This window comes from Dendrobates tinctorius, unplaced genomic scaffold (assembly GCF_039654945.1).
Source record: "Dendrobates tinctorius isolate UK_male_01 unplaced genomic scaffold, ASM3965494v1 ptg000091l, whole genome shotgun sequence".
Lineage (NCBI taxonomy): Eukaryota > Metazoa > Chordata > Amphibia > Anura > Dendrobatidae > Dendrobates > Dendrobates tinctorius.
In genome coordinates, this window is record NW_027361759.1 from 8,613,696 (window position 1) to 8,757,874 (window position 144,179).

General features: G+C 43.4%; 1 protein-coding gene and 1 pseudogene across 1 annotated transcript; one reads left to right on the forward strand and one right to left on the reverse strand.

Annotated features, from left to right (window-relative positions):
• Positions 1-37,079: 37,079 nt before the first annotated feature.
• Positions 37,080-96,936, reverse strand: LOC141098447 (uncharacterized). The gene is made up of 5 exons (XM_073586267.1): positions 96,913-96,936; positions 96,002-96,128; positions 79,692-79,752; positions 69,208-70,028; positions 37,080-37,327 (listed from the first exon to the last, which is right to left on the reverse strand). The coding sequence occupies exons 1-5, from the start codon at positions 96,934-96,936 to the stop codon at positions 37,080-37,082; spliced, it is 1,281 nt and encodes a 426-aa protein (XP_073442368.1).
• Positions 96,937-138,260: 41,324 nt separating this feature from the next.
• On the forward strand, positions 138,261-141,216 carry LOC141098448 (uncharacterized; annotated as a pseudogene).
• Positions 141,217-144,179: the final 2,963 nt, after the last annotated feature.

A 144,179-nucleotide genomic window follows, 5' to 3' on the forward strand; every position in this document is an offset into this window, starting at 1 on the left:
TAGTTTGATGGCAACATATGCTATTAGTACATATTGGGATGATGAGGATGAGGAGGAGTAAGTGGACGAGGAGGAACAACCATGTTCACAACAGGGTGGCGCTCAGATCAGCTTACGGGCATCAGTCTTGTGTGGCTGGGGGGTAGAGAGTTCCCAAATGATATACCTCTCATCAAAAACAGCTGGTCAATGTCTCTGGGTAGCCTGGCACACATTATATAATATATGCATCAGTGCCTGCGGAATGACCACCAATTTGCTGTATTGTTACCAGTGCAGTTTACTAGGTGGCCACCCTGATGGATCCCCGTTACCAGAACAAAGTACCATCATTACTTTACTTTAGAATGTGTGAATACAAGCACATGCTGGCAGTAAAACTACTAATGGCTTTCCCATCTGACAGTGGGAGCTCAGTGCAACAACAAGGCAAAGAATAAAGTTGCCAAAGAAGCTGGGTCACTGCCAGCACTTCGGTTAGTAAGACCGAAATGTGGCAAAACTTTATGAGCACACCACAACATCCAGCACCACCATCTGATATGGTCCGTATTAGCAGGAGGCATCGTTACAACAATATGGTGTAAGAATAAGTGTCTACATGTCTCCAAGTACTAATAGATGGGTCTGCACCATTAAACTTCTGGGTCTCAAAATTGGACACATGGCATGAGCTTGGCCTTTATGCCTCAGAGTTGTTAGCCTGCCCTGCTGCAAGTGTACATGTGTTTAGCATGGCAGGGGGTGTTATCACAGACAGGCACATCCGCCTGTCCACATCCATTGCCAGGAAGCTAACATTCCTTAAAATAAACCAGGTGTGGATCCCATGGGACTTCTCCATACCTTTGGATAACTAGACAGATGTAATAGCCGCACCCAGACAGTTTTCAACTCTATTTACCATTTGTTTCATTTGGGGACCTCTTCTCCAAATAAAAACTAAACAAAACTGTGTTCACTGCCTCCTCCTTTGCCTCTACTACCTACACCGCCACATCCATCTCCTCCTCTAGTTGGACCTTCACCCCCTGGTTGTAGCTTGTTATTTTATTTTTGGTTCATTTTATATTCTTAGAAGTCATTTTTTTAGCAAAAAAAGGGTGGATAATTTCTCCCTTGCCTCTTCCACCCATACTATAGTGACCACCTCTTCCTCCACTTGGACCTAAGTCTTGTGGCTCTAGAAAGCTAGTTTGAGTTTTAAAAATTCTAGGGTTTTTTAAGTGAGTTACATAAAAAATAAAAAAAAATGAAAAAACAAAAAAAGGAAAAAAAAGATAAGAAACCAGTGTGGGATTTTTCCTCCTTTTTCTCTTCAACCCATACTGAAACATCAACCTCTTCCTCCACTTGGACGTCGTGGTTCTAGATAGCTAGTTTTAGGCCTGTTTCACACTTGCTTTTTTTTGCAGCGCGTTTTTCCCGCAAAAAAACGCATTGAAAAACGCATACAAAAGCATACAACTGCTGCGTTTTTTTCAAGCATTTTTATGAGCATGCATGAAAAAAACGCAGCGTTTTTATGCGTTTGTATGCGTTTTTAGTGCGTTTTTACCGCGTTTGCGTTTTTTTCCAACATTAGGTGGCCCCTCACACTAACCCAAACCATGACTTTACTAACCCTAACCCTGACCCTAACCCTAACCCTAACCCTAACCCTGACCCTTACCCTAACCCTAACCCTAACCCTTAACCAAACCATACTTAACCCTAACCCTGACCCTAACCCTTAACCAAACCATACTTAACCCTAACCCAAACCCTAACTAACCTTAACCCTAACCCTAACCCTGACCCTAACCCTAACCCTAACCCTAACCCTTAACCAAACCATACTTAACCCTAACCCTGACCCTAACCCTTAACCAAACCATACTTAACCCTAACCCAAACCCTAACTAACCTTAACCCTAACCCTAACCCTGACCCTAACCCTAACCCTAACCCTAACCCTGACCCTAACCCTTAACCAAACCATACTTAACCCTAACCCTGACCCTAACCCTGACCCTAACCCTAACCCTAACCCTGACCCTAACCTTTAACCAAACCATACTTAACCCTGACCCTAACCCTAACCCTGACCCTAACCCTTAACCAAACCATACTTAACCCTAACCCTGACCCTAACCCTAACCCTAACCCTGACCCTAACCCTAACCCTAAACCCCCTTAACTAACCCTAACTCTAACCCAAACCCCTAAATTCCATGGTTAACAAAAAAAACGCATGTGCAAAAAAACGCATACATAAGCATGCCAATGCGCACATATGCGCACCCATAGACTTATATTGGGTGTCTTGCTGTAAAAAAACGCATTGCGCGCGCATGCGTTTTTTTGAGGCAAATCGGACGCACAAAAAATGCAACAAGTTGCATTTTGTGCGCCCGAGCGCATACCGCAAAAAAACGCATGCGCGGTAAAACGCGTACAAACGCATGTGTATGCGCACATAAGCGCATCCCATGCAAAGTATAGGAAAAAAAAACGCATGCGCTATTTAGAGCTAAATTACCGCGAAAAAAAACGCAAATGTGAAACCAGCCTTAGTTTTGTAAATTCTAGGTCATTTTAAGGGACTTACATTTAACCCCTTTCTGACATCTGACCTAATAATCCATCCATATGCTCTGGGCCTATTTCACGGGTGGATTATTGCATAATTTTTTTAATGCGACAATGCGACTGAAGTCACGATCATTGCATTAAAATACAGGCACCATCTTACATCTGGGTAGATGGTGTTGTCATCCTGGGGGGTGTCGCCACCCTCCAGCAACCACGATTGCTGTGATTGGCTGTTCAATACTGAACAGCCAATCGCTGCATTTCTGAGTGTTTCAGTCAATTAGATTGCCTGAAACATTGATGTCCCAGCCTATGATTGGTGCTGGTACTCTGAGAGCACCGATCGCAGGCTGGTGTCTGGCAACCCCAGGCATGGCCTGGACCTGCTCTAATTGGTGCGATTGATGATTACATCATTCACGCCAATCACAGGAAACAGCCGTGGTGTGACCGCACTGTGACCTGCCTAGGATAGGAGCTGTAAGAGAACTGATCCTAGGATGGTGCCTGGCAACACCAGCATCACCAGGGCCAGCTCCGATTGGTGCAATCAATGTGATTGTCAGTTGCATCAATCACAGGACACAGAAGCAGTGTCTGTGACCATCCTGCATGTCCTCACAGAAGCTGAGGATTAGTGCAGGGCAGTGTCACTATTGGATCATCACTGTGTTGGGCCTTGTGGTGCCACAAAAGCCTGTGACACCACAATCCCTCACTGCTGCCAAAGAAGACAGAAGAAAGAGCAGAGAAGAAAGAAGACAGAACACAGAAGAAAGAAGACAGAACACAGAAGAAAGAAAGGAGAAGACAAGACATCTGTAAGAAGATTCCTGACTGACCTCTCCTCCATCCCAATTCCCCTCTCCCCACTTCCCCTTCTTTTTACCCACCTCCATTATCACCCCTCCCAGAAGAAGGAAGAAAGAAGAGAGACTACAACTGTATGTTTATTGATTCCAGATCCCTGCCTGATTTATCTCTTCTCTTCATCAACCCCAATCCCCATCTCCACCACCTTACCTCTCTTTTTACCTCCTCCACACCCTCTTTGCGTCACCTCTGTGCACACATCCTGCAGCCGCCAAGCAACAGAAAGTGAAGCAGTGCACCCCATTACTGACCATGTATGGATAGATAGAGCGCGCTGGGTAGAGCCAGGGGAAGCTCCGTCCGGAAGCGTCCCTGGATACCCGCTTGGAGAAAGCAGCCACAGAGTACCTGGGTGTGTGATGTCACAGCCTGTACGGGGTAGCACAGGGACCAAAAAGCCAACCAACACTTTTCGAAGGCACAGTCAGCCTTCATCGTCAGACCAAGAAGGCTGACTGTGCCTTCGAAACGCTTTCTATCCCCCTGCTCTCTCCCCCTGCCTTGCCCGCCCTCCTGCCACAAGGAAGGTCATCCTCCATGCATGGACTCTCTGTGGCTTCACCGCCTTAGAGCATGATCTGGCCATCCCTCGTGGCATTGATCTGGCACAGCCACTGTGTGCAGTACATCCTGTGTTAAACCCTTGTGGCTCCTACATTATGAAGTGTGACCCGTCCACTGCCTGCGGTATTCATCTTCTGCAGTCAACGCCAGCTGTATCTGCACACCCTCTAGTCTGGTGAGTGTCATGTTTGTTTGTTTTCTATGCTGTACACGTTCATTACAGGCATAGTGACCATTAGAGATGAGCGATTTTGCCTTTTTTAGGGTCGAGTCAGGTTTCATGAAACCCGACTTTCGCAAAAGTCGGGTAGAACAAAATCGGCCGACAATAGGGAAAAGTCGGGGTCCGACTGAAACACGAAACCCAATGCTAGTCAATGGGGAAGCAAAGTCGGCAGGGAGTGGAGGACAGTAAACACACCTACAGTGCCCATTTCAATGCCAAAAGCATCAATTCTTATTACTGAAGCTTGTCAACCTTAATTTACTTCATAATAATAGTTACGCATTGAAAACTGGGGGTTATTTGGCTAAAGTTGTGGGGAGTAGGGCTGGCTCCAGGTTTTCGTGTGCCCTGGGCCAAGAGTGTCAGTGTTCCCCTTTAACATATATATGTAGAAAAGCTACTGACCAAAACAAGCAGGGATCACCAAGAAAAATAATAATAATTTTTATTTAGACAACCATTGACAACACAAATATAAAAACAGTTAAAAGTCATAACACATGACAGATCATATATAGGGCTCCTAATAAAGCCAAACAAACATCCCCCATGGAGCTGAAATGATTGGGCAATAAATGCAAATAACCTGAAGAGAGCTGAATATGACAGAAAATAGTCAGTAACACTGATTCAAAATATGCCTAATTCAAAATAATAGCATAAAGGTTATCCATGTATCAATAGGTATAGACTCAAAAAATGTCCCGCAATGCTGCTGCAGCAATATGAATGAACATACAATTACAAGGACAGATTAAGGTAAAACCAAGATAGATGAAAACAAATCACGCCATGTGAGAAATAAACACACAGAACATGCTCTACAAAAGATGCACAAATGAAGTTGCCCAGAGTATCTAAATAACCCTCTAACACATGGGGGAGCTTGTGGAGTGCCCTGCCCGACGCGTGTCGCTACCGCAAGGTAGCTTCGTCAGGGGCTGAAGAATGTATGCAATGGAGATCATATAAATACATACCATAATAAAGTTAATAAGTAGCAGCTGCGAGATTTAATCCGTTTAAACACAATATGTGAAGGCGCAAGGACGCACATCAGGCCAGGACCGGATATGTAACCCGAGACTCTCAACTCCTTCCGGGTACATGCAAGAGAGACGCAATAACCTAAACTGCGCATGTGCCAAAGGAATGGTAGTTGTAGCAACCAGAGGACGCTGATGTCGGCGATTGTACAGCAAGAAATAGTCATAATAATCATAGAGCGCAGAAATCGGCGATATATAACAGTTTTGGGAGACTTATATCTCAATTAGGTATAATATATAAGGGCGCAGGATAGCATATCGAATCAAGGCCAGAAGTGTAACCCACTCCTTACAAGTAGATATAAGAGATACGGTGGCACATACTGCGCATGCCCAAAAACATGATTATATATAGTAGCCAGAAGAGACCAATACCGGCGAGTATGCACAAGCGATTAGTGATCATGGTACACAGAAAAGACCAAAGAGGATTTAATGCAAATACTTAGATCTTAAATATTTAATATTATAGGCAATTCTCCATTGTTGCAGTATAAGGGGAAGTACCGATAATAAAAAAAAAACAAAAAAAAAACATTAAACCGCAAGGCGTAATCGCTTAATTGAGACAAGAAAGACATGCTCAAAATCATAACCAGACAACGCTGGTAATAAGAATGAATGACCATGCTGCAAATATGCAAGAAAAACGCGCCATGACTCCAATGTAAAAAGGGGAGAACAGCAATGGTGCGTGCCGATGTCAGGCACAAGGACGCATACATAAATTACAATTGCCAGGTTAGATCTAGACATCTTATTTAATAGCGGCTAGATAACAAGCCCTAAAAGTAGGGTCAGAACTGTGACCCACAATGCATAATTGTTGTAACAAAAAGAGCTTGTACATCCTAGCGACTAGAAGATGCTGATAGTGGAAATGCATGACATTGCTAAATTCTTAAAGCATAGATATTTACAGCGAGTCCACCTTATTAAAGTAAAAAAGTGATAATGACAGAAGTGCATGCCGATACCCTATACATGGACATACACACGAATTACAGTCAGATTGAAATATGCACACTAGTGGACATATTAATTCCCCAGTAGATAAAATAGCAGGGGATAAAGCAATATAGCTCCTGAATTGATAACCCATAATTCATGGTATAAGTCACCCAATCCTATTTTAAGGAAAAGCTCCACATAAAAAGCAAAGTCACAAATATCGTTTTATTATGATAATACATTAATACATAAGAAAAAAAAAAAATATATTTTTAATCGCACCAAAAATGTAGAGACCTGAATAGAGTGCCAAGAATGATCTAATCCGAAAAGGGGATATGTAAATACAGAAAAAGGATCCGGAAATACAATAGACCTTATTTCAAACAGACCAAAAACGGCTGTGAAATAAAAATTCTCCACAAGCTCCCCCCATAGGCACCTAGAGGATAAATATATACCAGTAACAGAGCACATTAAGGCGAAAAACATGGTTGAACAGAATACAAGATTCATAAGTGCAATAGAATGACAAAAGGACAACTATATATGCTCATAAACACAAGTCTAGATGATAGACACATCTGGTCAGGAATAAAGTCCTTTAGGAGAAGTCCATAATATAGTAGATGTGCAGATCATGTTGTAAGGCGTCAAAAGACCAACTTTATCCAGGTAACACCAAGAGGAGGGATAGATCTAAATTGACAAAACAGAAATCAAAAACAAATTAACAAATCATAAGATCCAGAACAAAAGAGATGTAAGAATAAACATCAAAAAAAAAAAAAAATAATAATTTTTAAAAACAAACCAAATCAAATCTGTTTATAGTATCCGGTAAATAATAAATCTTCATTTAATCCCAAGGGGGAACGACTCCGAAGATGGAAAATCCACCTGGATTCACGTTTCAGCAGTTCCAACGAAATGTCCCCCCCTCTAATATTGGTCTGAACAGCTTCCAAACCCAGGACTTTAATACCAGTGCTGCACCCATGGTGTTCACGCAAAAAATGCAAGGCCACCGGGGTTAAGGGTTTACCTTTGTCACGATCTGTTTTAGCTGTATTGATATTTGAAAGGTGTTGTTGAATTCTCTTTCTAAGTTCCTGTGTGGTTTGTCCCACATAAATTTTCGGACAACGACAAACCAATGCATATATCAGGTTTTTGGACATGCAATTAAAGAAAGTCTTAGAAAAGACTGGGAAAGTCAATGTGGGTAAGTTGACACCCTCACTACCAACAGTGAGATGACAAATGCTGCAACCACCACAAGCAAAAGTCCCAACCAAGCGTGCCCCTCTGTTCAGACTAGTAACGGGTCTTTTAAAGTGGCTGTGACAGAAGGAATCCTTCAAGGATTTTGCTTTTCTGGCAATGAGGGTGGGTTGTGGTGCAATATGCGGAGCCAACTTGGGCTCTTCAACCAACATACCCCAATACTTCCTCAAAATGCCTCGCAAGTCATGCCAGTGATTGTTATAAGTGGTGACAAGACCCAAAGGTCTATCACACCTGGGCGGTCGTGAACACAACAAATCAGCCCGATTAGCACCCCTAGCTGATTGAAAAGCCCTAGAAATTACCTTATGTGGGTAGCCCCTGTCTTTAAAGCGTCTTGTCAAGTCCCTGGCTTGTGTCAGAAAATCCTGTTGGGTGGAGCAATTTCTTTTTAGACGGTAAAATTGTCCCTTTGGGATTCCATTCTTCAGATGCTTCGGATGAAAGCTGGAATAATGCAAGATACTATTGGTGGAAGTAGGTTTACGAAAAAGCGTCGTCTTAATGGAAGACCCCTCCAAGACCAATCTCAAATACAAAAATTCGACCGCAGATCCTGCAAAGTTAGCTGTAAGATGAATATTTAGGTTATTATTATTGAGTTTGTCAACAAAATATTTACATTCTTCCAAAGGCCCGGACCATAATAAGAGAACGTCATCGATGTAGCGCCACAATTTGAATACATGATCTCTATATTCAGTAAGTGGGTAGACGTGTGTCAACTCCCACCATCCGAGAAACAGGTTCGCATAAGATGGGGCACAGCGTGCCCCCATTGCTGTACCTGAAACCTGTTCCCCTTTAACACATACCACAACTCATGATGCTCCGATACAGCACAGAAATATAGGTATAGTACAATGACAAATACTTCACTGCTTACATGATGTGACTGATCTATTTTAAATTGTACAATAGCTCATAAAAAGACAGTATATTACTACATACAGTATTATGGCCACCACATTGTGCGCCATACAGAATAATGAGCCCCATATATTTCTTCATACAGAATAATTGGTCACATATAATGTTCCATACAGTATATGATGAGCTCCACATAATGCTACAGTATATGATGGTCCCTATGGATGATGGTCCAGTGTGTTATGGGCCCAAATAATGCTCCATATGTAATGGGCCCCATTTCTAATGCTCCAGTGTATAATCTGCCCCATAGATGCTGCTCCAGTGTCTGATCTGCCCCATTTAGAATGCTCCAGTAAATGATGTGCCCCATTTTTATTTAACCAAGGCATGGTATGGAGGCGATAGAGCTGGAGGCTGTTTCAGCAATGCAAGCCAAAAACAGTTCCTGATGCTCCGGCTTTAAAAGCAGTCTACCTACTCCCAGAAAATGGAGCATTACAGGCCTTCCAGAGCTACACCATGATGCAGGCTCAGCACCTCCTGCCTTAGCTGCTATTGTGTTTTTGGCACTACCAGCAGATGCACCACCACCCCCATCAGTACCCCCATGCCCACGTCCGCATCCTCTTCCACCATACTTCCTCATGTTTTGGAAAATGGACCCAAAATACCAGCAGATATATGGTACTGTATAAGAAGCATACAGCTCTATACAGTCTAGGGATAACAGTAAATCTCCGTATATATTTCATGAGTCATACACTAATTATGCAAATTGTCTCTTCAGAGAGGAAGAGGACTAGAACTCTAGTGCCACCTATTGGAGGTAGCAATCCAGACGCTCACAGGGTCAGTATAGATTACCCAATAAAATAAAAAGTTGAAAAAGGGTACAATATCACCAGATACAAGGTATATATAGTATAGTGTAAACATTCTGAATCTCCGTATGCATTTCAGCAGGCAGACACAAACGCTCTCAGGCCCAGTATGGATTGCACAAGAATATGAAAATCTGTAAATGGGTAATGTAACACAAGTGTACAGATGTATACAGTGTTGGGGTAATCTTAAAGCTCCAAATATATTTCCGGAGAAACAGACAGACGTTCACAGGCTCATTATGGTTTACACCAGAATCTAAATAGCAAAAAAGGTTACTGTATCAGAAGCGTACAGCTGTATAAAGTGTTGGCCAAATTTGAAATCTCGGTATATATTTCCGGAGTCACCCTTAGACGCTCACTCTGTCTGGGTTTGACGATAATAAAAAATGTTGTAAAAAAGGTACTGGATAACAAGATAGCAAGTATATATTATAGGGTACAATTGAAATTTCCGTAAACATAGTCCCGTAGTCACTCTCAGATGCTTACTCAGTATGGATTTGACCGTAATACTAAATGTCGAACAAAGGTACTGTATAACAAGATACAAGCTGTATCGAATATAGGGTAAAAATTGGTATCTCCGATTCACCGTATATATAGAAGGCGTAAACCACACACGCTCAATCACTATGGATGATACCGTAATAAAAATTTTTGAACAAAGGTACTGAATCAGCACATACCAGGAGTATCCAGTCTAGGGGTAAATGTAAATTTTTGTCTATACTTCCGGAGTCAGACACAGACAGGCTCACTATGTATTACACCAGAATTTAAAAAGTAGAAAAAGGGAAAGGTATTCGAAGCATACAATAGTATGCAGTGTTGTGGTACTTTTAAATCTTCGTATATATTTCAATCTCAGTAAGCCAGTCCAGACTCTCGGCTACTGGAAACTACATGGATACAAGTACAGACGGAAAGTCGAGTGTTAGCAGAAATTTGTGAAATACTCATCGTGGGAAAACCTCCCGTTACATGTTGCAGAGGCGATGCAGACCCTCAATTACTGTGTCTGTGGAGACAGCGAAATCGGTTCTTTGTGAAGAAAGGATTGCTTTATCGCTGTAGCGTGGATCACATCACCGTTACTCGTCTCCATCAAATTGTGATCACAGGGAGAGATGTAGACATGGTCCTCACTGCCTATCATGATGTGTCTGGTCATTTTGGAGTGCAAAAGACAGAAGCCACAGGCCGTAGGCGATTCTATTGGATTGGCATGAGAGGAGACATTGAAAAATGGTGGCGGGAATGTCACACATCTGTGACTATTATAACTGTGATAGGTGATCATAAAGCACCACTGCATCCGCTTGTAAGTTGACCATCCGCTTGTAAGTTGACGTCTATTACAAATGGTAGCCATTGATCATCTGAAGGTAGAGGCCAGCAGGACAGGCCATAGCTACATCTTAACCATCATCGATCAATACGCCAAATTTCTAGTGGCCGTCCCTGTGAAGGATTTAACTGCCCAGACTACACAGCGGTGGAGCAGGGAGAGGTAAGTATTGCAATTTGCAAGTCCTGTGGCCATGACCAAGCAGGGGGGGCACACTCGTGGTCGACGGTACTGGCACAGGGCCCCTCATAGTACGCTGGTGTGTCTGACGGCGAGTGGGCCCCCCCACCATCAGAGACACTGTATTGTACTATGAGGGGCCCTGTTCCAGTGCCGTCGGCCATCAGTGGGCCCATCCACCTGTTCAGAGCAACGGCACTTGCCCAGGTACGCCAGGTGTTGACCCCAGCCCGGGGGGTGGGCAGCCCAGTTAGGGAGGTTTAAAAAATGGCTTATGTTGATGTGTAGGCTTGACATTCAGCTGCTGCAAATGGCGGATTTGGGCAAATCCGAGGAAGAGGAGGACAAAAGCGCGGCAGCTTTCTGGCAACCTATGTGTCGTTAGGGGAAGGTGGGACAAAATCCTTTGAAACCCATGCATGGTTCATTTTTATGAAGGTTAGATCATCAACATTTTGGTTAAACAGATGGGTCCTTTTTTCTGTCAGGATTGATCCAGCAGCACTGAAGACTCTTTCCGATAGCACACTAGCAGCAGGGCAAGCGAGCTCCTATAAGGCATAGTGTGCCAATTCAGGCCAGGTGTCCAGTTTTTGAGGCCCAATAGTCAAAGGGGAATGACCTGTGAGGGAGAACATCGATATGGGAGGAGTAGTAGTTTGTAACCATAGTTGAGAACTGCTGTCTCCTGTCACTTGTAATCGATGCAGTATTAGCAGTTGTGTGAGCGGTACTTAAGAAATCATTCCACAACATGGTCAATAAACCCCTGTCTCCAATGCCACTTTGGCTGTGTGCACCATGAACACCTCTTCCATTGTGCCCACTATGGCTCGTGGGAGAACCAGCACCGCTGCTATGTGCTGGGAAAGCCTCAAACAAATGGTTTACCAGAGTTGCTTGTTTGTTAGCCAACATTATCTCTAGGTTTCTCTTGTGGCATGATGTTGTGTAATTTGCGTGGATCAAGGATGCTGGCCAGCCAGTAGTCGTCATCCTTCATCATTTTGACAATGCGGGGGTCCCTTTTTAGGATCCGCAAGGCAAAATCACACATGTGGGCCAATGTTCCAGGTGTCAATAATGCACTGCCACTGCTGGGTAGAGGACCACTTTCTGGCAAATCCACAAATCCACATCCCTACAGTCACGCACAAACACTGTACCTGACCTTGGAATGACAACATTTTCTCTTGCCCCCTGAGAAGCATCCTCCTGCCCAAAATTATCATCCCCCTCATCCTCCTCCTCCTCCTCTTCCTCTTCTTCCTCCACTTCGTCCAGGACAGTTCCCTGACCAGACAATGGCTGACTGTCAGCAAGGTTTACCTCCTCCTCCTCCTGTTCCTCCTCCGCTGCAGATGCCAGATCCTTAATGTGCATCAAACTTTGCATGAGCAGACACATAAGTGGGATGCTAATGCTTATGATGGCGTCATCTGCACTTACCAGCCATGTGCATTCCTCAAAACACTGAAGGACTTTACAGAGGTCTTTCAGCTTTGACCACTGCACACCCGACAATTCCATGTCTTCCCTCAAACTGCCTACCCGTGTATCCTCCCACAAATGCATTACAGCCTGCCTCTGTTCGCACAGCCTCTCAACCATGTGCAGGGAGGAGTTCCACCTTGTTGCAATGTCTATGATTAGGCGGTGCTTGGGGACGTGGAGCAATCGCTGCAGCTTCTGCATACGAGTGGAGTGGACGTTTGAGCAACGGATGTGCTGGAAGCACTGCACCACCAGGTTCAAAGTGTGAGCCAGGCTAGGTATGTTTGTGAGTTTTGCACGGGCTGTGGCTGCCACAAAATTATGGCCATTATCACTGACAACCTTGCCTGGCTCAAGATGTAGAGTGCCCAACCGTGACTCAGTTTGTTGCTGCAAGTATTTGGACAGTACCTCCGTGGTGTGTCTGTTGTCGCCCAAAGACATCATCTTTAACACAGCCTGCTGACGCTTACCACTAGCTGTTCGATAGTGGGACACCTCGTGTGCAACACTGCCAGCTGTGGATGGAGTGCTCGTGCAACTGCGCTCTGTGGATGAGCTTTTGCTTATGGAGGAGGGTCGAAAGCCTACAGCCAACTGTTTCCTATACCGTGGGCTAGACAGCACTGTTCCACCGCTGCTGTCCCCTGTGGTGCCTGCATCCACCACATTAACCCAGTTCACAGTGATGGAAACATAACAGCCCTGGCCATGCCTACTGGACCATGCATCTGTTGTGAGGTGCACCTTTCCAATCACTGATTGCTTGAGTGCATGGACAATGCGGTCTTTCACATGCAGGTGGAGGGCTGGGATGGCTTTTTGAGAAAATAAGTGCTGACTGGGTAGGTTATAGCGTGGGACTGCGTAGGCCATGAGCTCGCGGAAAGCTTTGCTTTCAACCAACCGGTAGGGCATCAGCTCTAATGAGATTAGTTTGGCAATGTAGGCGTTCAAACACAGTGTACGCGGATGAGAGGATAAGTACTTTCGTGTCCTACTCAGAGTGTCTGGAAAGGGTGAGCTGGACTGGAGAGCTGCATACGGGGAAAGTAGCGGTGGACCGGACGGATCGAGAGGAGGTTGGTGATGTTATTGGTGGTGATGGCCTAGATTCAGTTTTGTGTTGCAAAACCATTGTGATTCCCTGAGTGCTTTGGCCTTGCGACGACACCTCAACATTTAGTGCTGGTGGTGTGCTTAATGGTGGCGGTGGTCTTACAGTGGGGGAAGCAATGGAGCGTTGATGGCTACCTTCAGTTGGAACAGGTGCACATGTGCTACCTGAGGTTTTGTAGTCCGTCCACGCTTGCAAGTACATGTTGACTAAATGTCTAAGCATGCAACTGGTATTTAAATTTCTAAGTTGTTTACCTCGGCTAAAGGTCCTTCCGCACTTCTTGCAGGTAACCTTTGCCTCATCAGCAGGATTTTGGACAAAGAAGAGCCACACTGCACTCTTCCTACCATGGTATACATTTTCTGGCTTTGCACGCTGTGCTAAGTTGACCATCTGGCCAAGCTGTCCTGCAACTCTTTTAGTTTTTGGCTCACATTTTTGGACAGCTGCGCGCCTGCCAGATAACCGCTGCTGCGATGTCAATTCCTGCTGCGGATCCTTCTCCTTATCTGAACTATTGCCAGTGCCACCCTCCTCCCCCAATGGATGCCAATCCGGGTCAAGAACTGGGTCATCCATCACCTCCTCTTCAAAGTCATCTGCACCTTCCTCTTTACCTTCCTCTGTGTCACAGTGTAAGGTGGGATAGTATGCGGGAAGGGGCACCTGAATTTCATCAGTGTCAGATTCTGGCTCAGTAGACTGGGAGGGCAATGTAGTGCTCTGGTTGAATGTACCAGCAGAATCATCTAGCAGTGGCTATGCATCAGTGCACTCCATGTCAGATTCATCTTGGACTGGGGAATTCAGGATTTGGCTGGATAACCCAGGCATGGTATGTGAAAAAAACTCCATAGAGTAATCTGAAGTGTGGGCTGCCGCATCCTTAACTTTTGGTGGGGGTGAAGGACACAAGGAAAGGTGTTTTTCCTGACCAGAACCCTGCACTGACGACTCCGTGCTTGCAGGTTTCGAACCTTCAGAAGAGGAGGCAATAGAGCTGGTGGCTGTTTCGGTAATGTACGCCAAAACCTATTCCTGATGCTCCGGCTTTAAAAGCGGTTTTCCTACTCCAAGAAAAGGGAACCTTACAGGCCTTCTTGGACCAGATGATGACGCAGGCTCAACACCTCCTGCCTTAGCTGCTATTGTGCTTTTGCCAGAACCAGCAGATACACCACCACCATCATTACCAGCTGCGCCCCCCTGCCCACGTCCGTGGCCTCTAGCTCCATACTTCCTCATGTTTGGGAAAATGTACCAAAAATACCAGCAGAGAGATGGCACTGTATGAGGAGCATCCAGCTGTGTAAGGTGTATTAAAAAAATTAAATCTATGTATATATTTTGTTAGTCAATGACGCTCTCCCAGTATGTATTTGATTGTAATCCAACAAGCAGATATACGGAACTGTATCAGAAGAGTACAGCTGTATACGTTTTTTGTGTAACTAACAATCTCTGTATATGTATTTACGGAGTGTCACACATACACGCTGACTCTGTATAGATGTGACTGCAATGCGAACTGCAGATATACAATACTGTTTGAGAATCGAACAGCTCTATATGGTGTCTGTATGGAAAATTGTCAGTCTCCGTCTATTTTTATACGGAGTGACACACGCTGTCTCTGTATAGTTTTGACCGTAATCAAACAGCAGATATACGAAACAGTTTGAAAAGCGGACAGCTCTATAAGGTGTAGGTCTGGAAAAGTAGAAAATCTCCTTGGTTTGTTTTTCCAGAGTCACGCACAGATAGCTTGTATTTGTCCATGATACCAGCCGGTACACGGTAGTGTGTGAGGAGCGTACACCGCTATACGGCGTCTGTAAGAAAAATTGTCAATCTCCGTCTATTTTTATACGGAGTGACACACGCTGTCTCTGTATAGTTTTGACCGTAATCAAACGGCAGATATACGAAACTGTTTGAAAAGCGGACAGCTCTATAAGGTGTAGGTCTGGAAAAATGGAAAATCTTCTCGGTTTGTTTTTCCAGAGTCACACACAGATAGCATGTATTTGTCCATGATAACAGTCGGTACACGGTAGTGTGTGAGGAGCGTACACCGCTATACGGTGTGTGAAAAAACGATCTCTCGGTAACTCACCAGAACAAAATAATAAAAGTTAGAGTGCTTTGAAAAAAACAGTTTGAACAGCAGTGTGCACACAGCAATGCAGCTATCAGGTATCCTTAAAATGCAGCCTAATCACCACCAGCGCTGCTGCACCCAACAAAAATCTTCCCCTTTCACTGCACACTAACTGTACAGTGAAAAGCGCTATCAGCAGAAGCAATTTTTTTTTCTTCTTCCCTGCCTAACGCTCTCCCTTATTCAGAATCAGCAGCAGCTCCTCTCCCTATTCTAAGATCGGCAGAAGTAAGATGGCGGTTGGCGGTCACGGCCTTTTATAGCCACTGTGACGCCACACAAAGCCAGCCAATCACTTCAATGCCCTTCTCTAAAATGGTGGTGGCCGCTACCCATGTCATCACGTTGCCCAGAGTGTTCGTCCTCCATCATTGGCTGAGAAAAGGTGCTGGAAGCTTTATTTGAAACGCGACTTTGGCGCTCGGCGACCTCATGGCCGACTTCACGCTATGGTCGGGTTTCGATCGGCGAAACCCGACTTTAGCTAAAGTCGGCGATTTTTTAATTTGACCAACCCGTTTCGCTCAACTCTACTCATTATAAAACCCCTACCCTTGGTATGCATGAGTTGTTCAGCCCTGCCAGCTAGTACCTAGGCTGATAGTGCAGGTAGGAGGCAGAGTCAGTGCCTAGCGTCAGCACCAAGTAGTGGCATCACTTGTGTGATGCCGTGCACATTGTAGGTCTAGTCAGACTCGAGTCCCCGTGTACTAGGGGTTGAGCCTAGAGACCTCACTCGAGCCATATCCACTAAGCCCTGTGACATTTAACAGGGTACAACATCCTATTTTCGTAGTTGCTGCGGCTTTGTGAAGTAACAGATTTCGCCGCTGTTCACACCGGGAGACATCTAACCCGCGTGTTTTGGTGTTAAACCGCCATCTTGTTCCGCCATTGCTTAGCAGCAGGTTCCATCTCTGCACGGTGGACCCCAGGTTGCGAACACACCTTTTTATTATTATATTTCTTTTGGTGCTTTCCGCCAACCCTAACAGTACATACTCTTTAAGCTATTGTAGAAGCTCCTATTAGAGGATGACAAACATTAAAGGGTCATTAATGTCTAAACCCTGGGTAGTTTATCAGCACTTTGGGATTTGCTTGAAGATCTCTGACTGGATCAGTTGATTTAAAACTTACTTAAAGCAGGCAATAAAGTATAAAGCCCAGTTTTCAAATGGTTGTTTCCCATGTGCTTCAGTACCATTGTACTGGTGATCTTGTCGGTGTTTTTGTCTCTGTAACTAATCACCTGCCCCAAAGATGATGCCTGCATGTATGGCACAATACCTGAGAGGAGAGCTTGATTAGAATGGTCAATTAAGCATGTTTGGCACATCATCACTGCATGATAAATCAACGAAATTGGTGATATTACTACAGATATCTATTTACCAGTGGAGTTTTACCATATTGTCTCTTCTCTTCTGTGTACATAAAAGGATTGTTATTTAATATAATAGATATTTAGTGACTTTTGAATTACAGCACATCATTAATATAAAATAATGCCAATTTTATTACTATAAGCATGAGTAGCCAACTGAAATATGTCAATATATACTGTACATACAAGTCAATAATTTTCAAAACAGATAAAGTACAATACCTGTTAGGAAAAGGCAACTTGAAACACATGTTGTTCAGATATGAACTTCTAATCATATAATTTTTGTTCTGCAAATTAAAATCTTTTAATCCAGATAAAATAAGAGATTATACTCTACTTCAGTAAATGAAACTAATCTAGTTGTATAGAAACCAAAATATGAAGAAAAATACTCCATTCTATGAACTCATTCTCAGTAATGAATCATCCTCTCTTTTGATTAGCATGATTTTGGGCTTCAAATAAAAAATGAAAAAACTACTTGCTCATAATTTATTTTATGCTGTTTTGTCAATGAAATGAGGTTTCAGTATAAAAACGTCCCACTATTACAATAAATGTGGCCACCTTATAGTCATAAATAATTTATAAGCTGAAGCTATTGATTTTTCTAAAGCACTTAAAGGAAATATTACACTTGTGAATTCTTCTCATAATGCGATCAATAAAATCACATAAAATTACTGCAGTTTTAAATTAATTTTTGATGGAACTTTAATAATTATTAGGCCGAAGAGTAGGGAAAGATATTATCAAAACAAGCTGAGGTCAAGAGGTTCTTAAGTTTTGATGTTACACAAATAGGATAAAAAAGAGATCACAACAAGTAGAACTAAATACAAGCACCATTTAAAAATCTGCGTGTTTTGTGATTACATTACAAAGCATAGTGTTAACATTCTCCGCATAATTTTGTACCATTGTTCACAAAGGATGTGCAGAGTTTAAAATAAATATATTATTATTACTTTTAAAAGTTTTCTTCTATATTCTACTTTCAACACTTAACTGCATAATATCTCGATTCTGAAGAAAGCTTGACCATTAGTTAATGTAAGGATTATAAATACTGTATATAATTTAAATATCGATTTTGAGCCCAAAATAATCTCTACCTACTGCACAATAATAAAACTTTTTAGATACTTTGATAATCTTATAGTATCATTTTTTTATTTATGTTTAATGCTGGATTTGCAAACAACAATTTGTTTTATTCCTTTGTTGAGTTTTAATTTTTATCTTTTTGTATTATGATGCTTAAAAGAATTTTTATACCCATGGAGTGGAGTGGATCTTATGAAATTCGATTTGCTGACTTCCTTGAAATTTCTCCCCAAATTTGATTCCCGATGAATAAACTTGAGCAAATTTTTATTCTGTAAACCTAGAAATTGCTCTTAAAATATACGTGAGGGAAAGAAGAGAGAATCCCATTGACCATAAAAGCTTACATGTTAAAGGCAATAGAGAGATAGGGGACCCGGCTCAGCTTAAGCGCTTATACTCTGCAGGAGTCAGAGAGAGAAAGCACCCTGTTGACCATAATAGATTACACTCTAGGAAAGAGAATGAGAGGACCCTGCTAACCAAAATCACTTATACTCTACAAGAGACAGAGAGAGAGAGAGGGGAACCCATTGACCATAAGATCTAACTCTATACAGGAGAGATTTCCCCAGTAACTCTGAAGATGAAAAACAGCTTTACCTAAAAAATTGTGCTCCACTGGGAACTGTTGATCTTAGATATCCCACATACTGGCCACTACTGTACAAGTTATGATATTCCACTTACCGTATATACTCAAGTATAAGCCGAGATTTTCAGCCCATTTTTATAGGCTGAAAGTGCCCCTCTCGGCTAATACTTGAGTCATCATTCCAGGGGGTCGGTGGGGGAGGGTAAGCGGAAGGAGCCGGCAGCTGTAACATCATACTAACCACCTCCTGGCATGGTCTCTGCACTTCCCTGCTTCCCCAATGGTCTCTGGTGGCATCAGCTTCTTCCTGTGTTCAACGGTCATGTGGTACCACTTATTAAGTAATGAATATGCATGTGACTCCACTCCCATAGGCATGACACACATATTCATTACTTTAATGAGCGATACCATGTGACCGCTGAACACAAGAAAAAGCTGCCATGCCAGAGACCATCGGAGAAGCGAGGAAGTGCAGAGACCGCGCCAGGAGGGGGTCAGTATGATGGGGAGGACGGGGGGAGCCATGGCAAGCCATGCATACAAGAGGGGGAGAATGGAGGAGCCAGACATACAGCAGGGGGAGGACAGAGGAGCCATGCATACATGGAGGAGGACGGGGAGCCATGCATACAGCAGGGGGAGGATGGAGGAGCCATGCATGCAATGGGGGGATGGAGGAGCCATGCATACAGCAGGGGGAGGATGGAGGAGCCATGCATACAGCAGGGGGAGGACAGAGGAGCCATGCATACAGCAGGGGGAGGATGGAGAAGCCATGTATACAGTGGGGGGAGGACAGAGGAGCCATGCATACAGCAGGGGGAGCCACACATACCAGGACAGGGATGAGGGTACTCGGCTTATGCTCGAGTCAATAAACTTACCTAGTTTTCCATGGCAAAATTAGGTGCCTCGGCTTATACTCGGGTCAGCTTATACTCGAGTATATACGGTAATTTTTTTGGCAACTGCAATAATATCTCAAAATGTTTGAATGAAACTGCAATTTTTATGAAAATTGACTCAAACTTTATCCTCAGCAGATCTATACCCTCATCCTGAAGCATTGTAGTCAAACCCTATATAGAAACAAGGCGATATCAGCAAATCAAGTTTGGCTATTTGGTCAGGATTAATGGTGTCCTCAATGTTATGAAATAAAGGTAGATACTAATCTTTTTGCAGTACTATTAGGGAGAAGCTTGACTGGCTTAAAATTTATTCTGCAGCAGGAAGCAGGACAATGACATCAAGCCTACAGCCAATACTGTTAAGGGCCCGATATCGCTAGCAATATTGCTATAACGTCACTGGTTTTTTGACACAGCAGCGATATTGCTAGCGATATCGCTAGCGATATCGCTATGTGTGATACTTACCTCCAACCGGCTCCCCCGCTGATTATCGCTGATTGCGCGAGAACGTCCTGGGCCATTTCTCGTTGGCCACTTCCTGCTGGGCTTCCTGCTGTGGCAACGAGCGACGTGTGGACGTAGGTGGGAGGACGTCTTCATCGCCTCGTCTGACAGGTAAGTAGTGACCCCCAACCGCTGCTATGTCGCTGGTGAGATCTGCCTGTTACCCTTAGGAACTACAGTATCTTCATTGTAAAATAGAACAAAGAGTCTTTTATGTGATGATATGAGCCTCACAGAACACTGATCTCAACATCATCAAGTCTGGATGGGATTACATGATGAGACAATAGTTTTTGCACATCAGTTCAGAGCTTACTGTCAGTCAAAGTACTGGGAATTGCTTACAGTCACTGCACACAGAGTTGTTATTGATGACTGTAGATGTGCTGCCATGCCTGTGTGAATGAAAGCAGTCAGCTCCTGGGATAAATTACATTTATTTTCTCCCAGGAGCCACGCTTTCAGTAAGGTGGCTGGGCACCTTTCTAATGCTATTTGACTACATATTATCCATATAGCTGCATGTAAAAGCAATACCCAATGTGACAGGGTTTCAAAGTGTTAAAAAAAACAGTATAATGATATCTATTTTATTTTTTAAAGCATTTTTTGAAAGGAGAGGGGGAGCTCTAACCAGCAGCAGTGTACACTAATAGAAAAGATGATAAATTCTAGTGATAAAATACCGTATTTATCGCTTTATAAGACGCACCTGATTATAAGACGCACCTAAATTTTAGTGGAGGAATTTAAGAAAACAAATATTTTGATCAACATAGTGTGCAAAAAACTTTACTTAAATAATAAAATATTATTTTAATATAGTAGACTCAACAGCAGCATTGTGGGTAACATGTAAAAGCAGTCCCATGTACCGTAAGTAACAGCAAGAACCATGTTCTGGCTAATAAATGAGGAGAAACGTTAATCATCAGACACCGCAATCTTCTAGTCAGAGAATCCCAGGAATTACTCATCACTGCTGTCAGAGTCTAGAAAGATCAGGTCCTCACAATCATTGGTGTCACTTTCTTCACTGTCCTCATATAGTGCACCATCTTCGGTGCCATCTAAGGCATTGCTAATTCCACATTCTTTGACCGTATAACCGTTTCATCCTTTACTGATTCCCATGATGTTTTCACCCACTCACAAACTTGAGCGATAGTGGGCCTCTTTATCCATCCAGTTGGTGTCAGGTCATGATTGCCAGCAGCCATCCATTTATTCCACTCTTCTCGCATGTAGATTTTAAACGGCTTGTTTATAGAAACATCGAGAGGTTGCAGCTGGCTGGTAAGCCCCCCTGGAATTACCGTGAGATGGGTCTTCACTTCTTTAAACACTTTTTTTGTGTTTTCACTAGTATGAAACCGGAAGTACCATGGCCATCTTTGATGCGCTCCACTCTGAAACGCATGCTGTAACTTTCCCGCTCACTTTGTATCCTGAGCAGTGGAAATGACGTGGGACATGCTTGATGATGCTGAGGGTATGTGGCTGCATTACTTTATCACTATTATGTTGACATATTGGGGTTACTATTGTTACCTTCTCATGTTTGATTTAACCACCTGATAGTAGTTGGGGCCGATTTGTGGCAGTGTATTAGGGGGGTTATTTAAATCCGCCTTTCTATGGCTTCCGGTACCATCAAGTATCATCTGGGTATCTGATTATTGTTTTCCCTCCTGTCTTATTAGGGATTGTTAGGGGAGTGAGGGATAGTCCTCGTTGAGTGGGGGCGCCAAGATTCGAACTTTTAGGGTGCCAACCTCCATGGCTAGGAAGGTATCAGATAGCCTTATTGCAGGGCTGTGTAGCATCCCAGAATAGGTCTTTTTGTATTTGTGGCATTTGCCAATGATTCACTGGGATAGGTGTTCTTTTAATATTTTGTTAAATAAATTTGGCTTTTTAGGGGATTTATATGTTTGCACTTCTGTTATATTCCCATGAGATATATATTTTCTGTGTTTATAATCTGATTTTTTGATATGGCCAGTTTTTTGTCGGCCCCTATCAATACAGGCGCCAATCAGGTTTTTTCCACGAATTCATCTCCAGAAAATCCGGATAATCCCTCCCTAAGAACCCTGTTTAAAGAACTTTATCATGCGTATAAAGATAATATAAAATCTTGGTGGGAAATAAGGGGTTTGGAGAGTTATATAAAAAATAAGATTGTGCCTAAAGGTTTGCGTATCAATATACAGCCCTCACCCCGAACCACTAGTCCTCATTTATTGGCAGCTTGGACGAAAGAATCTGTTTATTCATCGATTCGCTTTATGCAACTTCTCCTTATTGAGGAGAAGAAACTATTTGAAGACTCCACTAAGAAATTGAACAATTTGATTGATAGGGTTCAAAAATTGAGAACTGACCCTGATTTTAAACGAAGGGAAGAGATTCTCAAAACATCATTTGAGAAATTTCAAACTAATCTCAAAGATCGTAAATGTCAGGATCTGAAGTGATCTGACAGTTTTAAAAACACAGAGTGAACTTTTTTTCCTTTTGGCAAGTTGCCAAGGTGACTTGACTGTCCCCAGTGGTGGTTAGTGGTATCGCACCTTAGGTTTTCAGTTTAAAGTTCTCTGTAATTATGATTCAGGTGTGGGGCTCTATAAATGAGTCTCAGGGTGGGCAATCACGGCTGGTGATATTCATTCATTGTTTCTGAGTTGGTGAGAGCCTGGTGGAAGGATGGAGCTGAGGAGGAGTCCTGTGCAGCTTAGCCAGGGGGGAAGTGTGTCAGCTATGGTGTCTGGATGAAGGGCTGGCATGGCGTGGTGGGGTCGCAGTGATGGTGTCAGCGGGAAGTGTCTGCATGGACTGGTGGAGTGGCGACTATGGAGAGTGGCACTCACCATGTGGGACTTGGCTGCTGAGCTGGACTCAAGCATGCTTGACTTCGTGGCAGAAGCTGAACTCCTCTTTGGGACTCTGTTACTAAGCAGCAGCAACTGGTGGTGGACTCTGCTCCAAGACTGCACTATGGTGAAGGATCCTGTTATGGTGATGGATCCGGGTGGAGGAGAAGACGCACGCAGGTGGAGGGCTCTGTTGCAGGAGCATAAGCACAGAGCATAAAGCTAAGTGGTGTCCCCCTGTATTGTCTCTTTCCCTCATGTGTGTTGTTAGTGCAGTGGTGGGATTAGTTTCCGCACCGACCAATTCCCTAGTGAGGGTATAGGGTCAGGGCGAGCAAGGGCTTTGAGGTACGCGTGCGGCGCCCGGTGCGGAACCGGCATAGGGAACGTTAGGAGTGCAGGGACACTGGCTCAGGGGAGCTCAGGAGGTCTCCAATTCCCTTTTCCCTATCGCAGGGCCCACCATTGTTAATGTTTCCCAGGTCCCCCTTATTATTTAAATTCGCCGTACTGGAGGTGGGGTTTCCAGAATTTATATTAACGTGTAATACCTAAATTCGTCGGGTGGAGGCGGTGTATCCATCTGCACGTTTTATTATTTAAATTCGCCCCACTGGAGGCGCTGTATCCAGGGTCACGTGTGTTATGGGTTCGCCTTGCGGTAACATCTGCGTCCAGACACACAGTGACCGTGACAGTAAACATACACAGTTCACACGTGACCTTGCTGAATTCAAGGATAATAGGGCGTATGAGTACAAAATTGGTAGTTTAACAGAGGTCTCTTCGTCAGATATTGATACATCTGATACTGAACTTACTGAGAACTCTAGTGGTTATAAGGGAAGAGGGGGGAAAAATAGAGCAAGATGGCACCCACAAAGAAATCAATACAGGCAAAGGGGTATGGGACGGGGGGGAATACAGCATCTGTCCTCAGGTCCTTCCTCATCTGGATCACAATCTTTTTTGGACAGGGGCCCAACGGTGGGCTACGATTTGAGGAAAAGACCTTGATTGATCAAGGACAGATCATAAATTTGTCATCTTATAATCTATCTGGGGATGAATGTCTTGTTTTGCAGAAGGGTCTCAATTTTGTGCCAACAAATAACTATAACTGCTTCAACTGGGTTAAGGATCTTAATTTGTTTGGTCGAAATCTGAAGTGGAAATTTTTTTTCAAGCAGCATGATCGTGAACAATGTGCAAAATTTGGGCTATCAGACAAAGGATATGGAGACTCTTGATGCCCTGACGAGTCTCCTTAGGGAGAATGAACAGCAGCGGGGGGTTGGCCCGTTTACTACCTTGAAAAATAAGAGCACCAGAATGCCACCTAATAAAGAGGCAGCAAGCGCTGACATTTTTATAAAGATGGTGGAGGATGACCTCCGAAAAATTCCATGTGTTAATCGTAATGGTATTTCTAATCTCTCATATGCTGAGGAGATGGCCCTTGAAAGATTGGAGAAAAATGTTAATATAGTAATTAAGGCCTCAGATAAGGGTGGGAATCTGGTGGTAATGGATCACGAGAAATATCGTGCGATGTGTTATACATTATTAAATCATGAGGATACATATGAAATTTTGCGTAATGATCCTACAGAGGAATATAAGAAGGAGTTATTGTCGATCTTGGATGAGGCAAGGCTGAATAAATTAATCTCGAATAATGAGTTTCCGTTTCTATTTCCAAAGACACCTGTAACTGCAACTTTTTATGCACTACCAAAAGTGCACAAGGGGCTGGACCCACTAAAGGTTTGACCCATTGTTTCGGGTATAGACTCCTTAACTCAGAACAGTGGTGTCTACCTAGACAGGGTCCTGAGGCCCTTTGTAGTTGCACTTCCTTCTAATGTGCGTGATACATTGCACTTATTAAATCTGCTTGAAGGAGTTACCCTTGAAGAAAACATCATGTTAGCATCTATTGATGTGGAGGCATTGTATAGCTGCATCCCACATGAATGGGGTTTTGGAGGTGGTTGCCCATTTTCTGCAAACGAGAGCAGTGGAATGTCGGGCACATAATTCCATAATTCCTTTGTCAAGGATTTGCTTAAATTTGTCCTTACCAGAAATTATTTTCTCTTTGATTCCAGGTACTTCCACCAGCTCAGGGGGACTGCAATGGGGAGCCCCTGTGCCCCCACTTATGCAAATGTCTTCCTGGGCTGGTGGGAGGAGACCTGTATATTTGGAGATGAGGATAAGTGGTGGATTCCTTTTATCAGCCTCTGGGCCAGATATATTGATGATATTTTGATATTTTGGTCTGGCCCAGGGGCTGAGTTTAGCCGCTTCATTGAATGTATTAATGTCAACATGGTGGGACTTAAGTTTACATCTGAATGCAATATGCATAGTATCAATTTTCTTGATTTGACGATTACTAAAAAGGCCGATGGAGGCATTGACACCTGCACATATAGGAAGCCTACTGCGACTAATAGTTTGCTAAGATGGACAAGTCATCATCCAGAGCCACTGAGAAAGGGTATTCCCAAGGGGCAGTTCCTAAGAATCCGAAGGAACTGCTCTGACCTGAGTACCTTTAGAAGACAATCTAAAGATCTGTATAATAGGCTCAGGATGAGGGGATATCCTCCAAGGATATTGAATAGACCACAACATGAAGCACTAATAGTGGACAGACACTCCCTTCTCCAGAAAAAAGTAGCCATGAATGATGTTAATGAGAATACAGTTAGACTCATTGGCAATGGCGGATCTTAATAGGGGCGGATGGGGTGGTCGCCCCGGGCCCAAGGTTTTTTGGGGGCCCAGGGGCAGGGGGGGCCCAGGGGCAGGGGCGGGCTGGGCCGGGTGGCAGAGAGGCAAATTCCCCCCGGACCACTCCCCCAGCACCTGTACAGGGCCGGCCGTGCCCGGTGCTGTGACGCCGCCGGCAGCAGACAGCCACCCACGTCACATTCTATGAGGGGCCGGGAGCTGTGCACGGCTGTCACCTTGACGGCTGCTCAGCTCCGGCTCCCTCCGGCTGTACTTCCGGGTCAGATGTCGGGCGTGCGCGATGACGTCATCGTGCATGCGCCGACATGTCCCGGAGGATGCTGAAAGCAGAGGCACTGCTGGGGAGCGAGCCGGCTGTGAGGTAAGTATGGGGAACTGTTTTTATTTTTTTTTATTTATAAAATGAATTAAATGGGGGATGGGGTGAGTGGGGGCTGTACACAATGAAGGGGGGTGACTGGTGCTGTACATGATGAAGGGGGGGTGACTGGGGCCTGTATATGATGAAGGGGGGTGACTGGGGGCTGTACACAATGAAGGGGGTGACTGGGGCCTGTATATGATGAAGGGGGGTGACTGGGGCCTGTATATGATGAAGGGGGGTGACTGGGGCTGTACATGATGAAGGGGGGTGACTGGGGCCTGTATATGATGAAGGGTGGTGACTGGGGCCTGTATATGATGAAGGGGGGTGACTGGGGCTGTACATGATGACGGGGGGTGACTGGGGGCTGTATATGATGAAGGGGGTGACTGGGGGCTGTATATGATGAAGGGGGGTGACTGGGGTCTTCACATGATGACGGGGGGTGAGTGGGGCTACACAGGATGAAGGGGGTGAGTCGGGGCTACACATGATGAAGGGGGTTGAGTGGGGCTAGACATGATGAAGGGGGTGAGTGGGGTTGTACAGGATGAAGGGGGTGAGTGGGGGCTTCACATGATGAAGGGGTGAGTGGGGCTGTACAGGATGAAGGGGGGTGACTGGGGTTGTACAGGATGAAGGGGGTGAGTGGAGGCTTCACAGGATGAAGGGGGGATGAGTGGGGGCTTCACATGATGAAGGGGGTGAGTGGGGCTGCACATGATGAAGGGGGGTGAGTGGGGCTGCATATGATGAAGGGGGGGTGAGTGGGGCTGAACATGATGAAGTGGGGGATAAGTGGGGCTGCACATGATGAAGTGGGGGATAAGGGGGACTGCACATGATGAATTAAGGGGTAAGTGGGACTGCACATGATGAATTAAGGGGTAAGTGGGACTGCACATGATGAATTGGGGGTAAGGGGAACTGCACATGATGAATTAAGGGGTAAGTGGGACTGCACATGATGAATTGGGGGTAAGGGGAACTGCACATGATGAATTAAGGGGTAAGTGGGACTGAACATGATGAATTGGGGGTAAGAGGGACTGCACATGATGAATTGGGGGTAAGGGGGACTGCACATGATGAAGTGGGGGTAAGGGGCACTGCACATGAAGTGGGGGTAAGGGGGACTGCACATGATGTGGGGGTAAAATTAACTGCACATGATGATGGGGGAGTGGGGCTGCACATGAAGTTGGGGGGGAAGGGGACTGCACATGATGAAATGGAAGGGGGGATAAGGGGCTGCAAATGATGAAGCGGCACTGCAGATGAAGTGAGTGGGTGATAGGGGACTGCAATGGATGAAGTAAGGGGACTTCAAATTAAAGTGGGGACATTAAAGTGGATCCCTTATGGCCAGGATCACATTGGGCGATTTTGTGCGTATTGGCCGTAGGCCTACAGCTTATGTGCAACGTCTTTTTAGGCCATGTCCACACGTGGTGGAATGGTGGTGGGTTTTCCGTATGGACCCGCAGCAAACCAAGTGCTGCGGTCCGTACGGCTGTCAATTCCCGCACGGGGACCGCAGCGCTCAGGTGGGAAGGGGGGTACAGGGGCCCAGGTTTTATGAACAGCCCCGGGCCCATAGTCCACTTAATCCGCCACTGCTCATTGGTACATATGATGCTCAGGCGGATAGGGTCTACCATGTTCTCAAAAAGCATTGGGGCATCTTGTTGGCTGACCCCAATTTGAGGGGTCTTGTCACGGAAAAACCGAGTGTGACTTATAGGAAGGGGAGGTCTGTTGGTGATAGGCTTGTCCATAGTTTATATCAAAGGCCAAAAGGGGCAGGTACTTGGCTTGATAGACAGCCTCTGGGCTTTTTCAAATGTGGGAATTGTTCTAGGTGCAAAAATATGCTGCAGTGTAAAATCTTTACTAGTTCACATAATGGTAGATCCTTCTGCATTAGAGACTTTGGAAAGTGTAGATCTACAGGTCTGGTTTATAAGGCCACGTGCACATGTCCCATGGATTACGTGGGTATAACCACAAGAGAACTCAGGGTGAGGGTGGGGGAACATTTGGGGGATATCAAGAATAAGAGGGATACCCCTGTCGCAAGACACATGAATGCTGTACATCAGGGTTGTGTCAGTGACATTTCCTTCACTATGATTGAACTAATTAAGCCCAGAATGAGGGGAGGTAACCTGGATAATTTAATTTTGAGACGTGAGTGTGAGTGGATCTTCAGGTTGCAGTCCCTCTCCCCTGATGGGATGAATGAGTGCACGTCATATACCTGTTTTATATAGTTAAAGGATTCCTGATTTGGCTAATGTTCTCTCAATATTTGATTGATAGGGTTTTTTATATATATATGGCATGTCATGATGTGCTTATATTACATATACTACATTTGTAGAGGATATTTATCTAAAATATGATTACATTTAAGAATGAAACATTTTTTTGTCCCCAATAGGGTTCCCTTAACAAAAGACATCTGATATACTAATAGGTGCCTTTAGGATTAGTTTAATCTAACGTGGTTTTTCCGCTAGATATGAGCGGCACGTTTAGGCTGTCAATGCTGTTTCTCGTCCCTATGGCAACGGGTGAGAGCGGATATGATGTAATTTGTACATGAACACCATGCACCGTACTCAGGATTTAGCGTCCTGTTTCCCCATGGTAACCCCGGTAGGCGGAGTTATTGGTATGCTGACCGGAAGGTCCGGCGCCATGTTTGATGCGTCTTCTTGTGAAGCGCCCGCTCCCACTTTGTGTATCGGAGGGTGGGAGTTGGTTGGAAGTCCGGCACTGTTATTGTTGAAACCGGAAGTACCGTGGCCATCTTTGATGCGCTCCACTCTGAAACGCACGCTGTGACTTTCCCGCTCACTTTGTATCCTGAGAGGTGGAAATGACGTTGGACATGCTTGATGATGCTGAGGGTATGTGGCTGCATTACTTTATCACTATTATGTGGACATATTGGGGTTACTATTGTTACCTTCTCATGTTTGATTTAACCACCTGATAGTAGGTGGGGCCGATTTGTGGCAGTGTATTAGGGGGGTTATTTAAATCCGCCTTTCTATGGCCTCCGGTACCATCAAGTATCATTGGGTATCGGCTATGGACATCATTTACATTGATTATTCCTCCTGATGAACCGCTACAGGCGGAGAAATGCGTCGGGGCTACCTGCACATAATAAGTGACCCTCTTTTATTTGAATTGACTATATACCCCTGAGGGGGACCGATTTTTATCAGTGTCTTTTTGACATATTGGGTGCTCATAGGTGATCATGGTGTGGAGGTATTAATGTTTTTATTCTATTGGATATTTGTCTGGGGTCCTGCTACAGCCTAGTGCAATTTTAATATTCATTTCTGCACTATCTTATTATTTTTTTCCCTCCTGTCTTATTAGGGATTGTTAGGGGAGTGAGGGATAGTCCTCGTTCAGTGGGGGCGCCAAGATTTGTACTTTTAGGGTGCCAACCTCCACGGCTAGGAAGGTATCAGATAGCCTTATTGCAGGGCTGTGTAGCATCCCAGAATAGGTCTTTTTGTATTTGTGGCATTTGCAAATGATTCACTGGGATAGGTGTTCTTTTAATATTTTGTTAAATAAATTTGGCTTTTTAGGGGATTTATATGTTCGCACTACTGTTATATTCCCATGAGATATATATTTTCTGTGTTTATATTCACTAATATGTGCCCTGAACTGGTCTAGCACTAACAGGGATGTTTTTTTCAGAATCCCTCCAGGACGTTTGGACCACAATTTATCAATCCACAATCTCATTCTGTTATTGTCCATCCATGCTTTCTCATGAACATGCACAACTCCTCATGGGATAGCTTCTTTCGGCATGTTCTTTCTTTTAAAAATTAACATTGGTGGCAGTTTCGTGCCATAGTCACAGCAGGACAACACAACTGTGTAGTGGTTTTTTTCATGTGCTGTAGTTTTTACCGTTACGGTTTTGGCACCCTTTGCATCAACAGTCCTGTTGGATGGCACGTCAAAGGTTAGAGGTACTTCATCCATATTCCCAATCTGGCCTAATTCATATCCATTTTTCTTTCTACAGTCAATTACAAATTTGTGGAAAGACAGAATTTTTGCTTCATATTCTTGTGGCATTTTTTGCTCAATTCTAGTTTTGGTGCACATAGCAAGGCCGCATCTCCTCATAAATCTGAAGCACCATGATGATGATCCAGTGAAGTCATTGATGCCTTTCTCAGCAGCAATGCCCTTGGCTTCGAATATGAACATTTTTGTTGAGACCGAAAGGCCATTATTTCTGTGGCGTACGATCCATTCTTTTATGTCCACGTCTAACTCTGGCCACTTAGCACCACGCCTACGAAGACCAGATCTGCTTTTTCCTGCTTTTTGCAGCTCATCCTCCTGTTTCCTCCACTCTCCTATCATTTTTTCAGTTGGAGGCAGCCCGAAATGTCTCTCCGCTGCTCTGTTCACATGCTCTTTAGCGTATTTGATAACTTCCAGTTTAAAGGGGATTTTATATGCAAGCCTTTTCTGCTTTGACATGCTTTAAAATTGCACAATATGGAGCAGCCAACTGTACGGTATTTTCTGCAGCAAAATGCAGTATTGAAACAATTTTCCGCTCTGTTCTTCATAGTTATGGGGGCACTGTAACTGAGAGCATGAATGAATATGGTACTATTGCTGTAGGAAAGACATGGGCCGCACATCCAAAAATCGCAAGTTGATCTAGTGGTGTTAGGCAAAAGTGTACCATATTCAACTGAACAAGAAGTTTTTAGTTTACCGTAACATTATAGTCAGACTTATGAAGCTTACTGCCAAGTCATGGCGAATCTCAGTGTGTCCATAACTTTAAATACTGTAGCCTTAAAGGTGTGGAGCAATGTGCCGACCACCACCACAGCTACAATGCACCAGCAGGGTGGGTACCTCTTGCCCCACAGTACCCATGCTGCAAGGCTGGAGACTGCAAGAGGGGTTCCGCCTAGTTTTGCTCACTAAGAGGTTCGCCGTCATGTGCTAGCGGCTTCTTACAGTCTACCGTAATTACGGTAGAATGTTAAACTAAGAATTCTCATGTTCAGTTTCATTTTGCCTAAGTGGCATTAGATGAACTTATGATTTTAGATGTGTGGCTCATGTTTTTCTCTACACCTATGATGAAGAAAAACATTGTCATGGGGGATCTGCGAATGGTGCACTGTTATGGGGGATCTGTGGTGACACACTGTTATGAGGATCTGTGGTGATGCACTGTTATGGGGAATCTGTGGTGACGCACTGTTATAAAGATCTGTGGTGATGCACTGTTATGAGGATCTGTGGTGACGCACTGTTATGAGGATCTGTGGTGACGCACTGTTATGGGGAATCTGTGGTGACGCACTGTTATGAGGATCTGTGGTGACGCACTGTTATGACGATCTGTGGTGACGCACTGTTATGAGGATCTGTGGTTATGCACTGTTATGGGGATCTGTGGTGACGCACTATTATGGGGATCTGTGGTGACACACTGTTGTGAGGATCTGTGGATGATGCACTGTCATGGGGAATCTGTGATGACGCACTGTTATGAGGATCTGTGGCAGCGAGAGCCGGCTTATGATGATGAGAGTATTCATCAGCCAGTGACTGTGCAATAAATAATTAAATAAAATAACCAAAAAGTGTGGTATAGCCTCTATTTTAATTCTGATATCCAGCAAAAGCAAACCCACAGTTGTGGGCTGCAGCCCTCTGCTGTCAGTATTATCTTGACTGGTTATAAAAAATTGGTTCCCACGCCGTTTTTAAATTTACATTTTCACAACTAGGAAAGCTAAAGCAGACATATGGATTATCTTATCGTCAGACAAGTGAGGAATATGTTTTTTATCTTAAATTTTTTTAAATAAATGGGTAAAGGAGGGAGGGGAGTTTTATCTCAAATAAAGGTCTTTATTCTGGCTGTGTCTTCTTTATTATTATATGCCTATGAGGTTAGTGATGGGGGTATCTTATAGATGCCTCTCCATTACTAACCTGTGGGTGTCATGTCAGCTGACATTACAAAGCTGACATCAGCTTCCCACTTGCACTTGTTACAGCACCAGGGCAAGTGGGAAGAAAGAGGCTAAGAACCAGAATTGGGACATTTTATGGGTGCGCCATTTCTGGGACACCTGAGAGGTGCTGTTATTAGTCTGGGCGGGTGCCAATATCCATGGTCCCTTCCTAGGCTATTAATATCAGCCCACAACTGTTTGTTTAGTCTTTGCTCTTTATTGAATAATGTTAATCTTTTGGGGGTCTCCCCTATAAAAAAAAACAGTAAAGGCTAAGTAAACAGCTGTGAGCTTATACTAGTCTTGTGAACCTTTAGAGCTTGGCAACACATGTTTACTCTTAGCCAAAAAAATGCTTTCACAATTTCCCTAGTATTAAACAGGTGATAATTCCATCACCTGTGCAATATTAAGGATATCCTTAAACATTGATCTGTTTTGGTCCTTGAGGACCAGAGTTAGTGAAAATTGCTATATGGTTTCCATCTGATGATGGCTGGTAAAAGCAACAAGACTCATAATCTCATTACCATTTTTAAGGTCATACTGGTAGGTTGCAGAAACGTGATACATTTGCATATGTGAGGACTGACCTGACATTGCAATTGATTCCTGTGCTAAGTCTGGTGCTGCACTCATGCTCTATGATGCTTCTGATGCTGCATTCATTCATTGATTTTGGAGCTGATGTATTTCTGTACTGCTTGTGGCTATTGTGCCACATTCATGTATTCATGATGGCTCTAATGCTGCACTACGGTACTTATGGTGGGTCTGATGCTATAGTGATCATTATTTTTGTCATACTTGATCATTATAGAGTCATTATTCAGTATGTTGTACATGGACAGCACAATGACTAAAAATACAGCTGTCTAAATGAGGCCATACAGTTGTGGCCAAAAGTATTGACACCCCTGCAATTCTGTCAGATAATGCTCAGTTTCTTCCTCAGAATGATTGCAAACACAAATGCTTTCATATTATTATCTTCATTTAATTTGTCTTAAATGAAAAAACACAAAAAGAATTGTCCTAAAGCCAAATTGGATATAATTCCACACCAAACATAAAAAAGAGGGTGGACAAAAGTATTGGCACTGTTCGAAAAATCATGTGATGCTTCTCTAATTTGTGTAATTAACAGCACCTGTAACTTACCTGTGGCACCTAACAGGTGTTGGCAATAACTAAATCACACTTGCAGCCAGTTGACATGGATTAAAGTTGACTCCACCTCTGTCCTGTGTCCTTGTGTGTACCACATTGAGCATGGAGAAAAGAAAGAAGACCAAAGAACTGTCTGAGGACTTGAGAATCCAATTTGTGAGGAAGCATGAGCAATCTCAAGGCTACAAGTCCATCTCCAAAGACCTGAATGTTCCTGTGTCTACCGTGCGCAGTGTCATCAAGAAGTTTAAAGCCCATGTCACTGTGGCTAACCTCCCTAGATGTGGACGGAAAAGAAAAATTGACAAGAGATTTCAATGCAAGATTGTGCGGATGTTGGATAAAGAACCTCGACTAACATCCAAACAAGTTCAAGCTGCCCTGCAGTCCAAGGGTACAACAGTGTCAACCCGTATTATCCGTCAGCATCTGAATGAAAAGGGACTGTATGGTAGGAGACCCAGGAAGACCCCACTTCTTTTCCCGAGACATAAAAAAGCCAGGCTGGAGTTTGCCAAAACTTACCTGAAAAAGCCTAAAACGTTTTGGAAGAATGTTCTCTGGTCAGATGAGACAAAAGTAGAGCTTTTTGGGCAAAGGCATCAACATAGGAGAAAAAAAGAGGCATTCAAAGAAAAGAACACGGTCCCTACAGTCAAACATGGCGGAGGTTCCCTGATGTTTTGGGGTTGCTTTGCTGCCTCTGGCACTGGACTGCTTGACCATGTGCATGGCATTATGAAGTCTGAAGACTACCAACAAATTTTGCAGCATAATGTAGGGCCCAGTGTGAGAAAGCTGGGTCTCCCTCAGAGGCCATGGGACTTCCAGCAGGACAATGACCCAAAACACACTTCAAAAAGCACTAGAAAATGGTTTGAGAGAAAGCACTGGAGACTTCTAAGGTGGCCAGCAATGAGTCCGGACCTGAATCCCATAGATCACCTGTGGAGAGATCTAAAAATGGCAGTTTGGAGAAGGCACCATTCAAATATAAGGGACCTGGAGCAGTTTGCCAAAGAAGAATGGTCTAAAATTCCAGCAGAGCATTTTAAGAAACTCATTGATGGTTATCGGAAGCGGTTGGTCGCAGTTATTTTGGCTAAAGGTTGTGCAACCAAGTATTAGGCTGAGGATGCCAATACTTTTGTCTGGCACATTTTTGGAGTTTTGTGTGAAATGATCAATGTTTTGCTTTTTGCTTCATTCTCTTGTGTTTTTTCATTTAAGACAAATTAAATGAAGATAATAATACCAAAGAATTTGTGTTTGCAATCATTTTCAGGAATAAACTGAGTATTATCTCACAGAATTGCAGGGGTGTCAATACTTTTGGCCACAACTGTATGTCATCCAAACAACTGTTTGACTAAAGGTGTAAGGACTGTGTACCTGTTTTGTCTGCTCTTGCCCTTTGTTCGGTTGGATTCTGCCCTTAACCAAAATAGAGTTGCTGGCTTCATGGGGGCCATCTTGCTTCCTGTCTGATACCTCTGGTTTCCTGTCTGCTGTGTATATAAAGGAACTCTGCACATTGTACCTTGCTTGTGTATCTTGAACCTTACTTGCTGACAAGCTGGAAGGACCTGTAACCTGTTTGCTTCTTCTAATCTTCGGGATACCCAGCCTGCTTTGGATCTACGTACCACGGAAGGACTCTGTTGTTCTACACCCGCTCTGCACCCACCTCCGCTACGGTCTGCTTTCCTTTAGGAGCCGGCCTGGGTTCTGGGCCCTGGACCCTGCATTGCTGAACAGGTCTATACTACTTTGAGACTGTCTTATTTGCCTGCTTATCTGTAGAGTCACAGTTTGCATCTCATCTGAAGTTCATATCTCTGCAATATATACATCTTGAACTGTGATATACCGTGTCTGTCTTAATTCCTGACCCACATCATCGGGCTCCATAGAACTTTAGCATAAACTTATAACAGAATACACAAGCCCCCAAAATGGAGCTCACTGGGTCAGATACGATGGAGACATGGGTGAAAAAGCTGTGCTCATTTGTCGCAGGACTGCACGTGGAGCTGCAAGCAATTAAGACTAAACTGGGGCATTAGAGGCTCAAACTAATTATAATGCAAATGTGGCTGATAATTCTATCCAGGCTATAACCTCTCGCCTCTCAAATGTGGAGACTACAGCCGCAGCCATGGTTCCATCCCCAGCTCCAACTTCAGGTCCGGTTTTTCCCAAACTCCCACCACTCAGGTTTGGTGGAGAAAGAGATAAATTTTGTGTGTTTCTGAATCAATGTCAGCTGTATTTTTCTGCACGTACGGCTCAGTTCACAACTGAATGGGACAAGGTGTTAACCTCTTACCAAACTCTCCCCTCTCCAATCTGTCTTGAATGCTGCAGCCAGGATCATATTCCTCACCAATCGTTACACCGATGCCTCTACCTTGTGCCAGTCATTACACTGGCTACCCATCCACTCCAGAATTCAGTATAAACTTATTACCCTCACCCACAAAGCACTCCATGGCTCAGCACCACCCTACATCTCCTCCCTTGTTTCAGTATACCACCCTACCCGCGCCCTCCGTTCTGCTGATGACCTGAGGTTAGTATCCTCAATAGTCAGAACCTCCCACTCCCGTCTCCAAGACTTTACACGTGCCGCGCCAATTCTTTGGAATGCACTTCCCAGGTCAATACGATTAGTCCCCAATCCCCACAATTTTAAGCGTGTCATGAAAACGCATTTATTCAGACTGGCCTATCGCTTCAACACATTAACCTAACCTATCCCTGTGTGGCAGAGCCAAAAGTTTTACCATAACCAGGTTCCCAGCATCATGTTCCCACATGCTTTATGCATCCATTAGCCCTCTGTGTCTGTACTGTTACACACTTAACATTATGGCTGGTCCATACAATCAGAGCAACTGTTACCACCCACCTTTCGTGTCTACCTCTTTCCTCATAGACTGTAAGCTTGCGAGCAGGGCCCTCACTCCTCTTGTTATTTGTTATAATCTACTGTATGTGATTATTGTTATGCTGTAATGTCTATTGTCTGTACAAATCCCCTCTGAAATGTAAAGTGCTGCGGAATATGTCGGCGCTATAAAAATAAAATGTATTATTATTATTATTATTAACCATGATAATGTTGCTGACAAACAAGGCCTTAGCCTGGACAAATCCTCTAATTGAAACCAATGATGCATGTTTGAATTCTCTGAATGACTTTATTGCTGTTATGTGTCACATGTTCGATGATCCTAACCGAAATGTCATGGCAGAAACTGCATTATTAACACTTCGCCAAGGAAAGCATCCTGTGGTGGAATATACTATGGAATTTCGGAGGTGGGTGCTGGACGACACTATATGGTGCAATGTTCAGGAGGGGTTTGTCTGCTACTATTAAAGATTAACTGGCTCGGGGTGAATCACCTACTAACCTGATTGACTTTATAAATCATTGTATCTGGAGATAGATATTCATCTCACGGAATGCTGGCAAGAGAAGTGGGCGGAGGCCAATCGTAATAACCCCATATTCCTCCCATCTTCCTCCGGGGAAATCCAAAACAAGTCATCTTCTCCGGCAGAGTCTGAACCTATGCAGATTGATGCGGTTCGCAGGAGTGCCGTCGACGCACGCAAGGAACATCGCTTCAGACAAAATTTATGCTTCTACTGCGGAAAATCGGGTCACTACATCTCGGTCTGTCCTGAAAAAAATTGCAAGTCCGCAGCTGCGGTAATCGAATGTGACTTTTCAGATGTATCTTCTGTTAGTTCTCAGTTAAATACTTGTAGGAAAGTGATGGCAGACGAAACGCCAGACTTCCCTGATTCTAGCTCAGAAGCATCGTCACCTGTGGGTGGGGAAGTTTTTTCTATAAGTTCTGCTATGGCGATCTCAGGCGAGGTCAGAAAGGGAACACTTTGTACTATTCCCATTGAGATCTGGGTACAATGCTGTTGGATTACTAGCACAGCCATGATTGATTCTGGGGCTAGCGGCAATTGCATGGACATCACATTTGCTAAAAAACAGTATACATTCACAGAAGGGACATGCACCAGTGTTAATGGAGGCTATAGATGGGTCCCCGTTGGTATCCGGGCCGGTAGACTCTCAAACTACACCTCTGAAGATTCGTATGGGGGCAGGTCATTTTGAAAAACTGTCATTCTTGCTAATTTCCTCCCCTCACTTTCCTATAATTCTAGGGTTACCATGGTTGCAATGGCAAAACCCCACTATTAGAGTTGAGCGAAATGGGTCGAAAAATTTCAAAGTCGGGTTTCATGAAACGAAACCCGACCCTAGGATAAGTTCGGCCACGAGGTCGGCGACTTACGCGCCAAAGTCGCATTTCAAAAGTTTGTTTTGCGCTCTTTTTCAGCCAATCAGGATCCACGGACACTGTGGGCAACGTGATGACATAGGCAGGGGTCACCACCATCTTTCAGAAGGGCATGCAAGTGATTGGCCTGCTTTGGCGGGCGTCACAGGGGTTATAAAAGGGCGTGCACGCCGACCGCAATCTTACTTCTGCCGATCTTAGCAAAGAGAGAGGTTGCTGCTGCTGATTCTGTAGGGAGAGCGTTAGACAGGGAAGAAGAAAAAAAAACTGCTTCTACTGCTAGCGATTTTGCCTGTACAACACACCAGTCACTGTGTGTGCAGTGCAAGGGGAGGCTATATTGTGGTGGATGAGCGGTGTTGGTTGTTAGGCTTCCTGACAGCTGCATTGCTGTTTACCCACTGTTCTGCAAACTGCTTTTTTAAAAGCAATCACAATTTTTTTTTTGTCCTGCTGAGGTACTGAGCGTGCATTTTTTCACACCATACAGCGGTGTACACTCCTCACACAGTACCGTGTAACGGCTGTTATCACAGCCACAGTGAAGCTATCTGTGTGTCACTCTGTGAGAATAAGTCGAGGACATGTTCCGTTCTTACAGACCTGCACCTACTAGTTTTGTCTAGCTTTCAAACAGTTAAATATATTTGCTGTTTGATCACATTCAAAACTATAGAGAGACAGCGTGTGTAAGTCCGTATACTTAAAAAACACGGAGCTTGACAATTTTACGTACATCGAACAGCCGTGTACGTGCACGCTCCTCTCAGTACCGTGTAACGGCTGTTATCACGGCCACAGTGAAGCTATCTGTGTGTCACTGTGGAAGGATAAGAGGAGGACTTGTTCCGTTCTTACAGACCTACACTCTAGGGAGATTCCTATTCTGCCCAATTCTACATACACCTTGTAGTTTGTGATACACTAGCCAATTTCTGCCTGTGACATAGCGCTCTAATATTCAGTGGGCCTCACACAATCCAAAAGTGTCCAGTATCCACTAGTGTGTTTAGAAATTCAAAATCTCCCTTATCCTGTAGTCACTTTTTTCACACCTGTGCCATCGAGCCTGTGACATAGCGCTGTGATATTCAGTGGGCCTCACACAATCCAAAAGTGTCCATTGTCCACAAGTGTGTGCAGAAATTCAAAATCTCTGTGATCCTGTAGTCACTTTTTTCACACCTGTGCCATCGAGCCTGTGACATAGCGCTCTGATATTCAGTGGGCCTCACACAATCCAAAAGTGTCCAGTGTCCACTAGTGTGTGCAGAAATTCAAAATCTCCCTTATCCTGTAGTCACTTTTTTCACACCTGTGCCATCGAGCCTGTGACATAGCGCTCTGATATTCAGTGGGCCTCACACAATCCAAAAGTGTCCAGTGTCCACTAGTGTGTGCAGAAATTCAAAATCTCCCTTATCCTGTAGTCACTTTTTTCACACCTGTGCCATCGAGCCTGTGACATAGCGCTCTGATATTCAGTGGGCCTCACACAATCCAAAAGTGTCCAGTGTCCACTAGTGTGTGCAGAAATTCAAAATCTCCCTTATCCTGTAGTCACTTTTTTCACATCTGTGCCATCGAGCCTGTGACATAGCGCTCTGATATTCAGTGGGCCTCACACAATCCAAAAGTGTCCAGTGTCCAATAGTGTGTGCAGAAATTCAAAATCTCCCTTATCCTGTAGTCACTTTTTTCACACCTGTGTCATCGAGCCTGTGACATAGCGCTCTGACATTCAGTGGGCCTCACACAATCCAAAAGTGTCCAGTGTCCACTAGTGTGTGCAGAAATTCAAAATCTCCCTTATCCTGTAGTCAATTTTCACACCTGTGCCATCGAGCCTGTGACATAGCGCTCTGATATTCAGTGGGCCTCACACAATCCAAAAGTGTCCAGTGTCCACTAGTGTGTGCAGAAATTCAAAATCTCCCTTATCCTGTAGTCACTTTTTTCACACCTGTGCCATCGAGCCTGTGACATAGCGCTCTGATATTCAGTGGGCCTCACACAATCCAAAAGTGTCCAGTGTCCACTAGTGTGTGCAGAAATTCAAAATCTCTGTGATCCTGTAGTCACTTTTTTCACACCTGTGCCATCGTGCCTGTGACATAGCGCTCTGATATTCAGTGGGCCTCACACAATCCAAAAGTGTCCAGTGTCCACTAGTGTGTGCAGAAATTCAAAATCTCCCTTATCCTGTAGTCACTTTTTTCACACCTGTGCCATCAAGCCTGTGACATAGCGCTCTGATATTCAGTGGGCCTCACACAATCCAAAAATGTCCAGTGTCCACTAGTGTGTGCAGAAATTCAAAATCTCCCTTATCCTGTAGTCAATTTTCACACCTGTGCCATCGAGCCTGTGACATAGCGCTCTGATATTCAGTGGGCCTCACACAATCCAAAAGTGTCCAGTGTCCACTAGTGTGTGCAGAAATTCAAAATCTCCCTTATCCTGTAGTCACTTTTTTCACACCTGTGCCATCGAGCCTGTGACATAGCGCTCTGATATTCAGTGGGCCTCACACAATCCAAAAGTGTCCAGTGTCCACTAGTGTGTGCAGAAATTCAAAATCTCTGTGATCCTGTAGTCACTTTTTTCACACCTGTGCCATCGAGCCTGTGACATAGCGCTCTGATATTCAGTGGGCCTCACACAATCCAAAAGTGTCCAGTGTCCACTAGTGTGTGCAGAAATTCAAAATCTCTGTGATTCTATAGTCACTTTTTTCACACCTGTGCCATCGAGCCTGTGACATAGCGCTCTGATATTCAGTGGGCCTCACACAATCCAAAAGTGTCCAGTGTCCACAAGTGTGTGCAGAAATTCAAAATCTCTGTGATCCTGTAGTCACTTTTTTCACACCTGTGCCATCGAGCCTGTGACATAGCGCTCTGATATTCAGTGGGCCTCACACAATCCAAAAGTGTCCAGTGTCCACTAGTGTGTGCAGAAATTCAAAATCTCCCTTATCCTGTAGTCACTTTTTTCACACCTGTGCCATCGAGCCTGTGACATAGCGCTCTGATATTCAGTGGGCCTCACACAATCCAAAAGTGTCCAGTGTCCACTAATGTGTGCAGAAATTCAAAATCTCCCTTATCCTGTAGTCACTTTTTTCACATCTGTGCCATCGAGCCTGTGACATAGCGCTCTGATATTCAGTGGGCCTCACACAATCCAAAAGTGTCCAGTGTCCAATAGTGTGTGCAGAAATTCAAAATCTCCCTTATCCTGTAGTCACTTTTTTCACACCTGTGCCATCGAGCCTGTGACATAGCGCTCTGATATTCAGTGGGCCTCACACAATCCAAAAGTGTCCAGTGTCCAATAGTGTGTGCAGAAATTCAAAATCTCCCTTATCCTGTAGTCACTTTTTTCACAACTGTGCCATCGAGCCTGTGACATAGCGCTCTGATATTCAGTGGGCCTCACACAATCCAAAAGTGTCCAGTGTCCACTAGTGTGTGCAGAAATTCAAAATCTCCCTTATCCTGTAGTCACTTTTTTCACACCTGTGCCATCGAGCCTGTGACATAGCGCTCTGATATTCAGTGGGCCTCACACAATCCAAAAGTGTCCAGTGTCCACTAGTGTGTGCAAAAATTCAAATCTCCCTTTTCCTGTAGTCACTTTTTTCACACCTGTGCCATCGAGCCTGTGACATAGCGCTCTGATATTCAGTGGGCCTCACACAATCCAAAAGTGTCCAGTGTCCACTAGTGTGTGCAGAAATTCAAAATCTCCCTTATCCTGTAGTCAATTTTCACACCTGTGCCATCGAGCCTGTGACATAGCGCTCTGATATTCAGTGGGCCTCACACAATCCAAAAGTGTCCAGTGTCCAATAGTGTGTGTAGAAATTCAAAATCTCCCTTATCCTGTAGTCACTTTTTTCACACCTGTGCCATCGAGCCTGTGACATAGCGCTCTGATATTCAGTGGGCCTCACACAATCCAAAAGTGTCCAGTGTCCACTAATGTGTGCAGAAATTCAAAATCTCCCTTATCCTGTAGTCACTTTTTTCACATCTGTGCCATCGAGCCTGTGACATAGCGCTCTGATATTCAGTGGGCCTCACACAATCCAAAAGTGTCCAGTGTCCAATAATGTGTGCAGAAATTCAAAATCTCCCTTATCCTGTAGTCACTTTTTTAACACCTGTGCCATCGAGCCTGTGACATAGCGCTCTGATATTCAGTGGGCCTCACACAATCCAAAAGTGTCCAGTGTCCACTAGTGTGTGCAGAAATTCAAAATCTCCCTTATCCTGTAGTCACTTTTTTCACAACTGTGCCATCGAGCCTGTGACATAGCGCTCTGATATTCAGTGGGCCTCACACAATCCAAAAGTGTCCAGTGTCCACTAGTGTGTGCAGAAATTCAAAATCTCCCTTATCCTGTAGTCACTTTTTTCACACCTGTGCCATCGAGCCTGTGACATAGCGCTCTGATATTCAGTGGGCCTCACACAATCCAAAAGTGTCCAGTGTCCACTAGTGTGTGCAAAAATTCAAATCTCCCTTTTCCTGTAGTCACTTTTTTCACACCTGTGCCATCGTGCCTGTGACATAGCGCTCTGATATTCAGTGGGCCTCACACAATCCAAAAGTGTCCAGTGTCCACTAGTGTGTGCAGAAATTCAAAATCTCCCTTATCCTGTAGTCACTTTTTTCACACCTGTGCCATCGAGCCTGTGACATAGCGCTCTGATATTCAGTGGGCCTCACACAATCCAAAAGTGTCCAGTGTCTACTAGTGTGTGCAGAAATTCAAAATCTCCCTTATCCTGTAGTCAATTTTCACACCTGTGCCATCGAGCCTGTGACATAGCGCTCTGATATTCAGTGGGCCTCACACAATCCAAAAGTGTCCAGTGTCCAATAGTGTGTGCAGAAATTCAAAATCTCCCTTATCCTGTAGTCACTTTTTTCACACCTGTGCCATCGAGTCTGTGACATAGCGCTCTGATATTCAGTGGGCCTCACACAATCCAAAAGTGTCCAGTGTCCACTAGTGTGTGCAGAAATTCAAAATCTCTGTGATCCTGTAGTCACTTTTTTCACACCTGTGCCATCGAGCCTGTGACATAGCGCTCTGATATTCAGTGGGCCTCACACAATCCAAAAGTGTCCAGTGTCCAATAGTGTGTGCAGAAATTCAAAATCTCCCTTATCCTGTAGTCACTTTTTTCACACCTGTGCCATCGAGCCTGTGACATAGCGCTCTGATATTCAGTGGGCCTCACACAATCCAAAAGTGTCCAGTGTCCACTAGTGTGTGCAGAAATTCAAAATCTCCCTTATCCTGTAGTCAATTTTCACACCTGTGCCAACGATCCTGTGACATAGCGCTCTGATATTCAGTGGGCCTCACACAATCCAAAAGTGTCCAGTGTCCACTAGTGTGTGCAGAAATTCAAAATCTCCCTTATCCTGTAGTCACTTTTTTCACACCTGTGCCATCGAGCCTGTGACATAGCGCTCTGATATTCAGTGGGCCTCACACAATCCAAAAGTGTCCAGTGTCCACTAGTGTGTGCAGAAGTTCAAAATCTCTGTGATCCTGTAGTCACTTTTTTCACACCTGTGCCATCGAGCCTGTGACATAGCGCTCTGATATTCAGTGGGCCTCACACAATCCAAAAGTGTCCAGTGTCCACTAGTGTGTGCAGAAATTCAAAATCTCTGTGATTCTGTAGTCACTTTTTTCACACCTGTGCCATCGAGCCTGTGACATAGCTCTCTGATATTCAGTGGGCATCACACAATCCAAAAGTGTCCAGTGTCCACTAGTGTGTGCAGAAATTCAAAATCTCTGTGATCCTGTAGTCACTTTTTTCACACCTGTGCCATCGAGCCTGTGACATAGCGCTGTGATATTCAGTGGGCCTCACACAATCCATAAGTGTCCAGTGTCCACAAGTGTGTGCAGAAATTCAAAATCTCCCCTGTCCTATAGACACCTTGTACCTTGTTTTACATTATTATATAGTTTGTTGGATTTTGTCTACATTTCTACAAAAAATGAGGAAGGCTGGTGGAAGAGGCCGTGGAATTGGGCGGGGGTTGGCAGATGCTAATGATGGTGTTGGTGGTGGATCTGATGGTAGTGGCAAGAGCAAAATAGGACCGAATGCAGGAGGTGTTGAGCCTGCATCATCGTGTGGCTCCATAAGGCTTCGAAGGCTTAGTTTTCTAGGAGTTGGCAAACTGCTTTTAAAGCCAGAGCATCACGAAAAAGATTTGTCTTACATTGCTGACTCAGCCTCCAGCTCTATCGCCTCCTCTTCTTCAGTTGTAAAAAGTAAAAGCACTGAGTCGTCATTGGAGGCTCATGTTCATGAACCACACCTTTCCTTGTGTCCTTCACCCCAACCAAGATTGAAGGATGACGCAGGCCATATTACTGATTACTCCATGGAGCTGTTTTCACATACCATGCCTGGATTATCAAGTGAAATGGTGAATTACCCTGGCCAAGATGAATCTGACATGGAGTGCACTGATGCACAGCCGCTGATGGATGATTCTGCTGGTACATTCACTCAGAGCACTACATTGTCCTCGCAGTGTACAGAGCCAGATTCTGACCCTGATGAGACTCAGGTGCCCCTTCCCGCACACTATACCACCATACACGGTGACACAGAGGAAGGTGCACATGACATTGAAGAGGAGGTGATGGATGACCCAGTTGTTGACCCAGATTGGCATCCATTGGGGGAAGAGGGTGCTGCTTCCAATAGCTCAGATGAGGAGCATCCACAGCAGACATCGACATCGCAACAGCTGTAATCTGGCAGGCCCGGAGCACTCCAAAGACAGTTTCCAAAAATCAAAAGAGTTGCTGGACAGCTTGTCCAGAGGGTCAAAAGATCACAGCGTGCTAGGCCGCAAAATGTCTGCCAATGTAGGAAGAGTGCAGTGTGGCACTTTTTTGAACAAAATCCTCATGATCAGGCCAAGGTTATCTGTAAGAAGTGCGCAAAGACCTTTAGCCGAGGGAAAAATCTGAAAAATTTGAATACCAGTTGCATGCTTAGACATTTAGCCACCATGCACTTGCAAGCGTGGACACAACACCAAACCTCAAGTGCCACATATGCAACTGATCACAAAGAAGGTAGTCAGCAACGCTACTGTAAGCCCACCGGTTAGCACAGCTGCAAATGTTGAGGTGTCGTTGCAAGGCCACAGCAGTCAGGGAATCCCACTGTTATATCAATGAAATACTGAATCTAGGCCATCAGAAAGAACACCAACTCCATCACCATCATCAACCCTCTCTCAGTCCGCCCTGTCCACCGCTACTTCCACCATATGCAGCTCTCAAGTCCAGCTCACCCTCCCAGACACTATGAGTAGGTCAAGAAAGTACTCAGTCTCTCATCCGCGTACACTGGGTTTGAACGCCCACATTGCCAAACTAATCTCATTTGAGATGATGCCCTATCGGTTGGTGGAAAGCGCATGGCTCATGGCCTATGCAGTACCACGCTATGACCTACCCAGTCGCCACTTCTTCTCTCGCAAAGCCATCCCAGCCCTCCACCATCATGTAAAAGACCGCATTGTCCATGCACTCAAGCAGTCAGTGAGTGGAAAGGTGCACCTCACAACTGATGCATGGTCCAGTCGGCATGGCCAGGGCTGTTACGTGTCCATCACTGCGCACTGGGTTAATGTGGTGGATGCAGGGTCCACAGGGGACAGCGGTGGTGGGACAGTGCTGCCTAGCCCACGGTATAGGAAACAGTTGGCTGTAGGCGTTCAACCCTCCTCCTCCTCCTCCAGAAGCGAAAGCTCGTCCACAGAGCGCAGTCGTACGAGCACTCCATCTGCAGCTGCCACTGTTGCACACGAGGTGTCCCCCTATCGAGCAGCTAGTGGAAAGCGTCAGCAGGCTGTGTTGCAGATGATGTGTTTGGGCGACAGACACAAAGTCGGGTCGAGCAAGATCGGCCGATTAGGGAAAAGTCGGGGTCGTCCCGAAACACGAAACCCAATGTAAGTCAATGGGGAATAAAAGTCTGCAGTGAGAGGAGGACAGGAAACACACCAACAGTGCCCATTTGAATGCCAAAAGCATCAATTCTTCTTACTTAAGCTTGTCAACCTTAATTAACTTCATAATACAAGTTACTCACTGAAAAATGGGGGTTATTTGGCTACAGACTGTGGGGGGGGAGGGCTGGCTCCAGGTTTTCATGTGCCCTGGGCGAAAGAGCGCCCCTTTAACACATACCACAACTCATCATGCTCCGATACGGCAGAGAAATAGCGGTATAGTACAATGAAAAATACCTCACTTTTTACATCTCTTGACGAGGCCCATCTATTTCTCCATACAGAATCATTGGTCCCATATAATGTTTGAAACAGTATATGATGAGCTCCACATAATGCTACAGTATATGTTGGTCCCCATGGATGAAGCTCTACTGTCTTATGGGCCCAAATAATGCTCCAAACATAATGGGCCCCATTTCTAATGCTCTAGTGTATAATGGGCCCTGTAAATGCTGCTCCAGTGTCTGATGTCCACCTTTGGAATGTTCCAGTGTATGGTGGGCCCCATCTATCATTCTCAGATGGTGTTAGGCCCAGTATGGATTGCACGTGATTGCACAAAGGTTAGAAAGGGTACCGTATCCCCAGATAACATGTATGGATAGCGTACACATTCAAAATATATGTCTCAGGAGGCAGGCTCAGACGGTGTTAGGCCCAGTATGGATTGCACGTGATTGCACAAAGGTTAGAAAGGGTACCGTATCCCCGGATAACATGTATGGATAGCGTACACATTCAAAATATATGTCTCAGGAGTCAGGCTCAGACGGTGTTAGGCCCAGTATGGATTGCACGTGATTGCACAAAGGTTAGAAAGGGTACCGCATCCCCAGATAACATGTATGGATAGCGTACACATTCAAAATATATGTCTATACATCAGGAGGCAGGCTCAGGCGGTGTTAGGCCCAGTATGGATTGCACGTGATTGCACAAAGGTTAGAAAGGGTACCGTATCCCCGGATAACATGTATGGATAGCGTACACATTCAAAATATATGTCTCAGGAGGCAGGCTCAGACGGTGTTAGGCCCAGTATGAATTGCACGTGATTGCACAAAGGTTAGAAAGGGTACCGTATCCCCGGATAACATGTATGGATAGCGTACACATTCAAAATATATGTCTCAGGAGGCAGGCTCAGACGGTGTTAGGCCCAGTATGGATTGCACGTGATTGCACAAAGGTTAGAAAGGGTACCGTATCCCCAGATAACATGTATGGATAGCGTACACATTCAAAATATATGTCTATACATCAGGAGGAAGGCTCAGACGGTGATAGGCCCAGTATGGATTCCACGTGATTGCACAAAGGTTAGAAAGGGTACCGTATCCCCGGATAACATGTATGGATAGCATACACATTCAAAATATATGTCTCAGGAGGCAGGCTCAGACGGTGTTAGGCCCAGTATGGATTGCACGTGATTGCACAAAGGTTAGAAAGGGTACCGTATCCCCAGATAACATGGATGGATAGCGTACACATTCAAAATATATGTCTATACATCAGGAGGCAGGCTCAGACGGTGTTAGGCCCAGTATGGATTGCACGTGATTGCACAAAGGTTAGAAAGGGTACCGTATCCCCGGATAACATGTATGGATAGCGTACACATTCAAAATATATGTCTCAGGAGGCAGGCTCAGACGGTGTTAGGCCCAGTATGGATTGCACGTGATTGCACAAAGGTTAGAAAGGGTACCGTTTCCCCGGATAACATGTATGGATAGCGTACACATTCAAAATATATGTATCAGGAGGCAGGCTCAGACGGTGTTAGGCCCAGTATGGATTGCACGTGATTGCACAAAGGTTAGAAAGGGTACCGTATCCCCGGATAACATGTATGGATAGCGTACACATTCAAAATATATGTCTCAGGAGGCAGGCTCAGACGGTGTTAGGCCCAATATGGATTGCACGTGATTGCACAAAGGTTAGAAAGGGTACCGTATCCCCGGATAACATGTATGGATAGCGTACACATTCAAAATATATGTCTATACATCAGGAGGCAGGCTCAGACGGTGTCAGGCACAGTATGGATTTGACGGCCCAGATTACACAGCGGAGGATCAGGGAGAGGTAAAGATTGCAAATGCTGGGGCCCTGCCCAAGCAAGGGGGGCCCACTCGTGGGCGTCGGTACTGGCACTGGGCCCCTCATAGTACAGCAGTGTGTCTGATGGCGGGTGTCCACCACCACCGTCAGAGACACTTGATTGCACTATGATGGACCCTGTGCCAGTGCCCGCGCCCAAGAGTCGGCCTACCCACCTGTCCAGGGCAACGGCACTCGCACGGTGTCGTGCGCTAGGTGGTGACCCCGGCCATGGGGGGGAGGCAGCACAGTTAGGGAGTTTTAGAAAGTGGCATATGTTGATGTTGGACATTCAGCTGATGCAAAAGGCGAAATAGGTGAAGTACCAGGAAGAGGTGGACCAAAGCAAGCCATTTTTCTGTCACCCTATGTGTCATCAGGGGAAGGTGGGACAAAATCCTTGGAAACCCATGCGTGGTTCATTTTAATGAAGGTTAGATCATCCACATTTTGGGTTGACAGACGGGTCCTTTTTTCTGTCAGGATTGATCCAGCTGCACTGAAGACTCCGATAGCACACTTGCAGCTGGGCAAGCGAGCTCCTGTAAGGCATATTGGGCCAATTCAGGCCAGGTGTCCAGTTTAGCGGCCCAATAGTCAAAGGGGAATGACCTGTGTGGGAGAACATCGATATGGGAGGAAAAGTAGTTTGTAACCATAGTTGACAACTGCTGTCTCCTGTCACTTTCCATCGATGCAGTATTACCAGTTGTGTGAGCGGTATTTGAAAAATCAGTCCACAACATTGTCATGAAACCCCTGTCTCCAACGCCACTTCTGCTGTGTGCACCACGAACACCTCTGCCAAGCTGCCCCCGGCCCGTACGGCTCGTGTGAGAACCATCACCGCTGCTGTGTGCTGGGAATGCCTCAAGCAACCGATTTACCAGAGTTGCTTGTTTATTAGCCAATATTAGGTCAAGGTTCTCCTGTGGCATGATGTTTTGTAATTTGCCTTTATAGCGTGGATCCAGGATGCTGGCCAACCAGTAGTCGTCATCGTTCATCATTTTGGCAATGCGGGGGTCCCTTTTTAGGATCCGCAAGGCATAATCTGACATGTGGGCCAATGTTCCCGGTGTCAATGATGCACTGCGAGTGCTGGGTGGAGGAGTACTTTCTGGCAAATCCACATCCCTCCAGTCACGCACAAACCCTGTACCAGACCTTGCCACGCCAACATTTTCACTTGCCCCACGAGATGCATCCTCCTCCCCTAAGTAATCATCCCCATCATCCTCCTCCTCCTCCTCCTCTTCTTCCTCCACCTCGTCCAGGAGAGGTCCCTGAGCAGACAATGGCTGAATGTCATCAAGGATTCCCTCCTCCTCTTCCTCCTCATCAACATTGGCTGCAGACGCCTGCTCCTTAAGGTGCGTCAAAGTTTGCATGAGCAGACGCATAAGTGGGATGCTCATGCTTAGGATGGCGTCGTCTGTGCTTACCAGCCGTGTGCATTCCTCAAAACACTGAAGGACTTTACAAAGGTCTTTCAGCTTCGACCACTGCACACCTGTCAACTCCATGTCTGCTCTCAAAGTGCCTGGCCGTGTATCCTCCCACAAATGCATTATGGCCTGCCTCTGCTCGCACAGCCGCTCCACCATGTGCAGGGTGGAGTTCCACCTTGTTGCAATGTCGATAATGAGGCGGTGGTTGGGAAGGTGGAGCAATCGCTGCAGCTTCTGCATACGAACGGAGTGTACAGGCGACCGGCGGATGTGCGCGCACAGTCTTCGCACCTTCTAGAGCAGGGCTGTTAACTCCGGATAATTTTTGAGGAAGCACTGCACCACCAGGTTCAAGGTGTGAGCCAAGCAAGGTATGTGGCTGAGTTTTGAAAGGGCTATGGCTGCCACAAAATTACGGCCGTTATCACTAACTACCTTGCCTGCCTCAAGATGTACACTGCCCAGCCATGACTCAGTTTGTCGCTTCAAGTACTCGGCCAGCACCTCGGCGGTGTGTCTGTCGCCCAAACACATCATCTGCAACACAGCCTGCTGACCCTTTCCACTAGCTGCTCGATAGGGGGACACATCGTGTGCAACAGTGGCAGCTGCAGATGGAGTGCTCGTACGACTGCGCTCTGTGGACGAGCTTTCGCTTCTGGAGGAGGAGGAGGAGGAGGAGGGTCGAACGCCTACAGCCAACTGTTTCCTATACCGTGGGCTAGGCAGCACTGTCCCACCACCGCTGTCCCCTGTGGACCCTGCATCCACCACATTAACCCAGTGCGCAGTGATGGACATGTAACGGCCCTGGCCATGCTGACTGGACCATGCATCAGTTGTGAGGTGCACCTTTCCGCTCACTGACTGCTTGAGTGCATGGACAATGCGGTCTTTCACATGATGGTGGAGGGCTGGGATGGCTTTGCGAGAGAAGAAGTGGCGACTGGGTAGGTCATAGCGTGGTACTGCATAGGCCATGAGTTCGCGGAAAGCTGTGCTTTCCACCAACCGAAAGGGCATCATCTCAAACGAGATTAGTTTGGCAATGTGGGCGTTCAAACCCAGTGTACGCGGATGAGAGACTGAGTACTTTCTTGACCTACTCATAGTGTCTGGGAGGGTGAGCTGGACTTGAGAGCTGCATATGGTGGAAGTAGCGGTGGACAGGGCGGGCTGAGAGAGGGTTGATGATGGTGATGGAGTTGTTGTTCTTTCTGATGGCCTAGAATCAGTCTTTCATTGATATAACAGTGGGATTCCCTGACTGCTGTGGTCTTGCAACAACACCTCAACATTTGCTGCTGTGCTAACCGGTGGGTTTACAGTGGGGGAAACAATGTAGTGTTGCTGACTACCTTCGTTGTGATCAGTTGCACATGTGGCACTTGAGGTTTGGTGTTATGTCCACGCTTGCAAGTGCATGCTGGTTAAATGTCTAAGCATGCAACTGGTATTCAAATTTTTCAGATTTTTCCCTCGGCTAAAGGTCTTTGCGCACTTCTTACAGATAACCTTGGCCTGATCATGAGGATTTTGTTCAAAAAAGTGCCACACTGCACTCTTCCTACTTTGGCAGACATTTTGCGGCCTAGCACGCTGTGATCTTTTGACCCTCTGGACAAGCTGTCCAGCAACTCTTTTGATGTTTGGAACCTGTCTTTGGAGTGCTCCGGGCCTGCCAGATAACAGCTGTTGCGATGTCGATGTCTGCTGTGGATGCTCCTCATCTGAGCTATTGGAAGCAGCACCCTCTTCCCCCAATGGATGCCAATCTGGGTCAACAACTGGGTCATCCATCACCTCCTCTTCTATGTCATGTGCACCTTCCTCTGTGTCACCGTGTATGGTGGTATAGTGTGCGGGAAGGGGCACCTGAGTCTCATCGGGGTCAGAATCTGGCTCTGTACACTGCGAGTACAATGTAGTGCTCTGAGTGAATGTACCAGCAGAATCATCCATCAGCGGCTGTGCATCAGTGCACTCCATGTCAGATTCATCTTGGCCTGGGTAATTCACCATTTCACTTGATAATCCAGGCATGGTATGTGAAAACAGCTCCATGGAGTAATCAGTAGTATGGCCTGCGTCATCCTTCAATCTTGGTTGGGGTGAAGGACACAAGGAAAGGTGTGGTTCATGAACATGAGCCTCCAATGACGACTCAGTGCTTTTACTTTTTACAACTGAAGAAGAGGAGGCGATAGAGCTGGAGGCTGTCAGCAATGTAAGACAAAACTTTTTCCTGATGCTCTGGCTTTAAAAGCGGTTTGCCAACTCCCAGAAAACTAAGCGTTCGAGGCCTTATGTAGCCAGACGATGATGCAGGGTCAGCACCTCCTGCATTCGGTCCTATTTTGCTCTTGCCACTACCATCAGATCCACCACCAACACCATCATTACCAGCTGCCAACCCCCGCCCAATTCCACGACCTCTTCCACCAGCCTTCCTCATTTTTGGTAGAAATGTAGACGAAATCCAACAAACTATATAGTAATGTAAAACAAGGTACAAGGTGTCTATAGGACAGGGGAGATTTTGAATATCTGCAGACACTTATGGACACTGGACACTTTTTGATTGTGTGAGGCCCACTGATATCTGAGCGCTATGTGACAGGCTCGATGGCACAGCTGTGACCAAAGTGACTAGAGGATAAGGGAGATTTTGAATCTCTGCACACACTTTTGGACACTGGATGGACATTTTTGGATTGTGTGAGGCCCACTGATATCTGAGCGCTATGTGACAGGCTCGATGGCACAGCTGTGACCAAAGTGACTAGAGGATAAGGGAGATTTTGAATCTCTGCACACACTTTTGGACACTGGACACTTTTGGATTGTGTGAGGCCCACTGATATCTGAGCGCTATGTGACAGGCTCGATGGCACAGCTGTGACCAAAGTGACTAGAGGATAAGGGAGATTTTGAATCTCTGCACACACTTTTGGACACTGGATGGACACTTTTGGATTGTGTGAGGCCCACTGATATCTGAGCGCTATGTGACAGGCTCGATGGCACAGCTGTGACCAAAGTGACTAGAGGATAAGGGAGATTTTGAATCTCTGCACACACTTTTGGACACTGGATGGACACTTTTGGATTGTGTGAGGCCCACTGATATCTGAGCGCTATGTGACAGGCTCGATGGCACAGCTGTGACCAAAGTGACTAGAGGATAAGGGAGACTTTGAATCTCTGCACACACTTTTGGACACTGGATGGACACTTTTGGATTGTGTGAGGCCCACTGATATCTGAGCGCTATGTGACAGGCTCGATGGCACAGCTGTGACCAAAGTGACTAGAGGATAAGGGAGATTTTGAATCTCTGCACACACTTTTGGACACTGGACACTTTTGGATTGTGTGAGGTCCAATGAATATCTGAGCGCTATGTGACAGGCTCGATGGCACAGCTGTGACCAAAGTGACTAGAGGATAAGGGAGATTTTGAATCTCTGCACACACTTTTGGACACTGGATGGACACTTTTGGATTGTGTGAGGCCCACTGATATCTGAGCGCTATGTGACAGGCTCGATGGCACAGCTGTGACCAAAGCGACTAGAGGATAAGGGAGATTTTGAATCTCTGCACACACTTTTAGACACTGGATGGACACTTTTGGATTGTGTGAGGCCCACTGATATCTGAGCGCTATGTGACAGGCTCGATGACACAGCTGTGACCAAAGTGACTAGAGGATAAGGGAGATTTTGAATCTCTGCACACACTTTTGGACACTGGATGGACACTTTTGGATTGTGTGAGGCCCACTGATATCTGAGCGCTATGTGACAGGCTCGATGGCACAGCTGTGACCAAAGTGACTAGAGGATAAGGGAGATTTTGAATCTCTGCACAAACTTTTGGACACTGGATGGACACTTTTGGATTGTGTGAGGCCCACTGATATCTGAGCGCTATGTGACAGGCTCAATGGCACAGCTGTGACCAAAGTGACTAGAGGATAAGGGAGATTTTGAGTCTCTGCACACACTTTTGGACACTGGATGGACACTTTTGGATTGTGTGAGGCCCACTGATATCTGAGCGCTAGGTGACAGGCTCGATGGCACAGCTGTGACCAAAGTGACTAGAGGATAAGGGAGATTTTGAATCTCTGCACACACTTTTGGACACTGGACACTTTTGGATTGTGTGAGGCCCAATGAATATCTGAGCGCTATTTGACAGGCTCGATGGCACAGCTGTGACAAAAGTGACTAGAGGATAAGGGAGATTGGATTGCTTTTAAAAAAGCAGTTTGCGGAGCAGTGGGTAAACAGCAATGCAGGAATGTCAGGAAGCCTTAGAAGGCAGCCCAACAACCAACACCACTGATACACCACTATATAGCCTCCCCTTGCACTGCACACACAGTGACTGGTGTGTTGTGCTGGCCAAATTGCTAGCAGCAGAAGCAGTTTTTTTGTCTTCTCAGCAGGACAAAAAAAAAAATTGTGATTGCTTTTAAAAAAGCAGTTTGCGGAGCAGTGGGTAAACAGCAATGCAGGAATGTCAGGAAGCCTTAGAAGGCAGCCCAACAACCAACACCACTGATACACCACTATATAGCCTCCCCTTGCAGTGCACACACAGTGACTGGTGTGTTGTGCAGGCCAAATCGCTAGCAGCAGAAGCAGTTTCTTTGTCTTCTTCCCTGCCTAACGCTCTCCCTACAGAATCAGCAGCAACCTCTCCCTATACTAAGATCGGCAGAAGTAAGATGGCGGTCGGCGTGCACGCCCTTTTATACCCCCTGTGACGCCCACCAAAGCAAGCCAATCACTTGCATGCCCTTCTGAAAGATGGTGGTGACCCGTGCCTATGTCATCACGTTGCCCACAGTGTCCGTGGATCCTGATTGGCTGAAAAAGAGCGCAAAACAAACTTTTGAAACGCGACTTTGGCGCGTAAGTCGCCGACCTCGTAGCCGACCTCATGCTAGGGTCGGGTTTCGTTTCATGAAACCTGACTTTGCCAAAAGTCGGCGACTTTTGAATTTTTTCGACTCGTTTCGCTCAACTCTACTGCTGCCTCAAGTTGCCTAGCTCTTTAAAAATACATCCTGTTTCTCACATTTCTCTGCTTAAACCGGTAGTGCTAAATCCTTTCTCTGGGCGCACATCTGCTCCTCCTGATACAATTCTCATTGACGGACAGGAGGAATTCATCGTGGAGAAGATCATCGATTCCCGGATTCATAGGGGACGACTCCAGTATCTTGCAAAATGGCAAGGATACTCATCTGAAGAGAATTCCTGGGAACCTCTGGAGAATATTCACGCTCCTCATCTGATCAGACAGTTCCACAGCAGATACCCCAATAACCCAGATGTAAGATCATCCAGAGACCATCTTTAAAGAGGAGAGTAATGGAAGGACTGTGTACCTGTTTTGTCTGCTTTTGCCCTTAGTTCGGTTGGATTCTGTCCTTAACCAAAATGGAGTTGCTGGCTTCACAGGGGCCATCTTGCTTCCTGTCTGATACTTCTGGTTTCCTGTCTGCTGTGTATATAAAGGAACTCTGCACATTGCACCTTGCTTGTGTATGTTGTACCTTACTTGCTGCAAAGCTGGAAGCACCTGCAACCTGCTTGCTTCTTCTAATCTTCGGGATAGCCCGCCTGCTTTGGATCTATGTACCACGAAAGGACTAATTTGTTCTACACCAGCTCTGCACCCATCTCCGCTATGGTCTGCTTTCCTTTAGGAGCCGGCCTGGGCTCTGGGCCCCGGACCCTGCATTGCTGGACTGGTCTGTACTACTTTGAGACTGGCTTATTTGCCTGCTTATCTGTAGAGTCACAGTTTGCATCTCATCTGAAGTTCATATCTCTGCAATATATACATCTTGAACTGTAATATATCGTGTCTGTGTTCATTTCTGACCCACGTCATCGGGCTCCATGGAACTTTAGCATAAACTTATAACAACAGGTATGAATACAGCTGTCAGCCTAACAATGGTTCAGCAGATCGTTAGGCTGGAAACTATCTCATCTGACTCTCTCGTACACATGAGCAATCAATTTGCCAAGTGCTCCTCTGTTCTCTATGAGAGAACCATTGTCAGACATCTCTGGCAGTGGCCTATATATTTTTGGGTTGCAGTGCTGATTTCCCATCTGCAACACATGACCATGCGGATAATCACTGGCCTCAGAGGTAATGCCAAGGTAGAGGCATGTTATTGACATAATGTGAATTCTGCTGCTCTTAAGATAAAAATTATCCATGAGCAGCAGGGACTTCAATAAGTATCCCAGCAAAGAGCAAACAGATGAACGGCATACTAGAGCACACAAATCACCACATTAACACAGAGCTATTTATCTGAAGTATTGCGGTATATATTTCAGTCAAAACGGAGGTGCTTGCATTAAAAAACGGACACGTAGAAGCGAGTAATCGCAAACCGGCTGTTGTCCGGCACCTCCCTCTCCTAGCACTCCTCTAACGTCCTGCATGTCCACATATCTATTGATGGAATTCATGTGAAATAAAGACGCACAGTTTTTCAGCTATATTGGTGAGTGCTGCATATTTCTCCTTTTTTTGCTTCACATTGAAAACTTCAATAAGTATGCAATGCTTATTTTGTTATTAGAAATCAATACAACCTTTGGTAATATTCTTTTTCTAAACTCCCTTGCAGCACCCCGGACACAATTTTCTATATTCAATTACTATGACTGTGTTGCTAGTGCAATATTACAGCCAGTTTATACATCCATATAATAAACAGGATGGTTTTTTTAAGAAACCACGCAGTTTTAGAGATGAGCAGTTCAATCCAAGAAGGGGCGAGTTTGTGCTGAATTTCCTAAAATTTGTGGTTTCATGTAAATTTGATACTTTTGACTTCTGATTTGCGGTTTGCAAAAAAAAAAAATAAAACTTGCCCGACACCATTTGCCACACTGTTGAAGCATCAGAGTGGATTGATATAATTTTGCTGTGCTCTGCAGGCATCCCTATAATACCTTGCAGCTATGACATTTAGAGGATTATCACACATTTTTTCAGTGGCGGTCAGTACCTTGGCCATCACACAACAGCAGTTTCCACCTAAACAAAGTTTGTATGGCCAAGTCATTCTCCATCTCCAGAGTCATTGTGTTAATCTCTCTCTCCTCTAAAGTGTAGGCTGTTACTGTCAGCAGGGTCTTCTCTCTCTCTTTATTTCTCTCTCTCTTTCTCTCTCTCCCTCTCCCTCTTTATTCCTTTTCCTCTTCTGTGAGTGTAGGCTCTTATGGTGTTTGGGGATAAATCTGTCTCTTCTGCTGTTGCATGAAAGCTCTTATAATCACTTTGTCTCTTTCACCTTTAAAGTGTACTAGATCAGACGAGTCTTATTTCTCTCTCCTTTCCTCCATGTGTATATTCCAAGCAGATACAAGCTTTCCTGTATTGAAAACTACACATTGTGCAAATCAGCTGTCATGTGCCAAAAAAGATGCAGGCTCACCAAAGGAGCCAGCATCAAATAAAAAGGCACGACCTACGATGTACCTATAGGTCATGAAGAGGTTTAAAAGAAGCAATAGTCTTAATCAATGGAGGGGCAGCAGCTGTGCTATGTTGTCATGCTCTTTCTGGCTTGCAAATTGTGCATGTACGATCGTGTGAGGTGGGTTGTGACATTGACGTTCCACTAATGCGTCTCACTGGAAGAATAGGAGGTCACAAGTCAGATCTGCATATCTCCCTGGTCAGTCAGTAAGCAATGTCAAATCTTAATTGGGTAAATATAAGGTTAAGCAATAAGTCAAGTGATGAATAGAGATGGGTGAACCTTAACAGTAAAGTTAAGCGTCCGTACCAAACACCTCCTGTTCGGGCACAGATAACATAGGCAGACTTCACCAGGAAGTCTGTTTGGATTTGACCCCCCCGAACACCGCATGTTTGTTGCACTGTCATGTGTATGACAGCGCAGTAAGCATTGCTTCTGATCAGCGGTAAAATCATTATCTCTGGTCAGACAGCCGCAGTGTCAAATGACAGCGTGAGCCCGCAGCTGTGATCGGAGCTAAAAAGGTACTACTCTTCCCATCAGCCTACACCAGCTGCCCCTAATAACAGCGAGAGCTGGGAGCAGCTGATAGGATTATTCATCAGCCAGCACTTGCGCTCTAAATAAATAATTAAAAAAGAACCAATGTATGTTCCCCTGTATTTTTGATAACCAACCAGGCAAAACTCACAGCTGGGGGTTGAAACCTTCAGCTGTCAATGTTAGCAAAGCTGGTTATCAAGAATAGAGGGGTCTCCACTCCAATGTTTTTAATTATTTAAATAAATAATTTAAGAAACCGGCATGGGGTCCCCCCCATTTTTGACAACCAACTAAGCTAAAACAGACAGCTGGGGTCTGGTAATCTCAGGTTGTTAATGGGCTATTGACCCCTCAGCATAAAAACAGCAGCCTTCAGTCACACAGAAAGGTCGCATCTATTAAATGTGTAAATTCTGGTGCTATGCTTGGCTCTTCTCAGGTTCCCTGTAGTGTCATATTTGTAGGGTTGGTGTCACGTTTGTATTATCCAATTACATCAAACCCACAGCTTAATAATGAAAGGTGTCTACAAGACACCTATTCATTACGAATCCTATAGCTGTATGGTAAATAAACACTCAAAAAGTATTAAGACTTTTATTTGAAATAAAATAAACACACTTTTACTTTTTATTTAAAAGTAACAAAGCACAGGTATACTCACCTAAATCCCATTCCATTGGATGACCTCAGTGAGATCCCCACTAGCACAGTGAGAAAGTTTCACGGTGCAGTACTGAGCTCAGAGGGATAACTGCAGTTCATTGTGAGAAATTTCTCACAGTGAACTGTGGTGAACTTTCTGAGGTCAGGGATACTCCATGAGACTTTAAATAAATAAATGATTTCACCACCGATAAGAAGCAGTTTTTGCACATGACAGAGTGGCAAACACTGGATGTTTGGGACCCCCATTCAAGTGAATGGGGTCCAGTTTGGATCCGGGTACTGTTCGGGTTCCCGAACCCGAACTTTTTTTTAATTGTTTGTCCAAACCCGCAGGACATCTTTGGGTCCACCCATCTCTAGTCATGAGGTATAAATCAGCAGGTATAATGCAAAATTTAAACTAGTGATGTGGCAAACCGGAAGTGAGGTATGCGTTTCAGATGACACAAGAATGGGTTTCACAAGAGGGACCGATGAAAAATTAAGAAATTTCATCCTCAAGTTTTTAAGTGTATACAAAGTAGCAGCATATATAAATATATATATATATTTGATTAAAGTCATGATTACTGGTAAATGAAAAGACTTACCACTGGATGCGAAACAAATAAATATATTTATATAAAAATGAAGACACAGAAAAGTAATACAGAGTGCAAGGTGTAATAAAGTGCTGGTGCAACATCAAAAGGTCATTTATTAGTACAGTGCTGAAAATAATTATTTGATCCCTTGCTGATTTTGAATGTTTGCCGACTGACAAAGACATGAACAGTCTATAATTTTAAGGGTAGGTAAATGTTAAAACTGAGAGATAGAATATCAAAAATAAAATCCAGAAAATCACATTGTATAAAATATATACATTTATTTGCATTTTGCAGTGAAAAATAAGTATTTGATCCCCTATCAACCATTAAGAGTTCTAGCTACTACAGACCAATTAGACGCTCGTAATCAACTCATTATCTGAAGTAAAGACAGCTGTCTTACATAGTCACCTTTTTAACCCCTTTTCTACCAAGGGTGGTTTGCATGTTAATGCCCTGGAAAAATTTTTACAATTCTGACCACTGTCCCTTTATCAGGTAATAACTCTGGAACACTTCCATGGATCCCGTTGCTTCTGACATTGTTTTCTCGTGACATATTGTACTTCATGTTAGTGGTAAAATTTCATTCATATAACTTGCGTTTATTTGTGAAAAAAATGGAAATTTGGCGAAAATTTTGAAAATTTCGCAATTTTCCAACTTTGATTTTTATGCTCTTAAATCACAGAGATATGGCACTCAAAAAACTTAATAAGTAACATTTCCCACATGTTTACTTTACATCAGCATAATTTGGGAACCAAAATTTTTTTTTGTTAGGAAGTTATAAGGGTTAAAATTGACCAGCGATTTCTCATTTTTACAACACCATTTTATTTTTATGGACCACATCACATTTGAAGTCACTTTGAGGGGTCTATATTATAGAAAATACCCAAAAGTGACACCATTCTAAAAACTGCACCCCTCAAGGTGCTCAAAACCACATTCAAGAAGTTTATTAACCCTTCAGGTGCTTCACAGGAATTTCTTGAATGTTTAAAAAAAAAATGAACATTTAACTTTTTTTCACAAAAAAATTACTTCCGGTTCAATCTTTTTATTTTACCAAGGGTAACAGGAGAAATTGGACTGCAAAATGTATTGTGCAATTTGTCCTGAGTACGCCGATACCTGATATGTGGGGGAACCACTGTTTGGGCGCATGGCAGAGCTCGGAAGTGAAGGAGGGCCGTTTGACTTTTTCACTGCAAAATTGGCTGGAATTCAGATCGGATGCCATGTCAAGTTTGGAAAGCTCCTGATGTGCCTAAACAGTGGAAACCCCCCACAAGTGACCCCATTTTGGAAACTTGAGCCCCCAAGGAACTTATCTAGATATGTGATGAGCACTTTGAACCCCTAAGGGCTTCACATAAGTTTATAACGTACAGCCGTACAATTAAAAAATCATATTTTTTCCACAAAAATGATCTCTTCACCCCCAATTTTTATTTTCCCAAGAGTAACAGGACCCCAAAAGTTATTGTGCAATTATTCCTGAGTACGCTGATACCCCATATGTGGGGGTAAACCACTATTTCGGCGCGTGGCAGAGCTCAGAAGGGAAGCAGCGCCATTTGACTTTTTTGGCTGGAATTGAGATCGGACGCCATGTCGCATTTGGAAAACCCCTCATGTGCCTAAACAGTGGAACCCCTCACAAATGACACCATTTTGGAAACTAGACCCCCTAAGGAACTTATCTAGATGCATAGTGAGCACTTTGTACCCCCAGGTGCTTCACAGTTTATAACACAGAGGCGTGAAAATAAAAAATATTTTTTTCCTCAAAAAATTATTTTTTAGTCCGCAATTTTTTATTTTCACAAGGGTAACAGGATAAATTGGACCCCAAAAGTTTTTGTCCAGTTTTTCCTGAATATACTGGTACCCCATATGTGGGGGGACCACTGTTTGGGCACACGTCGGGGCTTGGAAGGGAAGTAGTGACGTTTTGAATTGCCGACTTGATGGAATGGTCTGCGTGCATCATGTTACATTTGCAGAGCCCCTAATGTACCTAAACTGTGGAAACCCCCCCACAAGTGACCCCATTTTGGAAACTAGACCCCCCAAGGAACGTATCTAGATGTGTGGTGAGCACCTTGAACCCCCAAGTGCTTCACAGAAGTTTATAACGCAGAGACGTGAAAATCAAAAATCATTTTTTTCCTCAAAAAAAAGTTTTTAGGCCGCAATTTTTTTTCACAAGGGTAACAGGAGAAATTGGACCAGAAAAGTTCTTGTCCAGTTTGTCCTGAGTACGCTGGTACCCCATATGTGGGGGGAACCATTGTTTGGGCACACACCAGGGCACGGAATGGAAGTAGTGACGTTTTGAAATGCAGACTTTGATGGAATGATCTGCGGTCATCGTTACGTTTGCAGAGCCCCTGATGTGCCTAAACAGTAGAAACCCCAACAAGTGACCCCATTTTGGAAACTTGACCTTCCAAGGAACTTATCTAGATGTCTAATGAGCACTTTGAACCCCCAAGTGCTTTACAAAAGTTTATAACGCAGAAACGTGAAAATAGAAAAAATAATTTTTTTTTCCACAAAAATAATATTTTAGCCCCCAATTTTTTATTTTCCCAAGGGTAACAAGAGAAATTAGACCCCCAAAGTTGTTGTGCAATTTTTCATGAGTACGTTGATACCCCATATGTTGGGGTAAAACACTGTTTGGGCACACGGAGGGAGCAGTGTATGACGTTTTGAGCGCAAAATTGGCTGGAATCAATGGTGGCACCATGTCACATTTAGAGACCCCCTGAGGTGCCTAAACAGTGGAAACCCCTCAATTCTAACTCCATCCCTAACCGCAACATATCCATAACCCCGACACATCCCTAACCCTAATCCCAACCCTAACCATAACCCTAACCACAAGCCTAACCCTAATCCCAACCCTAACTCCAACAAACCACTAACTCTAATCATAACCCTAATTCCAACCCTAACCCTAATTCCAACCCTAACCCTAATTCCACCCTTACCCTAACCCTAATTCCAACCCTATCCCTAATTCCACCCTAACCCCAAACCTAACCCTAACCCTATTTCTAAGCCTTACCCTAATTCTAAAACTAGCCCTAACCCTAACCCTAGCCCTAACCCTAACTGTTATGAATAGTGTTGAGCATTCCGATACCGCAAGTATCGGGTATCGGCCGATACTTGCTGTATCGGAATTCCGATACCGACTTCCGATATTTTTTCAATATCGGAATTCGGCATCGGAATCGGAAGTTCAGTTGATTGACGGCCTGACGTCATCATGATGCGCGGTGTGTGCGCATCATGATGCGCCGTCATTTCGGGCCTTCCGGGGGTCTCTGCCGGCCTGCCGGGGGGCTGTGCCGGCCTGCCGGGGGGCTGTGCCGGCCTGCCGGGGGGCTGTGTGGACTGCCCGGGGTCTGTACCGGCCTGCCGGGGGGCTGTGCCGGCCTGCCGGTGGTCTGTGCACCCTGTGGAGGTCTGTACCGGCCTGCCGGGGGGCTGTGCCGGCCTGCCGGGGGGCTGTGCCGGCCTGCCGGGGGGCTGTGCCGGCCTGCCGGGGGGCTGTGCTGATGTCCGGGGGTCTGTGCAAGCATCGTCCGATGGGACTACAAGTCCCATCGGGCGATGCCTGCTACCATGACAGTGTTGACACATTAGCCAATGATGGGACAGTAGTAGTCCCATCATCCGGCTAATGTGTTAAATGTTAAAAAAAAAAAAAAAAAAATACTACATACATACTACATGCTACATACATACTACATACATACTACATACATGCTACATGCATGCTACATACATACTACATGCTACATACATACTACATACATGCTACATACATACTGCATGCTACATACATACTACATACATACTACATACATACTACATGCATGCTACATACATACTACATATATACTACATGCATGCTACATACATACTACATGCTACATACATACTACATATATACTACATGCATGCTACATACATACTACATGCTACATACATACTACATATATACTACATGCATGCTACATACATACTACATGCTACATACATACTACATATATACTACATGCATGCTACATACTACATGCTACATACATACTACATACATACTACATGCTACATACATACCACATATATACTACATACATACAATACATTCATACAATACATACATAGACATACAGTACATATAACATAGAGTAACATACTTACCAATACTTGTCACATTGTTCCCCGAAGCCATTGTCTTTTCCGGGATAAATATTAACATAACAAACCACAAAAATACTCACCCACGATCCGAAGCAGTCCACGAGTGTGTCCCACGACGATCTTGGGTAGAGAACTGCAGCATCAGACGATGCTGCCGTTCTCTACGGGCTGCAGGAATCCAATGACGGAAGGTAGGTATCCTTCCGCACTGTATTCCTCCGCCACTTAAAAAAAAAAAAGTCCCTAGTCTCACTTTATGCCATTGCTGCGTGGGAATTTCCCACACAGCAATGGCATAAAGTGAGACTAGGGACTTTTTTTTTTTTTAAGTGGCGGAGGAATACAGTGCGGAAGGATACCTACCTTCCGTCATTGGATTCCTGCAGCCCGTAGAGAACGGCAGCAACAGCTGATGCTGCAGTTCTCTACCCAAGATCGTCGTGGGACACATTCGTGGACTGCTTCGGATCGTGGGTGAGTATTTTTGTGGTTTGTTATGTTAATATTTATCCCGGAAAAGACAATGGCTTCGGGGAACAATGTGACAAGTATTGGTAAGTATGTTACTCTATGTTATATGTACTGTATGTCTATGTATGTATTGTATGAATGTATTGTATGTATGTAGTATATATGTGGTATGTATGTAGCATGTAGTATGTATGTAGTATGTATGTAGCATGTAGTATGTAGCATGCATGTAGTATATATGTAGTATGTATGTAGCATGTAGTATGTATGTAGCAGGCATGTAGTATATATGTAGTATGTATGTAGCATGTAGTATGTATGTAGCATGCATGTAGTATGTATGTAGCATGCATGTAGTATGTATATGGTATGTATGTAGCATGTAGTATGTATGTAGCATGCATGTAGTATATATGTGTTATGTATGTGGTATGTAGCATGCATGTAGTATGTATGTAGTATGTATGTAGCATGTAGTATGTAGCATGCATGTAGTATATATGTAGTATGTATGTAGCATGTAGTATGTATGTAGCATGCATGTAGTATATATGTAGTATGTATGTAGCATGTAGTATGTATGTAGCATGCATGTAGTATGTATGTAGCATGCATGTAGTATGTATATGGTATGTATGTAGCATGTAGTATGTATGTAGCATGCATGTAGTAAATATGTGTTATGTATGTGGTATGTATGTAGCATGCATGTAGTATGTATGTAGTATGTATGTAGTATATATGTAGTATGTATGTAGCATGTAGTATGTATGTAGCATGCATGTAGCATGCAGTATGTATGTAGCATGCATGTAGTATATATGTAGTATGTATGTAGCATGTAGTATGTAGCATGCATGTAGTATATATGTAGTATGTAGCATGTAGTATGTATGTGTTATGTATGTAGCATGTAGCATGCATGTAGCATGCATGTAGTATATATGTAGTATATATGTGGTATGTATGTAGCATGCAGTATGTATGTAGCATGCATGTAGTATATATGTAGTATGTATGTTGCATGTAGTATTTATGTAGTATGAATGTAGCATGTATGTAGTATGTAGTATGAATGTAGCATGTATGTAGTATGCATGTTGTATGTATGTATGTAGCATGTAATTTTTTTTTTTTTTTTACATTTAACACATTAGCCGGATGATGGGACTACTACTGTCCCATCATTGGCTAATGTGTCAATCACTGTCATGGTAGCAGGCATCGCCCGATGGGACTTGTAGTCCCATCGGACGATGCCTGCACAGACCCCCGGAGCCTGCACAGACCACCGGCAGGCCGGCACAGCCCCCCGGCAGGCCGGCACAGCCCCCCGGAGCCGGCACAGCCCCCCGGCAGGCCGGCACAGCCCCCCGGCAGGCCGGCACAGCCCCCCGGAGCCTGCACAGACCACCGGCAGGCCGGCACAGACCACCGGAGCCTGCACAGACCCCCTGGCAGGCCGGCACAGCCCCCCGAAAGGCCCGTACAGACCCCAGAGAGGCTGTACAAGGGCAGGAAAGGGTTTTCCTTATTCCGATACCGGAAGTCCCATAGACTTGAATGGGACTTCCGGTATCGGAATCGGCGATACCGATACTTTTTTTAAAGATCGGCCGATACCATCCGATACGATACTTTGAAGTATCGGACGGTATCGCTCAACTCTAGTTATGAATGAGTCACCGTAGGAGGCAAAAGCAGAAATACAAGCTAAGTCCAGAAAACCAGAGAAGTTGGCAACTATCAGATTGCAGACCCCTGAACCTATCAACACAACTAGCAGTAGCCGTGGGGGGTTCCTACGATGCCCTAGACCCCTCGATCACAGCCGGAGAATTACATAGGCCTAAAGAAAGAAAGGGGAAATCTAAACTGCCCCAGAGCAGACCCCAAAGCAATAGGCAGCCCTCAACATATAATGACAGTGAAGCAAGATGAAAATACTAACACAGACAGAAAGATAGACTGAGCAAAGACGGGGCCCAAAACTACCTATATAGGAAAGGACAGGAAGGTTGCTGTCTGCAATCTGCCAAAACCCTATCAAAGACATAAGCCAACAAGCTGATATGAAAAAGGCCCTGAAGCAGCTAGGCTTCAAAAACTAAATCAGCACTCAGGTATTTTCAGAAGACAGAACTAAATGAATTCAGCACACCCCAGCAGGGAATGGCAGAAATCCAGAAAAACAAAGCAAAACAAAGTCAAAGCACCAAAGCAAAAGGCCGAGCAGCAAACTTAGCTTTAGAGGAGCAGGAATTCAGACTGGTCTCCAAGGATCCCACAGAGAAATCACCCGCAGGGTAGAAGGGCGTCGGCAGCCTTATATCCAGTCAGTATCTCCACTCAGCCAGTCATCATCATCAGCCTCAGGTGTTTGATAATCAGGCTCACTACCTTTCTTTAACAGAAGAGGGAGTTCCTCGGGCCTCAGTAATGAAGGGGAAAATGAACTCACAACACCTAACCCTAATGGAAAAATAAAAATAAAAATATTTTCTATATTTTATTATTTGTTGCTACCTATGGGGGTGATAGAGGGGGGGGTTATTTACTTTTCATTTTATTTTGATCACTGTGAGAGTTAATCACAATGATCAAAATGAATGAATGGAATCTGCAGCGGCAGATTCGAGCGGGCGCACTGCGCATGTGCCTGCCATTTTCCAATATGGCGGCGCCCATGATCCGGGGCCACGGGACCCCGGGAGCGACAGCAACACTCGGAAGGTACCGGGGGTGGGAGGGGAGGTGACCGGAAGCTGGGGGAGCGGAGGGAAGGCGGGGGAGCAGATGATGATAGCGGCAGTAGATCGCCGCTGTCATTCAGTGGCAGGGGGCCGATCGCCGGTGGGGGGATTGGATCAGTGTCTCCAGCCATGCCCGATGCTACTGCAGCATCGGGCATGGCTGGATTGTAATATTTCATCAAATTTCAGTGACCCCGGTAACCCGACCCGCAGAAGGGCAATTAATTCATGATGCCACATAGGCGTCACTGGTCGTATTGGCGCGACTTTTCATGACACCTATGTGGCGTCATTGGTTGGGAAGGGGTTAAGTCCTTTAGTTTTACCAGCATGTACATGAAAAAAGTGTGGTACTACCGTAGAAAGTGTTTTGCCCTAGTTAAGATCCTAGTTGATTAGGTTGGTATTTGAGGTATGCTGTTAAATCCTTTTGCGTAACTATTGGGAAGTTTTTCCTAGGGCAGGGTCTAATTAAGGCATAAATAACATTGCACATTTTACAATTTATAAAGTTTCTATGTTAATATTGCTGTTGGTCAATAGTAGGGATGAGTGAGTAGTGAAATACTCGGACTCGCTGTACTCGTTACGAGTACCTCCTAGTACTCGAGTACTCGTAACGAGTAGCGAGTCCAATGTAAGTCAATGGGAAATGCGAGAAATGGGCTGTGTGTGTGTGTTCGACTGGGCGGGGACTGTGCGAAGACTGTGTTGGGCTGTGCAGGTACTGTGCGAGGACTGTGACGGGCTGTGCGGGACTGTGCGGGGCCGTGCAGGACTGTGCTGGGCTGTGCGGGTACTGTGCAGGACTGTGCGGGTTCTGTGCTGGGCTGTGCAGGTACTGTGCGGGACTTGCAGGGCTGTGCGGGACTGTGCTGGACTGTGCGAGGACTGTGCAGGTCTTTGCGGGACTGTGCTGGGCTGTACGGGGACTGTGCTGGGCTGTGCGGGCTGTGCCGAATATTGCGAAGCGAGTAGTGAAATACTCGCCAGAATACGAGTACCGCTTTACTCGCCGAGTTCCCAATCCTAACGAGTATCCTCGCTCATCCCTAGTCAATAGGGTTGGTAAAGATTTTTGTGGGTTTCAGACAAAAAGCAAATATTACAATACCCATAAGGAAAGGATCCTCTAAACCTTGAGTCCATACATGTCCTACTATATGTTTCACTCACTTATAATAGCTGCTGATCAATTTGTCACATAAATTTGGTGCCAGTCGATCAGTGACAATTTGAAAATTGCCAGATTAATGGACAAAATAAGGGGCCATAGTCCAAAATACTGGGAACTTCCAATTGAATTAAGAAAATAAGAAAGCATATAGCATATGTACCCCAGAATTAGTGACCGATAACAAAGAAACCTATATTGTTTAAAATAGAATTAATCAAAAATAGGTTTCAATTATACAACAATATTTACACTAGTGGATGGTCAAGCCAGGGAAGACACAAATTATGAGACAATACAACAGGTAAATAATGGATGTTAGTATAAGGGTAACACTATGTACTGTATAGGAACATGTACAAAATGTGAAGTTAAAGCATTTTTTTCTGGCTGTGTGTTTTATGCAATCTAACTAAAGGATTAGTAATGGGGATGTCTTATACAAGCTTCTCCATTACTAACCCCTAAGCTTGATGTCAGCTGCAAATACAAAGCTGACCTAAACCCCACAACTATTACCCCACTTGCCATCACACCAAGGTAAGTGGGAAGCCCAAAGCTAAGTGCCATATTATTGATGTGCCAGTTCTGGGGTGGCTGAGAGCTGATGATTTTAGTCCTATGGGTTTAGGGGGTGTCTTAAATATGCCTCTCCATTATTAACCTGTGAATTTGATGTCAGTGGCCATAAAACAGCTGACTTCAACCCCACAAGCATTATCCCACTTGCCACCACATTAGGGCAAGTTGGAAGAGTCAGACAAGGTGATTCTGCATTGCTATACCTTACAGCTGTGATCAGACTGGAAAAAGTGAAAGTTCCATAGTGAGACAAAGCAAAAAAGTTGAAAAAAGCTGTCTGTATTTTTTTTAAATCACAAAGTAATAAATACTGTGTGTGTATATATATATATATATATATATATATATATATATATAGTAAGGTAGCGCTTGTTATTCAGATAGGGGATACTCACTAGGCAGCCGATAAATCAGGTCCGGCACAGGTTTCTCAACATAACTCAGTCCATTTGGTTTATTAGGCATCATAAACCATGAACAGCAACAGAAAGTTCATATCCAAACAGCATAGCATCCATGACAGAGCTCCCCTCTGTTAATCCTGTGGTCACAAAGGCTTTGCTATGTCTGGTACGCAGGCTCTCTAGCCTCACAGCTGTATCCCCTGTCAGGGTTACCTCATGGCTGCTTCTCATTGCAGACGTTCATTCCCTCCAGGGAACTATCAGACACACGTCTCCACGTGCACTCAGGAAGGCAGACATGTCAGCCAGACGAGACCTTCCATACAGACCAATTGGGTCCAAGCATTCACTCATGTGACCTACCCTGGCCACCTTATATGGTCCGTAGCCACACCCATCAGATCACATGGCTATGACCTCATCACAGGTCCTACAAGCATTCACACACATATATTTTACTATGGCATTCTAGACACATGCCCCTAGGTGGGTTTGTAGGTGATTGATCCCACCCGTCTCACCAATCACCTGAAGGCTTCTCCCTAACACATTGGAATGAAAGATCAGTTCTGCTGATCAGCACATAATCAAGCCTTCATCCCAAGGCCACCCACCTTGGGATACGTAACGATCCTTTAGCACCCTGCTCTTGTTACCACTCTGGACATGGCTTTCCGTCCTGGGACACACACACAGCGCCCCCTAGCGAACACAGTGGTCACTACACCACATACCTCCCCCCTCTGTTCAAACTTGTGGGGTTGAACACACAACATTACCCAGGGATCTCGAGACTGGGCACCTATGTCACCTTGCCCAACAGGTCGAGAGAACCGTCACCGTCTGTCATATGGCCTCATCTCTACGTTAGGCCTCCAAGGCCCCCAGCGGTCAGAATATCAGTCTTGGGCTTTGGCCCTCCAGTCACAGTCTGTCTGCGTCATCAGGCACTGTTTAGTCACCACACTTCTACAGTGCGCTCTGTCAACTCCTTTTCTATCTATGGGTCTTGCAACAAATGGTACATCACCACGTCTAAGTTTGCTTTTCAATGCATTAACCTCACGGTTCATTGCACCTGTTGTCTCTGTAGCATCCTCCAGTTCACGCTGTAATCTACGGTGTAAAGTACTGGCACGTTGAGCCTCTTTCTCTGCTTCTTCCACCTGACGCTTCAGCTGCTTCAGACGAACATTTTTTCCCTCCGCCAGCTCTTTGTACTGCTTAGAATTACGCCTTTCATCATCCATTTGCATTACTACATCCTTCAGTTTATTCTCCGTACGCCATACTTGTTTGTTTGCAGATTGTCGCTTTTTAGTTTCAGCATCAAGCTGTTCCTCCAGTTGTGCAACCTTTGCTTTTAACTCCTTATTCTGGCGATCTAATTGCTGACGGGCATTCTCGTTCTTCTGAGCATTGCTACGTTCTGCATACAGATCAGTATTCATCTGGTCATCCTGAAGTGTGGCCTTTCTCAGCCTGTCATTGGCTAATTCAATGTTGCCTTGTTCTAACTCCAATTCTTCTTCAAGCTGTACAATGCGAGACTCTAAACGCCTCTTTTCTTCCAAAGCCAGAGCACCTTTACCACTGTTGTTGGCAATTTCATCAGCCAGTTCATCTCTTTCCTGCTGTGCTTGCCTTTTAGCATGCTCTGCAGCAGCAAGCTCCTCCTGAAAACAAATCATCTCTGCTTCCATACTTTCCAGTTTCTTCTTGTCTTCACTCTGTTCCTCACTCGGGCCTGGCCGCTGTGAGTTTTCGTCCCACTTCTTCTCCCGCAGAAGGCCTCTTACAGTTTCTGTGAGTACGCCTACCTCTTCTCTGAGGGACCTATTCAGACCTTGCCACGATGCCAGGTGATCTTTGAGCTCGGAGACTTCCTTCTCTAGCTCTTCTAGTCTATGCTCCCTTTCTCTCTCAGAACCACAGTCACCCCCAGAGACTGAGCCACCCCGATCATCCGAGTGAACCCTCCAGTTACCCTCTGACCGTGCGTCCAGTGCAGTCGCCTCATCTCCCAGCCCACCATCCGTCATGTCACGAGACGTCAGGTCCGTACGTTGGGCAGATGTACCCCTTGTTCCGGTCACTTCTATATCAGACCTGTCCACTTTAGCAAGCGTCATCTTCTCACTGTCTGCTAGCCCAACAGTAGAAACGTCTCCATCCCCTTGCTGTAGAGGAACTCCCCTCTCCCACAACCCTGAGAACAGTCTAGAATCTCGGCCTATAACCACTGAACAGGACAAACTTGGGACTATCATGGCATCCTGTCCCTCAATGTCCCAACCTGTCTCAAAGACTATCCTGGTGATCGGGCAACTCTTAGTGTCCCCGTCGTTGCAAATGACCCCCACCTTTCTGCCAGGTGTCTCAGGAGCAACCCGCACTAGAGTCCCAGGGTCAACCAAGCCAACTATATCTTCATTATCTATCTGGAGGCCACTCCCCCGCAGCATCGTGCTGGCTGGGTAGTCCACCAGGCAGAGAGCACAGACATAGGACATTTGCTCCTGGCACCAATTCATCTGTACCAGCCTTTTTACATCGGAACGTTCCACCCCCATTCGCCGGGACTCCACCCCCTTTTGGGCGACTATCTCCTTTTGGGACTCCACCCCTTTTTGGGCTCCCACCCTCATTTGGGTCACCGCCTCCCTCTGGGACTCCACCCCTTTTTGGGTTACCACCCCGATTTGGGTCACCGCCCCCTTTCAGGATTTCCCCATGTCCTTTCTATAGGTCTCCTTAGACCACAGTTCACATGACACAGTTTCTTGGGCCTGTACTGGCCCTTTAAGTATGATACCACAAAAGTTCTTGCTGGCACCACCACAGCTCCTGCTGTCACCGGTCTCCGACACCTCCAGCTGTCGCTCACACACAGCTGCTGGTGTCACCTTCGTAACCCCGCCGAGTTACAGCAAGCCGCTTGTCACCTTCGTAACACCGCCGAGTTACAGCAAGCCGCTTGTCACCTTCGTAACCCTGCCGGGTTACAGCAAGCCACTTGTCACCTTCTTGACCCCACTGAGCCACTGCAAGCTGACTTGAGAGGGAAAAGTAAAAAAAACACACACAACACAAAACTCACGTGCCCTGTCTGTGTGCTATTCAGGGCGGCCATCTCCTCCTGAGACCGTCCAACACACAGGGTGCACCGGGTGCTATTCAGGGAGCCGACCCCCCTCCCAGGGTTTCCCAACACACCGGCCTCACCAGGTCCAGGGGCTCAGCGGGTGCTATCCATGACATCCGTCTCCTCCTGAGACTGCTCAGCACTCACGCCTCACCAGGTCCAAGGTCACAACACATGCTCCAGGGATCCGATTCTCCCAGAACCTCCTAACACTGACCCTCCAGGACGTTGCACACTGAACCCTCCAGGTACACAGTCTTTCTCACTGACCCCAGTCAGTACAACATGGACACCTGTCCGTTACCTGTGTTGGCCAGACAGGTTCTCGGGTACCTCTTATCCACAGAGGCACCCTATAGCAATCCACAGTCTCTTTCTCTGACCCCGGTCAGTACATCACACGGCTTTCTCGACCGACACCTGCCGGCCATGCAGGTTCTCAGACCCCTCTACCACAGAGGTATCCTATAAATCTCTTCCACTGACCCCAGTCAGCATATCACATGGCTTTCAAGACCGTCCACCCTCCTGGCTCAGCATTGCCAGCACTGCAACATGTGTGCTTGGAACCGTTGCCCTTAGCAACCGAGTTTTGCAGACCTCGTCCGTTGCCCCTAGCAACAAGGCTACAACACTGCTCTTCGCATTCTCCACCAATTGTAAGGTAGCGCTTATTATTCAGATAGGGGATACTCGCTAGGCAGCTGATAAATCAGGTCCGGCACAGGTTTCTCAACATAACTCATTCCATTCGGTTTATTAGGCATCATAAACCATGAACAGCAACAGAAAGTTCATATCCAAACAGCATAGCGTCCATGACAGAGCTCCCCTCTGTTAATCCTGTGGTCACACAGGCTTTGCTATGTCCAGTACGCAGGCTCTCTAGCCTCATAGTTATATCCCCTGTCAGGGTTACCTCATGGCTGCTTCTCAGTGCAGACGTTCATTCCCTCCAGGAAACTATCAGACACACATCTCCACGTGCACTCAGGAAGGCAGACATGTCAAACAGACGAGACCTTCCATACGGACCAACCGGGTCCAAGCATTCACTCATGTGACCTACCCTGGCCACCTTGTATGGTCTGTAGCCACACCCACCGGATCACATGGCTATGAACTCATCACAGGTCCTACAAGCATTCACACACATATACTTTACTATGGCATTCTAGACACACGCCCGTAGGAGGGTTTGAAGGTGATTGATCCCACCCGTCTCACCAATCACCTGAAGGCTTCTCCCTAACACACTGGAACGAAAGAGCAGCTCTGCTGATCACCACATGATCAAGCCTTCCTTCATCCCAAGGCCACCCACCTTGGGATACATAATGATCCTTTAGCATCCTGCTCCTGTTACCACTCTGGACATGGCTATCCGTCGGTCCTGGGACACCCACACAGCGCCCCCTAGCGGACACAGTTGGCACTACACCACTATATATATATATATATATATACAGTTCAAAAAAGAAGCTTACATACACTATGCAAAAAAGGACACATATGCATGTTTTTCTCAATATTTGAAATGAAATCAGCATGAATCTTTTCCATTTTAGGTCAATTAGGATTACCATAATTATTGATATTTGACAAATGCTAGAATAATGAGAGAGAATGTTTTAAGGCATTTTAACTACTTACTGCAAAGTCAAAAGTTTACATACACTAAGATTACTATGCCTTTAAACAGTTCTGTACTGCCTACATGAATATGTCATGTGTTTGGAAGCTTATTTTTTGGTAAATTAATTAGTGACATAGATGTATTTTAATTGACACCTGAAACACATTGTTTGTGTAGCAGCATGGGAAAGTCTAAAGAAATCAGCCAAGATATCAGGAAGAGTATTGTGGACTTACACAAGTCTGTCTCATCCTTGGGTACAATTTCAAGATATCTGAAGGTGCCTTGTTCATCTGTACAAGCAATTATGTGCAAGTACAAAGAAGATGAGAAAGTCCAGCCATCATACCTCTCAGGAAGGAAATGGGTTCTGTGTCCCAGAGATGAACGTGCTTTGGTCATGTGCATATCAACCCAAGAACAAAAGCAAAAGACCTTGAGAAGATGAGTAAGATTGTGTCAATATTCACAGTAAAACACGTACTGCATCAACATGGGCTGAAAGGCCACTGTGACAGGAAGAATCCATTTCTCCAAAAGAAATATAAAAAGCCAGATTAATGTTTGCAAATGCAAACAGGAACAATGACCTTAATTTTTGGAGACATGTCATGTGGCCTGATTAAACTAAAATTGAACTTTTTGGGCATAATGAGAATCGTTAAGTTTGGAGGAAAAAGGGAGAAGCTTTGAAGTCTAAAAACACCATCCCAACTGTGAAACACATAGGTGGCAGCATGTTGTGGGGTTGTTTTGCTGCAGGAGGGACTAGTGCACTTCACAAAATAGGATGGCATAATGAGAAAAGAAGATTATGTGTCAATACTGAAGCAACATATCAAGACATCGCCAGGAATTTAAAGCTTGGGCAGAAGTGGGTCTTCCAAATTGACAATGACCAAAAGCATACTGCCAAAATGGTAATAAAGTGGCTTAAGGATAACAAAGTCAATGTTTTGGAGTTGCCATCACAAAACACTGATCTCAATCCTATTGAAAATGTATGGGCAAAGCTGAAAAGGCTGGTGCGAGCAAGGCATCCTTCAAACCTGGATCAGTTACACCAGTTTTGTTAGGAGGAATAGACCAAAATTCTGAGCAACTATTGTGAGAAGCTTTTGGAAGGCTATCCTAAATGTTTGACCCAAGTCATTCATTTTAAGGGCAATGGCACCAAATACTGTATTAATGAAACATATGTAAACTTTTGACTTTGCAGTAAGTAATAAAAATGCCTTAAAACATTTTCTCTCTCTCATTATTCTGGCATTTGACAAATATTAATAATGATGGTAATCCTAATTGACGTAAACTGGGAAATGTTTATTGTGATTTCATTTCAGATATTGAGAAAGACATGCATCTCTGTCTTCTTACAGTATATAGTGTATGTACACTTCTGGTTTAAACTTTTTATATTGTAGCTATAAATAAATATTATTACGAAAAAATAAACCTGATGTAAGTGCTCAGTGTAGAGCACCCGATGAATGTGATCCCTAATGTTATGTAAAATGTTTCCAATAAAAGCTTCAAATCAATCCACAAATCTTGGCCATACGGCAAGACACAGGAGGGATGGAGCCCTATGTGCTAGTAGCATTAAATCCCATCCGAGTCTTGCCATATGGCTAAGGCCAGTTTCACACTAGCATTTTTTTGCGCTGCATTTGGAGCGCACATCAAACGCATACAAAAACCGCTTACAAACGCTTGTAAGCGCAGCTTTTTTTGGGACATAATCGTGCGCGGTAAGCCAAAAAAACGCAGCGATTATATGCGTTTGTAAACGTTTTGCATGCGTTTGCGTGATTACTGCGCATAATGTCACAATCACAGGATTTTACAAATCATTGACCAATTATGACTCATACTCCACCATTTGGACAGCAGTGGGCGTGTGTTATAGGAATTCCTTATCTAGACTCAGTTTACAGCTATTCTTCCCAGTTGCTAGCAGTTTTTGATGAAGACATGGATCTGCGCTGGAAAAGCTTTCACTTCAACTTGGATCTGGACATTAGGATGGCTCAAACTTACGCAGTTGCTTGCCATGAAAAAAGAGAGAGAGAGACAGAGAAGACGGCAGCGGCGGCATTTGTGTATTCATCCTATTGTTGAACTCTGGGAGAACCGTGGAACGTACCACACCCTCTACAGCAAGCTACAGGCAAACCCGGATAAATTTACGGATTACACACGGATGTCCCAACAAAGCTTCATGTATTTACTTGGTCGTGTACAAGATGTCATCCGTAGACAGGACACACAGCTCCGTCGTGCGATTCCTCCAGAGGAACGGCTCCTGGTTACATTATGGTACGTAACCACTGACTGCATGATAGTATTGGTTCTTTGATGTAGTAGTATATTACGGCAGAATTCTTGATCTGCCATGTACTAAAAGTATGCTGCATTGGTTTGAGGCATTTTTTTAAAGAAAAGGATACATATTTATTTATTCGTGTGCCCTTTTTTTTGTTTTTTTTTTAATGGTTAAAAATCCCTATACACAAATATAAATTCTTGTTGTTTCTTTGTGTCCCAGATTCCTGGCTACTGGAGAGACCCTCTCTTCTCTGCACTTCCAGTTCCGTCTTGGAATATCCACCTTATCTGGAATAGTTGCAGACACCTGCCGGGCTTTGTGGGACATTCTCTGTCCAGAATTTATGCCACTGCCCACCGTGGAAAAGTGGCTTGAAAATGCAGAAAGATTCTGGACAGTCTGCAATTTCCCTAATTGTTTTGGTGCGGTGGATGGGAAACACATCAGGATTATACACGTAAAACCCAAGAGAACTGGATCAGCGTACTATAACTATAAAAAGTACTTCTCTACAGTACTAATGGCCATTTCTGATGCAGACTGTAAGTTTGTTGCAGTGGACATTGGTGCATTTGGGCGTGGAAATGACTCCAAGGCTTTTAAGAACTCAGACATGGGACGGAGGTTGTATGGCAACCAGTTCAATCTCCCCATGCCTCGGCCTCTTCCTAACACCGAAGGTCCGCCACAGCCCTTTGTAATGGTTGGGGATGAGGCATTCCAGATGTGCCAACACCTGCTCAAACCATACTCCAGCCGGGACTTGGACCACACTAAAAGAATTTTTAATTACAGGTTGACCAGGGCCAGAAGACCTGTAGAGTGTGCCTTTGGTATACTAGTATCCAGATGGCGAATTCTCTCCACAGCCATTAATCTTAAACTAGAAACTGTGGATGAGGTGGTGAAGGCCTATGTTGTTCTACACAATTTTGTGATGGATAGAGAGCACCCTAGTTTTGAACTAGATGATTCCTCTCCTAACCCCTTGCCAGAATTTAGTCAGCACCCTCTATGGTCATCTGTTGAAGTAGGGCAAATGAGGGACCGATTTGCGACCTACTTCACCTCTGATGTTGGACAAGTGGCCTGGCAAGAGCAAATGGTGTAACCTAATTTTTATGTGTTGTGTATGTTAATAAAACACCTGTGTTTATACCTGTATTGTTTTTTCTTCAAAGTATGATACAACGCCAGGCTCATGACCATATGACGTGTATCTTCAACATCATCTCCTCACTTTGAAAACACACATTAAATAGAGTATGAGGTTGTTTATAACTTGATTCACCAACTCCAGTCCTCAAGGTACACCAACAGATCATGTTTTCAGGATTCCCTTTGTATTGCACAGGTGATGCAATTATCACGTGAGCAATACTAAGGAAATCCTGAAAACATGATCTGTTGGTGGGCCTTGAGGACTGGAGTTGGGGAACCCTGATTTACAAGGTCTATCTATAATAACCTTGGATTGTATTCCAAACAGTAAAATGATGTTACAAAACACCATAGTAGATTAACTGATAAGGATACTCATCAAGGTAACAATAGATAGTCCTTGCAATCAACACCATCATCTATTACGTTACCTGAGCAAAGACATTGAGGCCATGTAAAAAAATGAACGCATATTGAGTTTTTCTTGTTTGCAGATACATATCTCCAAAATTGACACACGAAACATGTGTCATTTCTTGAGCTATGTGTACACAAAAAAGAAAAATGTACGGCGCAGTGTGTGTAGGCGGTGAAAGACACATTAACCAAACATTATTTGAACACAAAATATTCAATGTTTATTTTTTTTTTTAATAAAATTATTTTCACTTTGAAGGACGTTTGGGAGAAGTGTTGGATACTTTGGGGGTATGGAGAGAGGATGAACGGCTGGAAACTGAGGAAGGGGTTCTAGATGAAGGTGCTACTAAATTACTGGGGGAAGGGAGGTCAGGCATAGTAAAGGAGGAAGGTTGTGAAACATTGGAAGGAGAGGGGGGATGGAGTAACAAAGTCTTTTGCTTTTTCTTCTTTGGGGCAGGAGTCACCTGCCTAGACCGACTACCACCGTGTGACCGCCTTCCATGGCTTGACCGCATAGAGCTGCTGGTCCGTGGATGATGTGAATAAAAAACAGAATGAGGGTCTCCCCTAGGGTGCTCGGTGGTGGCGCTGGCAGTGCTCCTTGTAGGTGAAATGGTGGTGACGGTGCTCATGGAAGGTGAATTATGCCCGGTGCTTCTGGTGGGAGAAGTGTGGGCGGTGCTCCGATCTGGTGAAGTGGTGGTGGTGCTACTCTGATGTTGAGTTTTGGAGGTGCCATGAGGAGGCGAAGTGTTGGCGGTGATCCTCTGCAGAGTAGTGGTGGTGGTACTCCTATGAGGTGATGTGGTGGTGGTCCTCTGAAGAGTGGTGGTTGGGGTGCTCCTTGTATGGTGCGGAGTTGTGGTGTGCTCTCATGCATTGGAGAAGTGGCGGTGCTCCGATCTGGAAATGTTCTTTCTGTGCGAACAGGTGAAGAGGTGGTGGCCCAACGAGATTTAGTGCTGGAGGTGCGCCAAGATGTGGTAACGGTGGCAATACTGGTGCTCCAGACAGGAGCAGTGCATGACATGGTGGTGGCGGTGGGGGTGGAGTGTCCAGCAGCACTCGACATTGGTGTGGTGTAGTGGTGCCCAGCTTGACTAGGAATGCAGGTGGCTGTGCAGTGATTTGCAGCAGAAGTCGGTAATGTGGTGAAGCGAGTCAGTGGTGGCACAGGTGGGAATGACAACACTGACTGCTTCACGTACTGATTCTGCTGCATAGCCTGCAAGTAAGCAGTGTTGCAGGCGTGTAAGACAGTCAGCTTTTGCTCAGGACTAAGGTGATCCGCCATGCCCCATTCAATTTTACTAAAGAAATGGTGCTCTGGTCTATTGAGGTCGGCCTCCAGCCGGTCAAGGCACTGTGCGGAAGAGTGGAAGAGGTGTTCCATGCAGTTAAAACCACGTTCCATTAGAGAAAATCCACTTTCCACTCTTTCGGACAGCGTCTTGAGACTGGCATGAAAGGCCTCGCTCAAGTACATGAACTCGGGCAAGACAGGCCTGTCCGAGGCCCTCTGCCGCTGGCGGGTAGTGCCCGAATAACCAGTGGCAGAGACCTGGAACAGGGGAACATCTGATTGACCAGCTTCATGGCCACTAGCTGTCTGTGTTGCTGACTTGCAACTTGCTTCCTGGCTGTTGGATGGCTGGGACTGGTCCGATGTCGATCGATGAATAACCGCTCCCGGGACAGGTTGCAGGGTGCTGCTCCAGGTGCTGTGGAAAAAAAAAGGTAAACATTAGTGTCCAGCATTAACAAGATGGATCAGCTGTGGAATATAAATTAGGGTTAATAAGCCAAAAAAATAAAAAATACTTGTCCTTGCAGAAGAGCCACTGTGCGAACCTGTCCCTCAGCACGAACATCAGTGTTGAAACGGTCCTTCATTGAGCGCCAACGTGTGCGAACTTTGTTCACTGTTGAAACAATGGAAAAGAAAAACAAAATTAGGTTGGACAACACAATGATGGTATCTGTATTACCACACACACCTGAGTTGTCATCAATGCTGAATCGCCAATAATTCAAATAAAAATGCATTCACTATTGAACCTGAGGTCACGTGAATGTTTACTGCAAGCAGATCTCTTGCAGTAAACCCACATGTATCATCAGGATCAAGAGTGAACCATAAAAAAGACACAGCATTCAATACACAATGCGTACACTATTGAACCTGAGGACACATGTGTGTTTACTGCAAGCAGATCTCTTGCAGTAAACACACATGTATCATCAGGATCAAGAGTCAATGCAGCATCACAAAACTGAGAAATACTTACTGAAAGCCTTTTTGACAGTTGCAGAGGCGCTGTCCCAGCCTTCCATCAATGCTGCAGCCACTTCATTCCATAGCTGCCGGGTCACTACAATGTCCTTGTACTGCTGGTCACGGCTGTCCCACAACGGACAAGGCTGATGAGTTGCTCATTGTCTAGATAGATGTACTCATCCCATTGTGGAACCTAGAAAAGAAATACATTTAGAATCTTTGCATTTATGGAGAGTGGTGAAGGAGAAGAAAAAAAAAAGGGGAGAAAAGCTGGACAGAAAAACCAGAATCCAAAAATTTTTTTAAAAAATAAAAAATTAGGAAAAAACTTTTCTACCGTGCGTCTCCTTCCCGCCGTGCTTTGTGTACGCTGCTCCGGCTGCTCACCCTCACTTGGCTGGTCCGATGCTGAGGTCTGTAAAAGAAAATAAATAATTAAACATTTGGACAGGCAGGTATACTTCACAAGACAGCAAACTACTCACCTCACGCTCTGCGTCTGCAAATTATTCCGCTGCTGGTGAGTATTCGGATCCAGAAGACATTCTAGCAAAAGAAAAAAATAAAACATTACTACACATTATATATTTGAAAGCAGAGGCTCACAGAAAAATCATACTCACATTAAGCTGCTGTGATCCAAAATATGATCTCTGGCTGGGTGGGTGTCTTTTCTTCTTGCAGTATGTCTGGAGAGTGATGAGGTGGCACTACAAAGCCCTTCTTTTATCTCCCATGCTCCCAATGTTTCTTGTTGAGGGGCTGGATTTAGACAGTGTCTAGACATTGCTTACTCTCAAATCGCACGCGCTCGCTAAGCGCTGACATGCGCACTATACAGCGCACGTCAGTGCGCAAATAGACTGTCATACTATTTTTTTGCGCATTGCGTGCGCTGACGCGCGCATGCGCATTTTTAACAACGTTGGGCGGACCAAAAAATGCAACATGTAGCGTCCGGCGCATCTGATCGCAGACATGGAAAATGCGCAGCGCACTGAAACGCTGAGGCCTGCGTGCAATCGCTAGACACTGCGCACGCCATTTTAAATATAGGGGACAAATGCGTGTGCGACCAATAGCGCACAATGTGCTGCGCAATAAAATGCAAATGTGAAACCAGCCTGAGCAGTACTGTACAGCCACATATGGGGTATTTCTATATTCATCCGAAATTGTTGGACACATTTGATGCCATTTCTACTCAATTTCCAGTGTGAACTTGGTGGTAAAAATGTAATATTTTTTTTCCATTGCCCAATGATAAAAAAATTCTGTGATCCACCTGTGGTGTCAATATGATCACTGCACCCCAAGATAAATTCATTGAGAGATGTAGTTTGTAAAATGAGGTCTCTTATTGGGGTCCTGCTGTTCTGGCACCTCAGGGGCTCTGCCAATGTGACATGGCACCAACAAAATAGTGCAGCAAAATCTGATCTTCAATATTGCGTTTTTTCACTTGTGAGCTTTGCACTCTGTCTCAAAAGTAGTTTTTGACCAGATATAAAGTATCAGCATGCTCAGGAGAAATTGCACAACAATTAGCCTTGTGAAAACAAAATTTATTTTGGCTAGAATAATAATTTTTGGGAAAAATTTGATTTTTCTATTTTCACGGCTCAATGTTATAAACTTATGTGAAGCAGCTGGGGGTTCAATGTTCTCACCACAAATCTAGGTACAATTCTTGAGGGGTCTAGCTTCCAGAATGGTTTCACTTGTGGAGATTTTCCATTGTTTATGAACATCATGGGCTCTCGAAATGAGGCTTGAGACTGCAAGATTATACCATCAAAGTCTGCCTTCCAAAACATCACTTATTTTTTTCTGAACCCTGCCGTGATCCCAAACAGTAGTTTAACCCCACATATTAGGAATCTACGTACTCAAAAGAAATTACACAACAAATTTTAAGGTCGATTTTCTCCTGCTATCCTTGTGAAAATAAAAAAAATTGGCACTAAATAACATTTATGTGTTACACCGCTCCGTCATACTCACCCGGCCTCCGCTCCAACGCCGCAGCCAGCCTCCGCACCCACGCCGCAGCCTCTCTCCAGTCACCTCTGATGGGCTCACGGCTGACGCCATCCCTGCATGCAATGCGCATGCGCCATAGGCCGCGGCCGTGCCTCCCTGCTATTTCTTGTGCTCCGGTTGTGCCCTGACGCAGAAGCACCTTTGGACCAATGGCAGACCAGATGGGGCTATATCAGGCCGCTTCCCCCTGAGGGAGACACCTGCTTGTTGTGTTACCTTGCACACTGGGCCCTGCTTCCTCCTGTGCTCTCTACAGTCTCTTAGTGACATCCTCAGTGTTTCCTGCAGCAGCCTCGCAGCCTGTCTTCTGTGTTCACTAACAGTTATTCTCAGTCCTGCTCCAGTGTTCCTGTTTCCTACATCTCCTGCCTCCGGTGTTCCTGTTCCATCCTGTTCCAGTCCTGCCGTCCTACTCCAGTGCTGCCTCCGGTGTTCCTGTTCCAGTCTTGCCGTCCTACTCCAGTCCTGCCTCCGGTATTCCTGTTCCATCCTGTCCAGTCCTGCCGTCCTTCTCCAGTCCTGCCTCCGGTGTTCCAGTTCCATCCTGCTCCATTCCTGGGAATGTTTAGTTTGCAAAAGAGAAGACTGAGAGGAGACTTAATAGCTGTCTACAAATATCTAAAGGGCTGTCACATTGTAGAAGGATCAACTTTATTCTCATTTGCACAAGGAAAGACTAGAAGCAATGGGATGAAACTGAATAGGAGGAGACACAGATTAGATATTAGAAAAAACTTTTTGACAGTTAGAGTGATCAATGAGTGGAACAGGCTGCCACGAGAAGTGGTGAGTTCTCCTTCAATGGAAGTCTTCAAACAGAGGCTGGACAGACATCTGACTGGGATGATTTAGCGAATCCTGCTTTGAGCAGGGGGTTGGACCAGATGGCCCAGGAGGTCCCTTCCAACTCTACGATTCTATGATTCTATGATTCCAGTCCTTCCGTCCTCCTTTATTCCTGTCTCCTGTGTTTCAACTCTGTCCTGTCATCTACAGTTCAGTTCCTCCACGTTCCAGTCTATAGTCTTACTCCTTTCCTGTCTCCTGTGTGCCAGCCCTGTTCAGTCATCTACACTTCAGTCCCACTGTCCTACTCCAGTCCATCCTGAGCCGCCTCTCTCTGTACCTGCTACCGTGGTACTAGAACCCCTGGGCCTGCTCCTAACGGTCCCCATATAGGGGTCGGTTCCACCTGGCAGCTCGCCCAGGGCCCCTCGGTGCCATGGTCCAGAGTGTCCACTCCTGGAGTTTCTGGCTCCTGACCACCCACGCTAACATTATGTAAGAAAATTTGAAATGGTGTCCACTAATTATCCCTGCAAATTTTGCATTCAAAATGTCTAATGGTGCTATTTCCCTTCCAGGCCCTGCTGTGCTCCCAAACAATAGTTTTCCCCCCACATATGGGGTATCGGTGTACTCAGGAGAAACTGAACAACAAATTGTATGGTGCAATTTCTCTTTTTACCCTTGTAAAATTGCAAAATTTGAGCTAAAAATCATGTTTGTGGGACAAATGTGATTTTTTATATTTTCACAGCTCTACGATGTTCACCACACATTTAGATAAGTTCCCTGAGGTGTTTAGTTTCCAAAATGGTGTCAAATGTAAGGAGGAGTCCTCCTTACAACCTAGAAATAGTTTGGCAAAAGACAGAGCACAATTTGCACCCATTGAGTGCACAGAAATTTGCCGATAGAAAAAGTCATCATACGTAAAAAAATATGCATCAAGACAAAATTGTAAAGATCAGTCATGAAGGAATCATGCAGGTTATTGCCTACAGTTTGTTGGTCTAAAAATGTGTCACAGCAGAAAGGCTTTTTCAAGATATATCTGCATATAAGCGACTCAAAAGTATTATTAGGTGACATTTGTACAGAATGAATATTGTGTCATGATAGAAGACAAGATTGGATAGATCTCTAATGTTCATATAGAGAATTCTGATGTATTTAGTATATGTATTGTACACTTTATTTGCATTTTACACATCCAACAGATGAACTACATTCAAGAGACTTTGAAAAAGATCTTAGGAAATTTAACACTTTAGATCTGCATTGTCTCACCCTGACCAAGTACCACAAGGTACAGAGTATTCCCAGAAGCTTAAGAGGCCCTCGCCGGCCAACCTTATTCCAGGAGAATATGGAATACTGCACCAAATTTGAAGCCATTTTAAATAAATGTTAAATGGACTTTATTCTACTGTCTCTAGTTTTAAACCATTACCTTGTGTCAGCCTACCTCAATGTGAATAAGTGCAAAGCAGGATCGGGGCTCCAACTGTTCAGCCACCTGTTCATGTAAAGGTATACACAGTAGGTTAAGTAATTTGTCTAGTTTACTATTGAGAAACCCTTAAATTCACATTATGCCTCATTTATCATCTGTCTAAAGGAAGAAAATAGTCTTATTCCCAAGAGCAACCAATCAAAACTCATCTTTAATTTCATAAACTGTTTCCGAAAAATGAATGCTGTACAATAATTTGCTGCTATGAACACTATGGACAATCTTTTTTCTTTTAGATAGTTTTGACAGCACACTATCAAATAGCCTAATGTACATTTTACATTAACGAATATAATATCATTTATCCATGACCTCTTTATCACCAACAAACTCTCCTTCCTCGCCATCACTGAAACCTGGCTCACTCCCTCTGACACAGCCTCTAAAGCTGCGCTTTCCTATGGCGGATTCCATCTCTCTCACACCCCTCGCCCCAGCAACAAACGTGGTGGAGGAGTTGGTTTGCTCCTGTCTGATACCTGCTCCTTTACCCCAATTCCTTTGCCATCCTCCGCTACTCTTCCCTCATTCAAGGTGCACTCCGTCTGCATCTATTCCCCCTCCAACCTCCAACTGACTGTCATCTACCGCCCCCCAGAACTAGCCATCTCCACCTTTCTCGACCACTTCATCACCTGGCTACTCCATTTCCTTTCTGCTGACATCCCCACCATCATCATGGGCGACTTCAACATCCCCATTGACACGTCCACCCCGGTTGCCTCTAAACTTTTATCACTCACGGCTTCCCTCGGCCTCACTCAATGGTCCTCTGTGGCCACTCACAAAGATGGTCACATGCTGGACCTTATCTTCACCCGACTCTGCTCCCTCACTAATCTCAATAACTCACCCCTCCCCCTGTCTGACCACAACCTACTGACATTCTCCTCCCTCTCCTCTCCAACTACGCAACCCCCGCTCCATAAACTCGCTCACCCTCGCAGGAATCTCAAACACCTCAATTTACATTCACTCTCTGAATCCCTTCTCCCTCTTACAGACATAGCTTCCCTTCATGACACAGATGCTGCTGCCACCTTTTATAACACCACAATAAGAGCAACGCTTGATTCGGCTGCCCCCCTCACGCAGAGCAAAACTCGAACAATCAACAGGCAGCCCTGGCTCACCAGCCTGACCAAAGAACTGAGATGGGTTTCCAGGGCCGCTGAGCGGAGATGGAAGAGAACCCATTCTACTGAGCACTTCAACGCATACAAGCAGTCCCTTGCCAGCTTTAAGTCCATGCTCTCTGCCGCAAAACAAACTTACTTTGCATCTCTCATATCCTCCCTGTCTCACAACCCTAAACAGCTCTTCAACACTTTCAATTCTCTACTCCGTCCCACAGCACCTCCTCCCCCTCCTCTCATTTCTGCCGAAGACTTTGCCTCCTTCTTTAAGCAGAAGATCGACACGATCAGACAAAACTTTGGCCCGCAGCCCTCAATGCCCCTCTTAGCCGCTCAGCCCTGTTCTGCAAAAACCAGCTTCTCCACCATGACAGAAGATCAGATCTCCACCTTTCTGTCAAGATCACACCTCACCACTTGTGCCCTCGACCCACTCCTGTCTCACCTCATCCCTAACTTGGCCACTGTCCTCATCCCATCTCTAACACACCTTTTCAACCTTTCACTTACAAATGGTGTCTTTTCCTCATCCTTCAAACATGCCTCAATCACACCCATCCTCAAAAAGCCCTCCCTTGACCAATCCTCTGTGTCTAACTATCGCCCAATATCTCTTCTCCCTTATGCCTCAAAACTACTGGAACAGCATGTATATCTTGAAATGTCATCCCACCTTGCCTCCTGTTCCCTCTTTGACCGGTTACAATCTGGCTTCTGACCACATCACTCAGCTGAAACTGCCCTAACTAAAGTCACTAACGACTTACTAACCGCCTAGAGCAAGCGACACTACTCTGTCCTCCTTCTCCTGGACCTGTCCTCTGCCTTCGACACCATAGACCATTTCCTCCTGCTACAGACTCTCTCATCTCTTGGCATCACAGACCTGGCCCTATTCTGGATCTCATCATACCTAACAGACCGAACATTTAGTGTCTCCCTCTCACACACCACCTCCTCACCTCGCCCCCTGTTGTCGGTGTTCCCCAAGGCTCTGTCCTAGGTCCCCTACTAATCTCCATCTATTCCTTCGACTTGGGACAGCTCATAGAATCCCACGGTTTGCATTATCACCTCTATGCTGATGACACGCAGATCTACCTATCTGGACCCGACCTCGCCTCCTTACTGACTGAAATTCCACAATGTCTGTCTGCTATCTCAGCCTTCTTCTCTGCTTGCTTTCTCAAACTGAACATGGACAAAACAGAATTCATCATCTTTCCCCCATCTCACTCTACCCCTCCACCAGACCTATCCATCAATGTCAACGGCTGCTCTCTTTCCCCAGTCCCGTACGCTCGGTGCCTTGGGGTGATCCTCGACTCTGCTCTCTCTTTCAAACCACATATCCAAGCCCTTGCCTCCTCCTGCCACCTCAAACTCAAAAATATTTCCCGGATCCGCTCATTCCTCAACCATGAAACCACAAAAACACTAGTGCATGCTCTTATCATCTTCCGCCTCATCTACTGCAACCTCCTACTCTCTGGCCTCCCCTCTAGCACTCTGGCTCCACTCCAGTCCATCCTACACTCTGCTGCCCAACTAATCCACCTGTCTCCCCGCTATTCCCCAGCTTTCCCCCTATGCCAGGCCCTTCACTGACTTCCTATCACCCAGAGGCTCCAATTGAAAACCCTAACCATGACATACAAAGCCATCCACAACCTGTCTCCTCCATACATCTGTGACATGGTCTCTAGATACCTACCTGCATGCAACCTTCCATCATCTCAAGATCTCCTCCTCTACTTTCCCCTTATCTCTTCTTCCCACAACCGCATACAAGACTTCTCCCGTGCTTCCCCCATACTCTGGAACTCCCTGCCGCAACACATCAGACTCTCACCATCAACGGAAACCATCAAGAAGAACCTGAAGACCCACCTGTTCCGACAAGCCTACAGCCTGCAATGATCCTCGGTCTACTGAACCACAGCAAGACCGGCTCTACCCTCTCCTACTGTATCCTCACCCACCCCTGTAGACTGTGAACCCTCTCAGGCAGGGTCCCCTCTCCTTATGTACTTGTGTGTCCCTTGTCTTAAACATGTTTGCTATACTTGTCTATATTTCCCCTTTTCACATGTAAAGCGCCATGGAATAAATGGCGCTATATAAATACATAATAATAATAATAATAATATCGATTTTTTTCTGATCTAATATAGTTGAAAGAAACACTAAGGCAACAACCAGAATTAGAAACACATCTACTGTATTTATACATAGGAAGGAAATCTGTATTTCATACAATAAACAGCTGGAGGATACTTTGTATTCGCTACTCTTTTCACAAATCCACTCATCTAAAAACCCTACAGCACGACTTTATTTGTAACTCTCTAGTGTAAAGTGTCTGTATGCATCCTTCTCCTAATGATGCTCAATTCTTTAAACTAAATTCCTTTATTCCACTTTATTCCAATGCTAATAATAAAAATTATTTGTGCAGTGCTGCAGTTGAAGGTAAAAAAAAGAAAACATTAGCTGCCAGGCTTGTGTGTAATTCTGATTTAATACAATCCATTATTAACTACGCAATAGACCTTAAAATGGAATAGAATTTACAGTATATTGTCTGAGGCGTTAAAAGCTTTCTTATTTAATACCTGTGCTGGTACAACTGACCTAAATCATATCTTTAACTTCAAAACCCAAAATGATTTAAAACAAATAGTGCCGAAATTTTTTTTTTATAATGTGTTATGTATTATTTTACATATTCTATCATCTGGCTTTAATGTCAAATGTTAATCTCTGATGCTGGTTAATGGAATATAGTGAAACCGTATATCTGTATTATTTGCACAAAGGCATATATTGAAGAACTGTAAATATCAGCACAAGTCACAGTACAATATTGTCATAGTCAATTTAAAAGATACTGTAGGGAAATCAAAATATATCATAGTCATATATGTTCGCTATATAAAAGTGGCAATGTAATATTGTTGTAAAAACTCCAAAGCCATACTGACAGAGAATTTAGATTGTAAGTTCCACTGGGAACAATAAGTGATGATGATGCAGTGCCTAATATATTGTCACTACATAAACAACAGAAATAAATAAATAATTCAAGTTTATGCTACTCCATCAGGATGATGTTCATTTTAGCCTTAAAGGGCTATTCCCATCTTACAAAGAGAAGGTATGTCATTCATATCTGGCTTCAAAATTAGAATTATAGAACATCCCACTTTGGCCTCTCGCTAACCATGAGAATGCAAAGTATGCAATACTGGTTTGAAACTGTGAACTCCTCTATTTTTTAATTTCACATTACTGCTCATGGCAGTAAATATACAGTGGCATGTAAAGGTTTGGGCACCCCTGGTCAAAATTGCTGTTATTGTGAACAGTTAACCAAGTTGAAGATTAAATGATTTCTAAAGGGACTAAAGTTAAAGATGACACATTTTCTTTGCATTTTTGGCAAAAAATATAAATATTTTCATCTTTTACATTTTGAAAATGACAAAAAGGAAAATAGAACATTGTAAAAGTTAGGCCACTCTGCATGGTTAGTACTTTGTAGCACCCTGTTTTGAAAGTATCACAGTCTGTAAATGCATTTTTAGCCAGCCAAGAGTCTTTCAATTCTTGCTTGAGAAATTTTCATTCATCCTTCATTGGAAAACTCTTCCAGTTCTGTGAGATTCCTGGTTCTGCTTGCATGCACTGCCATTTTGAGATCTAGCCACAGATTTTCAAAGATGTTCAGATGAGGGGACTGAGAGAACCACTGTAAAACCTTCAACTTTTCAGGTAGTCGATTGTGGATTTTGACTTGTGTTTAGAATCATTACTCATTTGCAGAACTTATTCTCTACTCAACTTGAGCTTTTTTACTGATGGTGTTATGTTTGCATCATGAATTTGTTGAGATTTCATTGAATCCATTTTTCCCTATACCCATGAAATGTTCCCGATGCCATTGGCTGCAACACAGCCCCAAAGCTTGATGGATCTACCCCCATGCTTAACCCCTTCCTGACATTGGACGTACTATACCATCCATGTGCCGTTGGCCCTAATGCCCATGGATGGGATAGTATGTCATACGCGATCAGCTGTGCTCATGGAGAAAGCGCGGCTGATCGCGGCCCGGTGTCAGCTGATTCTCACAGCTGACACCCGGCACTAAGTGCCAGGAGCGGTCACGGACCTCTCCCGGAACTTTAACCCCTGGAACACTGCAATCAAACATGATCGCAGCATTCTGGGAGCAGGAAGAGGGGCTTTCAGCTGTTACAGCCCTTCTGCCTTCAGATCGGTGACCCCGAGGCATGACGCTGGGTCCCAATCGTTCCCATGGTAACCCGATGTCATCATGACGACATCCGGATTGCCCGAGCTCAGAGACTTCCTGACATGTGCAGTGCATGTCATGAAGTCTCTGAAGTCAGTGTGCACAGAGTGCAGCACTGACAGCTTATATGGCATGCAGATCTGCATGCCATATAAGCAATCAGCCTGTACAAAATGAGTGTCTCATAGTGGGACAATGTGTAAAAGTTAGAATGAAATAAAAACTTTTTTTAAATAATTATAAAAATAATAAAAAATAATAATAAAGATCAATATTTATCCTACCATTAAATCAATATTTGAATAAAAAAATCTAAACAATAAAAGTACATATATTTAGTATTGCCGCATCCGTAACGACCCAACCTATAAAATTGTCCCTCTAGTTAACCCCTTTAGCGAACATCATAAAAAAACAAGGCAAAAAATGCTTTATCATCCTACCACCAAACAAAAAGTGGAATAACACGAGATTAAAAAGACGGATATAAATAAACATGGTACCGGTGAAAACGTCCTCTTGTCCTGCAAAAAACAAGTCACAATATAGCTCCGTCACCAGAAAAATAAAAAAGTTATAGCTCTCAGAATAAAGAGATGCAAAAATAATAATTTTTTCTTTAAAATAGTTTTTACTGTATAAAAGTACCAAAACATAAAAAAATAAGAGGTATACCTGTCATCATACTTACCCAAAGAATAAAACTGCTTAATCAATTTTACCACACACGGAATGGTATGACCGCCCCCCAAAAGAATTTCACGAATTGCTGGTTTTTGTTCATTCTGCCGCCCAAAAATCAGAATAAAAAGCGATCAAAAAATGTCACGTACCTGAAAATTGTACAAATAAAAACATCAACTCGTCCCAAAAAAACAAGACCTCACATGACTCTCAAAATGTGGTGATACAAAAAATATTTTTTTGCAATGAAAAGTGTCTTTTAGTGTGTGACAGCTACCAAACATAAAAACCTGCTATAATTTGTAAATCAAATCCCCCTTTATCACCCGCTTAGTTAGGGAAAATTAATTATTTCTATTTTCCCATTAGGGTTAGGGCTAGGGTTATTTCTAGTGTTAGGGCTAGGGTTGGGGCTAATGTTAGGGTTACAGTTGGGGCTAAAGCTAGGGTTAGGATAAGGGTTAGGGTTGGGATTAGGGTTAGGGGTGTGTTAGGGTTAGGATTGTGGTTAGGGTTATGGTTAGGGGTGTGTTGGGTTTAGGATTAGAGTTAGAATTGGGGGTTTCCACTGTTTAGGCACATCAAGGGCTTGCCAAACACGATGTGTATCTGATCTCAATTCCAGCCAATTATGCGTTGAAAAAGTAAAACGGTGCTCCTTCTCTTCTGAGCTCTGCCATGCGCCCAAACAGTGTTTTACCCCAATATATGGGGTATCAGCATACTCAGGACAAATTGTGAAACAACTTTTGGGGTCCAATTTCTCTTGTTACCCTTGGGAAAATAAATTGGAGGCGAAAAGATCATTTTTTGAAAAATATAAGAATTTTTATTTTCACAGCTCTACATTATAAACTTCTGTGAAGCACTTGGGGGTTCAAGGTGCTCATCACACATCTAAATAAGTTTCTTAGGGGGCAAGGGCATAACTAGAACTGATTGGGCCCCATAGCAAAATTTTAAATGGGGCCCCCTCAAAGACACCCCACCTCAAAGACACACCCCCTTCAAGACATTCCCAGAGGTTCATGCGGCAGGCAGCTCTGCAAATAGCTAATAGACAGCGAGGGCTCATGGAAGGGGCGGGACTGAACTAGTATGAAGCAATACACTCTGTGACTGGCTGCAGGCAGGGAGTCGGGCCCAATATGTGCTTCACTCCGCACAGCAGGCACAGAAATGCAGCATAGGCTGCAAAATCATAGTGTACATTTTTTTCTGCCGGGGCCCCGGATCCCCTGCACTACACGCACCGGGCCGGCGGGCCCCCAAGACAGCTTTGGCCACCCACAGCACCCGCCGGAGCACCGTAGTATTGTACTTAATTAAATTGCACTACCGGGTAGCGCAGGGGCAGACACTGACAGCTTGGGGCCCCTGTGCAAGAAATGTGTCTGGGCCCCCCTCCTTTTATGGCGTCAAAGCTATATATATATATATATATATATATATATATATATAGCCACGCACACATACATGTATATATATTACAGTCTCCTTTATTATGTATATTGCTGTCCCTTGCACAGTGCCCTCTCTTATGTACAGTACCGTCCCTTACATATTGAGTTATATAGACCCCTGTTTTTTATTACATACCGTCCTGTCTTGTTAGCTGTATAATGCAATGATGGCTGATGGAGCATGGGAAAGCTTCCTTTCTAATGGAGGAGCTGATGGACTGGTAGTTTGGTCACCGGCTACTCCATCAGCAGTCATTTTATATCTTACAAGAGAGGGGTCCATCAAAAAATTGAAAGCCGCACGCTTTTTGAAGATTATGAAGATGATTTATTCAGCCCATCCGGCTATGTGCCCATTCAGTGTACCGTTTCGGTCCAGAAAGGGTGCGGACCTTTTTCACTGCTTGAGAAAGGTCTGCACCCTTTCTGGACCGAAATGTTGCACTGAATGGGCACATAGCCCGATGGGCTGAATAAATCATCTTCATAATCTTCAAAAGGCGTGCTGCTTTCAATTTTTTGATGGATGCTTCAAAGGTTTGGTAAATGCTTGGGAGCATTCACCCCCTTTTTTCTTATTTTGTTTGTGCTGCTTTTTCATTTTTTTCAATTAACAAGAGAGGGGACTATGTAATAAAAGAGGGCACTGTAAATAACAAAATTAGCAAGAATACACTATGTAAGAGACAGCACTATACATAACAGCGGAGGAAGCAATATAATAAGGGACGGCACCATATATAACTAGAGAGGATGGTACGTAATAAGTGACATGTTATACATAATAAAAGAAGAAACTATGTAACTAAGGGTGGTGTTATACAGAATTAGTGAGTCCACTATATACTAAGGGACTGTGTTAGACATAGTGAGTACACTATATACTAACAGACTGTGTTAGACATAATAAGCGATAACGTCTTCCTCCACCTCCCCCTGTTCCTAAGGCCATTATAAGTCCCCCTTCCTAACATCCCAATCCCCCACACCCCTCATTGTCCTCCTCCCTTCGCATCCCATTATTGTCATCTCCCCCACCCCATCATTGCCCTCTTCACCACCTCCATCATTTTCTTCTCCCCAACACTATCTTTGCTTTCTCCCCCACCACTCCCATCATTGCCCATTCCACCACCTCCATCATTTCCTCCTCCTCCACCACCCCCATTATTGCCCTTTCCACCACCACCAGTGCATTCTCCCCCACCACCCCATCATCATTTCTTTTTCCACCACCACCCAATCATTGCCCTCTCCATCACCCCCATCATTGCTTTCTCTCCATCACCCCCATCATTGCCTTCTCCCCATCATTGCCTTCTCCATCATCCCATCACTGCCTTCTCGCCATCACTCCCATCATTGCCTGCTCCATCACCCCATCACTCCCATCATTGCCTTCTCCATCACCCCATCACTGCCTTCTCCCCATCACTCCCATCATTGCCTACTCCCATCATTGCCTGCTCCATCACCCCATCACTCCTTTCATTGCCTTCTCCCCATCACTTCCATCATTGCCTGCTCCATCACCCCATCATTGCCTGCTCCATCACCCCATCACTCCCATCATTGCCTTCCCCCCATCATTGCCTGCTCCATCACCCCATCACTCCCATCATTGCCTTCTACCCATCACTCCCTTCTCTCCATTACTCCCATCATTGCCTTCTCCCCATCACTCCCTTCTCTCCATCACTCCCATCATTGCCTTCTCCCCATCAATGCCTTCTTTCCATCACCCCCATGGCCTTCTCCCATTACCCCTCATGGCCTTCTCCCATCACCCCGGGCATCATGGCCTTCTCTCCTCATCAGAGTCTTCTCATGTCTGCATCTCCTCCAGGGCCAGGCTAACCTACACACACACAGACACACACACATATATACACACAGACAGACATACGCATATACATACACACAGACATACATACACACACATACACACAGACACACACACACATACATACATACACACACATATACACAGTCACAGACATACACACAGACATACTCACACAGACATACACATACACACAGACACACACAGACATACATACACACATACATACACACATATATACACACACATACATACATACATACAGACAGACACACACACACAGACATACACACAGACATACACACATATACATACACACATACATACACACACAGACATACACACATACATACATACACACAGACAAACACACACATACATACATACAGACATACACACACATACACAAACATACACAGACATACAAACATACACACATACATACACACACAGACACATACTCACAGACATACACACGCAGACATACACACATACATACACACATACACGTGCAGACATACACACATGCATACATACACACGCACACAGACATACACATACATACACACACAGACATACACACATACATACACATACACACAGACATATACAAACATACACACATACACAAACATACACACAAATACATATACACACAGACATACACACACACAGACATACACACATACACACACAGACATACACACAGACACACACACACATAAACACACACAAGTGACTTACTGACCTGCAGCTGCAGACACCGGCCGGCCGGTGCCACAGGCACAGTGAGTGAGACAGTCTGTCTCCTCCTCTCCTCCTCCACAGCAGCAGCGCAGCACAGCGTGGCTGACGCTGATATCATCTCACCTCAGACTCAGGGCTGGCTCCTATCCTCCTTGCGTCTGGCGCTCCACATGGCTAATTTGAATAATTAGTCATGCAGTGCTGGAGGGGCTCCCTCTCCACTGGGGCCCCCGTGCAATGCACGGGCTGGGGCTGCACGGGTGGTAGGTCCGCCCCTGGGGTAGTGCCGATCGGAGCCGGGGACCTGGGTCCCTATATGGGCCGGGCCCCAAAGCAATCGCTTCGGCTGCTACCCTGGTAGTTACGCCAGTGTTAGGGGGTCTACTTTCCCAAATGGTGTCACTTGTGGGGAATTTCCACTGTTTAGGCACATGAGGAGCTCTCCAAACGCACCATGGTATCCGATCTCAATTCCAGCTAATTTTGCATTGAAAAGTCAAATGGTGCTCCTTCCCTTCTGAGCTCTGCCGTGCGCCCAAACAGTGGTTTACCTGCATATATGGGGTATTAGCGTCCTCAGGACTAATTGTACAACTTTTGGGGTCCAATTTCTCCTGGTACCCTTGGTAAAATAAAACAAACTGGATCTGAAGTAAATTTTTTGTAAAAAAAAAGTTAAATGCTCATTTTTTTAATCATTCCAAAAATTCCTGTGAAGCACCTGAAGGGTTAATAAACTTCTTGAATGTAGTTTTGAGCACCTTCACGGGTGCAATTTTTAGAATGGTGTAGCTTTTAGGTATTTTCTATCATATAGACCCCTCAAAGGGAATTCAAATGTGAGGTGGTCCCTAAAAAACAAAAAAAAAAATGGTGTTGTAAAAATGAGAAATCGCTGGTCAAATTTTAACCTTTATAACTTCCAAAGAAAAAAGAATTTTGGTTCCAAAATTGTACTGATGTAAAGTAGACATGTGGGAAATGCTTTTTATTAACTATTTTGTGTGACATATTTCTCTGTTTTAAGGGCATGAAAATTCAAAGTTGGAAAATTGCAGAATTTTCTCCAAATTTCCGTTTTTTTCACAAATAAACGCAAGTCATATCAAAGAAATTTTACCACTATCATGAAGTACAATATCTCATGAGAAAAAAGTTTCAGAATCACCGGGATCCATGGAAATGTTCCAGAGTTATTACCTCATAAAGGGACAGTGGTCAGAATTGTCAAAATTGGCCTGCTCATTAACCTGCAAACCAACCTTGGGGGTAAAGGGTTAATGTTTGGTGAGATATTATTTTCTTGAAATTCTGTGCCCTTTTTTCTCCACACATACCTTTGATCAATGTGGTCAAAATGTCTATTTTAACCTTATCGGTCTTGTTTCCAAAATGTATCAGGCTTGCTAACATGTTATTTTACATACTTCTGACACTAAAATTTATGGTGATGAAACAGGATAGGCTTTCTTCTGATGACTCTTGCATGAAGTCCATATTTGTGCAGGTGTCTCTGAACAGTAGAACAATGTACCACAACTCCAGAGTCTGAAAAATCTCTCTGAAAGTGTTTTGCAACTAATCGGGTTTATGATTTGCCTCTCTAGCAATCCAACAAGCAGCTCCCATTGAAATTTTCATTGTTTTTTCAGACTTTATCTTGACCTCCACTGCTCCTGTTAACTGCCATTTCTTACTTACATTTTGAACTGAGGAAAGGACGAGTTGAAAACGCTTTGCTATCTTCTTATAGCCTTCTCCTGCTTTGTGAGCCTCCAACATTTTCAGTGTGCTATACAGCTGTTTAAAAGAACCCATAGCTGGTGAATTTTGGCACAAGGTTAGAGGAGGCTGGGTTTTTATAAAGGTGGAAAATTTACATCACCTGGCCTTTCCCAATGATGATAATGAATGAGCGATAACCCTAGCAGACTATTTAAGATCTGAAACCTTGAGTTCTCATAGCATAGAAAAACTCCAAGGGTGCCAAAACTTTTGCATTGGCGCCTTTTTCTGTTTGTCAGTTTTAAAATGAATAAAATGGCAATAAATAATTTTGTTTGCCTAAAATACACAATAAATGTGTCAACTTTAACTTTTGACATTTTTGAGATCACTTAATTTTCAACCTGCTTAACTGTTCATAATAACATTCATTTTGACCAGGGGTGCCCAAACTTTTACATACCACTGTACTTTTTTATTGATGTTGATGAGTACTAACTTTGCTTTGTCTAAAAAAGTATATATTGTTTTACTTACGGTATATTAGAATATACATTTGTTGTTGCATTAGTTCATTTCTGGAAAATAAGATTTTGGTGTTCACATGAAGACAAATGACAACCTCCAGGGAAATCTTAATGGTGTAATCATTTTCACTTAGCCTCTAAAACCAAGTAATAGATTTATGGAAATCACGTAAAGGATAAACATGTTAATGATATTGCAAATGTAAAAAAAATGAAACCAAATTTTGAAAACATCTTGATTTATTCATTATTGAGTATGAAAATATGTGCAGATATACATGCACTTTGACAACTTGGCATGCTATCAGTTAGGTTATGAGGAATCTTCTGTCAAGTTGAACGCAATTGGGAAAGAAAATAATCAAGAACCGCTTCTGGCAGCTTCATGTGTAATTGCCAACCAATAATGTCACAGATGTGCATGATGTGAAACAAGTTCAGAGATACGTCAGTCCATGGTAGCTCATTTAAGCCATGCAGGCTGCTCACAGTAGCTTCATCATGTTGAGAAGCAGTTCTTGAATTAAGTTGAAGAAGTGGCCGTATCACTTGTTTTATGACCATATCAATGTAGCACCGAGCTATTACAGTAACAGGAATGAAAGCAAGCTTCCATACATTTTCCCACCCCACCCTATAATCCAGGGAAAAAGACCAATGTAAACATTCATTTGTGAAGGCCTCTACTCCTAAATAGAGATGAGCAGATCTTGTGAAATTCAAATTTGCAGATTTTGACAAATTTCCCCCCCAATTTCCGGTAAATAAATTTGTCTGAATTTCAATATTGTAAAGATTTTAACTGCTCATAAAATACTTGTTGGGGAGACAAGAAAGAGTATCAGGATTTGAGCCCAGCAGCTCTTACCTCTGAGCTATTAAACTTGCTAGATAGTTCCTTGCTGAATTAGATATTAGTACCTGTGTTGTTCCTGATGTCTCCATCTCGCTATATCCTGATTATGTTGCCTGCTTATCCTCCCGAATACACTGCTGCTCAGTGTCGCGACCTCTGGCTATATTCTGGCAACGTTACCTGCCGGAGCTGCCCCTAGTGGTTGCAAAATCACTACTCCAACTCAGGTCAGTCCTTAACAGAATAATCTTGTGCACAAAATGGAATCAGTTGCAGCCCAACTGAGTCAAGAAGTCACTGAACTTCAGAATTTTGCTGCCACATACCAAGAAAAATTTTCCAAGTTGCAAACACAGGTATTGGGTCAGCAAAAGGAAATTATTGAGTTGCAGAGGCAACTTCTGGATTTCCACATCTCAGACTTGGAATCAAAAGTACGCATGCCGCTGCCCTCAAAATTCAGTGGGGATCATTATCATTATTGTGGATTCCTTAATCAATGGCATATCTATTTCCAGATGCAACCTTCTCCGTTTACCAGTGATTGGAAAGAGGTTCTTTTCTTCATTAATCTCCTGACTGCTGAGGCTCTTGAATGGGTCTCACCTTATGTGGAAAGAAATTCTGACCTCCTAAATGACTTAGTTTCCTTTATCACTGTTATGGATCAAGTGTTTGATGACCCGAGTCATTGTTCTACAGCTGAAACCAAGTTGCATAACCTATGTCAATGGCGGCGCTCAGTAGATGAATATACCTCCTGATTCTACTGCTGGGTGGCAGATACCACATGGAATTTGGTTGCCTAGAAGAGCAAATTTTTACAAGGATTATCAGAGCTAATTAAGGATGAACCTGCAAGGGAGACCTCTGATAATTTAGAGGACTTTATTCAACTATGCATAAGAATTGATCAAAAGACTCACTGAAGGAAGATAGGAAAGACTGAGTATTTGGAAGCACCCCTAACAACTCCTTAACTCAATCAGCTTTAACACACCAACAGGAAATGAAAAGTATGCTTGAACGTATGCAAACTAATGTAATCTCTAAACCTCTCATTGCAGAAGAGAAGAAGAGGCGATGTACAGAAAATGTATACCTCTATTCTTGGGACACTGGATATTTTGCCATCAACCGTCCAAAAAAAGGACCAGAGCTTTCACAAATGCCAAAACTCATAGCGATTAAGACCTTTTTGAATGAGTAGATCCAGTTATAAAGTCCATCTCATCTATAATTCAGGATAAAGTAAAAAAACAATCACCATCATCTCATTTTGTTGTTGCCATACAGGTCATAATTTGATGCCAAAAAAATACACTGCTCTGCCATGTTAGATTCTGGAGCAGGAGAAATATTTATGGACTTACAATTAGTGTTGAGCATTCTGATACTGCAAATATCGGGTATCGGCTGATATTCGCTGTATCGGAATTCCGATACCGAGTACCGATATTTTTTCAATATCGGATACCGGAATTGGAAGTCCCCATAATGCAATGAGCCACTGTTGTGGCTGTGATTGGCTGCTGAAATGATGTCATCATGATGCGCGGTCTGTGCGCATCATGATGCGCGGTCTGTGCCGACTGCGGGGGGTCTGTGCCGACTGTCGGGGGTCTGTGCCAGCTGCCGGTGGTCTGTACGGGCCTCTCGGGGATCTGTACAGGCCTGTCGGGGGCCTGTGCCGGCTGCCGGTGGTCTGTACGGGCCTCTCGGGGGCCAGTGCCGGCTGTCGGTGGTCTGTACGGGCCTCTCGGGGGCCTGTGCCAGCTGCCGGTGGTCTGTACGAGCCTCTCGGGGGTCTGTACAGGCCTGTCGGGGGCCTGTTCCGGCTGCCAGGGGTCTGTATGTGCCTCTAGGGGGCATGTGCCAGCTGTCGGTGGTCTGTGCCGGTTGCCGGGGGCCTGTGCCGGCTGCCGGTGGTCTGTACGGGCCTCTCGGGGGCCTGTGCCGGCTGTCGGTGGTCTGTGCCGGCTGTCAGTGGTCTGTGCCGGCTGCCGGTGGTCTGTGCGGGCCTGCCGGGGGTCTTGTGTGTGTGCAGGCATCGTCCGATGGGACTACAAGTCCCATCGGGCAATGCCTGCTACATTGACAGTGATTGACACATTAGCCAATGATGGGACAGTAGTAGTCCCATCATCCGACTAATGTGTTGAATGTAAAAAAAAAAAAAAAACATACTACATATATACTACATTCATACACCATACATACATACTACATACATGCTTCATATATACTACATTCATACAACATACATATATACTACATACATGCTACATATATACTACATTCATACAACATACATACATACTACATACATGCTACATATATACTACATTCATTTAACATACATATATACTATATACATGCTACATATATACTACATTCATACAACATACATACATACTACATACATGCTACATATATACTACATTCATATAGCATACATACATGCTACATGCATACTACATATATACTACATTCATACAACATACATACATACTACATATATACTACATTCATACATCATACATACATACTACATACATGCTACATATATACTACATTCATACAACATACATGCATACTACATACATGCTACACATATATACTACATTCATACAACATGCATATATACTACATACATGCTGCATATATACTACATTCATACAACATACATACATACTGCATACATGCTACATATATACTACATTCATACATCATACATACATACTACATATATACTACATTCATACAACATACATACATACTACATACATACTACATATATGCTACATTCATACAACATACATACTACATTCATACAACATACATTCATACAACATACATTCATACAACATACATACATACTACATACATGCTACATATATACTACATTCATGCAACATACATACATACTACATACATGCTACATATATACTACATTCATACAACATACATACTACATATATGCTACATTCATACAACATACATACTACATTCATACAACATACATACATACATCATACATGCTACATATATACTACATTCATACAATATACATACTACATACTACGGGCGGCACGGTGGCTACGGGCGGCACGGTGGCTACGGGCGGCACGGTGGCTCAGTGGTTGCTGTGTGAGAAAGTTCCCACGCAGCTTTTGCCATAAAGTGAGACCAGGAAGTATTTTTTTACAGTGGCGGAGGAATACAGTGCGGAAGGATACCTACCACCCATCACTGGATTCCTGGAGCCCCGTAGACAGCGGTCACATCAGCTGATGCTGCTGTTCTCCATGGGAGATCGGCGTGGGACACGCGTGGATTTCTGCTGATCAGGGAGTATATTGTTTGTTATTTTCATATTTTTCCATTGATGACACTGGCTTCGGGGATCAAAGTGACAAGTGATGGTGAGTATGTACTCTATGTTATATGTACTGTATGTCTATATGTATGTATTGTATGAATGTATTGTATGCAGTATGTATGTAGTATTGTATGCAGTATGTATGTAGTATGTATGCAGTATGCAGTATGTATGTATGTAGTATGTATGTACTATGTATGTATGTTGTATGAATGTAGTATATATGAAGCATGTATGTAGTATGTAGTATGTATGTATGTTGTATGAATGTAGTATATATGTAGCATGTATGTAGTATGTAGTATGTATGTTGTATGAATGTAGTATACATGTAGTATGTATGTAGTATATATGTATGTTGTATGAATGTAGTATATATGTAGCATGTATGTAGTATGTATGTAGTGTGAATGTAGTATATATGTAGCATGTATGTAGTATGTATGTTGTATGAATGTAGTATATATGTTGCATGTATGCAGTATGTAGTATGTATGTATGTTGTATGAGTGTAGTATATATGTAGCATGTATGTAGTATGTATGTTGTATGAATGTAGTATATATGTAGCATGTATGTAGTATGTATGTATGTTGTATGAGTGTAGTATATATGTAGCATGTATGTAGTATGTATGTTGTATGAATGTAGTATATATGTAGCATGTATGTAGTATGTATGTATGTTTTATGAATGTAGTATGTATTTATGTAGTATTTATTCATGCTGTATGAATGTAGTATGGTTTTTTTTTACATTCGACACATTAGCTGGATGAGGGGACTACTTCTGTCCCATCATTGGCTAATGTGTCAATCACTGTCATTGTAGCAGGCATCGCCCGATGGGACTTGTAGTTCCATGGGACGATGCCTGCACACACACAAGACCCCTGGCAGGCCCACACAGGCCACCGACAGCCGGCACAGGCCCCCAAGAGGTCCGTAACAGACCACCGGCAGCCGGCACAGGCCCCCGGCAGCCGGCACAGACCACCGACAGCCGGCACAGGCCCCCGAGAGGCCCATACAGACCACCGGCAGCCGGCACAGGCCCCCGACAGGCCTGTACAGACCCCCGAGAGGCCCATACAGACCACCGGCAGCCGGCACAGGCCCCCGACAGTCGGCACAGACCCCCGAGAGGCCCGCACAGACCCCGTCCGCACACACAGACACGCACAGTGTCCACCCATGCACCGCCCACACTCTTCCCCTCTCCCGAACAGGATGTACAAGGCAAGAAAGGGTTTTTTTTAATTCTGATATTTCTGTCCCATTGACTTGAATGGGACTTCCGGTATCGGAATCGGCGATACCCGATACTTTTTGTGTATCGGGCCGATCCAATCCGATCTGATATTTCTGAATATTGGATGGTATCGCTCAACACTACTTACAATTTAAAATTGATAATAACATAGCAAGTAGTACTAAATCCATGCCAATCGATATGGAAACTGTTGATGGATCACCTTTATCTTCTGGACCTGTTACACACGAGACAATTGAACTTGAAATCTGTATTGAACTGAATCATCATGAAGCTGTTAGTTTCCATCTTATTTCCTGTCCAAAATTTCCAGTTATTCTAAGAATTCTCTGTTTTTCCATCCAAAATCCATCAACTGGGCATCAAAGACCATTACTTTTTCCTCTGAGTACTGTAAGAAAAATTGCCATGATAATTTATCTGTCCTCAAACAAATTCAAGTACAAGAGATTTCTTATTAGAATTATGATAAAATACCACCTCAGTACCAGCAGTTCAGTGAGGGCTGCAGTAAGAAGAAAGCTGATCAACTGCCTCCTCATCGTTCTTATGACTGTCCCAATGAATTGCTTCCTGGAAAATGTACTCCGTTTGGGCAAATTTATAACCTTTCTGAACCAAAATTGAATGGACTAAAGAAATACCTTGATGAAAATTTCAAGAAAGACTACATTCAGTCTTCTTCCTCGCCAGCTGGATCACCCTTGTTTTTTGTAGAAAAGAAGGACTCAACCCTGCGTCCATTTATTCATTACAGGGAGTTACATAACATTACCATTAAAAAATCACTTCCCACTTCTCTTAATTCCTGACATGCTGGAGAGACTGCATTCTGCCAAGATTTTTACCAAACTCAATCTAAGAGAGGCTTATAATCTCATAAGAATTTGCCTAGTACATGAGTGGAAAACTCCCTTTAGAACTAGAAATTGACATTTTGAATACCTAGTTATGCCTTCTGGCCTTAGCAATGCCCCTGACACCTTTCAGCACTTAATGATGTTTTTTGAAATTTCTTGGATGGATTTATTGCTGTTTATCTCAATGGCATACTTATATTTTCAGATACCTTGAAGGAGCATCACAGGCATGTCCAGTTAATCCTGAAACATCTACAGGAGAATCAGCTCTACAGAATATCAAACTGGAAAAATGTGAATTTGAACAAACCAGGACTCAATTCCTGGAATATATCATCTTCCCAGAAGGTCAGAGCATGGAGCCCAGTAAAATCAAAGCGATAGTTGACTGTCCTAACCAAATAAATCTAAAAGATGTACAGTGCTCTATTGGATTTGCAAATTTCTACATAAGATTCATTAAAAATTTACAAAAATTATTTTATCAATTACTTCACTCACAAAGAACACTAAGGCGTTTTCTCTACAAGGAGTTTGTATGTTCTCCCCGTGTTTGCGTGGGTTTCCTCCGGGCACTCTGGTTTCCTCCCACATTCCAAAGACATACTGATAGGGAATTTAGATTGTGAGCCCCATCGGGGACAGTGATGATGATGTGTGCAAACTGTAAAGCGCTGCGGAATATGTTAGCGCTACATAAAAATAAAGATTATTTATTATTATTTATTATTACATACATGCTACATATATACTACATTCATACAACATACATACATGCTACATACCTACTACATTCATACAACATACATACATACTACATATGTGCTACATTCATACAACATACATACATACTACATATATGCTACATTCATACATACATACTACATACATGCTACATATATACTACATTCATACAACATACATACATACTACATACTACATGTATACTACATTCATACAACATACATACTACATACATGCTACATATATACTGCATTCAAACATACATACTACATACATACTACATGTATACTACATTCATACATACATACATACTACATACATGCAACATGCTACAGACATACAACATACATACTACATACTGCATACATACTACATACATACTGCATACAATACATTCATGCAATACATACATATAGACATACAGTACATATAACATAGAGTACATACTCACCATCACTTGTCACTTTGATCCCCAAAGCCAGTGTCATCTGTGGAAAAATATGAAAATAACAAACAAACAATATACTTCTTGATGCGCAGAAATCCACGAGGGTCCCACGCTGATCTCCCGTGGAGAGCAGCAGCATCAGCTGATGCGACCGCTCTCTAGGGGCTTCAATAATCCAATGATGGGAGGTAGGTATCCTTCCACACTGTATTCCCCCGCAACTGTAAAAAAACAGTCCCTAGTCTCACTTTTGGCTTTGCTGTGTGAGAAAGTTCCCACGCAGCTTTTGCCATAAAGTGAGACCAGGAAGTATTTTTTTACAGTGGCGGAGGAATACAGTGCGGAAGGATACCTACCTCCCATCACTGGATTCCTGGAGCCCCGTAGACAGCGGTCACATCAGCTGATGCTGCTGTTCTCCATGGGAGATCGGCGTGGGACACGCGTGGATTTCTGCTGATCAGGGAGTATATTGTTTGTTATTTTCATATTTTTCCATTGATGACACTGGCTTTGGGGATCAAAGTGACAAGTGATGGTGAGTATGTACTCTATGTTATATGTACTGTATGTCTATATGTATGTATTGTATGAATGTATTGTATGCAGTATGTATGTAGTATTGTATGCAGTATGTATGTAGTATGTATGCAGTATGCAGTATGTATGTATGTAGTATGTATGTACTATGTATGTATGTTGTATGAATGTAGTATATATGAAGCATGTATGTAGTATGTAGTATGTATGTATGTTGTATGAATGTAGTATACATGTAGTATGTATGTAGTATATATGTATGTTGTATGAATGTAGTATATATGTAGCATGTATGTAGTATGTATGTAGTGTGAATGTAGTATATATGTAGCATGTATGTAGTATGTATGTTGTATGAATGTAGTATATATGTTGCATGTATGCAGTATGTAGTATGTATGTATGTTGTATGAGTGTAGTATATATGTAGCATGTATGTAGTATGTATGTTGTATGAATGTAGTATATATGTAGCATGTATGTAGTATGTATGTATGTTGTATGAGTGTAGTATATATGTAGCATGTATGTAGTATGTATGTTGTATGAATGTAGTATATATGTAGCATGTATGTAGTATGTATGTATGTTTTATGAATGTAGTATGTATTTATGTAGTATGTATGCATGCTGTATGAATGTAGTATGGTTTTTTTTTACATTCGACACATTAGCTGGATGATGGGACTACTTCTGTCCCATCATTGGCTAATGTGTCAATCACTGTCATTGTAGCAGGCATCGCCCGATGGGACTTGTAGTTCCATGGGACGATGCCTGCACACACACAAGACCCCTTGCAGGCCCGCACAGGCCACCGACAGCCGGCACAGGCCCCCGAGAGGTCCGTAACAGACCACCGGCAGCCGGCACAGGCCCCCGGCAGCCGGCACAGACCACCGACAGCCGGCACAGGCCCCCGAGAGGCCCATACAGACCACCGGCAGCCGGCACAGGCCCCCGACAGTCGGCACAGACCCCCGAGAGGCCCGCACAGACCCCGTCCGCACACACAGACACGCACAGCGTCCACCCATGCACCGCCCACACTCTTCCCCTCTCCCGAACAGGATGTACAAGGCAAGAAAGGGTTTTTTTTAATTCTGATATTTCTGTCCCATTGACTTGAATGGGACTTCCGGTATCGGAATCGGCGATACCCGATACTTTTTGTGTATCGGGCCGATCCAATCCGATCCGATATTTCTGAATATTGGATGGTATCGCTCAACACTACTTACAATTTAAAATTGATAATAACATAGCAAGTAGTATTAAATCCATGCCAATCGATATGGAAACTGTTGATGGATCACCTTTATCTTCTGGACCTGTTACACACGAGACAATTGAACTTGAAATCTGTATTGAACTGAATCATCATGAAGCTGTTAGTTTCCATCTTATTTCCTGTCCAAAATTTCCAGTTATTCTAAGAATTCTCTGTTTTACCATCCAAAATCCATCAACTGGGCATCAAAGACCATTACTTTTTCCTCTGAGTACTGTAAGAAAAATTGCCATGATAATTTATCTGTCCTCAAACAAATTCAAGTACCAGAGATTTCTTATTAGAATTATGATAAAATACTACCTCAGTACCAGCAGTTCAGTGAGGGCTGCAGTAAGAAGAAAGCTGATCAACTGCCTCCTCATCGTTCTTATGACTGTCCCAATGAATTGCTTCCTGGAAAATGTACTCCGTTTGGGCAAATTTATAACCTTTCTGAACCAAAATTGAATCGACTAAAGAAATACCTTGATGAAAATTTCAAGAAAGACTTCATTCAGTCTTCTTCCTAGCCAGCTGGAGCACCCTTGTTTTTTGTAGAAAAGAAGGACTCAACTCTGCGTCCATTTATTCATTACAGGGAGATACATAACATTACCATTAAAAAATCACTTCCCACTTCTCTTAATTCCTGACATGCTGGAGAGACTGCATTCTGCCAAGATTTTTACCAAACTCAATCTAAGAGAGGCTTATAATCTCATAAGAATTTGCCTAGTACATGAGTGGAAAACTCCCTTTAGAACTAGAAATTGACATTTTGAATACCTAGTTATGCCTTCTGGCCTTAGCAATGCCCCTGACACCTTTCAGCACTTAATGATGTTTTTTGAAATTTCTTGGATGGATTTATTGCTGTTTATCTCAATGGCATACTTATATTTTCAGATACCTTGAAGGAGCATCACAGGCATGTCCAGTTAATCCTGAAACATCTACAGGAGAATCAGCTCTACAGAATATCAAACTGGAAAAATGTGAATTTGAACAAACCAGGACTCAATTCCTGGAATATATTATCTTCCCAGAAGGTCAGAGCATGGAGCCCAGTAAAATCAAAGCGATAGTTGACTGTCCTAACCAAATAAATCTAAAAGATGTACAGTGCTCTATTGGATTTGCAAATTTCTACATAAGATTCATTAAAAATTTACAAAAATTATTTTATCAATTACTTCACTCACAAAGAACACTAAGGCGTTTTCTCTACAAGGAGTTTGTATGTTCTCCCCGTGTTTGCGTGGGTTTCCTCCGGGCACTCTGGTTTCCTCCCACATTCCAAAGACATACTGATAGGGAATTTAGATTGTGAGCCCCATCGGGGACAGTGATGATGATGTGTGCAAACTGTAAAGCGCTGCGGAATATGTTAGCGCTACATAAAAATAAAGATTATTTATTATTATTTATTATTACATACATGCTACATATATACTACATTCATACAACATACATACATGCTACATACCTACTACATTCATACAACATACATACATACTACATATGTGCTACATTCATACAACATACATACATACTACATATATGCTACGTTCATACATACATACTACATACATGCTACATATATACTACATTCATACAACATACATACATACTACATACTACATGTATACTACATTCATACAACATACATACTACATACTACATACATGCTACATATATACTGCATTCAAACATACATACTACATACATACTACATGTATACTACATTCATACATACATACATACTACATACATGCAACATGCTACAGACATACAACATACATACATACTACATACTGCATACATACTACATACATACTGCATACAATACATTCATGCAATACATACATATAGACATACAGTACATATAACATAGAGTACATACTCACCATCACTTGTCACTTTGATCCCCAAAGCCAGTGTCATCTGTGGAAAAATATGAAAATAACAAACAAACAATATACTTCTTGATGCGCAGAAATCCACGAGGGTCCCACGCTGATCTCCAGTGGAGAGCAGCAGCATCAGCTGATGCGACCGCTCTCTAGGGGCTTCAATAATCCAATGATGGGAGGTAGGTATCCTTCCACACTGTATTCCCCCGCAACTGTAAAAAAACAGTCCCTAGTCTCACTTTTGGCGTTGCTGTGTGAGAAAGTTCCCACACAGCTTTTGCCATAAAGTGAGACCAGGAAGTATTTTTTTACAGTGGCGGAGGAATACAGTGCGGAAGGATACCTACCTCCCATCACTGGATTCCTGGAGCCCCGTAGACAGCGGTCACATCAGCTGATGCTGCTGTTCTCCATGGGAGATCGGCGTGGGACACGCGTGGATTTCTGCTGATCAGGGAGTATATTGTTTGTTATTTTCTTATTTTTCCATTGATGACACTGGCTTCGGGGATCAAAGTGACAAGTGATGGTGAGTATGTACTCTATGTTATATGTACTGTATGTCTATATGTATGTATTGTATGAATGTATTGTATGCAGTATGTATGTAGTATTGTATGCAGTATGTATGTAGTATGTATGCAGTATGCAGTATGTATGTATGTAGTATGTATGTACTATGTATGTATGTTGTATGAATGTAGTATATATGAAGCATGTATGTAGTATGTAGTATGTATGTATGTTGTATGAATGTAGTATATATGTAGCATGTATGTAGTATGTAGTATGTATGTTGTATGAATGTAGTATACATGTAGTATGTATGTAGTATATATGTATGTTGTATGAATGTAGTATATATGTAGCATGTATGTAGTATGTATGTAGTGTGAATGTAGTATATATGTAGCATGTATGTAGTATGTATGTTGTATGAATGTAGTATATATGTTGCATGTATGCAGTATGTAGTATGTATGTATGTTGTATGAGTGTAGTATATATGTAGCATGTATGTAGTATGTATGTTGTATGAATGTAGTATATATGTAGCATGTATGTAGTATGTATGTATGTTGTATGAGTGTAGTATATATGTAGCATGTATGTAGTATGTATGTTGTATGAATGTAGTATATATGTAGCATGTATGTAGTATGTATGTATGTTTTATGAATGTAGTATGTATTTATATAGTATGTATGCATGCTGTATGAATGTAGTATGGTTTTTTTTTACATTCGACACATTAGCTGGATGATGGGACTACTTCTGTCCCATCATTGGCTAATGTGTCAATCACTGTCATTGTAGCAGGCATCGCCCGATGGGACTTGTAGTTCCATGGGACGATGCCTGCACACACACAAGACCCCTGGCAGGCCCGCACAGGCCACCGACAGCCGGCACAGGCCCCCGAGAGGTCCGTAACAGACCACCGGCAGCCGGCACAGGCCCCCGGCAGCCGGCACAGACCACCGACAGCCGGCACAGGCCCCCGAGAGGCCCATACAGACCACCGGCAGCCGGCACAGGCCCCCGACAGGCCTGTACAGACCCCCGAGAGGCCCATACAGACCACCGGCAGCCGGCACAGGCCCCCGACAGTCGGCACAGACCCCCGAGAGGCCCGCACAGACCCCGTCCGCACACACAGACACGCACAGTGTCCACCCATGCACCGCCCACACTCTTCCCCTCTCCCGAACAGGATGTACAAGGCAAGAAAGGGTTTTTTTTAATTCTGATATTTCTGTCCCATTGACTTGAATGGGACTTCGGTATCGGAATCGGCGATACCCGATACTTTTTGTGTATCGGGCCGATCCAATCCGATCCGATATTTCTGAATATTGGATGGTATCGCTCAACACTACTTACAATTTAAAATTGATAATAACATAGCAAGTAGTACTAAATCCATGCCAATCGATATGGAAACTGTTGATGGATCACCTTTATCTTCTGGACCTGTTACACACGAGACAATTGAACTTGAAATCTGTATTGAACTGAATCATCATGAAGCTGTTAGTTTCCATCTTATTTCCTGTCCAAAATTTCCAGTTATTCTAAGAATTCTCTGTTTTTCCATCCAAAATCCATCAACTGGGCATCAAAGACCATTACTTTTTCCTCTGAGTACTGTAAGAAAAATTGCCATGATAATTTATCTGTCCTCAAACAAATTCAAGTACCAGAGATTTCTTATTAGAATTATGATAAAATACCACCTCAGTACCAGCAGTTCAGTGAGGGCTGCAGTAAGAAGAAAGCTGATCAACTGCCTCCTCATCGTTCTTATGACTGTCCCAATGAATTGCTTCCTGGAAAATGTACTCCGTTTGGGCAAATTTATAACCTTTCTGAACCAAAATTGAATGGACTAAAGAAATACCTTGATGAAAATTTCAAGAAAGACTTCATTCAGTCTTCTTCCTCGCCAGCTGGAGCACCCTTGTTTTTTGTAGAAAAGAAGGACTCAACCCTGCGTCCATTTATTCATTACAGGGAGATACATAACATTACCATTAAAAAATCACTTCCCACTTCTCTTAATTCCTGACATGCTGGAGAGACTGCATTCTGCCAAGATTTTTACCAAACTCAATCTAAGAGAGGCTTATAATCTCATAAGAATTTGCCTAGTACATGAGTGGAAAACTCCCTTTAGAACTAGAAATTGACATTTTGAATACCTAGTTATGCCTTCTAGCCTTAGCAATGCCCCTGACACCTTTCAGCACTTAATGATGTTTTTTGAAATTTCTTGGATGGATTTATTGCTGTTTATCTCAATGGCATACTTATATTTTCAGATACCTTGAAGGAGCATCACAGGCATGTCCAGTTAATCCTGAAACATCTACAGGAGAATCAGCTCTACAGAATATCAAACTGGAAAAATGTGAATTTGAACAAACCAGGACTCAATTCCTGGAATATATTATCTTCCCAGAAGGTCAGAGCATGGAGCCCAGTAAAATCAAAGCGATAGTTGACTGTCCTAACCAAATAAATCTAAAAGATGTACAGTGCTCTATTGGATTTGCAAATTTCTACATAAGATTCATTAAAAATGTACAAAAATTATTTTATCAATTACTTCACTCACAAAGAACACTAAGGCGTTTTCTCTGCAAGGAGTTTGTATGTTCTCCCCGTGTTTGCGTGGGTTTCCTCCGGGTACTCCGGTTTCCTCCCACATTCCAAAGACATACTGATAGGGAATTTAGATTGTGAGCCCCATCGGGGACAGTGATGATGATGTGTGCAAACTGTAAAGCGCTGCGGAATATGTTAGCGCTATATAAAAATAAAGATTATTATTATTATTATTATTATTATTATTTCCTGGTCCCCAGAGGCACTGGTCACTTTTCAAAAATTAAAAACTCTTTTTACTTCCACATCATTACTAGTACATCCAAATCCTGAACTGCCATTTGTTGTTAAAGCAGATGCCTCAGACTCCGCGGTGGGAGTCATTTTATCACAGTGAGTTGAGTACTGTTAGGCGTCGGGGTTCTCCCTTTGCACATGAAGAATCCCAAACTTTGCCTGATGCGGTCTCCCATTCAGTCCCAGCCACAGAGGAGCCTGCTCAGCAAAGACTTCGTTGCTGGCGCCTTGCTTAGGCTAGTGCTGTCAGGTTGGTTGCTGCTGTCAACCATGGTTCAGCTATAGCAGCCTGCACTAGCCAGCGGAGAGCAGCTCCTCGGACTAAGTACCTTTTCCGCTCCACTGAGCATGCCCATGGCTAAGTCTACCATTGGAGTTCAGGGGTCACATGCTCAGGTCCCTTTCCTATTCCAATTGGACCATCAGGAAGGTCCCGGAAGGGCGCTGCTATAAAAGGTTCACATGGCTACTCGGCCATGTGCTAGTATAGACATTAATTTGTAGTTGTGTGTGTGTGATGATGGATGCATGTTCTGGCGACTGACTCATTATAACTCCCTTCCCTTGGATATGCATGGTATAGGGCTATTAGAGTTGGAGTCAGCACTTAGTAGTGGCACTGCTTTTGCGCCACAGTGCTTCCAGTCCTCAGCACCACACTTAGAGCCAGATTGTGCTGTCCAGCACAAGTCACTACTGTGCTGTGTCTATTGCAGGGACCATCAGAGTGGCACTGTGCCCAAATACAGCACTTTCCAGATATAAGCTTAGGTTGGTTAGTGGCATCCGTCAGTGCGGCGCTGTGTGCAACTTGTGCGCTTAATCCATTTATTTATCTCTTCCTGGTACCATAGTTGCGGTACCGAGCACTATTGTGTCTAGAGGGACTCTAACCCAGCATCTCAGGGGCAGAGTCCTGTGGCAATACACCAGTGTTCACATTGCCGAGCTTTGTGAGCATTAACAGGCTACGGCATTTATGTTTGGTGGTCGTGCGGCTCTGTGAGGCAACAGAGTCCGCCTCGGTACGCTAGGCGAAGTTAACCCCGTGTGCTCCTCTTTTAAACTGCCATATAGCGTCCGCCATTACCGAGCAGCAGTTAACATCTCTGCACGGTGGACCCCGGGCTGCGAACGCACCTAAATACCTTCTTTATTATTTGGTGCGTACTGCCAGCCCCTAACAGGGACAAGATGCAGCTTAATTCATGTGCATTCCTTTCTCATATCATGTCATCTGCAGGAAAGAATTATGACTTTGGAAATAAAGAACTTTTAGCTATTAAAGTTGCCTTCTTTGAATAGAGACATCTTTTGAAAGGGGCAAATCATCTGGTGACGGTCCTTATTGACCACAAAAATTTAGAATTAATTTGTACAGCTAAGAGGTTGTCTGCAAGGTAACCACATCTCCAGGTTTAATTTTTTTCATTTCTTATAGAGCCAATTCAAGAAATTGTAATGCTGATGCTTTGTCCAGGTTAATTACTCAGGAGAGATCTAAAAGTGACTGTACCATTCTAACCTCTAATTTTTTATGGAATACTGTATACCAAAGAATTTTTAACAAAGTTAAAAGATGGAAACCAAATTGACTTTTTCCTTAACCATTCTTCTAAAGATGTTGATCTTTGTTTTAAGGAGGGGTTTTGGATGGAGATCCATCAAATATATGTCCCCAAATCTGTTTGACTTGAAGTCCTCAAACTTGTCCATGATTTTAAACTTGTAGGACACCCTGCTAGAGTCATGAAAATGCAAGAACTACTTCTTCGTTCTTTTTGGTGGTCTAATTGTATTAAGGATGTGAGAAAATTTGTTTCCTCCTATTTAACATGTACATGTAACAAGACTCCACGTTTCTCACATCTAGGACTCCTTCACACTTTTTCAGTTCAATCCAGGCCTTGGGGATTAATCTCAATGGACATTTTAGTGGACCTATCCAATTCCAATGATGAATTGAGGGTGTGGGATGGGGAATAATAAATTATGATGAATTGAGGGTGGAGTACAGTAAACAATATTGAATTGAGGATGGGGGGAGAGCAAACAATGATGAACTGAGGGTGTGGGATCGGGGACAGCAAATGATGATGAATTAAGGGTGTGGGATGGGAAACAGTGAATGGTGAATTGAGGGTGTGGGATACGGACAGTGAATTACGATGAATTGAGGGTGTGGGACTGTGACAGTGAATAAAGACGTATTGAGGTGAGGGGGCACAACTAATGATGAATTGTGGTGGAGGGACAGCAAATGATCAATTGAGGGTGTGGGATGGGGACAGTGAATTATAATGAATTGAGGGTGGGGGACGGTGACAGCAAAAGATGAATTCAGTATGGGGGAGAGCAAATGGTGATTAATTGAGGGTGTGAGGGAGAGCAAATGATGATGAACTGTCATGCACAGTTTGGGAAGACTAAGACGAACATGAGGGGAAGAGGGGAAGTAAGCTCAAACACTAGGGAAAGAGGTAGTGAAGACCCCTAGGTAGATCTAATGGCACCCTGCCTTCACTACTGTCCCTATATTGGTTCCACACCAATTGCCTAGCAGGAACCTAAGAACTGTATATCCCTAGAGCTAGGCCCTAAATAGGGAAGGGGGATGAGCACTGGTCAGTCCAAACAGAACACTAAAAGCAAGAAGGGAGACAAACCAGCTGAAGCAACTTAACTTGAGCAGACTCCAGAGAGATAACACCAAATGTCCTCCAATAGCACCAGAGAGGAAGAGTAAGCTGACTGCTATAGGTCCAAGCCTTCATAAGGGGAAAATGTGACTATCACTGGCAATGCCTTGAAGCAGACTGAAAGTCTATAATCACCAAGGTCCAGGTGTGTCAATTAGAACAGGAGGGAGGTTGCCACTGAGTTCAAAAGTCAGAAGGATTAAGAAGGCATCTACAATGACAAGCGCAGAGACCTTGTGTCGCCAGATGCAGAGCGACAGTCTGAAGCATCTGACACACCCATGACAATACCCCACCTTCTACGAGTGGCCTCTGGACACTCAGGACCAGGTTTCTCAGGATAAGAGGTGTAAAATGAATGAATCTGTCTGGGAACATTCACCTCTGATGTCGAGACCCACGTCCTTTCCTCTGGGCCATAACCATTCCAGTGCACCAGTTATTAGTAACATAGTAATTAAGGTTGAAGGAAGACTTTAAGTCCATCTAGTTCAACCAATATCCTATCCTAACTTTCCCTAACATGTTGATCAAGAGGAAGGCAAAAAACCCCTATGTGGCAATCAGTAAGCTTCAAATTGGGGAAAAAAATTCCTTCCCGACTCCACATACGGCAATCAGACTAGCTCTCTGGATCAGCGCAATATCAAGGAAACTAGTGTATATAACCTGTAATATTATACTTTTCAAGAAAAGCATCCAGTCCCTTCTTAAATTTTAGTAGGGAATCACTCATTACAACATCATATGGCAGAGAGTTTCATAGTCTCACTGCAGTTACAGTAAAGATTCTGCGCCTGTGATTATGCTTAACCCCTTCACCCCCAAGGGTGGTTTGCACGTTCATGACCGGGCCAATTTTTACAATTCTGACCACTGTACCTTTATGAGGTCATAACTCTGGAACGCTTCCATGGATCCCGGTGATTCTGACATTGTTTTCTCGTGACATATTGTACTTCATGTTAGTGGTAAAATTTCATTCAAATAACTTGCGTTTATTTGTGAGAAAAATGGAAATTTGGCGAAAATTTTGAAAATTTCGCAATTTTCCATCTTTGAATTATTATGCCCTTAAATCACAGAGATATGGCACACAAAAAACTTGATAACTAACATTTCCCACATGTTTACTTTACATCAGCACAATTTTGGAACCAAAATTTTTTTTTGTTAGGAAGTTATAAGGGTTAAAAGTTGACCAGCGATTTCTCATTTTTACAACACCATTTTATTTTTAGGACCACATCACATTTGAAGCCACTTTGAGGGGTCTATATGATAGAAAATGCCCAAAAGTGACACCATTCTAAAAACTGCACCCCTCAAGGTGCTCAAAACCACATTCAAGAAGTTTATTAACCCTTTAGGTGCATCACAGGAATTTTTTTGAATATTTAAAAAAAATGAACATCTAACTATTTTTCATAAAAAAAATAATTCAGGTTCAATTTTTTTTATTTTACCAAGGGTAACAGGAGAAATTGGACTGCAAAAGTTATTGTGCAATTTGTCCTGAGTACGCTGATACCTGATATGTGGGGGGAACAACTGTTTCGGCTCATGGCAGAGCTCAGAATGGAAGGAGCGCCGTTTCACTTTTTCAATGCAAAATTGGCTGGAATTCAGATTGGACGCCATGTCACGTTTGGAGAGTCCCTGATGTACCTAATCAGTGGAAACCCCCTACAAGTGACCCCATTTTGGAAACTAGACCCCCCAAGGAACTTATCTAGATATGTGGTGAGAACTTTGAACCCACAAGGGCTTTACAGAAGTTTATAACGTACAGCGGTACAATTAAAAAATCATATTTTTTCCACAAAAATGATCTTTTCACCCTCAATTCTTATTTTTCCAAGGGTAACAGCACCCTAAAAGCTATTGTGCAATTTGTCCTGAGTACGCTGATACCCCACATGTGGGGGTAAACCACTATTTGGGCGCATGGCAGAGTTCGGAAGGGAAGCAGCGCCATTTGACGTTTTTAGCTGGAATTGAGATCGGACACCATGTCGCGATTGGAAAACCCCTAATGTACCTAAACAGTGGAAACCCCCCACAAATGACCCCATTTTGAAAACTAGACCCCCTAAGGAACTTATCTAGATGTGAGGTAAGCACTTTGAACCCACAAGGGCTTCACAGAAGTTTATAATGCCCGGGCATGAAAATAAAAAAATTGTATTTTTTCCACAAACATGATCAATTAGTCCCCAATTTTTTTATTTTCCCAAGGGTAACAGGAGAAATTGAACCCCAAAAGTTGTTGTCCAATTTGTCCTGAGTACGCTGACACCCCATATGTGGGAGAAAACTACTGTATGGACACACGTCAGGGCTCGGAAGGGAAGTAGTGACGTTTTGGAATGCAGACTTTGATGGAATGGTCTGCGGGTGTCATGTTGCCTTTGGAGAGCCCCTAATGTACCTAAACAGTGGAAACACCCACAAATGACCCCATTTTGGAAACGAGAACCCCTAAGGAACTTATCTAGATGTGTGGTGAGCACTCTGAACCCCCAAGGGCTTCACAGAAGTTTATAATGCCCGGGCATGAAAATAAAAAAATCGTATTTTTTCCACAAACATGATCAATTAGTCCCCAATTTTTTCATTTTCCCAAGGGTAACAGGAGAAATTGGACCCCAAAAGTTGTTGTCCAATTTGTCCTGAGTATGCTGACACCCCATATGTGGGAGAAAACTCTACTGTATGGACACACGTCGGGGCTCGGAAGGGAAGCAGTGATGTTTTGGAATGCAGACTTTGATGGAATGGTCTGCGGGTGTCATGTGCGTTTGGAGAGCCCCTGATGTACCTAAGCTATTGAAACTCCCCACAAGTGACCCCATTTTGGACACTAGACCCCCTCACGGAACTTATCTAGATGTGTGGTGAGCACTTTGAACCCCCAAGTGCTTCACAGAAGTTTATAACGCTCGGACGTGAAAATAAAAAAATCATTTATTTCCACAAAAATGATATTTTTGCCCCCAATTTTTTATTTTCCTAAGGGTAACAGGAGAAATTGGACCCCAAAAATTGTTTTGCAATTTGTCCTGAGTAGGCTGATACCCTACATGTTGGGAATAAAACACTGTTTGGACGTATGGCAGAGCTTGGAAGGGAAGGAGCACCATATGACTTTTTCAACTCAGAATTGGCTGGAATTGAGATCAGACGCCATGTTGCATTTGGAGAGCCCCTGATGTGCCCAAACAGTGGAAACCCCCAATTCTAACTCCAACCCGAACCCCAACACACCCCTAACCCTAATCTCAGCCCTAACCCTAACCCTAGCCCTAACCCAAGCCCTAACCCTAGCCCTAACCCTAACCATAGCCCTAACCCTAACCCTAGCCCTAACCCTAGCCCTAATGGAAAAATGGAAATAAATACATTTTTTTTATTTTATTATTTTTCCCTAACTAAGGGGGTGATAACGGGGGGTTTGATTTACTATTTATGGCGGTTTTTATGTTTGGCAGCTGTCGCACGCTAAAAGACGCTTTTTATTGTAAAAATAGTTTTTGCATCACCACATATTGAGAGCTATAATTTTTCCGTATTTTGACCCACCGAGTCATGTGAGGTCATATTTTTTGCAGGACGAGTTGACATTTTTATTGGTACCATTTTCGGGCATGTGACATTTTTTGATCGCTTTTTATTCCGATTTTTGGGACGCAGAATGAACAAAAACCAGTGTTTCATGAATTTTTTTGGGGGGAGTGCGTTTACACCGTTCCGTGTGCGGTAAAATTGATAAAGCGGTTTTATTCTTCGGGTCAGTACGGTTACAGCGATACCTCATTTAGGTCATTTTTTTATGTTTTGTCGGTTTTATGCAATGAAAACTATTTTATATAAAAAAATAATTATTTTTGCATCGCTTTATTCTGCGAGCTATAACTTTTTTATTTTTTCGCTGATGATGCTGTGTGGCAGCTCGTTTTTTGCGGGACAAGATGACGTTTTCAGTGGTACCATGGATATTTATATGCGTCTTTTTGATCGCACGTTATTACACTTTTTGTTTGGCGGTATGATAATAAATCATTATTTTTTGCTTCGTTTTTATTTCTATTTTTTAAGGGGTTCGCTAAAGGGGTTAACTAATGGGACAGTTTTATAGGGCGGGTCGTTACGGATGCGGCGATACCTAATATGTGTACTTTTATTGTTTTTTGTTTTTTTTTTTCAAAAAATGAATTTGTTGGGGAATTTTTTTTTTTTTTTTACTAATTTATTTAGCGATTTTTTTAAAATTATTTTTACACTTTTTTTTATTTTTTTTTACTTTATTACATAGTCCCAGGTGGGACATCACTGTCCTGTGACAGATCGCTGATCTGTCACATCACAGATCACTGTGACAGATCAGCGATCTGTCACAGGCAGTGCCGAAGGCTTCCTCATGCGTGCGCTTTGCAGGCACTGAGGAAGCCAGCTTCCTGCAGGCCCCCGAATCCAAGATGGCGATGCAGGAAAGGAGCCCCCCGCAGCAGCGTTGCACATTGCGCTGCTGTGGGGGGCTCAGGGAAGCACGGTGGGAGCCCCCTCCCTGCCGATGCTTCCCTTTAACTCCCGGTACACCGCGATCGTGTTTGATCGCGGTGTGCAAGGGGTTAACGTGTCGGGGGCGGTCCGTGACCACCCCTGACACATTGTGCGGGGTGTCAGCTGTGATAATCAGCTGACACCCGGCCGCGATCAGCGGCGCTCACCACGTGGGCGCCGCTGATCGCTGAGACGTACTATCCCGTCCATGGGCATAGGGGCCCAGGTCCCATGGACGGGATAGTACGTCGGATGTCAGGAAGGGGTTAAATCTTCTTTCCTCCATACATAGAGGATGCCCCCTTTGTCTCTGTCACAGGTCTAAGAGTAAAAAGATAATTAGAAAGGTCTTTGTACGGTCCCCTCATATATTCATAGATTGTAATAAGATCAACCTAAGGCTACTTTCACACTTGCTTTTTTTTGCAGCGCGTTTTTTGCGCAAAAAAACGCATGGAAAAAATGCATACAAATGCAAACAAACACTGCATTTTTTCTAGCATTTTTATGCGCATGCAGGAAAAAAATGCAGCGTTTTTATGCGTTTGTATGCGTTTTTAGTGCGTTTGCGTTTTTTTCCACATTGTTTGTCTTCACCCAAAAAAGGATTTGGGGTAGGCTTAGTGTTTATGGTTAGTAGGGTAAGGGTTCGGGGTAGGGTTATGGTAAGGGTTAGGGGTAGGGTTAGGGTTAGGGTTAGTAGGGTAAGGGTTAGGGGTAGGGTTAGGGTAAGGGTTAGGGGTAGGGTTAGGGTTAGTAGGGTAAAGGTTAGGGGTAGGGTTAGGGGTAGGGTTAGGGTTAGGGGTAGGGTTAGAGTTAGGAATAGGGGTAGGGTTAGGGTTAGTAGGGTAAGGGTTAGGGGTAGGGTTAGGGGTAGGGTTAGGATTAGGGGTAGGAGTTATGGTTATGTTTAGTAGGGTTAGGGTTATGCTTAGAGTTAGTAGGGTTAGTGTTAGGGTTAGTGTTAGGGTTAGTGTTAGGGTTAGGGTTAGTAGGGTTAGGGGTAGGGTTAGGGTTAGTAGGGTTAGGATTAGGGTTAGTGGTAGGATTAGGGTTAGTAGGGTTAGGGGTTATGGTTATGTTTAGTAGGGTTAGGGTTATGGTTTAGGGTTAGTAGTCAATATAGTAAAGCTCATCCCTAATGTTGACTTAAAAAATGCATGCTTAAAAAAATGCATACATGCGCATGCCAGCGCGCACGTATGCGCACCCATAGACTGTAATGTTAATTTTTTGGCAAAAACGTGCGCATACGTGCGCATGCGCTTTTTTTAAGCAGTCGGGTGGACCAAAAAATGCAACATGTTGCGTCTGGACTTTATGGATGCACACCTTAAAAAAACGCAGTGCACGAAAAACGCATACGTGCACATGCCAACGCGCACGTATGCGCACCCATGATAAATATAGGGGAAAAAAGCGCATGCGCACATATGCGCAAAAACGCAGCGCAAAAAAATGCAAATGTGAAACCAGCCTTAGCCTTCATTTTTCCAAACTAAATAACTCCAAGTGTAATAACCTGTCTTGGTATTGCAGACCCCCCAGTTCTCTAATAACCTTGGTCGCTCTTCTCTGTACCCGCTCCAGTTAAGCTGTCTTTCTTATACACTGGAGACCAGAACTGTACACAGTGTTCTAAGTGTGGTCGCACTAATGACTTGTATAGAGGTAAAATTATGTTCTCCTCATGAGCATCTATGCCTCTTTTAATGCATCCCATTATTTTACTTGCCTTTGCAGCAGCTGCCTGACTCTGGCCACTAAGTGTGAGTTTATCATTCACCCATACACCCAGGTCTTTTTCAGTAACAGTTTTGCCCAGTGTTTTACAATTTAGCACATAATTATACATCTTGTTTGTTCTACCCAAGTGCATGAGCTTACATTTATCCCCATTAATGCTCATTTGCCATTTATCAGCCCAAGCTTCTAGTTTACATAAATCCTCCAGTAATATAAAATAGTCCTCCTCTGTATTGATTACCCTGCAGAGTTTAGTGTCATCTGCAAATATTTAAATTCTACTTTCTATGCCCCCTACAAGGTCATTAATAAATATGTTAAAAAGAAGCGGACCCAATACTGACCCCTGTGGCACCCCACTGCTAACCGCGGTCCAGTCCGAGTATTCTCCATTAATAACCACTCTTTGTTTCCTATCCCTGAGCCAGCTCTTTACGCACTTACACATATTTTCCCCTATCCTCGTTGCTCTCATTTTGTGTATCAACCTTTTGTGTGGCACTGTATCGAAAACTTTTGAAAAGTCCATGTACACCACGTCCACTGCATTTCCTTGGTCCAGTCCAGAACTTACCTCTTCATGAAAGCTTATCAGATTAGTCTGACAGGAACGATCCTCATAAACCCCTGTTGATATTGGGTCATGAGGTTATTCTTCTTCAGATACTCCAGTATAGTATCTCTTAGAAAACTTTCCAGGATTTTACACACAGTTGAGGTTTAGCTCACTGGCCTATAATTTCCAAGCTCAGTTTTTGTTCCCTTTTTGAATATTGGCACCACATTTGCTATACGCCAGTCCTGTGGTACAGACCATGTTATTATGGAATCTTTAAAGATTAAAAATAATGGTCTATCTATGCCTGTGCTTAATTCCTGCAGTACTTGGGAGTGTATCCCATCTGGGCATGGGGACTTATCAATTTTAGTGATTTTCAGATGCCGCCGTACTTCCTGCTGGGTTAAGCAAGTGACATTTAATGGAGAATTTTTATCACTGATCATGTTATCCTGTGAAAAATGAGGATGAATGAACTCATGTAGATCAACATCCAACACTGCGGAGAAACCATCACATGTTTCTCAATGCAGTGATTCTAAAGCAATGCCCCCATCCCTTATGGGAAATATGTAAAAACATGCAAAACACAAGCCGCGGAGACACCATCTAATGTTTCTCAACGCAAGCAATGACTAGCCAGGTCTTTCCCCGGGAAGGAACAACCACGGGAAGGGCAGTCTCCAATGAAGGAAACGACCTATGCCAAAACATGGTATCCATCCACAGACAGCTGTTTCGGGGGATTTGCCCCTCATCAGTGTGGAGTAGGAAACTGGCTAGTAGGAGCAATGCCTAGTTGAAGACCATGAAAAATGAGGATGAGGAACTCATGGAGATCAACATCCAACACTGCGGAGACACCATCACATGTTTCTAAACGCAGTGATTCTGGAGCAATGCCCCCATCCCTTATGGGAAATATGTAAAAACATGCAAAACACAAGCCGCAGAGACACCATCACATGATTCTCAACGCAAGCAATGACTAGCCAGGTCTTTCCCCGGGAAGGAACAAACACGGGAAGGGCAGTCTCCAATGAAGGAAGCCAAAACAGGGTATCCATCCACAGACAGCTGTTTCGGGGTATTGCCCTTCATCAGTGTGGAGTAGGAAACTGGCCATAGGTGGTTTCCTTCATTGGAGACGGCCCTTCCCGTGGTTGGCTCCTACGCCTGTTAGGGTAACCTCTGTGAAGTAACAGATTCCGCCTCTGTACACACTGGGTGACTTTAACCCATGGGAGTTCGGATATCCCTTACCATACACTGTCCGTTATTGTCTAGCAGCAGTTAACACCTCAGCACGGTGGACCCCGGACTGCAAACGCACCTAGTCTCTATGTTTATTTAATTAGGTGCGTTCCGCCCATCCCTAACACTCTGCTGGCTTAATTACGGAGGTTATTTTATAGGGGCCAAAAAATCTGGGACCCAACTTCCAGGATGGAACCCTCAACTTGATTTTCCTGGTATACAACCACACAAAGTCATTCATATTCAGGTCTGAATCTGGCAGTCATACATTTGTACCTGTCTCCCATAATATTCATACTACCCATAACCCCCCGCTACACCAAAGAGAGCGACAAAGCAAAACATTCCTCCTCAGGAACTCCCGAAGCCGCTTCCCCTAGTAAAAGTACCAAACTACCAAACTGTACGCACCAAAGAACGGTGACCTGACAGCAGACTCCTAGCGATGATTATTATTAGCAAATTCTGCCAGCAGTAAGTAGGATTCCCAATCCTCCTGATTCTGGGAAATACCTGAGATAAGCCTGCAAATTCTGATTAATGTGCTCGGTCTGTCTATTCCACTGGGGATGGAAGGCAAGGGAAAAGGACATCTGCACCCCCAGTTGAGAACAGAATGTCCTCCAAAACATGGAAACTTGGAAACAAATTGGGTCCCCCGATCTGACACCACATGGAGGGAACCCTATGAAGCTTCACGATCTCATTTATAAACATCTGAGCAAGAGTCTTGGCTTTTGGATGTGCCGGTAATGCGACAAAAGGAACCATCTTACTGATCTTATCTACAACCACCAAAACCACAGCTACTGGTAGCTCAATAATAAAATCCATGGACAAGTGTGTCCATGACCTACTAGGAATGGGTTGGGAAGATGAGTACCAGACAGACGAGTATGTGATACCTTAGAAAGTGGGCAGATACTACAAGTAGCTATGTGTTCAACGACATCCTGATGCAACCCTTGCCACCAAATATGATGAGAAATAAAGTCCGCAGTTTCCTTGCCAACTGGATGGCCAGCAAGCAGAGTTCTGATGTTCCTTAATTACTTTGCGGTGCAGATTAGATGGTACAAATAACCTTCCTGAAGGGCAGGATGCCGTGGGTTCCACCTGCACCTCCATTACCTCACCCTCCAGCTCAGGGTACAATGCCAAAATGATTACCCCATTCTGCAAAGTTGGGTCAGGTTTCTCATGGTCAACACCATCAGGGAAGCTCTGGTACAGAGCATCAGCCTTGACATTTTTGACCCCTGGATGGAATGTGACAACAAAATTGAACCTAGTAAAAACAGGGACCATCTAGCTTGCCTAGGGTTGAAATATTTAGCCGATTGAAGGTATGAGAGGTTCTTATGGTCAGTAATAACAGTAATGGGATGGACAGCCCCTTCGAACCAATGTTGACATTCTTCATATGCCAATTTAAACACCAAAAGTTCGCTATTGCCCACATCATAATTTCTCACAGCCGATGACAATTTCTTAAAAAAGAAAGCACATGAACTCCATTTACTCGGGGATGGACCCTGAGACAACACAGCCTCAACCCCACCTGTGACGCCTCAACCTCCACAACAAAGGGTTGGGAAACATCAGGTTGACTGAGTATAGGAGCCATGGCAAAACAGCTCTTTAGGGAGGAGAAAGCCTGCAGGGTGGCAGCTGACCATTTTGAAAAATCAGACCCCTTCCTTGTCATGTCAGTAAGGGGTTTCACAACTACAGAATAATTTTGGATGAATTTCCATAAAAATTAGTAAAGCCCAGAAAACGTTGTAGAGAAATCAGGTTCTCGAGACAGTCCCAATCAAGGACAGCACGGACCAAGGACCTTCTCTAGATCCATCCGAAAACCCGAAGATGACAACAGGTACCCCAAAAACTGTACCTCCTGGATGGAAAAAACACATTTTTCTAGTTTGGCATATAGTTTGTTATCCCTTAAAATTTTCAACACCTGATTAACATGCCCCCGATGTGTCTCAAAATTATCCTGATAGACCACCACAAACCTGCCCACCAAATGATGGAAAATATCATTAATGAAATGTTGGAAAACCACAGGTGCATTGGTCAGACCAATAGAAGTGACCAAACTTTTGAAATGACCCTCAGGGGTAATTAACACCTTTTTCCATTCATCCCCTTCTCTTATTCTAACCAGGTTGTAGTCCCCCTTATATCCAACTTGGAGAACACCTTAGCTCCCATGACCTGGCTGAACAGGTCCAGAACCAGAGGAAGAGGGTATGGGTCTCGGATGATATTCTGATTTAATTCCTGGAAATCCAAACAGGGACGTAGACCACCATTTTTCTTTACAAAGAAGAACCCTTCTGCCATGGGCAAAGATGAGGGTCAATGTGTGACTTATCAAGACTTTCCACAATGAAATCATAGAATCATAGAATCATAGAATCGTAGAGTTGGAAGGGACCTCCTGGGCCATCTGGTCCAACCCCCTGCTCAAAGAAGGATTCGCTACATCATCCCAGTCAGATGTTTGTCCAGCCTCTGTTTGAAGACTTCCATTGAAGGAGAACTCACCACTTCTCGTGGCAGCCTGTTCCACTCATTGATCACTCTAACTGTCAAAAAGTTTTTTCTAATATCTAATCTGTGTCTCCTCCCATTCAGTTTCATCCCATTGCTTCTAGTCTTTCCTTGTGCAAATGAGAATAAAGTTGATCCTTCTACAATGTGACAGCCCTTTAGATATTTGTAGACAGCTATTAAGTCTCCTCTCAGTCTTCTCTTTTGCAAACTAAACATTCCCAAATCCTGCAACCTTTCCTCATAAGACAGGGTTTGCAGACCGGTCACCATTCTGGTCGCTCTTTTCTGAACTTGCTCCAGTTTGTTGATGTCTTTTTTAAAATGTGGTGCCCAAAACTGGACACAATATTCCAGATGAGGTCTGACCAAAGAGGAGTAGAGGGAAATAATGACTTCACGTGATCTAGACTGTATGCTTCTGTTAATACATCCTAGAATTGCATTTGCCTTTTTTGCTGCTGCATCACACTGTTGACTCATATTCAGTCTGTGATCTATTAGTATACCCAAGTCTTTTTCACATGTGCTGTCACTTAGCCCTATTCCTCCCATTCTATATATGCTTTTTTCATTTTTATTGCCCAGGGCCAGAAAGATTATACAGCCTGGACTTTGGAAATTTAGCTCTAAGGGTAAGGTTAATAGGACAGTCATAAGTAGGGTGAGCAGGCAAATCCTGACACCCCCTCTCAGAAAAAAAATTTCCTAAAAAAACAGACAAAAGTGCAGGCAAAGTTACTGTAGAGACTATAGAAAGAGAAATATTTAAACAGTTCTAATGGCAGTAATCTCCCCACTCAACGATCTCAATAGCTTGCCAGTCCACCAATGGACTATGTTTCCTCAACCAGGGAAGACCCAATACAATAAAATACACCCCTTCAGCACTGGTTAGTCCCCACTGAACACTAAAGACAGGAAGGAAGACATACAAGGGGAAGCAACTTAACTTGAGCAGACTCCAGAAAGATAACAGAGAGACATGACATAATGAATTGGGGCAGAGGGGGGCCTATAAATATAGTGAATCAGGGCATTGGGATGTACAGAGTGAGTGGGGCGTTAAGGATGCAGGAGTGCTGAGGTGCTAATTAATTTATTTATTGGATGGGGAAAGTGGCTGTTTTCAGTTAATGGGGCACAATGATGGATTAGAATTCATATATGGTATGGTGGGTTGCATAAAAAGTAAGTATATATTAATGATGGGTGCATGTCTGTGTTCAGTAGTGTAGAAGTTGGGGAAAAATTGGGGACTGTGCTCTGGAAGCAATGCTCTAGATAAAATGATGTTAATTTATGCAGAGATGAGTCCTGGCTGGAAGAAGTGATGACAGTCTGCACTGGATGGAGAAGAATAGTGATGATGAAGGGCTTTAACTAGACACATCACTGGTGAGTCAGTGTGTTAAATGTGCACTGATACTATACACTGTATAGTATATACAGATGTCACCAGTGATCATTGTACACTATACCCTTTATACAGAGCTGCTTTGTATAATGTCACTTGTGATCACTATATTATCTATACACTATACAGAGAGCTCCAGTGTATAATCTCACTGGTAATCACTGTATTACCTGTACATCGACACTATATTCAGAGCCCCTATGAATATTGTGACTGGTGTTTACTGTATTACCTGTTCACTATACACCATATGCAGACCTCCTGTTTATAAAGTCACCCTTGAACCCTGTATTACCTGTGCATTGACACAATATACAGAGGTCCTGTGTATAATGTAATCGGTAATCACTGTATTACCTGTTCATTTACCTTATATACTGTATACTATATGCAGAGCTCTTGTGCATAATGCCATTTATTGTAATGTTAACATTGTGTTGTTTTTAATGAGCAGTATTTCAGTATTGTATTGTACAGTCACTATGTGGTGGCAATATGTGGTCTGGTCATGGTAAGACAGTATGTGTCCCTAGTATGTAGTATTATTGGTCATTATGTGGTGGTAATATGTGGACCCGCAATGGTGGGATGGTAGTTGTTCCTTGTATTTGTATTATTCGGTCACTATGTGGTGGTAATATGTGGTTTGGTCATGGTGTGACAGAATTTGTTCCTTGTTTGTTGTATTAGTTGGTCACTATGTGGGGTAATACATGGTCTGGTCATGAAAAGGCGGTATTTCTCACTTGTACACGATATTTCTCTTGTCTATAATGTCACTGACTATCTCTGTAATACCTCTACACTGACACTATATATAGAGCGCCTGTGTATGTCACCGGTGATCACTGTATTACGTGTACACTGACACTATACACTGTGTGCTATTTATAAAGCTCTTGTGCATAATGCCACTTATGGTAAAATTAGTATCATGGTTTTTTTATCAATGATCAGTATTGTAGTTTTCGGTCACTATGTGGTTGTAATATGCGGCCTGGTCATGGTGTGGCGGTATTTGTCCCTTGTATGTGGTATTATTGGTCATTTTAAAAAATGAATGTGACACATTCCCATAAAGAAAAATAAAGAAAAATATACCTAAAAAAGTATAGGATATTTTAATAAATGTTTAATAGGTTAGAGAGAGTAAGGCCCTTAAAAGTCTTTTGGTTAAATCAAAACTTGATGGCTATGAATTTGATACAGTGCTCAATGTGAAATATTAATCCGTGATTTGTGAGGATGTGGTGCAGAAGTGTAGTTTTTCCAAGAGTGGGTGAAGGGACTGTGGAATATTTCAAGGGTGAAGGCAGAGCAGGGGTGGAGGTGGAGCTTAGGTGGAGCCTAGGCAGAGTCTCAAGGGCTCCCCAAAATTTTACCAGTATGGTGCCCTGAAATTCCTGATAGCAGCCCTGTATGTTGATTTCATAGTTCCTTTTAGTAGTGGCAGCAAGCAACCAGAATGATATCAATAAATTTTCATGCATGGAATCTGGATGTGACACTATTTACTTCTCATGGCCATGCTGTGAGTCAGTATGGTCAAGGAGTCCAAGGTCAGAAGCCAGGAGGGTATGTCATAAACAGAAGGAAGAGACAAAAGCTTAGTCAGGTAACATTCCGAGGTCAGAGTGCCGGGAGGATAACGGATCAGAGCTGAAAGGATTAAACAGACGGATGGTCAGAACGAAGTCCAAGGTCAGGCAACAGATCAAGCATACAGAACTTAAGGCACAGGAGCACAAACTTCACAAGCTTAATGTTCATATGGCAGAGGTCTCGGAGACACAGCTCAGTTAAGTAGCATGGCAATCACTTGGAATAATGAACACTTGGCAACAGCCAATGCCTCCCAATCTCAGATTGGATAGTCAAGCTGTCAATCAAAACACTTATAGTTCAGCATGCCCCCGTACCATATTGGATGGCCAAGCTGTCAAAGTACTGACATCTTCAGCACACCCCTATACCAGATTGGACAGCCGAGCTGTCAGTAACTGCATCCCAGACACACTGACTGCTACACAGATTTGTTAGCAAATAAATCACCACACAAAAGATCACAGCTTTAGAAATAGAATAATTGCAAATGTGTTATGGCTATAGTATACAGATCTGTAATAAATATGATTGCAATTTGTGACATATTATGTACACGATTTTGCATGCGGTTTTTCTCTAATATTCTTCTGCAATGTGTGAGAAAATAAACTGCAGCATACATACTCCATTAAATGCCATTTTACGGAAAGAAAAGAAAATTCTACTTGGAGACACAATCCAGCATCACAGGGAGTATTTAAAACAAACCCGGAGAGACACACACTGTACTTCAATATAGAGGCAACATCTTGTCAGTATAAAGTATACATTCAGCCCAGCTAAGCTATGATATGTCACAAGCTACAATTCTGCACTTTACTTCTAATTTGCTTTTCTGTTACTGAAGCACGTCTATCAGCAATCACTCAATACATAGCCTTACACAAATCATTACTATGTTGAACACCACATTTTCTTAAGATAAATGTACTGCCTTTTATAACGGTTTTAATTTTTTAATATTTCATAGCTATAACATTTTCTAATATATCTTTTAAATGAATTCCTCATGATTTTCAAGATATGGTGTGAATAAATAAGGGTTTCAATGTGATGAACTGACAGGTACATGGCTCAATACAATGTAGATCTCTAATACAGTATCTGCACAGTAATTGTGATAACTCCTGCACCTGTGTTCCACAAAAATATGCTGTACCAATAGGTTAATAGGTTACTTGACACTATAGTGTGTACGTTTGGTACAGATATTAAATTCTGAACATTATTAGTGATAGATGGCACAACTTTCTACTTAACAATGCACAGAATGCTGGAATGGCTTAAAGACGGCAAAAAATAGCAAACATCATCATTACACAATGAAAATTATCTCTTCAGAGAGGAAGAGGACTAAAACTCTAGTGCCACCTCTATTTCTTAAAAAGTCTTATATAAAGGCAATCTGTCAGTAGAATTAACAACCCTAAGCAGTCTATATGGTCATGTAGATCATAGCAAGTTGATTAAAATGATTCCTTGATATCTGTGATCCGATGTCTTCCAGAGAAGTCTATTTTTTCTTAATATGTAAATGAGCTGTTACACAGATCTCCTTTGGATTCTGCCACCAGAGCTTATTTTAAATTAAAGTTGGTTTTACCATTATGAGACATGCAATGATTGACAGTATGCTCTCCTGATAAAACTGCAGAGCTGAGTGTGATTACAACAAACATTTCTTGTGCTTCCATCTCAGTCAGCCATTTAAATGTTAAAGGCAGTACAGCAGAGCTTAACTCTATCTCATTACAAACACATCTGAAGGTATTGCTCTCCTCTCATAATTCAGACAACTTAGCTGTACTTTCCTTCTTCCATACCGGCTGCCACTGAGATTGAAGCTGTAAGTTATAATCAGGCACCGCTCTATATCACAGCTGACAGCACTAAGGGATGAGAGTTACAGCTGTGGGTGTACATGTAATGAGAAAAATTCAGCATGGCTGCATTGTGTTAGTTGTAGTCACACACAGCTCTGCAGTGTGATCAAGAGAGCAGACTGTCAATAAATGCGTCTGACCCAAAGATCTTAAAAGCTCATTTCCATAAGAAAAACATGAATAACTCTGGAGTTAGATATCTGGTTGCTGATGTCAAGGTATTATTTTAATCAACATTCTATGACCTGAATGCTCGTATATGCAGCTTAGGAATATTAATCCTTTTAACAGATTCCCTTTAATTGTCCAAGAAAGGTATTTGTGTGAAACATAGTTGTATTTTTTCTGCTACAATACCAAATATGTCTAAAAATAATTATAAAAAAACAAGCTAACAAAACAATAAAAATAATTTTCTTTCGTTTTATATAAAATTGTTTACATTTACTTACGTTTACTTCTCTTCACAAGCAAAGCTGACAGTGGAGCCTTGAAGTAAAAATTGAAAAAGACAAAATATAAGCGTAGAGGATCAAAAATTTGTGGTTATAAATATGTCATCAGAATAATTGTCCTTTCTGTGCAAATGTTATTCATGATGTTTGTTTAAGCAATGAGTTTTTCCTGAGACTTCATACAAATTCTAAAAAGGAACTAAATACCAAAGGGCAAGAACTAGCCTTAGATTTATTAAAAAGTAGTATGAATTCGTAAGTAAATATTTAAGATTTGTGCTTCACTTTTAGATGTGGGAAGAGTGGAAAAGTTTAGCTTTGAAGTTTAAAGACAGTAATTTAATTTTTTAATGCAAAGAAGATAAAGCAGACTAGAAAATCCAGACAGCATAATAAAATACAGCGATCAATATAGGCTACAATGGCTGAAATACAAGCACTCGCAACAAATACAGCAGTACACATTAAGATGTGATTTGAATTTGTGTCCAATGTTTAGGAATTTGCTGAACCCAGGGCAATTTGAACAATATATTATTAATTTTGTATGAATCCCTCAAAAAATACAAATTTTTTTTCAAAGATTGTGAATTTAAATTTAAAAAATGAGCTCATCTCTAGGAAATACTGTATTTTGCAGACTATAACATGCACCCCAAATTTTGGGGAAGAAAAAAGGAAAAAACTGTAATAAAATACAGGGGAGTCTTATAGTCTGTTTTTATGATAGCTTACTGGGAAAGGTGGCTGTGGTGGAGTGGGGTCTCAGGAGGCAGGGTCGTTGGTGTAGGAAGCTGGTGGTGGTGGCAGGAGATAGGCGATGCAGCGGGCCCCAGGCTGGGAATTGGGGGTGTTTGGCTGTGCGAATCTACTTCAGGTTCAGAGCTTTTAAAAACTGGCAGGTAATCCCCTCTCTTCCCATTGTTTTCGTTATGGTGGTCTTTGGGAAAATGTAAGCCAGAGACAGCGCATGCAAGATTGAGATATTGGCTTCTGAGGTCCTGGCACTTAAGATCTCAATCTGTGCATGTGCCACCTCCGGCGGCCATTTCCCCAAGGTCTATCGCAGTGAAAAGTATGCAAAGTTCGGGTTCACTCGACATGTTCTGAAATCCCTCAGCTCGCCACAGCCTCGCACTGCTGAGAAGTTCTCCTCCCAGCCCAGGGCCCGAAGCATCACCCCACTCCTGCAGTGACTGCCACATTCCTGCAGCAGTGACCCTGCCTCCTGGGTCCCCACGCTACTGCAGACACCACCTCAGGAAAGCTACATTCAGATTATAAGATGCACTTCCAATTTCCCCCCAAATTATGGGGAAAACATGCGTACGGTAATCAATATATGAAACATTTTGAGTTTCATTGCCGCTATATTAAATAATTAGAAAATTGCACATTTTGATCAGACAAAGTGAGCCCATTTGCCAAAGACCAGGCAACCTTATCAAATGAGGCCCTGCACTAGCATATCGACCTGCTCTAGTATAGTTTCTCATCTTATAAGGTCACCTTCTTCTTAGAAAACAGTCCTGTAAATAATACTATAGGTATGGTCTGTATGCAGTAGTGCAATACAACATATTTAATATTAAGACATGTAATATTAATATTTTTATATTACATGTCTTCTTAGCTCCTAAGGATTTGTATAATTTTTTAAACAGCTTCCTCCTGGAATTATAATATTTCAATTGTAAAAATGTTTCCAGGTACTCCAGTTTCTTCAAAATACATACTTATAAGGATTTTAGATTGTGAACCCAAGTTAGGACAGTAATGATAATGTCTGTGAAGCTTTGTAGAATTAATGGCACTATATAAGTAAGATGTATAAATACAGGTGGAGATACAGCAGCTTTCTATCAGTCATAATTGCCTTCAAATAGATGGAAAAACAAGTCACTTAGGCAAATAATGAAACATTAAAGTCAACAGTCATATATCCCTAAAATGTATTTGACAGTAGCTGCAACTGTTGGTACTGGACGACAAGCACTGTATCAAATACTGTATCATGGTCGCACCTATGCTACTCATTAGTTGGATGACAACACCGTAACCTCCTCACCCCACTCTTCCCTTGTAGTGTGCTAAGAGAAGGCTTTTGTATGATCAATCATTAATTAATAAATCTGTTTGTAACTGCCAATAAAACATCATACTGATTAAATAAAAAACTTAAACGATGACAAGTGGCCTTGGAGGGATATATAATTAATTATTTACAAAAATGGAGAAGTCTCTCTCTGTTAGGCCATAAAATCTAGCTTTTATTTGTATTAAAATGCATTCAGAATGAAAAATTGTTGTCCCTAATTTATGCCTGTTACATTGTATTTATAATAGCCACTAATATTCTTTTAATGGCACTCCGGAGTGCCACTTATTAACTAAATAGGACAATTATTGAAATAGCACACATCCCCCCAACATGTTTCACTTCATGTGCGGCATCATCAGGGGATGAGACATCTGTATACTGATTAATTAAATATATTTTTTGTAAGCCCTTTAAATCCTCTAACTGTGCAAAAAATTTGGCAGTCAAAGCGTAATCACTGCATTTGAAGATGAAGATTTGGTAATCATTGAAAGCTCACGTCTCAGGAGATTATGTTCTAAATTATATCCTGGCCAGAGTTCAATAATTGCTGCAAAGTAGGTTATGCAGCAAGTGTAAAGTAGCGTACGTAGTGTAAATGTAGTTGTAAGAGTATTCTGCATTAGCCAAATCAGAAGTCTTTCTGTAGTATGTATCTTTATATCATAATATATATAACAATAACAATCTATCTAATCTATGAGGGAAAATATATGCCAGGGACGGTATGTATCACCCAGGAGGTGCATAGAAGCATATTGAGGCCGCTGGAGTGCATTGCAATCACATACAAAGCTGTGTTGCAGTACAGAGTAAAAATAAGTTTGATCTTGGACAAGCTATTTGCCCAAGGCAGATTTAAGAAAATCCGGCATGGGCTTTTTTTGAGTGAACTACAGGTTGGTGGTGGGGCAGTTCACTCCCTCCAGCCAGGTCTTACAAGTGGCCCATGGCCACAGATCTCATTTGAAAAGCCCTGCAGCAAAGGTTGGGTATGTCAGTGTTGCTTTGCAAGTTGCAGAGCAGGTGGCTCTGCAACATCTGGCTTATGTGTGCAGCCAACACAGGGCCAAGTGAAGCGAATGCCTGGTGTCCCCTCAGCATGACACGCTGGTGCAGTCGCCCTCAGCAATAGGTCTTGGATGCAGACTGTTTTGACAACCCTCCAGCTGCAATCCGGGTACCATTTGCTTTTCATTTGTGAGTTTTTGGACATTAAAAACATTTTGTTTTGAACTTCACTGGGTCACTGCCTCCCATACCGCACTACACTATCTAAATAAACTTCAATATAAAAGTACTCACTGTAATATAGTGTAATACGGGGTTAACCTGACCAATACATTGATATAAACAATTTATTCTATGTTCAGATTTCATGTTTTTCATTGTGCTTGTTCTAAATCCTCAACCAAATCCTGTTTGCTGTATGTAGGATCTCATTATAGTTGTACATTCTATCATTTCTTGCTCAAAACAATGTCTTTTTCAATGTTCTTTCTCAAAATAACAAGGTTATTCTCTGACACGTATGTGCCCTAGAATAAATCATTATATTAAACAACAAAATCATATAACTTCCTGTATAGATATAATGATATCAATAGAGCTGTACCAGAAATACAAGTTTAAAAAGCAACTAAAGAAACTTAAATTAGACATCTGATTAATGTATTAAGGGCATTGTGGCACACAACCACACAACCTTTGATGCAGTGCTCTAGATAAATCCCCAAATAAAGGTTAGGGATTTTTTTTTACAGTTTACAGGCAGAGTTTACTTTTAACAGGTGCTCATGGTAGATGGATATGTGTTTGCTTTTATTGAAAGTAATTATGCCTGTATTCATAGATTGGAGTGGTATAATTATTTGCCATATTTAAGAAAAAGCATTGCTAATTGATATTGCAAGTTTGTTTTATTTATTACCTTTATTATAACTGTCTAAAACTTAGCTTAAAGGTAATCTGTCACCAAATTCATGTTATCTGTGTGAGAGTGGTGAAGATGGCATTCCACTTCTCTGACAATCGCTGGCTGGTGGCTAAATGTATGAAAATGTATCTTACATGTGTTTTACAGTACAGTATTGTATTTAAAAGTTATCCATCTTTTGTTGCCGTTCCTGTTAGTGGGTAAACAGGGTTAACGCTAAGGCTTGCCCAGGTTGGTGAGGAGGTTTGTGAATTGTAAGTTAGTGATAGGAATAGGAAGTTGAGTAGAATATATAGAATGTAGTTCAGACAAGGAAAAAAGTGAGGACGCTCTCTGTTTCAAGTCAGCTGTGCAGGTGTGTGTGTGTATGTATACAAGAGAAAAAAACGAGAGACAAGAGTAAAAGTACAAAAAGGGAACAGTGGGAAGAACTCCATTGGTTTCAGCAGAATACTCTTAGGAAAATTTGAGTTGGATGAAACTGGTCCGACTAAGTCAGAGTTTCGTCCGAATCCCGACCCCAATGCAAGTCAATGGGGAATAAAAGTCGGCATTGAGCGGATGACATTCATTCACTCATTATTTCCACAAGCAAGGGGGAGTTCAAAGTACACATAGTGGCTTAAAGGACAGTACTCCCACAGGCAGAAGGGTGCAGAGTACACACAGCAGCTTAGAGGACAGTACTCTCCTCCCACAGGTGGGGGTGCAGAGTGCACACAGTGGCTTAATGGATAGTACTCCCACAGGCAGTAGGGTGTAGACTACACACAGAGGTTAAAGGACAGTACTAACACAGGTAGTGGGGTGCAGAGCACACAAAGCGGCTTCAAGCACTGTACACAAACAGGTGAGGGGGTGCAGAGTTCACACATTTTAGCACAGAACTCTCATAGACTGATTTACAGAGTACAGACAGTGGCTTATATTTCAGTACTATTACAGTACTACCTCAGATGTGGGTTGTGAGTACAAATCATTTTTTTTAACACTGCGCAGTCAGAATCTGTCCTTCACTCCAGCTGCATCCTATCCCTACACTAATGAGAGCATAATGGCGGTGGCACTCATGATCCTGCCTTTATACAGGTCGAGCCACTTGCTGCGCCAGACAGTCACAGCCATGCCAATACTTGTCATGGCTGTGATGACTATGGAAGTGCCCATAGTGATGGAACTGGAGCGGATTTGCAAGGAAGAATGGCAGAGGATCCCCAAATCCAGGTGTGAAAAACTTGTTGCATCAGTCTCAAGAAGACTCATGGCTGTACTAGCTCAAAAGGGTACTTCTACTCAATACTGAGCAAAGGGTCTGAATACTTATGACCATGTGATATTTCAGTTTTTCTCTTTTAATAAATTTGCAGAAAATTCTACATTTCTGTTTATTTTCATTCAAGACGGGATGCAGAGTGTACATTAATGAGAAAAAAATGAATTTTTTTTAATTTACCAAATGGTTGCAATGAATCAAAGAGTGAAAATGTAAAGAGGTCTGAATACTTTCCGTACCCACTGTAGATACAGTGTATACAGTATATATATATATATATATATATATATATATATATATATATGTAGAAAAAGGTCGCACTCGACAGGATAAAATGTAGCTCCTTTATTGACACATAGTTACATGTCAGGTCAGAGTAGAGTGGCAAGAGTGTTCACAAGCTGACAACAGCCGTTTCGCGCTGCTCTAGCGCTTCCACGTGGAAGCGCTAGAGCAGCGCGAAACGGCCGTTGTCAGCTTGTGAACACTCTTGCCACTCTACTCTGACCTGACATGTAACTATGCGTCAATAAAGGAGCTACATTTTATCCTGTCGAGTGCGACCTTTTTCTACATATGGATTCAATTATTTGATCACTGCGAGGTCAAGCACCCAGGAGTATTGGATGACAGCTTGCTGCCAGATGCACACCATCAGCTGATATATGGTAATAGCGGTGCCGTCCGCGACTTCTATTTTCTCACTCATATATATATATATTGCACACTATTTGCGTATCTGTTTTACTAGTCTAGTTTGAAAATTGTACAATTTACAAAGTGCATGGATGCCTCTTTCTGCTTTTGGCAGCCGGTTAACTACCAATGTTTTTCGTGGACAAGTGGTACGTTCTGGCAAAACATTGGACAATACTGAAGACTTAACCCTTCCTGTGACCTCATTTGGGCAACTTTCCTTCTATGACATCTAGGAGATCTAAAAAGCTCAATGATCTACTAGTTAAAAGTAACTATGTTCCAGTTTAACCAAAATTCTTTGGATCTAGAGGACTGGTGATTGGATCTTTTCCATGCAGCCATTGTCTTGTTTGCGCCAATCTCCTTTGCTGCTCCACATTCGACTCATCTGATGGTTCCAAACAATTCCAAATTAGGCAACATCTGTCATGCAGCAGCACTAAAGCCACATGCAGCTGCTCTTTGGCACATGTAGGCTTGTCCTCAAGGGAACTGTGAGTACTGGTGCGGGAGCATATATGGGACATTGTCGTGGCCAAGACAGTGACAGACTCCTCTGATCTCAAAATAATTCCCCACCACTTTAAGGCTCATAACAACTGTAAGCCTAAATCTTTTATGGTTAAGGTTATAGAAGCTATTCATATGAGCATTAGGGGGGGTAATATTAAAAAACTACTAGCTCAATGTGAAAATAAAAGGATAGTGACACTTGACACTGTGACCACGAAAGGTCTAAATGAGATATTCAATTTTCCCCCCTTTTTATATATGCGCAGAACTTTGTTAATACCATGTTTCAGCCCTGCTCCTATCATGCCTCTCATCCCATTCCGGATTGTGCTTTTAGTGTCATTCATTTTATTTTATTGTCTCATGTTTAAATTTTATTTATTATTTCCATTATTATTTTTTTCCATTTAGAGCTGTTTCCCTGTTGTGGTGTCACCATCAACCTTTAATATTCTCCTTCTTATTGACCCCATTGATGTCCATCTCTTTTTATCATAAATGAATCGGCTACATTATACTGGATTTTGTGCACATAATATAAATGCACATTTTATAATATTGCCTGTGTAATTTTATCTGCTATGTATTGCTAACATTTAATTCTTATACCTGTTTCTGGTCCAGTTGTCCCGTAAGCTATTAAAGCGGGGTATTGTTATGTTTGAATCATTGTCCACTTATGCTGCTGCCTAGTGTTGCTCATCTCTAGATGAAGTCGCCTTGTACATCTGTGCCGTGCTGTCATTTGTCCCACATATGTTTTGAGTCTCTATGCCTCCTGCCATGATCGATTCCATTGCTTGCTTTCGCATATGTGCAGGGATGCCTGACGGCTAAGGCCGCTTTCACATGATGCAGCGGCTGCGATGCGCACACGCCAGAGGAGCAACTCCATTCGTCCATTATGTAACATGTGACCAGTCACTTGAACAGTAGTTATCTATATATATAATAGGCATTGTGATTACGCACTAATCCCGCCCCCTGCACAGTAGCTCCGCCCCCCACATCACCACACATAATCCCGCCCCCCACCCCATTACCACACACAATCCCGCCCCCACCACATTACCACACACAATCCCACCCCCCACCACATTACCACACACAATCCGGCCCCCAACACATTACCACACACAATCCCGCCCCCACACCACATCACCACACACAATCCCACCCCCCAACACATCACCAGACACAATCCCACCCCTTACCAATCACCACACACAATCCCGCCACCCCACCATATCACCACACATAATACTGCCCCCCACCACATCACCACACATATTCCCACCCCCCACCACATCACCACACATAATCCCACCCCCACCACATCACCACACATAATCCCGCCCCCCACCACATCACCACACATAATCCCGCCCCCCCACCACATCACCACACATAATCCCGCCCCCACCACATCACCACACATAAACCCGCCCCCCACCACATTACCACACATAGTCCCGCCCCCCACCACATTACCGCACATTATCCCCCCCACATTACCACACGAGGCTCCGTCCCCACACATTACCACATGAGGCTCCATCCCCCCACATTACCACACGAGGCTCCGTCCCGCCACATTACCACACGAGGCTCCGTCCCCCCACATTAACACATGAGGCTCCGTCCCCACACATTACCACACGAGGCTCCGTTCCCCCACATTAACACATGAGGCTCTGTCCCCACACATTACCACACGAGGCTCCGTCCCCACACATTACCACATGAGGCTCTGTCTCCACACATTACCACACGAGGCTCCGTCCTCACACATTACCACACGAGGCTGCGTCCCCACACATTACCAGACGAGGCTCAGTCCCCACACATTACCACACGAGGCTCCGTCCTCACACATTAACACATGAGGCTCTGTCCCCCCACATTACCACTCGAGTCTCAGTCCCCACACATTACCACACGAGACTCCGCCCCCCACATTACCACACGCAGCACTTCCTTTCTATGTAATTCAACCACTTCAGCCAAGGTAAACATACATTTAATGGCATCCGCATTCTCCCAAACAAAATGAGCCAAGAAGAGTCGCCACATCCATCTCACAGGCCGCAGTAAAATCCGGACAACGATGCAGTAGCTGATCAACAACAACAATATTGACAAAATCGTAGGATTGGTTATCAACAACGAACACCTGAGCAGACTGATAAGGACAGAGAGAGATATCACAAGGTTTATATCAACCGTGTGACAGAAAGAAGGGAAGCTGATATATATAACCAGCGTCAACGAAGAAGGAATTTGACACCTGCGGAAGTTGAAAGCAACAATGCCCGTCGATGTAAACTGCCACCACCTTCGAGGTATGCAGCAAGAAATCCAGATAATATACCCAGTGAACACCACGTGGGAAAGCGAGACGTTACGTGTAGTGATTGCGGTGCATCTCACTTTTGGAAAGCAAAATTACACAGTACAAAGTTTGCGTCGTGCTGCGGAAGTGGTACTATACACTTACGTGAAGTAAATGAATATCCTCAGCAGTTTCAAGCATGGTTAACTGAAGATACGAACTAGGCAAAAAATTTTAGAAAGAACATCAGAAAGTACAACAGTGCTTTTGCCTTTGCATCCTTTGGATTTCAGTCAATGAAATTATCCGGTGGCCCACCCGTTTTAGTCATTCATGGACAAATGTACCACTGTACATCAACTTCTCTAAGGTAAAAGACCTGAATACAATTAAATGTACGTTTTTAATTCATTCCTACTATTTTTAATAATTACAAATATATTTGTGCTTTCTTTAGATCTGATACTCCTTCATATTCACAACTCTACATATTGGATCCTGAGTATGCAAACATTCAACGATTAAATAATGAGCAAAATGAAGGATGCAAGAGGGACATAATGAATACTATTGACTGTTTACTCAGAGATATCAACCCATTTGCTCAGGCTTTCAAGATGATGAAGGATTTGATTGATCAGCGAGGCTATGACCAGCATAAAATCGAAATGTGGATAACCAAGGATAGACAACACGACCCTCGCCGATACAACTTGCCGACAGCCAATGAAGTTGCAGCTGTGTTTGTCTCCGATGATGGAGAGCCGCCGATCAAAAGAGACATTGCTGTTCATCCCATTCGGCAGTGAGGACTACAGAATATTGTGTACCATAGCCCAAACTGTGATCCAATGGTGTATCCACTCCTCTTTCCATATGGTGAACACGGATCGCAACCTGGAATACGGAAGCAAGGGAGAACTGCAAAAAGGAAAAGTCATGAAATGGAGGAAGATGACGATGAAGAACAGGAAGATATCAGTCACGATGCAGGGGAACAAGAAAAAAAAACAGAAATGTGTCGATGAGGGAATTCTATGCGTACCGCCTTCAGGATCGACAATCTGTCAACTCGCTGTTACATTCTGGCAAGTTGACACAACAATACATAATTGATGCCTACCTAAAGGTTGAAGTGCAGCGACTGGACTGGAACAGACAAAACCAAAAGAAACTCGGAGTAGAATTATATGTCGGGCTTATGGATTATATCAACAGTAGGGCTGAACAACAAGATCTGAGACCTAGTCGCATCGTCATACTTCCCTCTTCTTTTATCGGTGGAAAACGTGTCATGACACAGAATTATCAAGATGCGATGACTTTGGTAGCAAAATTTGGAAAGCCGGATTTATTTATTACATTCACTTGCAACCCACAGTGGGAAGAAATTCAGTCCAGCCTTTTACAACATGAAACAGCAATAGACCGCCCAGATTTGGTATCTACCATATTCCACTTAAAGCTGCAAGAGTTACTAAACGACTTGACTGCAAAAAAGGTGGAGTGATGGGACAAGTAAAGGCATACACCTACGTCATTGAATTTCAAAAAAGAGGTATTACGTACATTCATCTGAATGTTCGCAACAGTAATGTTAAGAATGGAATGATTAATAATGCACATTTAATGCATCCTTTTATTGTTTCAGGTCTTCCTCATTGCCATATGCTCTTAATTCTGGACGACGAAGACAAGTTTCAAGATACTATCGATTGTGACAATGCTGTTTGTGCAGAAATTCCTGACCCGGATATTAACAATGAGTTTTACGATGTTGTCACCAGCTGCATGATTCATCGGCCCTGTGGAGAACACAATAGAAATTCACTGTGTATGGAAGATGTAAAAGGAATCCGGACATGCTTAAAAAAGTTTCCCAAAGACTTCAGCAAAGAAATAAATATTAATGTGGATGGTTATCCAGTATACCGCAGACAAAAAGATAGAGATGTGGAAGTTGACAGCCGCTAGGTTGTACCATACAACCCCTACCTCTCTCAGAAATACAGCGCACACATAAATGTGGAAATCTGCTCTTCCATCCAGACCGTCAAATATATTTTCAAGTACGTGTACAAAGGACATGATGCAGCCATTGTTCAAGTGAACAAAGTCAGCAGCATCGGCACCTACCACTGGGACGAGATTTTTAAGACTTACATCGACACACGATATTTTGCATCGCCTGAAGCAATGTGGCGGCTGCGAAAATTTGAGATGTCTGCACGTTCCCATGCTGTAGAAAGACTTCCGGTACACCTACCTTTCCAACAACTAGTTTACTTTGAGGATGGAACGGAGCAGCTTTCTGTGGAAAAAGATCAGCGTGATGGCACAAAACTTACAAAATGGTTCGTTCTAAACCAAACTGATCCATCAGCACGTCAGTATTTATATTGTGAAATACCCTACCATTATGTCTGGACAAATAAGTTTTGGAAGACAAGAAAAAGAGGTGCTGGCAAGATCCTTCCAAGAATGTACTCTGTCTCTCCACAAGATATGGAAAGATTTTCCCTGCGCCTACTCCTCATGCATATCAAGGGTAAGTCATATTCATCTAATTGTACGTTATTAGATCATGCTGACTTTTTTATAATTTTTAATTATTTTCTTTATGTTGTTTACAGGTGCTACATCATTCGAAGATCTGAGAACAGTGGAAGGACACACATATGAAACTTATATTCTGGCAGCAAAGGCCATGGGATTATTGCATGACGATTCAGAGTGGGACAAAACAATGGAAGAAGCATCTTTATTTATAATGCCCGGTGAGCTTCGACAGCTATTTGCTGCAATCCTGAACTACGCCAACATCACAAGTGGACTTGATTTATACAACAAATATAAAAATAACATGATGGAAGACTTCCTCCTGACTCATAACGAATACATGGCCGAGCAGCAAACACTTGCCGATATCTAAGACCACTTACGACAGTTTGCTAAAGATTACCTTCTCCATCAGATGAATATAAAATGTGTGACATTGTTGATGTGGAAAGGGAGAAACAAGAATCTGAACGACTGCAGTTTCTGATGAACCTAGAACAACGAGGCGCCTTTGAAACAATCATGAATGCAGTTAATAATCCAACCACATCACAAAAATGTTTTTTTTATCTGGTGCAGGAGGTTGTGGAAAGACTTTCGTGTACAAGGCTTTGACATCTACTATACTTGGGAATGGTGTCATTGTAAAAACAGTTGCTCCTACCGGTTTGGCAGCTACATTACTAAAAGGTAATTTTAATTACGATTACAGAATACTGAAAAACGTAAATTTAAGATGTCTGTATTGAAGATTTTTTTTTTTGTTTTACACAGGCGGTAAAACAGTCCACTCCGGATTTGGAATTTCAATTCATTTGAATAAGAGAACTGTATCAAGTATTAAAGAAGGAACCTCAGTCTGCCGAGAGCTTCGAGATACTAAACTTATTATATGGGATGAAATTTCAATGTCTCATGCTCATCTTTTCAATGCCGTTGATAGAAGCTTACGTATTCTCCTTCACAATGAAGAACCTTTTGGTGGGATCCCGATTGTTGTTGGAGGAGATTTTTGTCAGCAAGCTCCAGTTGTACTTCATGGAAATCGTGTTAGTATTGTAGAGGCGTGTGTCAAGAGCAGTCCAGTCTGGAAATCCTTCAAGGAAATGAAATTAATCAGGAACATGCGAGTCAATCCTGATGAGGTTGAATTTTGTGAGTGGCTGCTAACTGTTGGATCAGGAGTTGAAGATGGGAATCTGGTGGATTTTGTGAAGCTGAGCAAAGACATTCTGACTCATGACATCGTGAGGAGCATATTTGGGAATGACCTGAACTCTCTCACTCCTGCTGATCTTGCTTCCAGAGCAGTACTATGCCCTAAAAACAGTGACACGCTGACAGTCAATGAACAAATGTTGAACATGCTTAGAGGTCAGACTAAATCATACTTCAGTGTCGACAATATTTCATCCTGTGAGACAGAAGAAGAAAGAGCTCAGTACCCCATCGAATTTGTACATTCCCTAACTCCTATGGGCCTCCCTCCTCATATGCAGAACCTTAAGAAAGGCTGCTGTGTCATGCTACTCAGCAATCTAAATCCAAAGAAAGGACTGTGCAATGGTACTCAATTAATTGTAGAAACTCTTGGCACAAATCTCATCGACTGCAGTATTTTTTCTGGGGAGCATTGTGGTCAGAAGGTTCTCATTCCAAGAATACCATTGGACACTAGCGAAAATTGCGATATCCCGTTTAAGTTAACAAGAAAACAATTCCCACGTTTGGCTTATTCCATGACAATTACAAAATTGCAAGGACAAGCATTCGATAAGATTGGCGTTCTCCTACCTGATGCTGTATTCACACATGGTCAATTATACACTGCATTCTCTAGAGTAACAAGTTTTAAAGGTCTTTCAGTTCAAATTGTACCTGGTAGAAGTCAAGGAAAGATCTTTGAAAATGACTAAAATGACTATGCATTTGTGTTTACAGAGAAATTTTAACTTAATTTATGTTTTGTTATGAAATTTGTTTAGATGCTGGAATGAATAAAAAACACATCTTACTGAATCCAGTTTGTTTTTGATTTCACACTGTGAATAAAATGTATCGGGTCCGCAGCAGTTTTTGCTGCGATGTACAGTACCATTATTCCCTATGGGAATAAAAAACCGCTGTGCAGATGGTGCGGATTCCTCAGCGTGGTTTTCCTGCAGTTTTGAAACCGCAGAAATAATTGAGATGTCAATTCTTTCTGCGGATTCCGCAGCGGTTTCCTATCGCCACCATTGTGGAGATGGTGAAATCGCAGGATAATCCACAGATAAACTGCAGGTCTTTTGACCTGCGGATTTTACAAAATCCTCGTGGCCAAATCCGCATCACATTCCGCAGCGTGTGCACGTAGCCTTAAGGTCCTTGCTGTTACCATAACTATACTCCCCTTGCTAAAGTGGTATCTGTTCTGCAATCCGGTAACTTTGGCCTGTCCCAGCTCCCTACACTTGTGGTAAGCAATGCCTCCCTCTAACTCTATAATTTGCCACTTGGGTTAAACTATATATAAACCTCTGGGCTGGCATTTGGCTGTTCTTACCTGGAGCACAACTCATATACAGTACATGTTATTGCACCTGATATGTTTTTTTATATGCTGTAGGCTGGCCACTGTCTATTTGCTTATCTTTGATGCACTTTGTTCACCCTTTTTGTGATGTTTTGTCATGTTTTTATGATAATTTGTATAAAAAAACTTACTATGTTAACTTGCAAACTCCTCATTGTCCATGATTAGTTGGGAGTTGGTTACCCCTTCTTAAGGATTGTTGCATTCACCTTGTACAACTGTTTTGCATCCAATATGCAACTGGACTTTCTGTTGTCCATTTCTTTTTGAGCAGGGAGAACATAAATTCCTTTTCAAAAAATATAAAAAGAAATTATGCTAAATTGAGCCATTTAACTGTGCAGATTTGTTTAAGATTGCCAACAGGAGACACATACAAACCATACCAATACTACTAGTGTTTTATTGTTGAATGAGCAATTTTGGCTGTCACACAAACATAACCAATGCCATCAGTATGTTTTGCAACAATTGTTCTGCGAGGCTCTTGAGACAGGTCACTGGTTTTAACCATCATGAGATGTTTCTTGTGTGTTACCTTGGTAATGAGACACCTTCTTATCGGCCAGCAGATAATATTTTTCACTAAGTGGCAGGTTTGCTTTCTAATTACTGATACATTTCAGCTGATGTCCTGACTTTCCATGGCTTTTTTCACCTCTTTTTCTCCATATATTCCAATACTTTTACAATGTTTCATTTCTAGAGATGAGCGACTTTGCCTTTTTTAGGGTCGAGTCGGGTTTCATGAAACCCGACTT

Bases quoted from the DNA above. Each gene is read 5' to 3' on its own strand.
- LOC141098447 (XM_073586267.1), bottom strand. From the start codon at position 96,936: ATGGAGACATCAGGAACAACACAG. The intron at 96,129-96,912 runs GTACTAATATCT...ACTTGGTTTTAG, and splicing joins AGACATCAGGAACAACACAG to AGGCTAAGTGAAAATGATTA. The intron at 70,029-79,691 runs GTGAGTAGTTTG...AGAAACTGTAAG, and splicing joins TTGCAGACGCAGAGCGTGAG to AGGCCTTCTGCGGGAGAAGA.